General features: G+C 42.1%; 1 protein-coding gene and 1 long non-coding RNA gene across 4 annotated transcripts; both read right to left on the bottom strand.

The window, feature by feature from the left end:
• Positions 1–22,830: 22,830 nt before the first annotated feature.
• Positions 22,831–23,646, bottom strand: LOC137676909 (tetraspanin-3-like). Its single transcript, XM_068424026.1, has one exon. It carries the CDS (start codon positions 23,644–23,646, stop codon positions 22,831–22,833), a length of 816 nt encoding a protein of 271 aa, XP_068280127.1.
• A 33,923-nt stretch (positions 23,647–57,569) lies between these two features.
• LOC137676639 (uncharacterized) lies at positions 57,570–122,333 on the bottom strand. Of its 3 annotated transcripts, XR_011050109.1 has the most exons (7): positions 122,213–122,333; positions 78,474–78,640; positions 76,198–76,283; positions 71,870–72,008; positions 69,202–69,268; positions 59,045–59,145; positions 57,570–58,372 (listed from the first exon to the last, which is right to left on the bottom strand). It is a non-coding gene; the product is annotated as an uncharacterized lncRNA (long non-coding RNA). The 3 variants fall into 3 exon arrangements; XR_011050110.1 differs by lacking the exon at positions 78,474–78,640; XR_011050111.1 differs by lacking the exons at positions 76,198–76,283; positions 78,474–78,640.
• Positions 122,334–144,179: the final 21,846 nt, after the last annotated feature.

Below are 144,179 nucleotides of genomic sequence, written 5' to 3'. Positions count from 1 at the left end.
TGTACATGGAATTCTTTTGTGAAGGGTACATAAGCAACTCCCCTATCTCAGGCTAGGTTAAATAAAACATTACTTTAAGAAGCAGGAAGGCAAAAATCTAGTCAAAAGCTATGCTTATAGCAACAGTGTTAACGCCAGTAATTATTGACTTTAATGTTGTAGATATTCAATGACTTTTTTCTCTCTCTGCTTTCATGATTTTAATTACAATTGGCCAAGATTCTTATATTCAGCATCTCACTAATCACTCTAGTTCTGTACAGGTGATATGGTATATAAATGTATATATGGGAGACCAGCAGCATCACTTGCTTGGATAACAAGACTAAATGGACAGTTATTAGCCTAAGATAACATCTCAGATTTTGGATAACAGAGATTCAAAACTTTCTGAGTTGGCCTTTACAAGTGGCCTATTATATTCAATAGCTACCAGTGCACCTATCTTCCAGCTTCTTTTCTTGTGACCTTTCCAACAACCACTAGAAATTAAATTTGCAAGGATGGCATGGGGTAAAATAACATTCCTTTTCTTATTTTAAACTAGCTATTCAGTAACTTTATTGGATATTTTATGAAGGAGCAGCATCAGAACAAAGAGTAGATAATACACTCTTCTATTAAGAGAATTAAAGCCATCAAAGTTTTTCACCAAATAAAAGGCATATGTTATTTTTGTAAATCAACAAATAAGGAAAAAGTTTGTGAGAGCGGAAATGTACCCCCAGTATATGGCACCACATCTCAGAACAGATTTTGAAGTTATTTTTTGAAGTTCTTCACATTTCTAGATCCAAAGTCCAGTGGCAACCCAAAAAAAGCCAACAAAATATTGGACTTAAGAAAGTAGGTACTGAGAACAAGACAGAGGGTATACTTTTGCTCTTATTCGTTGGTATACCCACATCTTGAGTATTGTGCTTGGATACTATCAAGAGAAAGGAGCAGCTGCCGTACAATGAACATCTGAAAAGGCTGACATCATTTGCTTTAGAGAGAAGGCTGGCAGGAATATAAATAAGGTTTTCAAAATAGAAAGATGAGAATAAATTGAGGAGCTATGGTTGACCTTATTCCCCTTTTGCCTCACCAAAAAGAAAAAGAAAAAGAAAAAGAAAAAGAAAAAGAAAAAGAAAAAGAAAAAGAAAAAGAAAAAGAAAAAGAAAAAGAAAAAAAGAAGAAAGAGAAAGAGAAAAAGAAAAGGAAAAAGAAGCACAAAGCAAGAGTGAGGTATTTAGCGAAATTAGCAGAAGATTGGTTTTAAATGCACAAAAATGCTACTTTCTACAGATGATTCCAAGATTTTAGAACACAATGCTACAAGGTGTTTGTAGAGGGATTCAGTATTTGCAGGTTCAAAATGGTTTTAGACAGTGTCATAAACAACATGTCCCATAAATGGATACTTAAAAAAAGGCCAGATAGAGATGTATTCCACAACATTCTTAATGCAGCAATTGTAGGCACAGAGTGCCAAGAGAACAGACAACAGATATTGGATATTTTCTCCGTTTTCCTGGGGCACACTGTTGGGCTACACAACTAATGCTCTGATTCAGGAGACATTCCTTATGCAATGGTCTACGTAAGTGCATGAGTAACACCTATTTTACCTCTCTCTTTTAGAGTGAACTGTCATCAGATAATTGTAAAATGCAGAGCTGTCTGTAAGTCAACAAGGGACAAGAAAAATAAAGGGTAAGAGATAGAAGAAGATTATTTAACTACCAGTCATGCAGAGGCAAAATTAAAAAATTAGGGAGATACAGAGAGGAAGAGTTAGTGGAAAGATTTGCAGGTTTCAAAATTGAAACAGCCGAGTCATAATCAGCAGTTTTAGTTTTCTTAATGTGAAGGAAGAAACATTCAAAATTACCTCTTTCTAAAAAAAGTATGTACTTTTGACAAAAACATCGTTCCATAAAAAGTAATTTGATCAGCTCCATTCACTGTACTAACTGACTGGAATTACATCTCATCTGCAGAATGGCTGCTTTCAGCTAGGCCTACAAAAGCAAAACTGTCAAAACATGACAAATCTCACTTTTACTTGTTGCCTTTCATTTTCAGTCTCTCAGTGCTGTTATATATGAGTTCAAACACTCCAGGAGGGGAACAAACATTGTTGACAAAACAGCTATTGGCTTTGAGATACATTTTATAATATCATTAACTCTTTTGCCACTCCTCAGTTTTACAATAAAAAGCATCTTGTTTTATAAAATTTAAGTTTTGAATCAAATTTATTTGCCTCAAAATGTTCTAGTCTCATCCATTTAAGTTGACCAAGTACACCCATTGAAGGCTAAATGGGAGACAGTCAAAGTAAACGGTTTGTAAATCACCCATAAAATAACCTCTGCTAGTTGGCAAATACATAGCAATATTAAAACACATTTGCAGAAATTATGCCCTTCCGTCATGAAATTAATGGGGCTCAACAGACTCCGGTCGCATGCTCAGAGCTTGTGAATCACTAGGAGCAGAGAAAAAGGAGCTAGCTCCTTCATGAATATTGTCTGCAATTAATAATTCAGTCAACTATTTTTATGACCACCCCTGATGCAAATGTGCTACTAACTCTGATCAGCAGTAAATTGCTTTCCCTCCCTACCCCCACTGATGGTCAGAGAATATTGGTGAAGTCATAGACTGCAGCATTTAGTATTTATTTAATTAGCAAGTGCTCCCCTCGTTACTTGCAGGATTCCCTTCATGAATCAAGGAAAGAACACTTACTCTTTAAGTCCCACGGAGATGATGTAACTTCTCAGGTTCATTTCCAATGCACATTCACTAAGTTGAACGAATTCCTTCCCAACAGAGAAACTCTTCTCTTAAGAAACTCAATTAAATAGGTAATGTGATAAGCAATGACAAGAGTCCATTGAAGTATTTGAGTGCATTTATGTGTGAGCATCATGTGTGGACAGAAATGGGATTCAGTAAACCGATAGATGATTTCAGCATTAAATTCATAGCTCATGCCCCCAGCAAGCAAAATGTAATCAAAAAGTGGAAAAATCACTGTAGTAACTATCAGTAAGGAAACATATTTTTGACAGGCCCACAATGGGTAGGATTTTAGGTGTACATAACAGTCCAAAAGTACAAGTAGTGGATTTTTGGGTGGAGAAACAGGCAAAAAAATTCAAAGATCCTAAGTTTTGCAGTCTAGACATCTAAAAACCCTCAGGAAGTCACTAAATCAATGTGAGGCACTTAATTGGAAAAATATTTGGGGAAACACTTTTTTGTTTTTAATTCATGTTTTGAAGACTATAAAAAGGATTTGCTTTGTTTTATTACTAGGAACTTCAGTTTTCTGAGTCTTCTAATGGGATACATGTTAGTCCTTGACCAGAAAGGTCTTGAGACTACCATGTAAAGGTGTCGTGAGACAAGCTTCCACAAGTTCCTTTGACCTTCTGGCAAATACTTCAATAGGATTAGTCAGCCAACCGTTCATTCAGCATGTTCATTGGTCCCCGATCAGAGAAGTACAAGGAAAGCGACAGCATTTGAGATGCGGGAAAGAAATCACAGGAAAGCGAAGTCCTCAGCTCAGTCTTGCTTCAGAGACTATTTCCCCTGTGATGGTATTTTGGCAAAGTGAAATGCAGGAACTGTAACAAGAGTGTAAAACTCATGGGACACCAAAGCATAATCAGAAAGTCACAAGCTTGAGACCACTAACCTGGGACCACTTCAGCTGATGGCTTAAGCTGGTAAGATTCAGAGTTAACTGAATCTCTTACGTTTCAATTGCACTGCAAGGTCACAAGCACTGTCATCAGTTTTCATAGCCACCATGTAAGAGAAAGTAGGTCTCTATAGAGTATGGCTCCAACAAATAGGTATTTTGGAGTTATAAACCGAGGTTTAGAGTGTGACCAGGCAAACACAGAACACGATAAAAAGACTCATTAAATTTCACTGAGGTGGATAAAGACCAGGAGGAACAGAGTCCAAAGCTGGTGCCGTTGCCTGCTGCTCTGCACCAGGCATCCTTTGTTTCAGAGCACAGGAGGCATAAAACTGTCCCTGATCAATACAGTTCCAAATTACAGCTGAACTGCCCTAAATGGTTGCCTGGAGGGCCAAGTTACAGACTGGAGGGTCCCACAATTTACTTTTCATGTCAGCCCATGGTAGAAGTCTATATTGCACTTAGGAGAACCACCAGGATTGTAATCTATGTGCAAACTTGTGTACATAAAGTCAGCAAAGAGTTATACAGTACATCAAAGTATTTCAAGCTCATCAAGACAAAAGCTGTTAGCCTGGGAGGAAAATATGTGGTGCTATAAACTTAGTTCTACTGTGAACAAAGGCTGACAGGAGCCGCTAAAGGACAGTGTGTCTTACAAACAGTATGCCGCAGACACATATGCTAGAACCTTTTTAATGCAAGCTGCAAGATAAAACAAGGTTTGTACCAAGATTTTTAAATTTCTGTTTTGACTAATGAGGCATATAGGTTCAGATTTGCTGGATTTCATGAGAATATAAACCAAATTCCCCACGCATTTGCTGTGAAGCTTTCAGTAATTTCTTTCATGTGCAATCAAATCTAGACACTCCCTTCATCTAGCCATTCCAATAAACAAAAGAAGCAGGCGTGTGAAGCAATGTTGCAGTTAAATGCACCGTACACTTTCCACAGTGGCTTCCAGGTCAGCTGCACACAAGCGTAGCATCTGAGCATTCAAATCAGTTCCACTGATTACTTCAGCTTTGCCAAAGGCAGCAAAAAAACAATGCTGTGTAACTCTACAAGTCAAGGAAAGCCATTGTTTCTGCTCTTTGCTGTTGCTTAAATAACTATCTGCAGTAAACAAACCAGAAAATTACAAATGGGACTATTTATTGCCTCCTTTTCCAGGCAAAAGATACAGACAAACAGCTTCCATTTACCAAGAGACATCTTATCAATGTTAGGTGAATTGAAAAGAACCACAGCAAATTTGAAATTATCAATTGCATTCTGTGTTGCTTATGGGTGCATTTGGCTGCAAAGCATTTACTGGTCTCTCTTGCCTCCCATGTGGCAAGTGTCCATCTCTCAAAAGAGAAAGGTAGTAGGTGCATAAATTGGGATTTTCTGAGGGAAGAGTTTAAACTGCATCACACTTGCAGTAAAGATTTGTACACTAGCAGTCCAGATGGACTCAAATTGCTTTCATCGCAGAGTCCTCATGCAACATGATGGCCCTACATCCACAACCAACACTGGGCCATGTTCAACATCAGCCTGATCTCCTATGGTTGCAGACCTGGTAGCACAAGGAACCAGGCTCAGGACCAACACGTAGATGTTTGGATCTCTTCTCTTCTGCTATGGAGGGAGCCTTTCCAAACTGACAGGATGAACTAGATAAGTTTACAAGGCAAGAAGGCATCTATGAAGCTTAACAGAATATTGTGTTTTACACACAGAAATATTAGGATGCTGAATAAATAAATTTTCTGTCTAAACATTATTGTTGTCTGAGTTTTGCATGTTTAGTTCCAGGCATCCAGCTATTAGAAGGACATGGACGAACAGGTGATTTTGTGTTTGAAGAAACAGACAGAAGAGTACAGGTAACTCCTTTAGAAACAGCAATTTTTAAGAGGCGCTAGGCTTGCAAAGTCAGGAAATTGCTATGGACCTTATAAGATTAGCTGGTGTAAACAGCATACAAAATCAGAAATTATACATATATATACACACATATATTCTTACAGGAAAAAACTACTCAGTTCACAAAGTTTAAACTATGTTAACATAGTTAAGTCGGGATTGAAGCAGCTGTTTATTAACAGCACACAACTAGCTAGCAACCAGTGAACTACCCTTTCAGGACCAATATCAGGAATCCTAGCCACTTTTAAAATGTCATGAGACACCTACAGACTTCTAAACACCCCTTCACACTGTCCCATAGGTGCCCTTGGGGTGGGGCAGAGGGGGTGCCCCAAAGCTGTACCCCAAAGCTGACACAGTAGCCAGTCTGACTACTGGTAGTTTTATCCCAGACTACTCAGTATCCTGCCTTTATGAGCTGAAAATCTATAGCTGTCATTCAGCTAAAGCACTCTTTGCTCTGTCATAAAATAATCTGTGCATGCCGTAACAGTACAAGCAACCAAGCTGCCGCATACACGTGATAACCGCCACCCTTGGGACACACATTCGGACAGCCACACTGTCTGCACTGGATTAGCCCTGCCACACCACTGACCAGCACCTGAAACAAGATGTCTTGTTTCTATCAACTTAAGTTGTACAATAAATGGTTTAGCATTAAAGATTTAAATTAGACTATTATTTCTGCCTTCCTAATGCCTATATGTTTTAAGCTCTAATTTTCTCTAAAAAGTTTTGGTGTCAAAATCAACAAACCGGTAAAATGCTGTGTGTTATGTAGCGTGCACTGGATACTCCTGAAGCTCTCTGCTGTTTGCTGCTGCTGTAACAGTTCTGGTTTCCAAGGAATTCAGTAGAACAAAGATTCAGTGATCCTGTCAAGAGCTAAGGCATCCTTACAACATTGGTTTCCGTTTCAGCAGGTAAATGTATGCAACCTAAATTATAATTTTTTTTAAAAAAAAGGAATTTTCTCTCATGGTACTTTTTTTTTTCCCTACCACCTGTCTCTTTGCAGCTGAGTACTGTAGTGCATTTATCCTCTGTCAGGACCACCAGACTTTAGGTGGCTTGTAAACTATTCGACCAGAGTACATAGATATATTCATAGAACCATAGAATCATAGAATGGTTTGGCCAATAGAATATTGGCCAAGTCTATCATGCAATATTATTGCTCTCATTTTATCAGAGGCGGGAACTAATTCTTAAGTGAATAAACACCCCCACTTCTGCTGAAATGTTTACAGTCCATGATAACATCCTTTATTAGCAGGGTTCCTTCAACTGACCAAAACTGAAATAATCATTAATCAGCTCAAAAAGACTTCAGCACTTGTAAATCAGTGACAAGTACTATTCAACTTAAGTGAGTACCTCTATCACATTTAACCCAAAGTGAGATTTACACCAAGTGCTTTGTAAGAAGAGGCTAGAATGCAACTAAATACTTCTATTTCTTTTTGGAATTGCTCTTCTTCACAAAGAATGAGATTATGAATATGACGACAAAATATTCCACTTCATGGCTTCAGATAAGATATCAGAGTATATTACATTTCACCTCCTACCCGTAAATCCAACAGCATTTATTATTATTTGGGGGCATCCTGATGGCAGCTATAAAGTCAGCCTCCTTTTTCATCCTTAGCAGCCCATACAGACATTTGTGAAGACATGGTGGGTGGCACAGAAGAGAGAGCAGAGCAATGCACAGCTGCCATAGGATTCTGGTTTATCTCCTTTACCTCTTAAACCTGCCAAACCATTCCCTTTCTGCAACATTGCCAATGTTAAATCATGAGCGTTTCAGAGCAAGGAGCACTTAATATTTGTGTGCTTCCACTCAACAGAGACCAGCTCACTCTTAGCCAAAATCTGCCACATTTTAATTCTCTCTTCTGCAGTATTTCCAGCATTGTTCTTGCAGATGAGAGAAGATTCTTTTATTAGTGTTTCTTTCATTTGAAACTGTTGTTCAAATAAACAAACTATTTCAGATGAGAAGGGCATCCACTGGAAATAAAGGGAGGCAAAGTATTGCTATTTGATTTACTGACTGGAAAGAGTAAAATGGATACAGTGGGTTTTCACAGAGCAAGCATATTTTATTTCAGCTTAGAATGATGTGTAATCCTGGTTAAATACAGCTTGAGGTGGGAAGGCAAGCTGTAACCCGCTTTACTGAGATGTTCTGGAATAAGGTTAGACACTAAAAAGGAAAATTTCTTCCCTCGCTTTCCTTAAAAACATTTCTGCCATAACTGGTCCAACTATGGGAATACAGCTTTGTGCTAAATAAGGTTACTTCTGGCTTACACAATATTTGCGCAGAGAAATGAACTGTACCTTTAAAGGACAGAAATTAAAGTGGAGAAGTATCAGGAAAATTCTTTCCTTAAGGCAAAGCACCTTTCAGAAGGAGAAATTAAATTAAAAAATCAATCCTGCCTGTGCACTGTCCCCAGTTACAGCAGTATTCAAGCTCATAGCAGAGGGAGGGAATCTATTTTGCTCCTTCTTATCCATTCATTTGGCAGAAGAGTGTCAAATTTGGTCTTATATGTGCAGCGTTACCACACTGTACCACAGCTCCATAGGTCCCCATCCTGCAGTTTGAACCACACGTTTATGCAACCCAGCATAAACTCAGGAATTACAAGACTTTGAAGGGGCTGAGTTGGCCACGCCAAGAGATCATTGGAATAACAGATTGTCATTCTTCTACAGCTTGTATGAAATTTTTGGCTATCAGTGGGAATAGGAAAATATTTTTCAGGAGATGGAACAACCTGATTGCAAACTCACAGGAAAAGACAAAAAACAAACTATTGATTGAGGAAAATAAGGCTAATTGTAATACCTGAAACCACATTTTTTTTTAATAGGCCAGATTTCAGTTTTGAAAATGTTTCAACTGTAAAGAAAGCACATTTTTTTTTTAAAAAATGCATTTGCATGAATTCTTAAAGATTGTGCAAAGTATTATCTGACAAATAACTGCAGTGCCCAAGAGCAGAACAGCTGGTGTGGACTGGTCGCAGAGGCTGGACTCGCAGTTTCCTCCTGGTATATTTGAATCACTAACGCAGCGTAGCGTGTGACTTTAGGTAGAGTGCATATGTAAACATAGCCTGTCAGTGTGACAGCCAAAGATTTTCACAGCTTTCTACAGCATCCAAGCACTCCAGAAATTAAAGAAAATTTGGCCATCCCCCAAGAGACCTTGCAGATCTCTGCTTAAATGCTGCTAGCAGCAAAGCATTTGCATAGACATCTCAACTGCATTCTTAAGGTATACCTTAAAAAGGGGAGCAGGGGAGAGGGGTGTGGTTCTTTCTCCTTCCCTTCATTGTTAATTTGCATTTCCGTAGCATGAACACTACTCCCTATCTCTTGCATTGCCTGTTTAAAATATTGGACACTTGATGCAAATCTATTTGAGTCAATATAAAAACAGTGACCAAGGTAGAGCTCCTGGCTCCATCTGCAGCATCTCACGCTTGCTAAACCAGCTGTCTGGCATCCACCCGACAGATCATGTGCTTTGGCTTCCCAGCAAAATCCCATCATAATTAGTTTTTGATAAATCAAATGCCAGCCTTAGCAAAATGTAATGAGCAAATAAATAGCTCATAATATGCTTTAGTTGGCAATTATACCGATTAAGGAAAAGAAATGGTAAAAACTCTGGCATTTAGACCATTTTAAAGGTTGCTTTAAGATCATTCGTAATGGAGTTTTCAGCCATCAGGAATGTTAAATGTAACAATATTCACTATATGGTCTGGTATCCATGGAAGTGAAATACAATTCAAGGCACAAACTTTTGACAAAGTATTCCAGATTTCAGTTTACTTAAACTGTTCATTTCCACTCGGGGATGTATAATTGGGCAACCACTGTGTGTTGACATGACAACCTAATTTTCTTAGAGGTGACCCAGAACACGGAGTGTCTGGGGATTTTACTGGGACATTATGTGATGTTCTCTGTACACAATTATCTCAAACTACGGCTCTGGGAAATTATCCATTCCCAAGGCAGTGATAAGGGGCATGAAAGCAAGGACTCTATCGCAATCCGACCTGGGCCCACACAGTCTGATGGTGCACTGAGAACATAATTTAACTCAGCATTGGAGGCACATCGCTTCACTGTCAATCGGCTCAGCAAGCTGAGTGAGTGATTTGGGCACCTACACTTGCCATTTCTTCAGTCAGGTCCCCTGCCTGCAGATACTCCAAGTAATGCAATATTTCTCCTCTTCAACAGCAACATGCACATTTAAAAGATCATCTCAGGCATTTTTCTTTGGGCTCCCCCAAGGTGTCGCAGCATTGCTGTGCTCAGCGCTGCCTCCACGGCAATGTCATGCATGCTGTCCACCAGCTCACCCAGGCTTGACCAGCATCAGCTGCTGCCCAAAGACCTGCTGCAAATGCTGGGATCTGGTGAGGAGCAGAGAAAATACATCTCGAGTGATGCACCTTGTCGATAAGAAATAAGAGAACGGTCATTTAAAGTTTCTCTCCTTTGGCTTTTAGAGCAGTATTCATCCTGCTCAGTGAAATAGCCTTCAGGACCACCAGACAGTTCGGCTCTGGGACAACTATCACAGTTACAGTAGCTTTTTTCCATCGGGCAAATCTGCCTGTGTTTAGGCCAAAACTGAGGAGACTCATGGCTGTAGTTTGTCTACTTGGGCTTGCCACATCCTACACGCAACTCTCAGCTAAACCACTCTGGAGACTGATTACTAATCTTTTTCAGTTAAAATGAGCCAAGTTAGCTTAAAGCATTTAAAGAAAAAATATTTATCTGTACATTCATGACTGTTGGGGCTCAAATATTTCAGCTATACCCACCTTAGAAAGCTTCATCTCTTCGGAAAGATTGCTCAGTATCTCACAGTCAGTTATTCAGGTGCTTTGGTTACTTCACTGGCTTTTCTTCTAATTTCCTTAGTCAAATTTCTAGTGTCATTGCTGACTAGCATGTGGTCTAAAATATCTGAGAGACTGCCTAACTCTTCTGCAGATAGTTTCTTATGACAGCTGTTGAGTCGTTAGTTTCTCGTGATAACTGCAGGGAAAATCAAACTGGCACTGCTACCTGTGTTATAACCTGAATAACCTACTGTGAACAGAAGTGAAAATAGCCTTCTATCTGTGTATAAAACCCAGAGACTCCGTTTTCAAAGATGACATTTGACCCAAACTGTACTAGAGCCATTTTCACAAAATGTCAGCTGTCAGGAAGCTATCAGCTGAAAAACCCAGAGCTATGCCCGTTGTGCTCCTGCCCACTTGGAGGAGAGCTGCAAGCCCTTAGCACAGACCTGACCCCGTGTCTACCAGACATTGCAGAGGTCTTTGCACAGATGCCTTCTGCCCACAGAAAAAGCCCACTGTACTGGGGCTGGAAACCTGAAGCTGCTAAACACCATCACTCACAACAATAATTAATCTCATAATCACCAACTCAGCTGGCTGTAATTGTCAATGTACTGTTTTATGAGTTTCCATTGGCAGGAAATGAGTGATTTCTATCTCCTAAAAATGAAATGACTCCCTGGGTACAGTACAGGGATTTTTTATATAGAGAAGAATAAATCATAATGAAAGTGTCAGGAAATAAATAAAAGGGCAATTCTGCTGGCTGAGTGTCTAGAGTTGAAATTTCTGTTTGAAACAGGTTTCAAGGATCTTCTATACTACTTTAGTTATTTAACCCTAGCTCCAGGCTTTAATGGGTACTGATTTCTGTTTGATTCAGATATGTTAAGTGCCAGACCATTTGTGCCATCAGAATGCAACTCTCTATCTAATTTGGAGAAAAGAAAAGTAAAATGAATAAATCTGGAAACTGCTACAATCTTCCAGCAAAATATAAGGTTATGAAGAAAAAACATCTGGTCATTCTGCAGCGTCAAATTTGCCCATTAGCTGCACCACTCTGTCAGGGATGTAGGTACAATGCCAGCAGTAAAGCTAAATATCTGTCAGTAAGCATCGTTTATCTGCTAGTGAGTGGTAGTCACTTCAAAAAAATGAAATTACCAAGTGAAGTGGCATGATGAGACAAGACACAATAGGAGAAAAAATAAGATTTGAAGCTGAAACCTCCAATAAAGCTGGATGAGAAAGCATCTTTGGAGGTGCAAAAACTTTACCATTTGTTTTGCCTCCTCTTACATGTCACAGATAAAAACAACAGCAATATCACTTCCCATTTAACATAAGCGCAAACGAAGGTGACTTTTTAGCAGATACAGTAGATAGGGAGAATAATATGACTGGCCCAAACTTGGCGTGCAAGTTTTCCCTAAGGCAACAGAACTGGCCTTTGATTATGTTTTTCTTTTGTCTTTCTTACATGTAAATAGATTTATGTAATATTTTGACAGGAAACCACAAGTATATTTAAGTCCTCTTTTCCCTTATTTCTCTTGCCTACCAAACTCATCTCAAGATCTTTTTGGTGTTGTAGTAACATGTCATTTCAATGTTACTTCAGTGCAGTTAGGCAGAGTTTTTCTGTGATTTTGAGTTAAAACAGCCATTCTGCAAAGACACTGACAGGACACAGCGACTGAATATCAAACCAACTTCAAGGTTTGTCTCATGAAGGGCGCAGCCTCCAGAGAGGAGCTTACACAAGCTGATAGACCTGCAGATGGGCAAATCAGCATCCACGGGGCACGCAGACCACTTGGGAAGTCCTGCAGGCTCCTTGTCCTGTGGTACTCTTGCAGTGTCTCCAGGAGTCCATATGGAGCTCATCAGAGGAAAGCAGGCTAAAGCGAGAATTTAGTCAGCAAAAACTTTGCTGTATACATTAAAAATCTTTTTTTTTTTTAAAAGTAGTGAAACGGTTTTACTGCTAGGTCGAAACACTGTCAGCAGCAAGGTAGAAACAAAAGCCAAAACCAGTTTCCTGCCCTGTTAGAGCAACTGAAGGCTTTGGTATTCCTGTTGGCCTGTCTCTGTGCAAAAGTTAAAACAAATATCCAGAAATACACGCTCCTAACTTACCATCTTATCTGAAGGAGCAGCCATATGGACTGGAGGTGAAGAAGCAGTCTGCACGGTGCACACTGCATAACTATTCAGAGATACACGTTTTGGTTGATGACTGGTACAGTCTGCCTGCTCTCCTCTGTGTTTATAATTAAAGCATTATTTTAAACCCTATAGCATGAATACATCTTCCTATGTCCTCAATTCCTCCTTATAGGTTTTCCCTCTTTTAAATTTAATAAATTTTCCCCTTTTTTTGCCTTCACAGACAAGAACTGAAACAATTCATTTCACAGCAAACCCTTCTCACTGCTTTTCTAATACCCATGTGCATTAAAACCTCATCCATCATTATTTTCAGAGTCAGCTTTTTAATCAGATCTGTATGTATATTGGTTTGAGCATGTGGCAGTTTAATTACCCTCTTGAATACATGAAACACATCTTTGTCATATCCACTTATATCTGAAGAGAGCCATCCTATAATACTAATTAAAGAGGGATGATGACAATTTTTCCATATACAAATTACGTCCCATCTGTCTAGTCATCCTCATGTTCACTCTCTGGATTAATTAAGGGTGGGGAAAGGTTGTTTCCCTGGAGTTTTGCCTAACGCAGGATGAAAAGTCTATTTTTATGAAGAAACATACAAAATGCCTTTCTTCTCATCCCAGAGTAAAGTAGAACAGAGTCCTTCGTTTTGCTGCTGTCTAATCAGCTAGTCATATATTGCATGGCATCAGGAGTCGTGTTTATGCAACTGTTTACTGAAGCTAGGAGCTGGTCTGAAGGGACACGCAGCCCTGTCAGCAAGTCACAGCTAGACACTGTGCCCTCATATCTGGACCCAGAGCTAAAACCAATTTTGTGTTAACAATATGATTAAAGAACAGAGTGACATAGTACCAAATGGGTACAAGTGTGAAAGCACACCAGTTTTCAAGCATTGTCTTTTATTAGACTGAGAGTATTTTGCCCATAGACATTTTCATCAGGTATCTGAGACATCTATGTAAAATACAAAGCCTTCTGGTCTTGCCTAGTCAGAAAAATTTTAAAGAATTTATTCTTATTAATGAGACTGGTTTTGCTTTTACCTAAACCTAGCTGCACAGTTTCTGTTCATTTTGAAGCTGTTGTACATTCAAGCAGACCTCTCAGATGCCTAAACCATTAATTTTCATCTAAACAGCAACTGCAAAATCTTTTAACTCAGGGAAGGATGGGAGCCCTGAGGAGTCAGAACTGTGTGCCACCAGTGAGGAAGGGGCATTGCTTGTACCAGAGGCTGTCATACCCACACGCAATTCACAGAGGACACATGCCAGCTGCCGTCACGTGCCAAAAAGTGAAAAATTAAGCAGGTGAAGCAGTGTCAGCTGGGCGTGGACTTCCCCAGCCCTCATTATATGGGTGGGCTGAGCGTGAGAATCATTTTGGTCCACTCTCACCTTAAAAGCTTCTGCGCTGCTGCTGGAGTGGTCCTTCAGACTTATTTTTCTCCCTTTCTTTTTTTTTTTCTTCCTGATGCTGAGACTGATGATGGAGTCCGTCACTCAGAAGAACATGCTGCCACAGAAGACTTTATTAACTCAGAGGATCGTGATGCTTTTTATTATCCTGGTTTTCCCCTGTTTATACAAGGCACTGAAAATATGATACATGAAATTAATATATAGATGTGACTGCATGGTATTAATTTAGGGTCCTCAATTGCTGAGACTATTCTGATCCTTTAGTTAGGCCAGGAGATAATAATAGCTATAAATTTGCATGAAAACAAGGCAGCTAACTATTGAAACTTAACATATATTTCTTTAATAGCCATCATATTTCATTGTCATTGTCCATATACACACCTAGGTTTCTTTTCAATATTTCTTCCTGCCTAGTGTACATTGTTCTCTTTTTTCATTTCTCTGGCCTAACACAAAGCTAAACAAGGTGCTTACAAACACTTTCCACTTCAATTTACAGATTACTTGCTACATGCTGATCCATTTTCCAAACTACAAGATAAGAAAAATACAGTATGCCGTATATAAAAGATTATTTACATATATTTTTTCTTACAGGAATGTTGAAGCTCATCATTTTAAAGCCTTAAAATAAAATTTTCTAGGAAAGATAAAAAATTCAAGCCATGCTAAATCAGCGAGGCAGTCTGTGGCTACATATTTCAGCAGTTGCTACAGCAGTAGGTTATAGAAAGCATTCTACACTCTCAAAATTTCATTTTGGTGAGTTTTTTTAACCTTGAGTTAGCAACAGTACTACAAGACCATAATCACCAAGACAGAGATAAAAATATTTCTCTTGTTTTCCAGTTTTTTTCCTTCGCGTATTTGTCACTATTGTATTCTCGCTATTATGTTTAGCATTTCTCTCATCGTTTTCTCCTTGGTTAGAGCTCAACAGTCACTGGTTCTCCCATAACCCTATTTAATTTCCTATTTTGTCTTTGTGTGGTCTCTCCATCTCTAACAAAATCTTGGATTGTTTTTTATCTGGATCAAACTGCCCTGGAAAGTAAATGAACTCTTCTTTAAGTTAAATGACAGATGTTCTCTCACACAGACATGCTAGCTTACTCCTTCATCAAAATTCTAGGGGGGGGGGGGGGGAAACAAACACGACAAAACAAAACAAATCACCAAAATCAGTTTCTTCTGTCAGCCAAGGAATATACTCTAAGTACTTCAAGTAACTCCTCCAAACATGCTTGAATCTGCTACCTTTTCTATATGCATAACATTTTGTGTCACTTGTGCAGTAACTCTTGCCTACAGTTTGAAGTGTTGTTTTCTCCCACACAGCTCTGCAAATAATCAGCATCTCACATTTGATATTTTTTAGGCTTAAGTTGCACAATTAGATTCATTAGGAAAGTCTATAGACTCCTAAGGATTTCAAATCTGGCTCACCAAGTAAGAACACATTGTTTAAGACATTAAAAAGTTCTAGCAACAAGGATACCTGAATTTCAGCAAGAAATTGATATTTGAGTCCTTAGAGAAATATTCTCTAGGTACTGTGAGAAAATAAGATGATTTAATAATAGATCCTACTTCTAATATTTTTCATTACCTTCAACCCCATTCTGCAATGTGAATGGCTGAGTAGCAGAAGAGAAAATCTAAAGAGATAGGAAGAAAATATTTTTTGTATTAATCCAGTACAAACATGAGAAAATAGGCCAACAGTGTAGAATGCAATTTCAGCTATGTGGACAACAGGATCACATTCTTCTGTTCTCCCTCTCCCGCGCCAAAAAAGTCTCAATATAATGATCAAATGTGATGATTTCATCCCATCTGTCTGCAAAACAGAAAACCCAGTCTTGTAGAAAGGTATGACAGTATTTTATTTTCAAAATATGTTAGTATGTTTCTCATAAACTTGCAATTTTAGTGCCCATTTCCTTCTCTTCCCTCCTCCCCTCCCATGCTGGTTAATTGTTGGTCCTTTTCTCCCCATTTTTGACCCCTTACAAGCAAAGTTTACAAGTAAGGTTTACAAGATTTTACCTGTAAGAACAAATAATGGTTGGAAAGTTACAATGAAATCTCAGCTTTCACTTTGAAAGAAATAGCAGCATTGTACCAATAACCAATACTGGAAAAGAAATATAAAAAGAAGTGGCTTCACTTGCAAGCCATGTTTTAACTAGTCCATCATTATAAGTATTTTCATTAATTTAATAATAGCACCAATATCCAATATTCTGAACTTAATGTAATAAATGAAGGGAGGTCACATTACCCAGTTTTAAAAATTGCTTTACATAATGTAATCACTTACTTGCTCTAACTTAATTTCACTTTACATAGTTTAATAAATGAATGCTGCTCATTTGACATAATTGAATAAGTAGTTTAGCTCATTCTCTGTACTTCTTAAATCACAGAATAGGCTGCTTTTTTGTCATCTTGCAGGATGGTATTGTGAGATTTAAGAGTTGGGTTTAATTTCTTCTCTCAGCTCCTTTATTACCCAGTGTAATACTACTGTGTAGGAAAGAACCTAGCCCAGCCCCATAAGCTGAATTTTTCAAAATAATTACTTAAAGCTGAGAATGTAAAACCCAGAAATTCTAGACACTCTTCAGTTTTCTGTGAAGGCAATGAGTCCAGACGACACAATGATTTTCCCCATCTTCTCTCTAAAGTAGGTACGAAAACGCTCAGGTATCTCTTTTGAGTACAAAGAGGCAGAAAACTGCACTGTCTTCCACTTCCTGCGCACTTCCCAGAATCAACGTGATCACGCTACTGAAGTTTCTCTGGAAATATACCACAGCCTTCAGACCACCTTGAGCCTAACAAACATTGAAAGTCTCTCTGCAGCACAACAGAGCCCTGGGCATTTTTGGAGGCAGGTAGACTTTCAGAAGGATTTATTAAAAATCCCGGAATTCAGTGCAGGACTTCTACAAATGAGGTCCCAAAGGCCACCGCGCCAGTACCACCGTGCTTTTTAGGGACCAGCTCATGATCACACAGAAGGCTGTAAGGATGGAGGGATGAAGCTGTCCCAGACTATCAGCCTAATAATATTACTCTGTTGTAAAATAAATACGTAATATGTAGGTACATGTTAGCAAGAGAATCTTATTTGTCTCCATACCATAGGCTGTGTGAAGACCTGAGACCCGGTCTCACCCAGTATAAGTTCTTTTGGGTCTTCCAGTACCAGAGAAGATGAAGATCTTCTCCACTTGAAAATGTTGTGTACAGAAACTCTTTCTTAGCTGTCCTAAAACAGCTTTCCATGGGTCAGGCTTAGTCCAAAGGAGCTGTATGGGAATCTCTTCCAAAACAGAAGTGTTTAAGAGCTGCTGCTTTTCCCAGCATCTCTTCCCCATGTATACAAATCTTAAACTCACTTCTACAAGGCAGAAACTAGTTATGGTGTGCCTGTGGATCTCATAAACAGTAATCTCAGATGACTCCTCCTCCAATGGAAGTGTAAGCTCCTGGTACCTGTTAATATGCCTGAAATGGCTTTTTAAAGACAAGAACAGAGCAAAAAGCCTGGAGGGCTGGTTTAAATATTGCATTGTTTAAACCATTGAGCGAGTTCTTCACTCTTTGAAAAGGAAGTTCTTCACTCTTTGAACCTCAGACTGTGATTACTTTTTTTTTTAACCTATAAGCCAACAAAGCTTCAAAACTTTTTTCATTAGTTTAAATGCAAACCTCACACCTTCACTCACAAAGCTGAATTCTGGAGAATCTTCTTAGGAAGTAACACATAAATCATGCTAAGAAATTAACAGTTTGAAGTCTACTAAAAAGAGGCATACTGACTGCATCTGTTGAATTATCAGAAGAGATTAGTTTAAATGACTTAAAGGATGAAAAGACAGATGAGGGGTTTCCTATACGCAAGTCTGTTGGACATTTCCAATGGTCTACAGCTACCATTTGAAACTTCTTTAATTGGAAATGAACTTCTTGGAAAGAAATAACTCTCACATGCAATGACTCATTTCAGGTTTTTCATCAAATCCAAGTCTACACAGGGCATAAAAGCACTCAGAAGTATATTTCTTACAATTAATCATCTATTGCTACAAGATGAAAAATGAACTTTTGACCTACTGTTATAGAAGGCTCCACAATAATATCCATGTACAGTCTCCATGTAAATATGCACACCTATACACATAACTTACATACTGTATATTCAAACATTCTCTCTCACAAACACACGTAGGTGGTTTTGGAAGGTATGGTCTCTAGGAGTACATATAGAAGAGTGACAAAAATTGAAAGGAATACATGCACGCGTGGATTTAAGGATTTATTACTGCTTCTAGGTTCTCTGCAGACCTACAGCCTCCTGCTTTCATCTTTCATGCCTTAAGCACAAGATCAATCTTTCTTTCTCAAACCAGATGCATATTTTTCAAAAACCTACTGTTCACTTAGCTTTAGCAACAGTATAGATACATCTTGTGTTGACTTGTTTAGCTTGTGCAGCCTTCTTCTCTTCCAGCATCCCCACATGGATTTAACTATAGGTTCATACAAAGTTTGTGCCAGGCAAGTACAGTCGTCTTCCTCCAGTTTTAAGGTATGAAACTGCAAATGTGTTGATAGCTTTATAGCTAGATAGACTTACCTGTGTGAGCTTTCTTTACAAAATCAAGTTATTCACATGCACAGCTGTTTTTAGAGCCAATCCACTTAGGTTTTAGTCAGTACATGAAATATTTAGCTTTTGCTCTACTGGAGAGGATAGATGACACCACTCTTCATCACAGAACAAACTTCCATGATATAACAGAGCAACACCGAGGCAATTAAACAAGTTAAAGTAGGAACTTTCCAAATTCTTCAGTAAACCTACATAGCTAGATGGAAAATCAAGTTCTGTTTCCACAGTTATTTACAGTCTACGGCAGGCAGTAACAAAATGCTTATTTTCTTGAAGATACAGTTATTTTCTTTAAAAAAATAAAAAGATAAAAGGGACCCCTCAGGATAAAAACTGATTTCTGACACGTAAAATTATTAACAGATGACATGAAGTCTTTCAACTAAAGTCAACTTGGTAACTCTCTGGCTCTCAGAAATGTGTTCCATTGCTTTGAAAGAGTCATTGGGCTCAAGGGACAATCACACACAACAGGATTTCTTCTGAGTGTTTGAAGTAGCAGCTGCCAGATACTGGCAAAGGCCTTACTGTTGGTGTTGCTCTAAAGAAAATACCCTGTTTAGCAAGAAAAGAGGCTTAGATGTCCACATAATCTTTGCTAGCTGGTGGAAATGACCCAAGCCAATTCCTAAGAAAAAAAAACAGCATAATACTACAACTTCCTGCTCCATTGCACAGGCAAAAAAACCTCACAGATTATAAAAGCCATGATTTCAATTAAAGAGTAACTTTAAGTGATTTAACAATACCTATGGAAGGTAAGGAGGAACTGAGTCTTCAATCACTTTCTAGCAAAGCCCAGATCTTTCTGCTTTGTATTTGTGATACAGAATTTAATTTTAAACTGAAAACACTTGATGAAGGACAACTCATAATGCCAGAATCTGGATTGTGTTCTGCTCAGTTAGAGTTAAAACAAGCCATCATTCACTATAACAAGAAAAAAAAAGCTGGGGAGGAGGGAAGACTACTCCTTCTATGAAAAAAAAAGACAGAAACAAAGAAGGACAGAACAAGACAGAAAGACCAATGGACACACAGAAAGACAAAGAAGAAACAGTAAAATTTCAACATGCTCACAACCTGGAAAAGTGAAGGAGTCAGAAAGCAGCGATCAGTTTCAGAATAGCCATGTCGTAAAGCTGCAGCCAGTTCTCTCTGCCAAGTTTGGTGGTTCAGTCCAAGAGAGGCATATCAGCAAGAGGTTGTTAAAGGGCTGCAATGATTACTTCTACCTTTCAGCATTAATTTTGCCTTTCTAACTGTTGTCTTCTTAGAAGAAGGACATCACAGCGATATCACCAATTCACACATGAAACATATGGGTTTCAGTGTATTCTGCGAAAGGGTAATCACAGAATATATTTCCAGCTTTGCACTGGACATCAGTTTATCCCCCTCAAACCCAAAGCAACACAATTTTCAGAAATGTTGACCGTAAGTCATCTGCTGCCTGCCTATACAATTGCTCGTTTTTACACACTGTGAAAAACATCTAGACATCTTTTCAGAATGAAGCATGCAATGTATATGTTGCAATAATATCCAAGGATTTATGTATCTTATAACACAGAAATACACTGCAGTTGTTTAAACATAACACCACTTTTATTTCAAAAGAAATTACTCCTATGCAGAAGTAACTATTCCAAATCAAATTTCCCAAGTCAACGCAAGAAGAAAGGGGTAATAAATCTATTGTTTTGTCCAGCAACTCTCCACTGACAACCATTTCTGTCTGTAGTAGGTCTATCTCACGCATCCTCACACTCTCCCCTTTGTTTTTACCAGGTTTAATATCTGATCTTTTAGAGATGCATCTAGTATGGATGGGGAGGGGGAATATTCCTAAAAGTCATTTCTTATATTTAACTTCCAGATAATTTATTTTTATTTCATACTTATCTTATAATTTTCTTAATACAGTAAGAGCAGAGGGAACCATGCATGACCTGGACTTTTAGCAGACTGGTGAGTAGATGAGGACATCCACATTAGTAATTCTCCTCTTTAACCACCTTGAAACTGTTTCTTTCCACATAGTAGTGAAAAATATGGACATTCCCCTTTTTTAAAAGATTCTGGCTCAGAACTTGTGAAGGAAGTTGTAAGGCATAAGAATTGATCTGAGAAGAAAAATATCCCCCTTAAGAAAGGCAGGTGGTAAAAAAGCACTACATCCACCCCACTCTTCCATCTTTCTTTCTTCAACAAACACAATTTCTTTGCGAGCCTGTTGCTGTCCCTTCAGTTTCATTGCATCTTTGTAATGTCATAGCAATAACTTTGCATCACAAAATATTTATGTGCCAGGGTACCACAAAGGCATAAAGAACCTGTTGCAGTGTTTAACTAGATGAATTTTTTTCACTGCCACATGCATCCTGTGTCAAGCAAACAGAAAGAAATGTTTTCCTTCTATTATGTTACTCAAAGACAGAGATATTTTACTTTTTTGCTTTAGAATATTCCTTCTTTTTTGGAAGAATTACTCACTCTGAAATAATTAGGTCTCTTCCTTTATTTAAATCAAGAGCTTTACTTTTTTTTTTTTTTTTTATGAAGCAGCCCTGTAGTATGCATCATGTTTGGTTTCCACATAGTTATGAACAAGCCCGCAAGAGCTGACCTATGTCCTCTAATTTTTTTTCCTTTCCCCCCATGAAAAACAGCATGTGGTGATTTAGGGTCTGAAATTTGTCATAAAATACCTGATATTTATTAGAAAATTCAAAGCAATATAAATTTAGATTACTACTGCTTCAAGTGCTAAGGGAGTTGCCCAGTCCAGTGTTTTTTGTGACCCAGGGGGTTTCCTTGTTCCCAGTCAGGTAAAGCCTAAGGTGGTGCACTTGTAGGCCCTGGAGATTCCCCACATACGCTTGCCAAAGATGCAGCTGCTGCAGTTCCTTTTCACAGATCAGTAGCAAAGCTGAGAACATTTCCCAGACACATACGTGCAAGTATGCATAACCACACACTGCACAGTCTAACACAGGTAGAGCAAAGCCTTTACCAGCACCTCCCTAAGCACCAACAGCACCGACAAACAAGAATACAGCTAGCCCATACACTAACTCAGTCCCTTTCAGCACATGCAAACTACAACAAGACCCACAGAAAATGGATAAGAAGAAGATTTAGTAAGAGCAGGACAGATGTACCTTAAGAAAAAGCAGCATATTGCTGTTGTCATTCAAACATGAATATGACTCCACATAACTTTTCAGGAAAGGAGAATTGACTCATTCCTTGCTTTGACATGAAATAAATGAATAAATACAGACAGACATTCTTCCTCCTCTTCAATTTGGGAATTGCTCCTGTGCAACTCCTGTGATAACCATACCTCCTACTGTATGCCATCTTATTAGTTACTCTGCTGTTGTTAAACATATCTTCTCCACTTATATTACCTTCACACCACTTCAAAAATTGGCATTTATTTTTCACTGAAGAATAAGTTAGGTTTTAAACCAGTGTTTGAAGGATAAAAAGAAAAAGTGTTAATCTTTATCCCTAGGACTTCTTTTAGAAATACCAAAGTGTTAAATGCAGGTTTGAAGCTGGAGGAATCTGCTCTTTAATTACTCAAGACTCTAATACAGTTAAGACTGGTTCCAAAAGTTCAGGTCATGACCTCGCAACATACTTCTCTGAGCAAGACATACCTCTACCTACTGCTTCCCCCATGCTCAGTGACAATAGTTTCATGTTTGCACATGCTGAACACCCTCCCCTCCCTGTTGTGACTTCCAGCAACGAAGTTTTTCAGATACAGGTTTCTTATCAAAAAAGAATTGTGGGAAAACTGATCTAATATTATAACATTAAAGAAAAAAAAAAACACAATCCAGCAGTGATCCATTAGTTTGATTTATATGCAAATTTAAAAAAAACAAACAAACAAACAAAAAAAAAAAAAAACATTTCCTTCCAGTGCAACTGCAGAGAGGTACAAAAAGCAGAAAACAGGCAGCAGGTTCAGCAATGCTGTCAGTGTCTGCAGGCCTATGAAAAGGTAGACGAGTCCAGAATTCGGAGATCACGGAAAGGCTGATGCCTCATGAGGATGCCATTGCTGACACCAGCCAACAGCTCTAAGACACTTAGCACAGTACAGCACCAAAACATATAGAGCATGACAAAATGCAACCGGTCTTCCAGCTTCTTTAGACAGCCTTCCTGAAAAAGCTGCTCCAGATGGCCCAAGTCACCCCTGCAGAGAGAATACTTCTCCTTACAGCAGCTTTCAGGGACACAGGCTTTTTCAGCTGGCAGATGACAAGAAGCAGCTGTTGCCTTTAGCCAGTCTGTGTAGTTGTGGACCCCACAACACTGCAGCTTCCTCTGCACCGCATCCACAGCCCTGCTGCCAGGAGTCTGGGAGTGTGTCCCATTGTACTGATCGACGAGGTGACTCATAGTGCTTTTCAGCTCAGAAGTCATCCAAATAGAGCAGAACTGTGCTAGAACTACCAAAGACACTTCTAGGCAAAGAAGGACAAGCAGCAAGTACATGAGAGCCCCTTGCCTATAGCGGGAGCTCTTAGCTGAAATAGAAATAGCCAAAACTCCAGTAGGTAGCAAGATAAGTGCAGCTGCAACAGCCAGCCAGCCATGGAAAACCAAGAAAGACTCCTGAAATAAATATCTGTAGTTCTTGTACATCAGGATCACAGAAACTCCACCAAAGGCCATAGCTGCAGCCATGCCCCAGAAGATGAAGCCTAGGAACCTCAGCAGAGATCGAGCAAAGGACCTGAGCCAGGAGTCCTCATAGCACCATAAAGATGGCAACATCATCACAGCTCTAACTCTCCTCATTCTACTCAATCCTAGCAGCCCATACCCTCACCACCACCATTTAAGAGGCCTCCACCCCACTTATTCAGGTGCAGCAGATGACATCTCCACCCCAAAACAACTTGCAAGGGAGCAACACTGAGGAGACTCCCTCAGCACAAAGACTAGGCCCTGCATCAGCTAACCACATGCTGCTGCGTGTTCAGCACAGCCTGCAGAAACCTGGAGGGCATGTGCCAAGCTGGCTGTCAAGACGTCATTTACTCTGCTGTCACTGGAGACATTTGCATTTGAAGGAGGACAGGCGGAACAAGGCTACCCCCCTTTCTTTACTACATTCATGCGTTAAAGAGCTAAATGTAGAGAAACATTCAAGGTGGTAGTCAGCAGTGCTAGTTCACATCAGTTAGGCTGCCTAGGTGAAAGAGGTAATCCAACTATCAATCCTACAGCAGTAGCTGAGATGGCAACAGATGCACAAGTCAGAGACATTAACAACGGCGTAGTTTAAGCAGAGATATTCAATCAGGGATCTCTATAGGTAACACTCACCTAGGCTGATTATCCTTCCCAGTACATTTACTACTCATTAGATTTTATAAGGGGCATAAAGATGTTAATAATATTTTGCCCTTTTTTACCCAGAAAGATTTCTATGTAGATAGCTTCAATTACTCAAGACACCTGGATAAGAAATCCCTACCATTTCTTACTTGTACCCCTCTGTTTGCATCATGAGTTATATGACTGAGTACTGAAATGACTGAATACAAACAACAGTAAGAACTGCATTAATATTTCCTTGTGTGTAAAGAAACTGAATTACACACCAGCTAAATGACTTCACAACCATTCCAAAGGGAATTAACACCACTTATCAGCCAGCAGAAGAGCATTATTACTCAAACATGTGACACAGAAGAGCCAAGCAGGATGGGAAACCTGCATAAAACTTGCCACAGGCACCAGGAAGGCAGATCCCAAGGATAACAGTCATTCCCTAATCATCCTAATGAAGTCCTGTAACATCTCTTATGTTTCTCAAGATGCAGAACAGAGCTAATACAGCAGGCATACAGGAGGGAGAATACGGAGAAATGATCCTCATTTTCAGAAACATGACCACCTTCAGACCCTGCAGAACATCGGAATAAGTCGGTGCTCAGATCCTTGGAACCCTGGAAAAGTCTCAGCAAAGCTGATTATCCCACATCTGTCAGACCTTTTACAAGGACCTATTGCTGTTATATATGCTATGCACACACAGATGTTGGGCTGATCCCCATTAAAATGTCTTTCTATGCGCTGTGCAAACATGTCATTAAGGCTAACTATTTTGGAATGAGATAAATTGATTTTATTATTTTTAATCTTTCCATTAACAGTAATTAACATGCAGTGATTAACTTGTTAAATCTTAACAAAATGCTTCTTTCAAAGCTGTTCTAGGATGTGTGTTTTCCTGCAGCTGTTCTCTGAAGACTGTCTGCCCTCTCTCCTATTCAGCTTGCTGTTACGCCAAGCCCTCCAGCTGTGTTATTTTTGCTGCCATTCACTTATTCTCTTGAATGTCTTTTTCTCCAATCTCTATGTTCTGCATCAGAGAGAGGGAGAAGGGGGGGACCAGAAAGGATTTCGCTTCACATCTGTACACACAGGCAAACTGTGCTGGATTAGTCTTCCCACGGTGCAGAAGAAACATGTCAGAGCAGTGTCAGGAAACATATCAGAAACATATCAGAAAATACTATGAGGAGTAGTGGCTGCTTATTTCTAGTGTGCGAGCTTTGTGAAAAAAGCACATGAACCTGCCTCTTTTCCTTTCTGCCTTCCCTCATGCTTATAAAGCTTAATGAGACTGAGTTACAACACTATTTACTTTTAGCTTATTCTGCAGTCTCTGAAATACGTTAGAAAGGCTCAAACTGCCTACGGGAGAATTTTACTGCACCTCTTGTTCGTTTCAGCCAGGGTAACTGCCATCCCCTCCCTGAACACAGAAGAGAGAATTTCAATGGTTATTGAAGCCTAGAGGCTTTTATCTTTCTAAATATTCTCCAAATATAATCATTTCCCATTTACTTAAATCTGACTCTTTGGACCACTATGAGGTTTTTTTAATTTCTTTCATATGGCTGTGGGACAGAGAGGGAGGGAGGGAGAGAGAGAGGGGTAAAGTGGCTTTTGCAAGTGGAGGAGTTTGTGCTGCCACAGGCTCTAACCCTTCCACTGGTGCCCTCATGCTGGCTTAGCCCCATGTGGAGAGCTGTGAGCCAGCCCGCAGGAGCAGGCAGCCACCCGCACACAGCCTCCTCCTGAAGTCAGCCCTTCTGTGGCAGTGCAAGTGGACAGGAGAAACCGCATGCCTGCCGATCCACCATGGGAACTACAAGCACCAACACTAAATGTTGACTGGGAGCCAGTTCCCAGGTAAGAGCTCTCAGTGCCCAGTGCCATCTCGGGGGATGGAGCATACTCAGCACCATGCAAGAAGAAATTGCTGCAGTGGGGATTAATATTGGCAGGGCTGTCTAAAACCCTTCGCCCTCTTTGTGCTGGGCAATATATAAGCACTGAGGAAAAGAGAGCTTCTGCTCAAAGTTCTTGCTGTCTGATAAGATAGGCAAGACAACGAAGGACAAGAAAAACATAGAACTGGTCCCTGAAGTACCCAAAAGACCTAACGGACACCCTCCATAGCACTGCATTTGTGCTAAGTAATTTTACCTGCATGTGTGGCCAAAAGCTTGAAAAAAGCAATGACTGGCCATATCCATCAGGAGACTGTAGTGTGACAAAGAGAGTAAGGCAGAATAAGAATGCTCCTCTGTTTTCCTTCCAGTGGTAAACAGTATAACATGATAAATGCCATCCCTGCTTTCTCTGGAGTTGTTTCTGCTTATGAACTGATGAGTATTGAAATTCAAATGTGGGTGTAACAGATAATATATCTTAGATAAACTACTTTCTGGGTTGTTGCTGAAAGTATAATCCTTCAAGTTAATAAAATGCCAGCTGTGTATTTTTTGCATTCATTGTTCTAGTAAGCCATGACTGATGTTAAATGGCTCTGATGTGCCAGTAAGGTCAAAGAGATTCATTCCATGTGGGTCCAGGAGTGGGACTGATAGCCATCAAGTCAGCGTTGTGGTTGTGCAAATGCAACATAGGCAGATGACTAGACTTATTTTAAATGTCATGTGCTGTCATACAGATTGACCAGGGAGCACATCTGAGCTCTTGATGTAATAGGCAACAATTCAAATCAAGATGGACAACTAGTCCATTCAGACTTGTGTGAACAAGAAGAAATCAAGAGGTGACCATGGGATCAGGGCACAGTTAGACAAGTTCATCTTCTAAATTTAGTACTAACCTCATATGAAATGAGGCAAGATCTCAAAGCCAGACCCTCAGCCACTGCATTCATTGTCACAGTGACACAGAAGAGCCCTAAAGCTGCCTCAGAAGAACAGCTGGCATTTCCCCTGTAAGCTGTGCACACGTGGTGAAGTTAAAGCACGCTGGAAGAGATTTGTCTTGAGAGTTTAGGACATTTTTTAAAGGTCTTGTTAGATTAAAGCACACCTATAGTATAGGGTTTGAACGTCGGACTTTGAAACCTTACTAAAGCACTGAGATTTTCATGAACTTCATCTACCCCAGCTTTTACATTAAGCTTCCCCCCACCCACCCTCCTGACCCCTTCAGCAAGTGGAAGTTGGCATGTGACCCAGCAGGGCTGGCAGATCCAGAAAAAGTGAGAAATGGGTATTGTTGGTATCACTCCTCCCATCACTGATTTTGACCCTGTCTGCTGGCTCTGGCTGTATACCTTTCCCAAGCTGAAGAGACTTGACATTCAATTTTTCCAGTTTCCAAGAAAAGACCTGGCTGCATGTAAAGTGACAGCAAATAAATAGTAATATTTGGTGAAAAAAAAAAAAAAACAAACTTTGATTCTTCTCAATCAAATCATTCAAGCTTTGATGGGTAGTCAAAACACCACACAGCAGAAGGACTGGGTACCAAGCAGAAAGCTGTATTTAAAAAACCTGAAAGCTGCTAAGAAGTCTATCGGATCTTTGGAAATAAAAAACACTATCTTATGTGACATGTCATATTACAAGGTCACTCTGACAGCCCAAATGCAAAAAGGTTGAACAAGCCTGGTTGGACTCAGATCCTACAGTCACTGCCATGCACAACCAGTTACTGTAGTAACCAAGGTCAGATGCTGTTACCTTTCATGAGACTAATGCCTCTCATAGAAAGCTTGAAGCAAGCAGAGGAGATATGATTGCCACCTCCTGTTCATGGAGAAAATGTACTCTCCACAAGAACAGATTTACCGTTGTGCAGGTGTTTCCACTAAAGCCAGTCAGATATTGTTGCCTCTTGTCTGCGGCAAGCTCCGTTCGGTTGCTGGCTGGCCTGAGGCTATTCGCACCCCAGGGCCATTGAGCACTGACACCTATGTGAGGATACAACAAATGGCGTTTATTTAACTGCGCAACAGCCTTGTATAGTCATCTTGTCCCATACGAACTCGCACGATACTTGCACATCCTGCTCCTTTCGCCACGCCTACCTTCCATTACAGCCCGAGATTGTCCGGTCGCCGTACCCTAATCTACCTACATTTCCCCCTCCCCATGCTTCAAGTCATGCGAAGTAAAGCGTATCGCTGATTCTGGAGCCTTGCGTCAAAGCGTAAGCATAGCTGGTGGATACAACATCCCGAGCCCAGGTTCTCCAGTAAGATTCCCCTGCAACTCCTGAGATGCAAAGCAAAAGCAAGCTAATCATGAGCGCATTGTTCAAAGCTTTTGTTTCACTCAGCAACGGTCGCCGTTCCTCATCTTTCTTGGCGCCCTGCCGCTTTACCAGACTCTCTGTACTGTCATGACTCCTCACGTCTGAAGGTCGAGGCTGGTGCTGTTTCGTCTTCCCCCACAGGTACTTTTGAACCTGGTTCCCTGTGTCTCGCAGAGCCCAGTCAGAGAATCCCAGCCTTGGTTACCCATAAATCCTGCTCTCTGTTGTTGTGCCAAAAAGGCTGTATTGACCATTCGTTGCACAGTTCTCTGCAAACATGCAAACAAACAGGGTAACACAAGTAGGATAATGCCTATTATAAACATTCCCGTAAGTAAACTCTATCTACAAAACATGCAGTTTGCTTCAGAACATACTGTTATTCTCTATTATTCTAGCTGAAAGGAAAATTACTGACAGGAAAGCTGATTCTGTTTAAAGGTAACATAGAGCAGGCCTTTTAGAGCCTACTTTGAGGCCTACTCTTGCTAAACCGTTGCTAAACCATCCGGTATCAATTTCCCCCTTTGGAAGTAGTTAGATTTATTATCTCACTACTTCCATATACTATTCTCAATGATTGTCTTAACACAACCCACGCAGATCCCTATGATAACTATAATCACAACTACATAAACTATTCCCTCTAATAATGTGGCTAGCCATCCTTTTAGAGACGATCCACCGTACTCCTGCGCCTGTAGAGACAGAAGCATAACCTCAACCCATTAGTAATAGTTCCCCTGGTCCCAACCATTCGTTAGTACCTGGTTCCCTATACCACACTTCGCCTTTGTTTTTCACTTAGGTTGCTCCCTGTCAAACTGCTTCCCAATGTATTACAATTGGGGGTCGCTCCTTATCTCCTGCTAAAGTTAAATGGTTAAGTACATAAACAGCTTTTGCAAGTCCCTCAGAAGGTTCAGTTTCCTCTCCCCCTTTTTGTTTTTGCAGAAGCTGTTTCAATGTACTATGAGCACGTTCCACAATCGCCTGACCCGTAGGCGAATGAGGAATCCCAGTGACAAGTGTAATATCCCATAGTTGACAAAATTGACGAAAAATCTATGAACAGTATGCTGGTCCATTATCAGTTTTAAGTTGTTGTTTTAGGATGAAAAGGTGGAAAAACCCATTCTATGATTTGCTGTTTAATGTCCGGCACCTGCACAGTCATTGCAGTAGAATTTGTGGGGTCAGAAACAAAAGAGTCCACCCAAGCATTGCCTTCTGCAATAAACCCAGGCAAATTAGTATGATTTCTTACATATAAAACATAAAACAATGCAGTTCGGATTTGAATTTCTTGCCACAGATCTCGCAGCAATTCAAAAACACTCTGATTACATATATGCTCTATAACAGATCTATCCAATTGCTTTATAATGCCAGCTACATATGCTGAATCAGTAATCAAATTAAAGGGAATGGGAAAATTCTGAAATATTTTTAATACAGCTCGTAATTCTACCACCTGAGGTGAACCCTTTTGTTGTACTACCATAGATTCCCACTTGCCATCAGAATACCAGACAAGGCCCGCCTTGCCTGTGTTCCCAGATCTATCCGTAAAAATGGTAATTCCATTCACAGGAGTGTCTGCGCACCACACTCCTGTGGCAATTGGAAGTTCCGCACTCAATTTTATAACAGGATGGGAGGGCAAGTGGTAAACAACCTGTCCCGAGAAATTCTCCATAACTGTTTGCAAAGCAAAGCTATTAGCCATACACCACTCAAAGTATTGAGCTGCAATAGGAACGGTTAGTGATGCAGGATCTCTGGCCATAAGCTCTGGACATCGCATCCGTCCTTTGATGAATAATCTGTGCCAATAGCTCTGTAACGAATCTGATCATTCTGAATTCCATTGACCAATTATTGCATACGGAATTTGCCTATCAAACAAAGTGATAATTTGTATTTCCTGATTCAAATCAATACGATGTACAAATTTGGAATGTAGCCTGCTTTCTATTTCTGTAATCAGTTGCTGTATCTCTGAAGTAGTGTGTCGTGGTGCTGTTAAAGTTGTGTCCCCTGCTAACAATTGGAATAGAGACTGCAATTGTGACGACGTAAGCCCCAAGTACGGCCGCAGCCATAACTTGAACCTTATGTTCCACAGTACCCACTTTTGCACGTGCCTTTATCATAGCATTCAAATCTGTTTTTCCAGGTAAAGCTTCAATGATCTTTTGACAATCAGCATTAGCATTATCCCTGTTTGCCACAGGTCCAAGGCTTGGCAACCGCGCAGGTTAACCCCGTGTGGAAACACCAGTCCTGCGCTCCCTGCGGTTCGGGCTGCGAGTTAACTGCTTAGGCCTGGAACTGGTTGGGAAGATTCATTTGTGTCAGCACACGGTTCCCCCCCAGCGTTCTTTCTCCAGTTTCCCTGCATTCTGCAGCTGGTTGTTATCAGCTGACCTTGAGCATTATACTGAGACCTGCACAGCTTCACAAAATGCCCTAGCTTCCCACAGCAATGACACATCAAAACAGTTATCTCTCCCACTCAGCTTCAACTTCTTAAGGCAGTTTTTCTTAAAGTGACCTTCCTGTTCGTATGTATAACAACGATGAACTACCTTAATTGCCGCTGCAAAAGTTTTTGCTAAATACTCCATCTGAAATGTGGTGGTTCCTACTTTCTCACAAGCATCCATTAGCTCAGTTAAGGTGGGGTTACGATTTGCCATCCCCGCAACAACCCCTCTGCAGTCCTCACCTGTGTTGTCCCTCGCCAACTATAGTGGCAATGCTTCTCCCACGACCCTCCAATCCAACAGTTGCCAAATATTTCCTCCCTCAGGACCCGCACACACAGTCACTGGATATGCCCGTGGAATCACAACTCTTTCTAATAACGCATCTCGAATGACCCCTTTCCATTCCACTCCTCCGTCACCTCCCCCCCTTCCCCTGTATACGCTGGCAGACGCTGACCCTCTCCCTCACCTCCCACATTACCAGATGGACGCAAACCTCCCCCCCCGCCCTGATCTAAAGGTGGAGTAGGGAGTTGTAAAGGAGGTTGAAGTGGCCCTAATACTTGTCCCGAACACAGAGCGGGGGTTTTGGGGAAGACATAGTCACGTGTCCCTAGGCGTTGGCTGAACGGTGCTGCTGCAATTCCGTCTTTAATTCTTCCAGTCGTTTACCAAGCTCTGTCATGTCAAGTTCGTGTCCATTTCGTGATGGTAACAGTCCTTTAAGTCCTTGTGACTCTGGTACTGCTGACTCCGTAAATGGCGAATCCGGTAAAGGTGGGTACAAAGCATGTTTACCCTCCTTCTTGTCCTCCTGCTCAGCCTCATCCGTAGAGAGATCAATGAGAGGGAGGGGGTTTCGGAGGGGGTTTCGGCCAAGTCTCCTGTTCAGCGTCTGAATCAGCTAGTCCAAATTGAGTTCGTGTTTTAGGGCGCACTACCGGTTCTGATGGATCTGTATCTATTTTTCTCGCTCCCCGCTCCTCGGCTTTTTTCGGAGCCGTCCGTACCGACGGCGATAAAGGAGCTGCCACCGGTACAGCCACCGGGGCTGTGGGAGGTTTTGATCCCGCAAACCGTGAGGGGGTAGTAGACGTCTGCGGTCCTAAAGCCATAAAAGCTGTATGTGTGACTTCTCTCTCTGCTTTTATTCCTTTTAACGCTTCACTAACCAGCCTCCATGTAGCAGACAATATAAAGGCTTCCTTGTCACCACTTGACACCGCATTCCAGAGAGAGTCACCTATCTTCTTCCATAAAGGCACTTCAAAGACATCATTAAAGGTTGTAAAATGTCCTTTATATTTTGCCCAAAACAGTAACTGCTTTAACGCAGCTTCGTCATATTTAATTCCTCTCTCAGAGAGTATATGTTGGAGGAGTTTCACCACTGACACTTCTGTCTTGGTCAGGGTAGACCCCATGTAAATACGTCCGAGCTGCATCCCATGTCACCCAGTCCTCCCGCGCAGCCCATAGCAACCACAAGATAACTCCGCATGTTTTTAATTCTTTGGCAGAACCCGCTGCCATAGCTCGCTCAGCGAGCTTCATCGAGCACCGCTCCCAGGTATTCGGCTATAAACAATCAGCCGGTCCTGCCACCGCCCCCCCCCTTTAACGAGACCGTCCACACACTGGGCTACGTCTTTCGATTTCACAGAAATCTTAAATTCCCCGCCCAGCAACGAAATCACCTTTATCAAGGTTTCCATGGTTCGCGAACCCACTCCGACCGCCTGCGGTCCGCCAGCCCAGCAATCACGTCGGGGTCACCATTTGTTGCCTCTTGTCTGCGGCAAGCTCCGTTCGGTTGCTGGCTGGCCTGAGGCTATTCGCACCCCAGGGCCATTGAGCACTGACACCAATGTGAGGATGCAACAAATGGCGTTTATTTAGCTGCGCAACAGCCTTATATAGTCATCTTGTCCCATACGAACTCGCACGATACTTGCACATCCTTCTCCTTTCGCCACGCCTACCTTCCATTACAGCCCGAGATTTTCCGGTCGCCGTACCCTAATCTACCTACAAGATATTTACTTGCGTCTCTCTTTGCCTGACCAAAAGTGGCCTTTTTTTGTAATTGAAGAACCACATCAAATGCTTTTATTTAGTTTTTCTTTTAACATTCCAGGTTTTCATTGCTATTGAAAATACTGAAAATCAAATGTCAAAAGTTTGGTGTTTTCATGTATTTCCCTCTTTCTTTCCTTTTATAATTGAACACAAGAAAGAATAAAACTTTCCCCATTTTTTTGTTAAATTTTATTTTTCCCCTCCTATTGTTGTTTATCAGTCTGGAATTGTTATAAAATATCTTGGGACTGGGATGAATACAGACTATCACAGTGTCACGGTTTAAAGCTGGGCTGGCTATTAAACCTGTGGCAAACGCTCTCTGTTAACCCTCCCCCCCACACCCAAAAGGAAAGGGAAAGGGAAAAGGGAGAGAGACTTACGGGTTGGAAAGTTAAAACAGTTTTAATAAACTATAATAATGAAAAAGAGTATAATAATAATATTGGAATAATCAAATTTATACAAATATGTACAAAACCAAGATCGAGCTCCCCCGATGTTGGCCACGTCACCACTGGCACTGCAGGGCAGGCTCCGGGAAGGCCCAGGCTGGGCCCAGCGACGGTCGAGAGCTGGATTCAGGGATGCACAGATCGGGATCGGGGGCGGCAGGAAAAAGGACAGAGTCCTCTTTGGACTCTGGCCAAAAGCTCAAGCCGCAGAAGCAGCCCGAAGCAGCAGAAACACCCAAACACAGCCGAAGCAGCAAGGGAAGGGGGCAGAAGAAGGGGCCAGAGCAAGACCCTCGTGATCCCCCCGCTTTATACTGAGAATGACGTGTATGGGATGGAATACCTTCGTTGGTCAATTTTGGGCCACCTGCCCTGTCCGCTCCTCCCTGCAGGTGCGACCACCCTTCGGCTCTTCACTCGTAAGCAGTGAGGAATGTAGCAGTGACCTTGGTTTCTCTAAGACTAAGTACAGCAAGAGCCTTTCTGCATAACATCCCTACTGGAGCCTCAGCGATAACTACAAACTTCAAGTGTTATCAATCAGTCCTAGAAGCAGACACTGTCTGCAAAACATGCAGTTAGTTTCAGAAAGTGCAGTTACTTAGAAGAGACTTAGCTGAAAGTAAAAATCACTGAAAGGAAAATCGGCCTGGTTTAGGCCAAACCAGGACACACAGAAAGGAAAAAAAAAAACCACAAACACAAAAGCACTTTCTGTGTTTCCATCACTTTGGAATTTAAGAAGTTGGAGAATATTTTAAAAAAACAAAGAATGGTAAAAGAAAAAAGAAATGCAAATGAAAAGGAAACTTCTGTTCTTTTGATAGCCTTCATTCTATTGCAGTTGGTATTAAAGACAGGTTGGAGGAAAAGCTACTTTGTAAAAACTTCAAAAAATTAAGAAAGGACAGAACACTGAAATTCAAGTCACCTTGACATTTAAAGAATTTTGCGAGTTTTTTTTCATTGTTTTCAACCTTCACTAGCTACAATATTTTCCTGTGAATGCAGTGTTCTCATTTGTGTTTCACACCATATGCAAGATTTCTGGGCACTTTCTGAAGACATAAAAAGTGTTTTAATATGAAATAGAGGCCCTTTAATTGTTAACTCATGAAAATAACAGATTTCTCTCTTAAGAGGAAGTCAGAAGTGTCTGAATACGTTATCTGGAAGTTAGTAAACTGCGTAAAGACCTGACAAGAAGATTACACTTGTCAGAACTTCCCATGAATAAAGTTCCTTCTCTGCTGGATCTCCTCAGAAAAAGGAAGACTTGTACGATGCTTTTTCCTCAGGAGAAGTCTTTTATGCAAAATTGGGCTGGACCCCTGCTGGGCCAGCACCCTCCACAGCATTGCCTGTGAGACCTCAGGCAGGCCATGGCAATGTTGTAGGTGACATGCATGAACTTTCTACTTGTGACCCTCTCACTCAACAATGTAAATTAATCTAGTTGCACAGACATAAAGCATTATTTGTGAATAAAAATCCGTAAATCTTTGTTTCATATTGGTAAAAAAAAATCTATGTACATCATCTGGGACAAATCTTTCAAATTAACTTTGTTATAAATCTTAAATTAAGTCTGTTTTGGGGTCCTAAATGACTGAGGTGCTGTTGCAAATATTACCTTTGGCTACTCTGCTTCTCAAAGATTGTAAGCCTTTTAATGCTCTTCGAGCTCCAAAAATTTCATCAGGATTTATCACAATATGGAAACCTGAATCCCATTGTTGATTTTGCAGCGTAAATCAAGGCTCAATGTCAATTTGTTCTTGAGGCTGCTTCAGTGGACATGTATTTGTTCTGAGTGTTATGGTTTCATGTAACTAGCTACTCAAAACTAAGCTGAAGGGGAGATATCCACCATGATCACATGCAAAAAATTCTTGGTTAAGGGTTCACTTGAGCAGCGATTTTGGGGAGGGGGGGGGGAGTGTGGAAAAAGCATTGTAGCAGCAATGATGTGATGAGCATGGGATCACTTCTGAAATATTTTGGTCTGGTCGGAGAAAGATTAAGCTCTTTCCTTTAAGATGAGAACATTGGATTACCTTGGTGCAAGCAGCTTGTCAGACCTCTTCAGACCTGTAATGGGAACTCACCCGGAAGAATCAGATTTGTACAGCTTGTGCTTCATGAACTCATCTGCAAAGACGAAGGCTGGCAGGGTATAGGATCTTCTGGTGAATAATTGATTCCTTTTTCAGCTCATTGACTGGGAAAAAAAAATCAATGACAACATTCATTTTGGGTTAATCTGACAAATTATTAAAAGTTCAGGTTTTCCACCAAGAAAGATATTATCAAAGAATGTTGTCAGCCTACAAGGAAGCTGAAAATTTAGCCAAGTGAAAGTAAAAGGAGTATTTCATAGAGTCCTTTTCTCTTTTTACTGCATAGTACTAAGTATATCTATATCAAATGTAATGTTCATCTCATACCAGATTTTATAGTTACTATAGTAGAGAATTTATGATAAGACCATATAAAATGTCAGCTTTGTCAGAATTAATCTTACAGCATATTTCAAAGAAGTGGAACCAATTTTAATAGTATTTTTATGCATTTTCAGATGAAATGCAGCTTTTTAGAGAAAAAAAAAGAAGAATCTAAAACAAAGATATTTGCCATTTATTTCGGTGCTCTATTTCTATCTACAATCCCTCCACCAAACAATTGCCTTCAAGAGGTATTTTGCTTTTAGATATAGATACTGTCACTGACATGGAAAGTATCTATTACGTTTAAACTTATAGAAGCACCTACATGTAAAAAAAAAAAAAACTAACAAAAATGTATTTGAACATGGAATGTAACAACACATTTTAGAAAGAAAATGTAAATGCATTCCTCTACCAGGAAAGGTGTCTCTGCTAACGTCCAGACCCAACAACAAGTAGTACATCTTGGCCTTGCCTTAGTAGGAGTCACTTTCTTTTATTTCAGAGTTCTCATCAAAACTCAATTTTAAAGCCCAACTGCTGGGCATCAGAGGCCTTTTCAGAAACCTCAGTGAGGTTCCCATAATGCTGAAGTCCAGCTAGGACTACCAAAAATATCCCGGCACTCCAGAAGCATTTTACTTTCTCCCACAGCATGTTGACAGGTGTGGTTACTGTAACCTAAGTGCCTTCTTCAACACCTCCCAGCAGAACTGGGCTCTGGGACATGCACAGCATGAGAAAGCCCAGGAGAGACTGTGAAAAGTACATGACCTGGGAGATGCTAGTTTCTTGTCCACAGCACAGTTTCGGGCACCTTTTGCTCAGTACAGATTGCAGTCCTGACTGAGTGCTGGCTCCAGAAGAAGGATTTAGAGAACAAAAAAGTAGGTTTACACAAATTCCATTGAATGTTGCTAACAGTGAAACAGACAGTGATGAAAAGCATAGTTGCTGAATCAGGATAAACCTTACCAAGAATACTCAAAAGAGAAAAGGCATTAACTAATATTTTCTTCTTCAAATTACTTCCAAAATTTGTTTGGGGGCTGTCTGTAACAAAAAAATTATTTCTGTTTTCCCGGTTGGCACTATGAGAACAACCACTCAGGACAGAATACAAAATAGGTCCATAATCTTGGAGGTAATTGTGGTCTTGCTTTTGCAGAGAACAAAATGCCAGATTATTCAGGGCTACCATGAGTTTTCATCTAAAATAAAGCAATTAGGTTTTACCTAAGCTCTCATCCCCGACCACCACTCACTCACCAAACTTGGTGCGATGCTGTGCCTGTGTGAATCAGGCAAGGAGGGGGACCCATATTTCATGCTGATGGGGGAGTAACTTTACAACTGCTTGTACACATTTCTCCTCCCTCAATATTCATTCACAGACGGGACATTGGAGAAATCCTGGATTGGCACAGGCATAAGAAGCTATAGAATTAGAAACCCATCACTTCGGAGAATTGAATAGCCATTTTGGAAAGCTGGTCAGGCAAAATAGATAGTTAGGCAAAAAATCTTTCTTATGGATTCCTGTTGTACAAATTTCAGCATTAACGTGAAATTTGAGGCAGAGAACCTTTCACAGGTGTCTGCTTGGGCCGGGGCATTCAAACCGAAGTGGCCACTGCAATTTTACATCCCTGGAAGACAGGTGGGCCTCCCCACACACAAATGCTAACAGTCAGGAAGTCACTCCTGTTTAACAGCAGTCCCCAGAGGCGTGGAGGGAGGCAGGACATCTGGAGCAGGACAAGCACTCTACCCATGCCATCAGGGCTACACCAACGGTGGAGGTGACCAGGGCAGCTTCAGTTTCTCCATATGCCACACTAACATATTTCTCCAGCACTACGTTCACTTTAGAAACAAATTTATATTCACAGGCCCGTCACTGAGCGAAATACGTATGAAAGCTATGGCAGACACATAATAAGAGCTCTAGTTTCCAGAAAACACGGGATTCAAAGGGAGCAGAGCTGACTGACAAGCATCTTCTGCAGCCAAAGAATTTCTGCAATGCGGAGGAGGGAAGAGGAGACAGCTCAGGTCTTGGACATTCCTAGATTTGCTTTGGCACAGACTGTGCTCTCAGCGTCTTCCCTTTCCCTATGCACAGACAAAAGCTGAGCAAAATGCCAGGAGGAAGATAGGATGTACTGCCTGAGAAATGGGAACTGAAGTTCTTCGTGTCCATTGCAGCCCTAATAGGAACAAACCTGCTCCCATTCATATATTCAAGGCTTTCTCTGCTCTGGCTGTTTGCATGGGGTTTGCCAAGTGGCAGCCCCATTCATTTTAACATAAAAATGTAGCATTGCTCAATTTGTCTTTATCAAGTGCCGTTTTGACTAATGCTTTTGATAAGCTTCAAAAATACTGAAAAATCACACTAGAATGATGACAAAGCCCATCGCCCTGACTGGCATGGTAACAAACACTGCTGAAAGCCACAGAGTTTACTTACGTTTATAAACCCTTGAATGAATGTAAATGCTACTAAACACACACACTTTCTATGTTGGCATTAGTTCCTTTCAGCTACTTAACCGGCTTTATTTGTAATAAATACTTATAAAATTTCCCAGGCAGCAGTGTTTTCTGTTTAATTAAAAATATTTTCAATATTGCACAAGTCAGTTTCCACAACAGTAGCAACTGTGGATTTAGAGTCGCTGTCTTTCAATATTCTTCTTTAATGAGGTAATGTTGAAATGTTTGTTAGTGGCTAATAGTTAAACTATTTATAAAAATATACTGTTCTTGCAAACAAGTAGATCTCAGATATTGTGATTCATGCCTTTGTTTCACAGTGCTTCTCTGGACAAATTCACAGGTAGCAGTAAAGAGTAGAACTCAACTGAATGAAACATTCAGCTGCCATAGTGATGAAAGCAGCAGGAACAGAAGGCAATAAAATGAGCTTTGATAAATGAAAAATCCTGCACCCAGAGAGAAACATGAACAAGCACATGACAACATGGAGATAACCAAGCAGCCAAAACCAGCACATTAAAGCAGACTTACTCTTTTTTTCAGTCATGTTGTCATACTGACAAGTGCTTCTGGGAAGGCAGATTGCAGAAAAAGATGCAAGTGAAAAGTCAAAGTTAGCTGGAATCCTACCAGAGATTTCAGAGTCAGCAGAGAAAGGTCCATGCTAAGATCCCTAGACCCGAAGAAGAACTTTTGTATGAAAAACAAAATTTGAAAACCATCAGTTAATAAATATAATGAATATAAAGGATTTTCCTAGCCTAGCAGGTAAATGTTTTTATGAGTTTAAACTAGGACTACCTGGAATTGCCAGATTTCGGAAAAAAAAATCAAAATGCTTTCTCGTATCTTTTTTGTGCCAGAATTTTTTAAATATTTTGGGGAAATTCCAGAGATATCTAAAAAGTTTACTTTGAATTTATTTTACTGACAGACTTTCATTTAGGAATGGCCTTTGATTTCAAGGGTGTTTTTTAAAGTGTTTTATGCATCATTATATAATTAGAATCACAAGTTTAAAGGACCTGAACAGTTTTCTGTAACAGTGTCTCCCTGGGGAATTTCAAGGTATCTCAGTTAAGTTTTTTCCCCAAACCAAAATGAAATCAGATTTTCCAAAAATCAGAACGGACAGTACATTGTTACTGAAAAAAAGACATTAAAATCTCCATAGTTTTGTGGGGGGAAAGGAGATTTCCATGCATGTTTCCCTCTTCTGACACAGACCTCATCCTGCTTCAACTTCTGCAAAACCTCCTATATGCTTTAAGAATGGAGAGGCTGGTTCCAGCACCTGGCTGAATTGCTGTTATTTTCAAGGGAAATGCACTTGAAATCTTTGTATGCTCTCTGATCGCTCCGTAGACAGAAACTTGTGTCATAAACAGACATGTACAAACAAATTCATAAATGTTCCCTGCAGACTATGTGTGTGAAAGAACTAGCTGTTACACGGATTAATGAGTTAGAATTTACTTTTCATGCCCAGTAATCCTGCTGTGTGAAGCTATATAAAAGGAGGTCTCTTCCCAGTGGTCTTCTATGTAAGAAAGGGAAAACCCTAAAAAAAAAGGACATTTATCAATGCAGTTGACTGCGTAACTCCACTGTAAAGCCTGAAGGAAAGGGGAAAGACAGCTTTCCAGAGCCCTACTATATAATATGAAAGAGGTGGTTCTGAGCTCATTTATAAAGAAAATGAAGTATCAAGAAACACTATTTAATTGCTGGAGTTGGAATGGTATAAAATCCTGTGAGATCAAAACAAGACCTAGCCGGCACATGTTTATTTAAATAACCTCATGCAGGTAAATTTAAACTGTCTGATTTTAGTATATAAGTATTGCCATTTTAGATACTAAACTACTAAATGACCCCACTGACAGACCTGGAAAAAGCATGAAAGGGGCTAAAAGCCTGAACAATATTAAACCATTAGTTTATCAGCAGGGATGTAAGAAATTAATATTCTTGTAGTAGATAATATTTTTGTGAATAGATTAACAGGTGGAGATCGGTGCTTGCTTTCATGTTTCATTTTCACTCTTTCTCAAATGAAAGAATAAACTCATATCTATGCAGACTGGTTAGACTGGATTTTACTTGAATTTGAATAGCTACAAATACTGACATCTTTAGTAAGGCTTGCTTTGTAAAAAGGGTAGTTGGAAATCAAAGGAACCATTAATTTGAAATTTAACCATTTAAAAAATATATAAATTGGAAGTCATTCTGGCCAGTGCATTAGCTTAGATCACATGCTTTTTTGGCTAGGAATCATCTTTTGGGTGTTTTTTTCTACTTTCCTTTCCATTATTTGTAGACCACAAACTAAAGCACAATCTAAAAACAGTATAATATCAGTAATACCAATAAAAATAACAATATGTAATCAAGTAACAATAGGTAATCCAGAGTATCCAGACTTAGCAGTCTTCCCAAATTTGTGGTCAGCTTTTCTAGAATTTTTTGAAATTATTTTTGGATGACAGACAAAGGAAAATCTGTGTATAAAGGAAACAGGAATTGATACCACACAGTCTACTCTGAGCATACTGTTATCAAAGTGAGAGAAAGAGAAAAAGAAAGGAAGTTTTGTTGTTCTCACCACTTAAATATGTAGTAAATGTATTAGGACATGCCACATAATAAACCAAATACTTTTAAACAGATAGTAACTGGTTTTAAGTTAAAAGATTTTTTTTTTAAACATGTACCTGACTAGATAACAAATCCCAGAGAAGTACTGGCACAAGGCAATCTGCTGATCGAGAAGAAGGTGTGAATAAGAGTCAAATACCTTGTAATGTCTTGCAGAGTAATATGAAACAAGAAAGTAGGATGGAGCTCAGGAAGCCTAACAAGAGAACGGATGCTGAAGAAATGCAAGAACATATTCAGAGAAGATTATCTGCAAAATTTGAGTGCAAGTGCAAAACTTTAGCAATGACAAACTACAGGCAAGATCCTTTGCTGCCATTTGAGCTGCTCTGAGATTTTCATAAATACTAATGGTAAGAATAAGTCACTCTGTTGATGATGCCATGTAGATTAAGGCAGACAACCAGAAGAAGGCTGATCTCTTACCATCTTTGGCATTATTCCCCTTCCAAACTTCATTTGTATGCCTTTTAGACTGTATATTTTCATGCCAGGTATTTCTTCTCAAATTGCATGGCGCTGTGCTCAATGGAGTTTTAGATCACTTGATTTCTCACATCAACATCACAGTCCTGGTCATCAGGTATGTGTCTGCGCCAATGCTCTGATTCCCCTTCAAAGGAAACCTAAATATGGGAGTAACAGTGGTTCTGCTGTCCTCACCAATAAGTTGTTTGGTTTGGATAACTGGGGTAACGCCTGCAGAGAGCATCAGCAAAGGCACAATCACTTGGGATTTTGGTTCTGTTGTGACAGAAGTGAACAAATATTGCTATGTAACTACATACAAACCACCAGAGGTTTTTTTCAGGAAGCTTACTTCCTTTGCATGCTGGGCCTCACACCAAGAGACTTGCGATTGCGTGCAGGATATACGCTGAGTCATGTCCTCTTCATCCATAGGTAGCTTTTTGCAAACCCATGGACATTTGTCTGGGAAATGGCTGCACTAGTAGTAAAAGAAACACTTAGTTGGTGAATATTTGTGGCTAAGTACTGTCATAAGAACAGGCCACTTTCAGAACAGACCCTATCCCAAATTACACTTGGTCATCACTTGCAAGAGTATGTGGTAGTTTCATATTTTATGAACTAGAATTTCTTTAAAATATGCCATGGTGTTTTTTCCAGATTTGATTTGTGTCTTTCTGGATATGGCAACCTCTAATGGTCTTTTTTTAGGAAAGTCACTCATATGTATAAGATGAAAGACAGGCACCTATGTCTTTACATCTTCTCCTGTTAATTTCATACCCTGCGCCGATGCAGAGATCCTTGTTCTCATGCTCTTTTGTGTGTTTCTTATATAGTTTTTTGGGACCCTCAATTCATTCTCACTAGGAATGCTACATTGCCTTCACCAGCCACCCCTGGCTTTTGAAGGCAGACAGAAGAAGCGTTATTTTCTGTAGAGTACGTAGTTCGCTCTTCTAGCTGCATTTTGAAGAAGGACCTTTGCAGGCATTATTGTTAGCCGTAACTGCTGCAAGAAAGCATTGGTACCCTGCAAGCAAGAGGCAAATTTCAAGAGTCTGACACTAAATCTTTCTGGATTACCACCACCACACTTACCCTATCCACAGATCCCACAGACCCACTCCAGTTCCCTCTGGGAGAATTGGGCCAGCCTCCCACCTACCACCATGCTCTTCCACAAGGAGGAACAGGCAATATTCTTCTGTCATAAAGATCGTATCTCCAAATTAAATCCAAGATGAAGGACTTAAAAAACAGCATATCTCAGGAAGAGTGGCACTAAGGTTTGAGCAAGCTATAAACTCAAGTCACTTTGAGTAATGAAAGCATTTTAAAGACCATGTTCCACTACCTATAAATCTGAGATTATTTTTACCTTTCAGGTTAGAGTCTTTAATGAGAAGCAAATTGAGAAAGCACAAGGATAATATAAGATGAAAAATTAGGCATATCACTGAGACCAGCAGGGACATTTCAGAGATGCAAACACAGTGCTAAACCAGGGAATCATTTAACTCTTCTCTTCTGTATGTCTGTGCTTCTAAGTCCTGCACCTTTTCCTCAAGCCATTTGAGCAACAGTGTTTTGCCTTCACTGCCTCCTACCAGCCTCCTGCGCGCTTGACAGGCTGGTCGATCAGAGCACCAGAGCACAGCTCTTGGAGCAATAGCCTGAGATCTGCACCCCTCTATATGGATGCTGCCCTCAGTACAGAACCAAAAGAAACCATCAGTGCTTCCAACCCCAGACCTGGCAAGCTCAGCTTTATTTAACCATGTAAGTGAAGTTAAATTTCCCTCTGGAGAGAGAATAGATATCTCCAACTTTCTCTTGTGAAGGGAGGAACGGAGACAGATCCAGTGAGTATATCATTCCCATTTCATGTCTCCAGCTTTCACCCACAACTACCCCAGGGAATATTCAGAAACATTCTGAAGAATAATTAGCTATGCATGGTACCAAAACCCCTCTAATGACAATGTACTGACCAGTGTCAATACATTATCTCTCTGAGTTCAGAGCAAACAATATATCAGGAGCCACATACCAAAACCAATTAACTGATGGAATTTGTCTGTGGTCTGAAGACATACACTGCTAGGGTCCAGCTGGATTGTGCTGTTATTCTCAGATTTATAATGAATACGTATAAATTAACAGCAATTTCACATAACATAAAGCAGAATAATGCTTTTTTATGACGTAACTGCCATGTAACTAGTCTGTAGTAACCATTAAGTCTGATCAGACATGACTTTGTTTTCTTCCTGTTGATCAGTCTTCACGGGTAACCTGAGATACAGCATGTAAATATTAATTAAGGGACATATATTTGCCCAGGAACTGCAGCAGAGACCTCTGAAGCTGCAGCATTTACAAGTGGACCTGGAAAAATATATCAACCACAGCACAATAAATTGACCAGCTTTATTTACAACACCTTTTACTCATTCATTATCTCCTCAAGAAGATATTAAGGAATTCGGAGAGCTTTAAACTAGATTCGAAGGGGGATGGGGTAGTAGCTGGGCTTGCACCACTGGGGCAACGCTCTAGTGTTGAGGTAGACCAGGAGGCCTCCCATCCCCCTGGGGTGAAATCGGTGTGCTCAGCTCGCTCCCTGAAATGCCTGTACACCAATGCACGCAGCATGGGGAATAAGCAGGAGGAGTTAGAAATCCGTGTTCGGTCGGGGGGCTATGATCTAGTGGCAATTACAGAGACTTGGTGGGACACCTCGCATGACTGGAATGTGGTCATGGATGGCTATGTCTTGTTCAGGAAAGACAGGCCGCTAAGGAGAGGTGGTGGAGTTGCTCTTTATGTGAGTGAGCAGCTAGAATGTATTGAGTTCTGTCCAGAGGCGGATCAGGAGCGAGTTGAGAGTTTGTGGGTAGGAATTAAGGGGCAGGCTGGCAGGGGTGATACTGTTGTGGGTGTCTATTACAGGCCACCGGATCAGGATGAGGACAGTGATGAGGCCTTCTACAGGCAGCTGAGAGCAGTCTCGCAATTACAGGGCCTGGTTGTCATGGGGGATTTCAACTACCCTGATATTTGCTGGGAGGCCTACTCAGCCAGCCATCCTCAGTCCAGCAGGTTCCTCCAGTGCGTTGATGATAACTTTCTGATGCAAATGGTGGATGAGCCAACTAGGAGAGGAGCGCTGCTGGATCTGATCCTCACTAACAAGGAGGGTCTGGTTGAAGAGGTGAAGGTTGAGGGCAGCCTTGGTTGTAGTGACCATGAGATGGTAGAGTTCAGGATCTCATGTGGCAGGAACAGAATAGCTAGCAGAATCACAACCCTGAACTTCAGGAGGGCCAACTTTGGCCTTTTCAAGCAATTGCTAGGGGAAATCCCATGGGACAGGGTACTAGAAGGTAAGGGGGCCCAAGATAGTTGGTTAGCATTCAAGGACTGCTTCTTCCGAGCTCAAGATCAGAGCATCCCAACAGGTAGGAAGTCAAGGAAGGGTACCAGGAGACCTGCATGGTTAAACAGGGAACTGCTGGGCAAACTCAAGTGGAAGAAGAGGGTGTACAGATCGTGGAAGGAGGGGCTGGCCACTTGGGAGGAATATAAGTCTGTTGTCAGAGGATGTAGGGAGGCAACTAGGAAAGCTAAGGCCTCCTTGGAATTAAACCTTGCAAGAGAGGTCAAGGACAACAGAAAGAGCTTCTTCAAATACATTGCAGGTAAAGCCAACACTAGAGGCAATGTAGGCGCACTGATGAATGAGGTGGGGGTCCTGGAGACAGAGGATAAAAAGAAGGCGGAGTTACTGAATGCCTTCTTTGCCTCTGTCTATACTGTTGGAGGCTGTCCTGAGGAGCCCCGGACACCTGAGGTCTCAGAAGAAGTCAGGATAGAGGAGGAATCTGTCTTGGTTGATGAGGGCTGGGTCAGGGACCAATTAAGCAACCTGGACGTCCATAAATCCATGGGCCCTGATGGGATGCACCCACGGGTGTTGAGGGAGCTGGCGGAAGTCATTGCTAGGCCACTCTCCATCATCTTTGCTAAGTCGTGGGCAACGGGAGAGGTGCCTGAGGACTGGAGGAAAGCGAATGTCACTCCAGTCTTCAAAAAGGGCAAGAAGGAGGATCCGGGTAACTATAGACCGGTCAGCCTCACCTCCATCCCCGGAAAGGTGATGGAGCAACTTGTCCTTGATGCTGTCTCTAGGCACATCAAGGATAGGGGGATCATTAGGGGCACTCAGCATGGCTTCACCAACGGGAAGTCATGCTCAACCAACTTGATAGCCTTTTATGAGGATGTTACCCGGTGGATAGATGATGGGAAAGCTGTGGATGTGGTCTATCTCGATTTCAGTAAAGCGTTTGACACGGTCTCCCACAGCATCCTCGCAGCTAAACTGGGGAAGTGTGGTCTGGATGATAGGGTAGTGAGGTGGATTGTGAAGTGGCTGAAGGAAAGAAGCCAGAGAGTAGTGGTCAGTGGGACAGAGTCCAGTTGGAGGTCTGTGTCTAGCGGAGTCCCACAAGGGTCGGTTCTGGGACCAGTTCTATTCAATATATTCATTAATGACTTGGATGAGGGAATAGAGTGCGCTGTCAGCAAGTTCGCTGATGACACCAAACTGGGAGGAGTGGCTGATGCGCCGGAAGGCTGCGCAGCCATTCAGAGAGACCTGGACAGGCTGGAGAGTTGGGCAGGGAGAAATTTAATGAAATATAACAAGGGCAAGTGTAGAGTCCTGCATCTGGGCAAGAACAACCCCATGTACCAGTACAAGTTGGGGGCAGAGCTGTTGGAGAGCAGCGGAGGGGAAAGGGACCTGGGGGTCCTAGTGGACAACAGGATGACCATGAGCCAGCAGTGTGCCCTTGTGGCCAAGAAGGCCAATGGCATCCTGGGGTGGATTAGAAGGGGTGTGGTCAGCAGGTCGAGGGAGGTTCTCCTCCCCCTCTACTCTGCCCTGGTGAGGCCGCATCTGGAGTATTGTGTCCAGTTCTGGGCCCCTCAGTTCAAGAAGGACAGGGAACTGCTAGAGAGAGTCCAGTGCAGAGCCACGAAGATGATTAAGGGAGTGGAACATCTCCCTTCTGAGGAGAGGCTGAGGGAGCTGGGTCTCTTTAGCTTGGAGAAGAGGAGACTGAGGGGTGACCTCATTAATGTTTATAAATATGTAAAGGGCAAGTGTCATGAGGATGGAGCCAGGCTCTTCTCAGTGACATCCCTTGACAGGACAAGGGGCAATGGGTGCAAGCTGGAACACAGGAGGTTCCACTTAAATTTGAGGAAAAACTTCTTTACGGTGAGGGTGACTGAACACTGGAACAGGCTGCCCAGAGAGGTTGTGGAGTCTCCTTCTCTGGAGACATTCAAAACCCGCCTGCACGCGTTCCTGTGTGATATAGTCTAGGCAATCCTGCCCCGGCAGGGGGATTGGACTAGATGATCTTTCGAGGTCCCTTCCAATCCCTAACATTCTGTGATTCTGTGATTCTGTGATTCTGTGATTCTGTGAATGGATCTTTAAAGCAAACAAGGTCAGAAATTCTTACTGCAGGCTAAGCAGAGAGTGGTGTACACGGCTGAGAGACTGAATCTGCAGCCAAGAGAGAGTCCGTTGTCATTACTGAACAAGTTTGGCAATGATAAGCAGAGTTTAACTCCTGTTTTCCTTCTTCTGTCAGACCAGTGTGTGACAGCGTGCCGCACCAGAACATCTCATAACACCAAAGGCACATGCTGGTGCATTTCGTGTACAACCAATGCAGATGAATTGTTACCATCACATGCTTCATGTATTTCTGTTCAAAATACTGTCATAATTTCTGTAAAGGGCAGTATTATTTTGAGTCCTACAAGGAATCTAATAATGTCCTCAAAATTTGATCTGTTACTCCAAGAATTGAACTGTGGTCACTAAACCTCAGCAAATTGGATAAATGCTATGTAGAAATGTCAAAATTTGCTTATTTAAGAGATATTTGTTAGAATCTCAGATTCAGCTGTGATATATCAAAGTACTTTTGTGCCTTTGCAAGTAGTTTGGAGATTTTTGCTTAGATTGTGAAATGTGCCTCAGATTGCTTGGGGAAAACATTAAAATAGAATAGTTTTTAAGATTATTTTGACATGAAATTTATCTAGGCTTTGCTAGGTCTGCTTATATGTCATATGACAGACAAACCATAAAGTTCTCTGTTTTCATATATCTACAATTTTCAATGGAAGCACAGCTTCTTTTGCTCACAAAATGACAAAAGCAGTACAAACACAGACCTTAAGCTGATGTTGCTTAGTCATAATTTAACGTGATTGATACTTAGAATGCATTGACTTGTTTGAGTATCTTTACTTCTGTCAAGCCATGATATTTTCTCCCTTTAACTGTCTGAATTTTTTCAGCTGAAAGCTATGGTGAAAGGTTATATTTTATATCAAAAGACAGACCAGATTTTCTCCCCGAAGCAAACCTAATGGAGGTGTGCTCACCACACTGCTCGCTGATGTCAGTATCAAATGATGAATAGAGCCTGTACCAGAAATGGCAGAGCCATTCACATTCATTTGCCTTCTACTGGGAGCATCTTCCTGAATTTGCATTTTCGAATTAATGTGTTATTGTTTGTACTTCATTTGTTACTGATGTTACCTTGCAAAACACAATAGTTATTCCCAGACAGGGGAAAAGCAGATGTACTGTATTTCATATTTAACTCTGTTTATATACACCAAAGTGTACTTATATAATATTAATGCAATAATATAATAATTATATTAATATAAAAATATGTTAGCTCTCCTTTCCAGAAATTGTACATAGATTTTCAAAAACTTCTTTTGTGTGAAAAACAATATTCTTCTGTGAAGCAGGCTTTTTTCTACCATTTTGTTTTCTGGTTTTATTTTATTAAGGTCTTTCTACCTTTTCACAAAAGGGGGTTCACGGTGTGAATTCACTGTGCAGATTAACTTTATATATTGTACAATGAAATTTTACACTAAGCCAAGAAATATTTCCTCACAATTGCAGCAAGTAGTGGGCTAGAGGTGTACTCCACAAATCAAGATTCAGTTCACATTGCCAGTGTAGGAGGGTATCTAAGCAAGATAAGACAGCCACTTCAGTTACTTGCACAGTATGTTAAAAGACAGCCTCAAGCACCCACTTAAAGTTGCTAGCCTGACAGCCGGGTCAACACTTGGGATTTTCCTGGCAGCTAATCAAAGCAGGTGAAGAAGTGAAATAGGTAAAGGACTGGACACTATGGAAAGAGCAGGATGGAGAGGAAGAGATTGAAGAGGACTCACTTGTTATTAACCTGGGCAGGTTACAGTCTCATTCCTCACTTCAATCACACTGCCTTTCTGCTTTCCTAAATAATGAGGAGAAATTAGAATGATTATGCTCCAGTAATTCCTTGATGAAGCAATTCCACTCCTGAAATGAAAAAGCAATGAGGAAAATTGAGAAAACCAAATTCCTTTTTTTTGTTTGTTTGTCTTTGTTCTTCTCTATTTTTCATTCTTGCAAAGTTCAATAAAAGCATAGAGCAGGGACTCATGGGTTGCAAAACCTGAAGGGAGCATTGAAATTAGCTAATCTCACCCCAGACTCACAGTGGGAGACACGGCTTCACCAAGCAAGGGGACAGCAAATGTAATCAGAGACCTCCCAGCCTCACTTGCCTCGATGATACTGGTACCAAACTGCACAGCTTCACAGATCTAATCTAGTCTGCCCCCACTGTACAATACATGGTGCAGAAACTTAAGTGGTCATCCACAAAGCAGAAGAGGAGTTGTGAGGGTGAAGGTTTTAAAAACAGTCTGTAGTTTTTAAAAACCGTTTCACGTGCTCAGATTGCATACAATGGGAGTGGTAGCACCTTAACGGTTATTTTAATCTTATGTACCTGAAGTGAATCCCTTCAAAAATTATTCCTGGAGGTCTACATTGAAGTTGTAGACCAAACTTGCGTACACCCAGGGCAGGGGTGGTCCCACAGCCCACCCTTGGTGAGCACCTCAGGGGACCCACACGACTTGGGAGGAGAGGATTTTGACACCCAGGGCCCTTGCAGGGAAGGGGTATGTGTGCATCTGTGTGTGCGTGCAACTGTGGGTCCATGCATGTGTGCGTGGGTGGGATTAGACCTTCTTACAATTTACTGTAGAAGGATCTTTACAAGTTCATGGGTGTTTCCTAGTGTTTTATAAGTGTTTATTATTGTAGTTTGTCTGCTGCATTTTTGATATTGATCCTGAATGTATAGTTCACTGAGTTGCTGGTTAATTATGTCCCATTAATATATCAATAAATCACTGTAATCCTGCTAGTGTTTTGAACTCAACGTTTCTTTCCCTGAGATACTCCGGTGTGTTTTCATTCCTTCATGACACAGGAAGGTCTCATTATTTGCCAGTATGGACACTGAGAATTTCTGATATCCATGCCTTTGCCATCTCCAGTGTATGAAAAACAACCGAAATAAAATACAAAAGCTTTTATATACTAGGTAGCAAATAACATTTCTAGATGTTATGCATGCACATAAACCCCTAGCCATTAGCAAAGGGATATTAGTCTGAACAGATCAAAGAGCAGGTCATTGCAAATCTGCTCTCTCTAGTTCTCAAGCCAGCTGTATACTGATAGGTGAGAGGTCTAGGATTTTGGGAGTTTTTCCCCAACTAATATTCATTACATTAAAATGAGCAAAAATAATGTTCTATTATTTTTATGGATACATAATTACTTTTTCAGGAGAAAAAAATCCTCCTCCTCCAAATCAGTCAAGGAGAGCAGTGCTGTAATTCTCTTCCCCTCACTTCACAGAAAGACCATCCTTTTCATGGTGGTTTATGTGTTGATAAGGTTCTTGCATGAGAGGTAGACAAGTTTATACCTAGAGAGGCGAGTACTTAGGCAAGATGCTTCAAGTCTGTTGTCTGTTATTGCAACTCTATTAATAAAAAGAAGGATCTTTTCAGTGGTCACCTGTGCTTAGATTGTTATGGTTTTGGAACCTGTGATCATTTCTTGCTATATGTGCATATATTTAATACAGTGGGGACCCTAGAGATTGCCTGTTACTTAAAAATTCGTTCTAAAAATTCACTCCAGTAATTCTCCATGTTTCTCAGGTGGAAAACACGCAATCACAGACAAAGCCTCTGTTCCAAGGCTCCTCCGTTGGTCATGCGTTGACGAGCAAGACCTGCTGTGTTTCACAGGCAAGAGTGATCTCTCTGACCTAGCCTGAACAACAACTATTTGTGATATGGCACAGCATCATATGAACTCACAGAGAAGAAAAACAGCTGCTCCCATGTGATTTCAGTACCTATGTCATTACAGTTTCTCTTTTCATCAGTGCTTAGGAGCTTATATTCATTCTGGAACTACAATTTTGAGGTCCATTTTGAGACATCCACTATTGCCATATATCTAGCAAACTTCTTTCATTACTACTATTTCCAGTCCTTCTGCTGCTGGGGCTTGCACAGTTGGACTCAGCTTGCACCTCTCTAGACATGTATAAAAGCTCACAAAAGCCCATGAAGGAAAGACTTTAAAAGAGGGAAATAGAAAATGAAAGGAAATTCAGAAGGCCAAGAAGGAAATGAAAGTGAGGTCACAAAGGAAGCATTGTCATCTGAATACAGAGCCCACGGGCAGCGGGACAATTGCAACTGGTGTACCAGCCTGGGATTTACTGCATGGCAAGGCAGCAGCTGGGTCAGAAGTAAAATTTAAACAAGTAAACCTGAAAGTAATACAGCAACACATAAAGAAGAACTATGAAAAACTCAGTCGACTTCCTCCAAGTCAACTTTGTTTCAGAATTTTCCCACAATAAGAAAATCCTTCTTTGAAGCTTCTGCAAGGTAGGTAGTGTCTTTGAGGAAGATGTTAAAACCTGCTAATTGTCAAGACCCTCTCTCTGACTGCTAATTTCTAAACCTTCTGGCATTTTGTAAAATAGACAAAGACAGAGCAAGTAGCAGAAAAAGCAGAGGGACAGCTGTGTTACAATCCCTGCTGATTTTGTTTTCAACCAGCAGCTTTTGAGAAGATTCCAGGTAGCATATATAATACCCATTTTCTACAAAAAAAAGATTATCATATTCTTCTGAGCACTGTAATGCTCACCATCATAAAGGAAATAAAATCAACCTATCCAAAGCCTTCTGGCTAGTTTCTGAGCTCCTTTTCATCACTTTTACACCAGCCTGGCCTTCACTGGGCCCTCGCTGGTTTCAGTGGGATCACAGTAGAGTAACCAGGAAGGAAATGCAGTGACTGAGGGGGTATTTTTCTTCTTTGAGACCAATGGCAGCTGAAGCAGACATGACTAGCTTACAGAAAATGTGAACTATTCTGATTTGATGTCTGGAGTTTAGGATAATAAAAGACAAAGGAAATGTTTTTCTCTAATTATTTAGTGACACTCTGTGATGGGTTGTTGCAGTTGAACTCAATAGCCTCCTGCCATGAAAACTGCCAATCACAGCTGCAGCAGATACTGAAGACCTTAGTTCATTTATGTACTCATTCACTCCCCCAACTCAAGAGTCTGTGTTATGTTGCACAGACTTTCTCAAGAGAAATAACTAGTCTAAGGGAGAAGTCTAATTATTGCCTCCAGTTCTGTGTGGTTTTTTTCAATTTAAATTCCTGTATTTAACTGAACGAAATTTCTTCTAAGAATCAGCATCAGTCAAAACCTGCTTGTCAATGCAACTTTCCTCACAGAATCACAATGTTAAAAACCTTTTTTAAAATCAGATAAACAACAGGAAATGCAGATATATATTTACTTTATAAGATTTTGGATGAAGATAATTATAAAATGTGGAATTTATACTAACTCAGTTAAAACCTATATTAGGAAATTGTACTCTGACAGATGTAACCAAGCCAGTAAGAGTAGAAAAATAGATATAGATAGATCTGTAGCAAGCAGAAAGTCCTGTATAACTGATTTTGTTTGGAGAACTTACACATCAACACTAGCAAAAGGGTTCCACATCAAAAAATTTTGTGTCGGGGTTATTCGCCACTGTAACACTGACGGTGCAATTAAGCCCCACTCCTGCCCAAGGTTTCCCGTATGTACAAACACTGAGCGCATATAAAGTATAGGATGCTTCTGGAGCATAACGAATCTGCTTTGCAGGTGTGTTTCAGCTGAAGTGCACCCATGCAGTGAGTTTAACTCTTCCAAGAACCATCAGATGTACCACATGAGAAGGAGACGGCTGATATGAGCACACTGTAGAGACATCGTCAGACTTCTAGATGGACAGTCACACAGTGAGAGACAAGTCAAAAAAGTACTGCAGAGGGGTTTCTGCAGGGTTTCAGACCACCAGAAATCTCTTACCAAGACACGTGGTAGCACTAATTACATAATGGCTGCTAGTATTTTCTAAGTCTGAAGCTAGTGTCAGTTACCAGAAGCTCTAACTTCTAGTCCTGGACCTTTTCTCTAGGGAACACAACCTTTTCCATAAAGCCCTTTCAGTTTCACTCTCGTTCAGCACTGTTTTCGCTGCACATTTCATTCTACATGGGAAGAAGAAAGATGTAGGACTATAGGTTCCCACAGCACACCAACCAATCCCTGAAGGTAAAAGTGGCTATGATTGCCTTCAGAGGGACATCCCTGACACAAAGAAAAAAGTTGTCCATTTTTCTTCGGATTCAGTGAACCACTGGTTATTTCGAACATGACTTAATAGGTTAAACAACCTGGAGGAAAAAGCTATCTCAGTCCTGCAAGTCTTCTCTCTCTCATCAGACCTGGGCATGAGGGCATGTTCCGAACGGAGAGAGACAAGCCTGATTCTTGTCCAGTAGTGAAGGAAATTTACCCAGCTCTCACTCAGCCCAGATGAGGGCCCCAGGGAGGAAACTTGTGTCTGATGTTGCCGTCACCACATTGCATGACTTGAAGGATGGTTGCAGCTCTTACCTTTTGAGAAGAGCACCGAGGCTAGAGCCCAGCTGCACTTTTAGAGCCTATTGGCTGGTGCTTGCATTGCACAGTGCCACACTCTATTCCCCAGGTGTGATCTCTTTTAAAAGCCAGAGATTTGCAGCGATTTGTTTCACATCCCCTGAGGATGTTTCTTTTACTGAGTGGCAAAGGAATTTTCAGCGCTGCCTTCCCCTGGGGAACCATCGAAATTCCCACTCCCGTCTCTTTCCTCTTTTATGTATATCATCCAGAAAGTCAACATCCTCTGATGCCTCCCAATCTAACACTTCGTTTCTTCCTGCAGACAGAGTAGTTATTTTTAATTTTTACATGATGATCAGCTTATTCAGGAGTTTCATCTTTACTTAATATTTGCTGTTGTCTGACCTCTTTAGGGTTTGCCATTGTTCCTTTGAATTCCTGCTGAATTAGACTTTTAAATCCCCTCTCTTGTTCTTATAATATGTCTTTTTCTTTTCCAGTCATTTTTTTCTGTGTCATGCTGCTTCTCTGAAATTTGTTTCTCGACCACTAAGTGACTTTGCTGTTCTAATGACTAGGCCAGTTTTAAGGTCCTTTCTTGATCCATTGTTTTCTGATTGCAGCCACTAATTTTTCTGATGTTCAGTACAATGAGCACAAAATATTTTAGCAGCCTCCCACAACAATCCCAATAAGGGACATCCATCCTTAGATTTCACTTCATAACACCTACAATAATCTGAGAACTTCTATAATATATTAGCCATTGCTTTGTGACCTGGAGGGACACTCTCCTTCCACAGGGAAGTGTCTAAAACCCAGTTTGTTTCCTACGTCATAACCACTTACCTTATTTAACACTCCCATTCTCTTTCTTCCCTTTATCCAGCCTGTTTCCATTTTGTTCTGCTCTTAAACATTGTGCATAACAATATTCACTACCAGTCACATAATTTACAGAGTCTTTTTGCAAGTCTGACAGGAGTATTCTGAAAGATTGCTTCAAGGAAGAAAAAAAAGCCCAACTAGTCTGGTTTATACCACCCTGCCCTCTGCTCTCCTATAGAATTTTATAAAACTTAAAATATTGTGGTACTGTGTAGGGAGACATGAGCCAGGACCAAGAGTTAAAGAACACTCTTCTGTTTGATCTATCCATTCATAAAAAACTCCCATAAATTCCCCCTTTCCTATTTCCTTCTGGTAAGTGTTTCTCCATTTACACCTGGATAATCCATTCGTTCCTTTTAAGGTTGTTAAAACAAAAACCAAACCCACTTTTTTTCTAACAAGATACCTAAATATATAAGCACCTACGTAAACAGAGATAGGTAACCATTCTCAGAGAAGTCATTCACAGCTACCAAACCATTGCAATAACTGGGAGGCCAGCCTTGCAGCAGACCACCAGGGCCACTGAGGCACCATCACCTCCCTGGTCCTGTGGCCCTTTCGCCATGCTCCCCAGAGACCTTCCCTACTCAACTCTTACATTGTTACAGCCCTCCGAACCCACATTTAACTCTTTTCCCTCTGCACCTTTTTCTTCTGGGAACTATTTCCATTCGTTCTTACAATGATTGGAGTTTGGGGTAGGTGGTTGTTTTCTTAAATCTTTATCACTCAAGATGGTTAGAGGAACATTTGTGTGGCTATCCTAATAGAGATACTGCCTGGGGTTTTGGCGCTGACAAGATTTCAGCACACCAAGGCGTTCCCAGAAACAATAATTTAAGTTCTGGAGGAATTTAGCATAAAAATCTTAGGACTTCAGGCAGCAGAAGAATAAGGTATTGATGTCCTAAATTTTGAGCTACATCGTGTCATGGTCTCATTGAGTTGTGAGATCTGTCTCACCCCTTTTCAATAACTGTCCATTAAGTTTCGTGAACTCAAGATGCAAAATTCCCTCCTGCTCTCCTGACCTCAACATCAGGGGTAGAAACTTGGCCTGGAAGTCAACAGAAGTTTGCAAGAAATCTTGTTTTCCACTTCATAAACACTGCAAATAAAGATTGTACTGACAAAAAATTGTTAAATGAGAGAGCACTCTTTATTAGTAGTATTACCTTATATCATTACGTATATATTATCTTATATACACATTTTTATATATTGTCTTCTACATATACCTTTATGTTACCTTTTATTAACTTATCACAGAGAAGACAGTTAAACTTCAGTTTGGATCATGGTTTGGTAAAGTATGATGTCCTGCTAAAAGGAATACAAGGACCTGCCTTCCTTCCTGCCCACAGGGAGTAGCAGTTCCCAGTGAGACAGTCAGTCATGTATTGCTAAATCCAGAGGGTGCATGCCAGTATTCAGTACTGTCAAAAGTTTCTCAAATTGTGTCTAGGTTATCAGAGAATTTTAAGATGAGGGAAGAAAAATTCAGACAATTGGGAGTATTGATAGCTAGACAAGAGATCAGTTTGGACATATTCATTGTTTTTCAAGAAAATAAAATTGAGAAATCTATTTATAGAAAGCAAGACTGTGTCTTGTTTTACGTCTACATGCAGTGGACACACCTGATGGACACACATTTCATACCTGTCAGGCATTGCAATGCGTACAGGACTACTGCATGGTCTTCTCTCTTCCTTGGAGGGCCATAAGAAGAACAAATCTTACTGGACAGTTTTGATTGTGTGTTCCAGCCCTTAAAGCACTCAGTGAACATAAAATTACAGTGACATTTTGTTCATGGATAGTTATCTCAGCTCAATATTATTAGCACTATGATAGTCAAAGCACTTCTGACAATAAACCTCTTAATTGCTGGTAGCTTTTTAATGGTGGATCCACTGCGTCATTTGTCAGCATAGATACTAACTTGGATAGCCTACCAGCATCCTAGTGCATTTAGAAAAGGGAAGAATGTCAACGCATCTGTGCAATTAGAAGTGATGGTCTTATATTGCAGGAGGGCTAGTATTCCAGCCAGTTTGCTAAAGACTGGACTGGGATTGCAGCTCTGTGTTTGTTTAGCTGATGAACATCTGCACAGAAATCTGATGTCGCCATTTGCCAGAAACTTTTACTGGAAGGGAGCTGAAATATTTAGCAGTTTGATCAGTCTGTTTCTCTGCCCCAAGGACTATATGGAAGTGTGGCAGTTCTTGTTATTTCAGCAATAGTTCTTGTATATCCTTATCTAGGTGCTGATTTGGCAATTCAGACAAACTCCTATGTAGCTTAAATAAGGTGCTGATTTGGCAGTTCAGACAAAGTCATACATATCTTAAATGGGACCCTGAGAATCTCCTAAAGTTTACGAATGCTTAAGAGCTTAGCTGCTAGTAAATAGTTTTAGAAAAAAATCTCTTCCCACAAAAGCCACTGGCAATTTTGCCACTAAATTCAATCAATCAGCAGAAAAATGAAAACTATCTTTGGAGGTTTATATTTCTCTGTGGCTTCACTTTATCTAGATCAATGATGTTTTTTTCCTATATAGGTTTCTGAGAAGGGTCTTCATACACCAAAATGTTATTTGCTTATTCAAATGCATGTATATTTACATATTATGAATCCTGAAGAGACACCACGTTTGGCTTCTTTTTCGCACTTAGAATCAAACAGGAATAACTCAGACCTCTCCAGATGAATTTCATGCATGTAGCTGCACTGAAATATTGACTGGCAAGCCACTGTACCTAGATATGTCCCAGAAAGAAATCCGTGCAGTTATAAGCAGGATTCAATGCAATGCTACAACAAAGTTATTGTCAGGCAAGAAAGCTGATCGTATGCCCACAAGTGCTGGGTGTTTGCCTGGATCTACTCCTGCTATCAGTACATGTGTCCTGGGCCTCTCAGAATGATTCAGGGCTGTGGGAAAAAGGTATCCTTGGGCTGAGGAGCCACACAGTGACTGAATACTGGAACAGGCTGCCCAGAGAGGTTGTGGAGTCTCCTTCTCTGGAGACATTCAAAACCCGTCTGAGCGCGTTCCTGTGTGACATGATCTAGATAATCCTGCTCCGGCAGGGGGATTGGACGAGATGATCTTTCGAGGTCCCTTCCAATGTCTAACATTCTGTGATTCTGTGATTCTGTGATGAGAGCTTAGAAAATCTATAACCTAGAGCAGTCAAGAAGCTGTTCAAACTGTGGGGAAAAGCTGGCCAGGACCAGGTTATTGCATTTGCAAAGATTGCTTGAAAGCCCTTCTCGCTCTCTACACTCCTAAATGAATGGAGAAAGGCATCTGCTTCAAGTCCTGCAACATAAACACCTGAATACTCAACATCCAAGCTAAGAGTCATCCTGTACTCACCTGTATTTGTATATTCTTACTGAATTGTATGCATCTCCCATATTTGGGTAAGCATATGGCCTCTCAGCACATTTCTGCCACTTGTGAAATATAAACCGTCATGAATGTCAAAGAATTTCTATCAATTTCATTTTATTCATCATACATACAAGGTACAGATAATAGACACAGCGGGTTTCTGGACAGCTTTAGAAATTAGGAACCTCCAACTCTAAGATCAGAGTTTTCTAGCAAGAGAGGTGAGCATGTCTCTGCACAGTTCCTCACTGGCTTAAGCACATGAAATCTTCAGGAATGGATATGTCTCCATCTATGGATGGACAGTGCAAAAAGACCACCACACCACTACAGCACTGAGCAGCAAGCATTTGTGACTTTCCTTTGTACTACTTCACTTCTCCCCAGATTGAGGTCTGTCACTGTGACTGTAGTGTAAGTCCACGTAGATCTTCTGCTCTGCTTTTGTACCAGCTCTGCATCTGGCCAAGGGATCAGTGTCGGCAGTTCATCAGGGAAGTGGGAAAAAAAAGCATCAGACGCTTTTATCTCCACAGAACACAATAATCTTCATCTGTTCAGCCAGCTACAAGGAAAACATCCATAACTGTGTGGGATTTCAGTGCAGACTGAGTATTTGTCATGTCCCTCAACTTCAATGTCATTTTAACAAGCCTCAGTGTCTCTTTTCTAATACAAATCACAGCAGTTGGAAAAGTGAGCAGGACCATGCTGGAAACTCTAACTGTTTATAACTCCTACATTCCATGAACAGAGGAGACCCTCCAGTTTCCATGCTGGTTGGAAAACACTTGCTACTGCTCTCCCCAAATCTCATAAACCAAGTGAGAACAGTTAGGTCCCTGGTGGACAAAAGCTATGTGAAACTTCAAAATTGGCAGATGGAGCCCAGTTCCCCCACTGAAAATCAACGTAATTATGTTGACTTTAAAGATATTTATTCTAGCTGAGCATTTTGCCCTAGACTAACCTTGATAATTATTTTTTAAAGTTATATAAAGCGATACAAAATAAAAAACAAGATCTTATCACAATCTTTCTGAGCTTAAACCAAAATTTTCATGATTACAGAAAAACTAATCCTAGAGATGTTTTCTGGGTTGCTAAGGCTCCACATTAGCCCAGCAAACGTTTCCAGCCCAATTTGAGTAGGGATCACTGGAACGCCTGTTGTCAGGTAACTCACCCAAAAATTTTCTTTAGTTATAGTTTTTAGCTGTTTTATACAGTTTCTTACATTTCAGAAATATTCCCTCTTTCCAATTGTCCATCTGGCTTACAGTAATGGACGTGTACAGTGGTATTGCATGGGAGAGACTGGAGGGGATGTGGTGCCACCTGGAAGAGAAAACACATGACATTAACTGGTGAACCATGCCCTTCCCTGGGAGGTCTGTGCTGACCCGTCTGCATCAGAAATGCCACCAAGGCCCACCAAGCCATTAGGATGTTAGCGCGTTATTAGAAATTAAAAGATTTCATCTTGCCATTTCATCTTGATTCTGACTTTCATTTTAAATGACTTTGTCTCTTGTGCCCTGTTACATTGATTTGTCATGCTAAATTTGTGCCAAATAAATAATGAACTTCCTAATTAGCTTATGTTGAAGCAAGGCAAGGATGAAATTATATCCTACTGTCTTAGTGTCTGGGGCCCTATGAAAAAAACACACTGAAGATACTAGAAACTGTGCAACTCCTCAACACGTTAGTTGTTACCATGTTGACTTCCAGTGCTTTGATGCTGTAGAAAAGCAGTCGCTTTGAATGCTTCTAACAGCACAGAGATTAGCTCAGCTCTCATCACAGAAGTCTCACAGATAGCTGCAAACTACAGTTGAAAATTGCAGTAAATAGTGGAAGAAAAATGTGTGTTCACATATATCTCATGAACAAATACCTGACACACCCTTCTCAATTAATAATTATTACTTTTTTTTTTACCCTAAATAGACCATAACCTAAGCCAATAAGCAGAAATAACCTAGGAACTCTGACAACTTTTCAAGCTTTGAAGGGGACCTAAGCTCCTATCCCAGCTCTGAAACAAGGTCTCAGCCTTGTACAGCACATAAATATATTGGAAAATTTGCCTAAAAAGATCAAGAGGGAATCTCTGCCTCCACCTAAGTCCATGGTAAAATCCTTGTTAGCCACAATCAGCTCAACATTTAGCCCTAAGCTGAATATCCCATAGACCATCTAACAGAGGAAAGAACCAAAACCAAGACTCTGGTACGTCTGTCTGCTGTCCTAGGCAAAACAACACCTGTCATACCAGCTGTTACTACTGTTATCACTAGCATTACTACCTTTCACTATTATTATTACTGTTAAAATTGCTAATATTACTGCTAATATTGACTTCCTAAAGGATTACTACTCTGTCCAGACAACTTTTGTTATTTTTACATGGTAATATTTCTGACCAGATGTACATAACATCTTCTGCTGCTCTTTTTAAACATTGTATTTAATGAGGAATTCAGGAGCAACATAAATTTTTGTCAGGAGTTAGATGCTGAAAATAGTGCAGATGAAGCAGAATAAGTACCAGAAACTTTAATAACTAACCGAAGAACACATCTAATCTATCATCCATGACAAGTAGTTTCTTCCTGCATGGGAGAAGTCTCACAGAAATACATTATGAAATGTAATTAGACACATGCATCAACTCTTTTATTGAGGAAGAGAAATACTTCTTAGCTGTTAGTGTTCACCATGAGATAAACAACCATATGGCATAGCTAGAAGCAGAATGGATCATAAAAAAAGGGGAGCCATTCACCAAATTTAGCTAGAAGCTAGTGATGTCTCACTAGCAGAAAGAAGACTTCATATTTAAACAACATCTCTATTTGCACCAGATGAAATGAAGAGAGAAGCATGAATTGTTTGCCTAGATAGTAAACACTTTTATAAACCTAAGATGCAAGAATTGCCTTACTAGCCCAGACCTAAGGTCCATCTAGTTCAGTATCACATCTCCAACACAGGCCAGAAACAGGCACTAAGGTAAAGAGTAAAAGAATCAAGGCCTGTGGTTTAGATTGGATATTAGGAAAAATTTCTTCACTGAATGGGTTATCAAGCACTAGAGCAGGCTGCCCAGGGAAGTGTTTGAGGTATCCCTGGAGGTATTTAAAAGATGTGTAGATGTGGTGTTTAGAGACATGGTTTAGTGGTGGGCTTGGCAGTGTTAGGTTATCATTTGGACTCAACCATCTTAAGGGTCTTTTCCAATCTAAATGATTCTATGATTTGCAATGGTGGATCAGCCAGGAGTAAGGGACATCCTTCCCTTGTCATACTGAGGCATGATGCCTCAATTTGTGCCATCCTATCTGGAGCTGATCCTTGGGGAGCCCTGCTTGATACTATTAGCTCTCACATTCAGTGAGATCAAGGAAATCCATTTAAAAATATATTACTTACAAGTGACACACCTTAGAATTAAATTCAGCATAATCTACTAAATATATATATATATACAACAGAGCAATGCCAATGCCACTCAGCCAAGATATCTCAAAAAGCTTCCAGTTTTCTCCTAAAGTATCTAATGTTGATGGTGCATGATAGAAACATGTTCTGAAATATAATTAAACAGGTGTATTTTATGCTTTGTCAAGACAGAAAAGTGCTGCAGAGCATGATCACAGTCCAGCAGGTGCAATGGCAAACTGAATAATTTTATACATGTATTAATGCTACGACGCAAAGAAATTGTCTGTGATACCAATTTCCCTAATGGATTTATTATGATTTTTAAGAAAAAAAATCCCAGACTACAATATGTCTAGATGGTCAAATTAGCGTTCTCAAAACAAAAGGATAAAAGCAGTGGGAGAAAACAGGTGTCATCATAAAAATATAATTACCTCACAACAAATATTCAACACGTGGTCTTGAGAAATGAAATCATTCCAGGAAGACTAAGACTAAGACTTTGTGTTCAGTTGAAGAAAGATGAACTTTGAATCTATATAAACTAATTTATTTTAACTCAACTTGTGTTCATATGTTTGCTGTAATGTTGATATGTAATGTGATTCAGAAACAAAATTGGTAGCGTTTACAAGTAGGTGTTATCTAAACTGCTTTGCTGTTACTAACCTGCTGTAAGAGAAGTCCTCCACTTTTCCAAAGGAATTTTGTCACAGTCAGGTCATATTTTTTATTTTTATTTGAATTTTGTCTTTCAGGACATAATTTGGACAGTGGCTGGGAATGGGGAAGAAGGGATGAAAGAGAGAAACACAGGAAAGGTAACTTAAGATTGAAGAGCCAGGTGTACAGATGTCAGAGTCAGAATAAGGTCAGCTGCAAAGATTTAGCTGGGTCCCTCGATGTGCAGAGCTGTTTGGCTGATAGATGAGGACTGTGTAACAAGATGGATGACTGTAGGTGTAACAGGGAGGTTTCTTCATTTATACTGTTAAACACTTCCCTGAAGAGTTGGATTGCAGCTCTGGTATCTACCTCAGAGTTCCTGTGTAACAGGAGACTAGTTGCTTCAATATTTTACAGATCACTAAGTGTGTGACACATTTTTTTCAACTGCCATTGAGCAAGAGGGTATGTAGAAGAGCTGAGCCCTAAGAGTTGCAGCTGAAGGCAATGAGAACTGGTCTTTGACATCTTCATGAGGCATATGGTGGTGAAGCACTTTGTATCACACAAACATTTTAACGGACATATTTTTCTAGTTGCTCTTAAAATCATCCTTTCACCAGTGAAATAGGTATAAATACTCCTTTTAATTCACAGAAATATACGAAGTCTTGTGTTTAAGGCACCCAGACAGTACAGTGACAAACATATTTTAAAAGCCCGTGAAAAAAAATAATTATTCTATCTTCACAGTAGGGTTTGAAGTGTGTATGGTAAAGAAGGAAGATAAAGTAAATGTCAAATAACTGCTCATGTAAACAAGCACCAAAAGAGCACGGGTCACTTTTGAGAAAAACAAGTGTGCACGTAATTCCAGTATCAGAAGATATAAAGTGGCAGCTGAAATGAGATTGGAAACGTAATTCTGACACTCTGTACTGTTTAAGAGTTTGGCTTTGGAACCCCCTAATCATGTTCTTTTACCACCAAGGGTGGAGTGAGTTCATTTTTTAAATCAACAGAAAACCGCTATTCAAAACAACGCTACTGTTTGTCACAGATTGGGCATAAAACTACCTTACTTTCAGGAAAGGTTCATAAAGCTCTTCAGGTGCCTGGCAGATAATCTCAAAACACCTCATAATAACACCAGGGAGACTAACACAAAATCACCTCACGCCATCTCAAGAGTTGAGATTTGCTAAGAAAACCTTGTAAATGTTCCTACTGCTCTGTTGAGCTGCTTGTATGGCTTATGAGAATAAACGGAGAGTTCTGCCTTCACAAGGATGCTCTCAGAACCACTGTGTCTTATGTGCAGGGTCATATTTTCGAACAAAATATTAGAAAACTGGCAAGTAACTGGCTACACTCTGTAAAAAGGTAAACCTGTCTGTTTCTGAGATTCAGTTTAGGTTAGGACGTATTAGCAGATGATGAAAGATGTTCTGCTGTCTTTTTAAAGCTCTATGCTCCTTTCTCTCCCTCTTACAGCTCTTTTGGAAGCACCAAGCAGATTTTCAGTACCCAGAATTGAAATGCACCTTTTGAAGATGCTGCATGCAAGGTAAGGCTGTTGACATTTCACTTGAGCTCAGGTCAGCCCCTGCTCCCAGACAGGATGAGGGAGGGTTTTATAGACACTTTCAGAGTCACCACTGAGACATCTGACACCAACATGTCCCCCAGACACCACCTGTCGTTGTTCTTGCTGCGCGACCAGACTCTGCACAACCTGTCCTTCAGGCACCTGCATCACCGCTGCTCCCACTGTCAGCTGAAAGAAGCTGGTGCCTGTCTCATCTGGGAGTGCTCAGCCCCTCTGCAGAGGAGGGTGCTGGTTTGGAGAGGCAGTGGATTTCTTTTTTTTTTTTTGTTTTCTCGATGTTTTTATCAACAACAGGGTCTTTGGAGGAATAGTGGCTCATTTTCTTGGGGGATGGCTGACTGTAACAACAATAAAAGGGCTGCAGAATTTAACCTGACTCTTTTTCTCCCTCTCATTTCTTATAAAACTACCATCACTGGGAAAGTTTTGGCCTTGTCTTCCCTAACACAAAATCTACAGAAGGATCTTAGTTATGACAAAAAGTGGGAATGAGACGTGACCTGTCCTCTAGAGCAGGAGCCTTGTAATTTCTTTCATGAACTACATCAGCTTTGAACACATCATTGTCAGGAGAGCCATTATGTCTGAAAGGATCAGTACTAGGTTCAGGTGAAAAAATGAAAGACTCAAACATAAGGGCTGTTGCAGAGACACTCATAGACAGTCTGTCAAAAAGGAAAACAAATTTGTTGTGAACTTGGCACAGGATGATGCTCACATCAGGAATCGAATAGGGTGGTAGCTTGCTATCTGGATGGTGATGGGTGTCTCTGCTGTAAGAGCCCTTGCAGTAGCATCTTGAGCTGGATGGAGTGAGACTCCTCATGCGTCTGCCCTTCTTAGTCCTTATAGCCCAGCTGGCTATAGTCCTATGTGACCACTCTGTAAGCACATGCATAATCAGTCACTATGTATTACATTAACCAGATAGAAAATGTCTTAAATATCTTACCAACATCCAAAAAAACTGCACTGCATGACCCCTTCTGCATGAATAGCTTAAAATGTCTATTTACAGGTGTTTTAACTAGGTACTATTTGATCAGTTCTGCATCCAGGACCACCTAGGGTAGTCTTTGGAAGAAAGGGTCAGATTGTCCTACAGGATATTAAGTGATACTTTTAAGCATATGAATTGGACAAGACCAAAGTTACCACTGGGAGGGTTCCTGCACCATACAGTTAAATACTTAATTGTGAAGGTGGACAGCAGTTGAGTCTATCACCTTGTTCCAAGGTGCTCCATCATCTCCAGCTAGGAACAGTGTTATGGTAGATGGGTAGATGAATGGATGGATTTATTTTATCTCCAGAAAAATTCAAGTTCTGGATGTCAGCATCACTTAGAAAGTGTCCATTCCCCATATTCAAGCCATAGCGCTTGAGAAGTTCCTGATTGTCTCCAAAGTCTTACTTTCTGTGGGCTACACCCTTTTTACCTTCTTTCACATGTGGGTAGTCAGGTTGTAACAGGCATAAAACAAGCTCCGCTGCTCCCTCATAGCAGAGCATTGTGAGGGCTCCAGGCAGACATAGACACAGGTCATGGGAGGAAAACGGCAGGTAGGAAATGACTGGTTTACACAAGGGCTGATGCTGAAAATGCAGCAGCAGGCTTAACTGAAGTCTTCTACTGCTCCACTGTCTCACAACATCTATGGCATATGTCCTCTTAGTAGGAAGCAGGAATGGGTTTTTGCACAAGAAAAAAATAACCTTTGGGTGTGCAAGAGTATACTTCAATGTCAAGACAAGATTGCTCAAACTATTTGCACTGAAAGACAGATCACATTTCCTAAGAGAACTTTAACTCTGACAGGAGAAATGAAAATTTAAAACATACCTTTCCTGCAGGCTAAATTCAGCTTTGTAAGCCAAAAAACATCACACAGAAACAGTCCACATACAGCGCATACAATAAAGGAAAGAAGATGCTTTTTACCCAGTATTTGGATTGTTTCTAATATTTAGCTTTCCAAGCAGAAGGTGAGTGTTGAGCACATTTGCTGCCCAGTGGTGAGGAACCCAATGCAGGCCTCTAAGTCAAGAAGTGTAGCTACTCAGTAGTGCTACACTAGCAGTACTAAAATATGTCAATCACATCTTCATTTGCCACAGGACCATGAATCAGGACTCTGCAAAAATTTCTCATCTTCCTAATCTTCTTCAAACAAGTCTTGCCAGTTTGTCATTTGCGTGCAAGGCCTCAGGAAATACAAACCTACAAGGCAACTGATTTGTGAAAAGGGGAAGCTTATTAATGTGAAAGTTGGTAGAAAGCATAATGTGTTTGTTTACTGCAAGGGCAGACTAGGCGTCTTCTACTAGTTGAAGGTAAATGGGTCTGAAAGGTACCAAGAAAATAATTAATGCCTATGCATCAGATACCATGAAATGAGAGGAAGCAAGAGCTAGACAAGGGGAGAAAAAAGCAAAGGGACGTCAGCATGCATCTGCAGCTCATTTGGTTTCCACAGAGCACTTTTCAAATAGCCTATGATCTCGCCTGTGTAGGAAGAACAATTTTGATGAATGCTGCAAGGTGACAGAGTTTTGGAGGCGTAACATGAGGAAGGCTGTAAGAATCCCCCATGCCAACCCTACCATGTGTTTCTGCTCCCTGCAGTGCCTTGTCCAGATGTTTCCCCAGCAGAAACTGTTTCCTCTGTCTGATCTTTGAACGACATTACATGAGACTGAATCTGGAGGTGTCAGCCATGACAAGGATTTTTAGTGGAGAAGTGAAAAGTGGCATGTCCTTTCCCAAAGTGGTGACAAACTGAATAGCCCAGAGAGGCCAGCAATGGAGGAGAGCTCAGAGAGTGACACCTATTTGGTAACTGGAACACCAGGCAGACTAAAAAGTTTCTTTAAGACACTGCAGAACATCTGCAAAACATAAGAATGTCATATAAATCTGAGTCACAGCCAAGATCTTCACTCCCAATATCTCCTTAAAATGGGAGTGGGACAAAATATGCCATGCCGAGAGAAAAACTGTTCGCAAAAATGCCAGGGGAAGAGCTAGATTTTCAAATCCCTGTTTGTCCTCCCTATTTTATGAGATAATCTGCCTTCCAGGTGAGCACCTGGAATTTCCATGAATAGCATTCACATGCAACAACAGTTATTAAAAAGGTCTAATCATTATGCTGACTGTATTCAAGAAGTTGTGAGAGTTACCTGCTCCTGGAGTGTCTCCTCTCCAGTTATTCCTTTCTTCCTTTCGTTAAGTGCTACTATTATTTTATTTTCTCAGTCTCAGGGAAAAGGTGTACAGAATTAAAGTGTTAGATGAAAAGCTTTCATTCTGGTAACTGCTTAAGGGGAAGCTTGCATAAACACCAGGAGAAAATAGAAATAACTCATTTCCATTCCTTTATTTCTGAGGAGTGACTGATTTCTCTGTCAACAGCTAAACAAAGCTGGACGAGAAGTTGTTCCTCAAGTGAATAATAATGAGAAAAGAATGTGATCTGAGGTGCCTGTTTAATTCTGAGTGGTGTATTGGCCTTTGCTTTAGATCAAGTAGCTTTTACACTAAAATAGAACAGAGGCTTGGCCCAAACAAGTCAGTGGAAAAGTCTTAGCTTTGGGTTGGGCCTTAAAAGGACGATCCTCTTACCAGGAATGGTTGAAAGAGACTGCTGCTTTTTTTCTGTCTCATTAACTTTTCTTATAATCACCATTTTCACTTTAAAGTTTTCTTCTGTCCTTCTAGTAATGACTTTAAAGACCTCTATTTGAGGCATATAAACATGTAACCATGCAGTGTAACTGGGGACATTTATTCTCTCTTTTCAAATTACCAGCATTTCACCTCAAAGATGCCTCTCAGGTTTACAGGCTGTCAGTAAAGAGCTGTGACTCTGCTCATAAATCAGTGCAGAAATTAGTAACGATATGTAGTAATACAGTTGGTATGAATGCTGTTTCTGCCAGGCAGGCACTCTTGATGACCCCACAGCCCAGACAGTACATCAGCAGAAGACCTTGCAATCCTCACACCAGTAGGATGTCTAGAAGGCTGTGACATGTCACTTATACCTCTTTTGTCTGTTAGGCCAACAAGAAAAGGCTATAGACATATGTCTCAAATATATGTATTTCAAACAAGGGAGAAGACAGCAACCTGATCGAAGATTTATGAAAGGTGAAGTAAGCATGAGCTGAGGCAAAGGATTATCTCATTGCAGCTGATATCTCCTATGGGATATAAAAGATCTGTCCAAAAACCACTTTGTTGTTACCAGCCAAGAGGTACCCAAAAGATGCAGACAGCATCCCTCCTCCTTGTACTTCACACAAGTACCTTAGCCGGACCACCTGGACACATATATCTTGGCACTTGTGAATGTGAGAGCCTATGAGGCTAAAATCAAACTACTTAAAGATTTTGTATAATAAAATCAGCTTCCTCTTCCTTAAGAACATGCATTAAATTTTGTGACACTAATTTTGCACTGAAGTCCTGATCATGGAAGGGAAGAATGCACAGTGTCTTGCAGAGCTGAAAGCATCCAAGGGATTATTGTGATAAGGACAACCTTACAGTGGTTACTATAAATCACAGAAACTCAAGCCTCAAAACCCCAGGCACAAGGGATCAGGGGAGCAAACCTGTGGCAGCAGCTGAAGCTGTCAGGGCCCTGGCCTAGAAATAAAAGACAAAGTCTTTTGCTTTCAAAAGTATGAACCCATGGGAGACAAAACAAGATGGAAAAAGAAACTCTCACAGTCACCCATGCGAACAAAAGCCGTGCATAGTTTGCTTCAGATGGGAAAAGCTATTTGCCTGTGAAGATGATGGGCATCTGGAGGGCCAACCCAGGCCAGCGGCACCTCCTCTGAGTCTCAACAAGAAGCTCCAGGTACTCCTTCTTCTAGTTTTAACTGCCCAGCTCTGAAGAGCAGATTGCAATAAGAGGACAATATGAGGTATAGTGGGAAGCAGTGCATGGAAGTACAGAGCAGCTCTCCCCTGAATCCAGAGCTAAATTTAAAAAAATAAAAATAAAAAAAACATGACAGCTCTTCTGAACAATGAGTAACAGTTTCTTTTTGCCTACCTAAGTATTATGTATTATATCACACAAGGAAAAATAACCAACCAAAAGGACATGTAAGTTACCATTAAGGCCACCAAAGAGTAGACTGAGGTGACAACCAGTCTGGACCTGTGAAGTGGCAACACTGACCCTCTTTGCTTTTGCTTAAAGTCCTTTTAAATACTTCTTGTCGACTTCTTTCTGCAGAATTATTTATTTTGAGATAAAATACATTATATGTCTATTTGTTTATGGGTTTATGTTTGTTTGTTTTTTACAACCCATTAGGTTTATAAACTCTCTTTTATCTGTCTGTTTCATTTATTTGAACTACAATAGATCAGACGGGATTAGTTGCTTAGCAACTTTTCAGTGGCAGAATCTATTTTAGAGAAATCGCAATGCTCATATTAGAGGTCAGAAAAATTTATAATACCATAAGCCAACCAGAAAATGTGTTTCAACAACAAAGATTTCTTGCAAGGCTTCTATTTTAGTGAGAGAGGATTGCAGATTTCCACCAGTATGTCCTTCTGGCAAAGGGATAACGTATATTTAAAACAGAGAATGTAATAGGAAGGCAGGAAAATACAGGTAAATTTAGATGAAGTAATATTATACCTTTCTTAAGTATATTCCATTTCTTCCTGCACTGCAGCTTTACTCTGCTCCTGCACAGGTTGGACAACTGTATTGCAGAAAGGATAAACAGAATTAAACCTCTAGCTTTAGGTCAAAGTCTAATAAATATTATTTGTTTCCTACCTGCTGATAACTACAAAGGAAGATAACATATAACGTTACAATTAAATGAATTGAATTTACTCAGGGAATATGGCATCTGCCACAAAATATTTTACACAGTGCTGAGGATACTGTAGATTGCTTGAAGATAAATTCCCTCAGATTGCAGAATAGATGGTATCACTTCTGTGATCTTTCCCGATTTACAAAACATTCTCAAACATAAGTTTCAGCACAACACTTACACTACTGTACTTTGGCACATATAAACCACATTCTCCTCTGGTTTTTCTCCAGAGATATTTTAAACTTTCACACTCTGATTACAAAATGCAGTGTGGCCCACCTGGATTCTTCAAACCTGGAGATGAACGGCAGCATCTCTGAGTTGTTTTGAATGCTTTGGTATTTTTAATGCTTACATCAATATTCTTGGGATCTCTACACTTAACAGAATGAGTTAACACTTGACTGGGTCTCAGCAGCACCCAAGATGTAAGTGTATAACATGAAAATCTCAAGCAGGTCAAGGGAGGTGATTCTGCCCCTCTGCTCCATTCTGGTGAGACCCCACCTGCAGTACCATGCCCAACTCTGGAGTCCTCAGCACAGGAAAGACATGGATCTGTTGGAGCGGGTCCAGAGGAGGGCCACAAAAATGATCAGAGGGCTGGAACACCTCTCCTATGAGGAAAGGCTGAGAGGGTTGGGGTTGTTCAGCCTGGAGAGGAGAAGGCTCCGAGGAGATCGTATTGCAGCCTTTCAATACTTAAAGGGGGCTTACAAGAAAGATGGGGACAGACTTTTAGTAGGGCCTGTAGGGACAGGGCAAGGGGTAATGGTTTTAAATAGAAGAGGGTAGATTCAGACTACATATAAGGAAGAAGTTTTTTACAATGAGGCTTGTGAAACACTGGCACAGGTTGCCCAGAGAGATGGTAGATGTCCCATCCCTAGAAACATTCAAGATCAGACTGGACGTGGTTCTGAGCAACCTGATCTAGTTGAAGATGTCCCAGCTGATTGCAGGGCGGTTGGACTAGACGACCATTAAATCTCCCTTCCAACTCAAACTGTTCTATGATTCTATAATAAACCAAAGTGCTTTATGCACTGGCATTCAGCACATAAAATAAGTTTTAGAAATGTGCTATTTCCCCCTGCTCTACATGTCCTTATGGAAATTATGTGAGTTTCTTCCCTTTTAGAGAAGAAGTGAATAACAAAATATAAAAAATGCAAGCTTTGTTTCAGAAGAGAATTTTCCCAAGTGAAAAGTACAAAGACTGCCCTAAAATTTTTCAGTGACCTGTTCTCCTGAATATATCAACAGTAGTCTGCATTCTTGTCTCTTTTGGGGTTAATCTGTTTGCCAAGAGCCTTTGCCTTTTCCTCTGTACTTTAAACAAAATACTAATCTTTGTTCTCTCACAGAATGCATATGCCCCTTCACAAAAAGCCTCTTCCTTAGAGCAGGTAGGTAAATGACTCCTGCAATGACCTCTCATCACTTTTAACATTTGCAAGGAGCTGTTTTACCTGAACTTTTGGTTTGGATACATGCACCTAGACTGATTATCTTGGGGCAGGAGAAGCTACATATTAACTGAAAATCTGAAAACCACATACAAAGTTTAGGAAAATTGTTGTTAGTGAAACCAGATATGCTCAGCATAAACTAAAAATATCTCATACTTTTTTTTGACAGTTAAAAAAAAACATTCAGAAGGTAACTTTTCAATATTTCCTATTCCCTATAAAATTCTGTAGACTTTGGAAGATAATAACTTCTCAGCCGACTTTACAAACACTGTTCATTTTTCACTGCCTCCTGCTTTATATGATCATTTCCCTTGGGTCAGACAGTTTAGTGCCTTTTTTGGACTAACAGGAATGACTACACAAGACCTCAAGTAAGGGAGAAGACGATCAGTTCTCTTTCCTCTTGTTATTTCCAATACTATCTGAGAAACTTGTTTTAAGGAAGGAGAAGGAACATTGCTGCATTAATACAATGTTCAGATAAAGCCACAGGGCACTGTTGTCTACTAACAGGCCATTGAATAGCAATAGAGAAAAATGAGGTTTAGAGATAATTAATTTCCAGGGATAACACAGTCTTTATGAATAATAGAATTTACCCCATCTCTCTCAGGCAGCATTTTAGATTGAGATTTACATTATGCAAGCTTTTTTGAGGGAGAGTTCATAGTAATTTTTCAGTGAGAAAACTAGTAATTTCTTCAAAGTAGTAACTGATAAGAATAAAATCCCCACTTTGATGTTTTACCATTTTAAGTTTAGCTAGCTTTTTGGTGACTATTATAACAGAATAAAATAATATGACTGTTGCATGTTATTAGTGCATTGGATAGATAGCAAATTCTCTAGTTAATGTTCCAGTGCCGTTTCACATCCTTAAAAATTAATGAAACATTCATCTTTGCAAGTGGAGCTTTGCATGCAGAATGTCACAATTATAGGTTTTGAAAAACTAAGCCAGTTTTCATCCACTGCTTTCAAGTCAGCTAAAGGTGAATCTTACCTTTTCTTCCATTACAGAAGAAAAATTTAAATACATTGCAGAGGTCGTAATGGCAGGCTAATGCCCCTGGAAGGTCTGACAGCAGAACTGCACTTCACTTGCAGGCTTTAGGAGCTGGTGGCACACAGGCTGGATAGACCTTGAGGAGAAAGTACGTCAGGGAAACAGGAAGGCATTGCAGCCTTCCTATCAGGCACTAGAAGACAAAAACCTACACAGTCACCTTGAAAACAGTTCAGGTATTTAGTTCAGGTGGCTAAGTCCGCCTGATGCACCTGATGGAGAGCTCACTCTGCAGAGGGTCTGATCTGGCAGGAGGTGAGCCAGCTGTCTTCCAAAACTGGCATTAAACCAATGAGTATAAGTTGTACCTTAGCAGAAAAGCTGCACAACAAAAAATATTTGAACCAGCTTGAAATGATCTGCACTGTACTGTATGGAAAAGGGAAGCTTCAGGATGCTCAATCACAAAGCATATGTGACGTCCTCAGAAACAGACAGGTTCATAAACTGGGAGAGATGGAAATAGACGAACTTGGTGTTTTTGCTGCACTCGTTGAGCATAATCTGAAGGAGCACATTCAAGCTTCCAGAAGAACAGTGCCACCTTGGAGCTACATGATCATTTCACCAGCTGGAGGCAGATGTCTAAACACTGATTGATCTGGGAAAGCAACAACCATACACACTCACATTGAGAAAGCAACTTCTCCAGAAGTTCTCTCAGTTCAGGCCTCATTTCAATTGCCAAAAATCTGGGCACTTCAGAAATTTGTCCTCCAAAATCTTTTCCAGGCACTGCTTTTGTTGTTTGGTTCATGTTTTGGCAACATCCAGCAAATTCAGCTCAACTTAGCAAATAGTTTTTCTCTAACATGTATTTTCAGCATGTGGTGATTTACCAAAAAAGTGGGCAGACACATTAGCAAACCCAAATAAGAACAATATGATTTTTAGATGCATAAATGACAGGGAAAAAAAAAGTCTTTGACACTGCCAGCAAGCTGTTATACAGGTGTATGGGGAGAAACTTTTTTCATTATTAGCAGCCATTCCTATCTTTTTTCAGAGCAGCAAGAACCTTTATGTTTTTTCTACTCACTAGAATGATGTGAATTGACATAAGTTCATGGAAGCAAATGGCATAACATGTGCAGAGTCTGGGGAACCACTGGCTTCTCTCTGAACCGCACAGAGACATTCAGTTCTAAAAACTGGTAACGTTGACTGTGCTCCTTAGTTACTAACATGCTGCATTCATGCAAGGTTTTGAAAATGGGACAAGAATGAGTTAAGGGGACTGTAGGACAAGATTAAGTCAATAAAAAGGAGGCTTTGCCTTGACACTAATGGCACTTGTCACAAACCATGGAAAGGTGAAAGGAAGAAAACACCACATAAGCAAATGGCAGAAAATTGTCATGGCAGCATTGCTTTCATCTGGAAAACCTGACCACACCTTGGGCCTGCTCAATGAATGTACGGAGTCAAAGCATGTTCCTTCATCTCAGTAAGAGCCTTCATTCAGATTTGTCATACGATTATTGAGGAAATGCATTAAACCCAGAGACACAAGACAAAGGCACACAGATGATCTATCAGAAGCAAGGGCTGCTCCGGGTAAGATCAGACTTTGTTCTGTCTTGTCTGCGCAGCATACAGCACAATTCTACACCTGCATTACTGAGATTGCAAGATTCATGCATAGGTCCCAGGAAAAAAGAACAGTCTGACTATTTTTTATCTCATCTTCGCTCAGGGCAAAAGGGACGCCAGCTTTTAATCTCCCTTGGCATTAGTTGATTTCCCAATAGAAATAATGTCAGAATCTATCCCACAGACACTTAACTAAAATTAAGCTATCACAGCAAACTTCAGATTTTATTTAGAGTTGTGGTAACATCTGGATAATTCTTAGGCATACTGAAGGCGATGTTAACAGTGTTTTCAACTTAGTAGTTGCATTATTTTGTTTAACTTCTCTAACTAACTGAACTGCAGCAACCAGTGAGAAGTATTTCCCAACAGTGAGATGCTGGTTTAAGAAGTGGTAAAAGTCCTAGACTGTTATAGACATCCAACAGGATCTGGCCTTAATCTCATCATCCATCAGAGATGTTGGAGATGGAAGCTCCCCATCTCCCTTCAGCAGAAACATAATTAAGAATGCGAAGCAGAAAAATAATTAAGATATGCCATTTCTAACATGGGGGGAGGTGTACGGAAGAGGTGTATGAAGGACATTATTGAGATTGGCCTTGCAAAGGAAAACAGAGCTCCATGGAATGGGGCCCTATGTCCTGCCTTCTTGGAAAATTAGAGTGTTATCAACAAAATTTTGTGAACCATAGAATGTTTGCGGATTTTCATTTGTCTGGGAACTTCTGAGACAGTGGAGAAGGAAAAAAAGAGAATTGACAACTGGCAAACACACAGTTTATTCATTAGGAGATGGCACACCCTGCAGTGCCTGTGCGTAGCACTGCTGTGCTCGGGAGGGGTGTGCTGGGACAGACAGCATACATCTGGAGCCACTGGGCTGAACCAGCTGAATGAGGAGACACTATGGCAGAACAAGATTCCCTACCAAGAGTGGAGACCTGTGCTAAAACCAGGGATTAAGCCAGAAACTGGAATGGGATGATGGTTAGCCATCTATGCCTTTTAATTGAACGTACATTTCCTTTCAAGAACTATTATAATTGTCATGTCTGAAAGGTTTTTCCCCATATTTCTGCATTCCCATAAGCCTGCAGTTCCCACTCAGACATAATTTCTTATTTAATAAATCTGAGGGACATGTGGTATTTGACCCAGTGTCAACAAGTGAAAATAAACTTCCAAGTGTTCAGAGGTAGAGAGTATTTATATGTTTTTCCAAGAGCATTACTGAGGTGCAAAACAGCTTGAAGTCATCACATTGTCACTAGAAAACTGTCTTTGCTGTGTTGTGAAGAAGACAGAAGCAGTACACTAATTATCAGCCATCTGTGATGGGAGCTAGGGACTCTCTCTCTTCCCTTCCTGCTTTTATATGTAGACAGATTCAGATCAGTATCCCTGGAGCATCAGCCAAGGGATAAAAGCACATGCAGAAGGTCCCTGTTATGAGCTGATATGTGTCCCACAAGTGAACATCAAAAAAAGGATTGGCTAATCATCAGTTTTCTTTTGAATATTAAGGACAGCAAAAGAGCGAAAGCCTTCCTGGCTGATCCTATGATGCTCATACTGAGCAAACAGTATAGTCCAGCCACAGGCCACATACCCAGCTCTCCCACAGTGCAGCACTGAAACCCACTTCACATCTGCAGGAGCCAAGGAGGCTTGTGCAGGGCTGCCAGGACCCTGACACCTCCAGCCACGAGTGCGACTGTGGGCTACAGTCAGGCTGTGCGCACAGGTGTTTTCCGACCCTGCGTACTCTGGGGTGGGCAGAGGTGGACGTCGCTGTTTAGGCAACCCTTGTCACCAAAGGAGGGGCTCTCCTTCCTGGTAGGTGGACAGAAATCAGGAGTAACCCAGAAGAATACAGGTCAGATGAATTTTCCTAGCAGCAGGAGCATCCCTTTGCCAGAAACTGCTCTACCTAGGACCTCTTAATCTCTACAGATTTACATAAGATAAGATAAAAATTGTCCTGGACTCATAAGTCACATACTGAATGTTAGTGCACTACGAGATAGAAAACCTGAAGAAGAAATTCTACTCCGGAAAATTCCAGACTCCTAGGCTATAGGGGTTATGTAGTGATATTTTCCAGACAAAACAAGCTGAAAAGAATTACTTCTACAAGATAAGGTAGAAATTACACTGACAGTTTCAATAAAATATTTTCAAACTAAAATTTCATTAAAGACTTGACTCCCCAAAAGTTTTAAGCATTTACACTTTCCCAGATAATAAAAGGTGCCAGTGATAGGCAAATTTAGGAAAGAAGAATGATGACAGAGGAAATGGGAGAAAGACAGCAGATAATATTAATTTTCTGAATTTGTTTCTCCAGTAAAAAGAAACCTGAAGAAAATCATCAGAGTAGCAGTAAAAGTATTTTTTTCCAGCAATAAGTTTGTGTTTTGAGGTTTGGGGAAAAAATCTTAGTTTCAAGTTCATTGGGAACAGCCTTTCCAATGTAGATTTATCAGATGGTGTAAGGGAAATTGGGGCACCCTCTCCACCTGTTCCTCTATCAGCATGAGCTATCAAAGGACAAACTTCCATGCTGTGTGATGGCTAATCCACGCACACAAACACAAACTCACCCCACTTTCTGCTTCATCTGCTGCTACTCTGCCCCTGAATTCTACTGGAACCAGTGAGGATTTTACCTGGAAAACAGGTAAGATGAGCTCCACTGTGTTTCTGCAAGGCAGGTGGAACTTCAGGCTCCAGGGCACCATATCTCAACTTCATGCTGGTGAAAAAAAGCAACGAATTTTGTTACGGGGAAACAGAAAAAGCAATCAAGCTCTCTGCATTGCTGGAACGTGAAAAATAGTCTCTGGGGGAGCTGTGAGGGATGAGGAAAGATATACATCTTCTCTACCTTTTTTTCTAAGCTGATTCACTCTTCAGTGGTATAAATTGTCTTGGGACGTGCAATTGCTATCTCTTAAATAGATCTTGCTGTGGATATAATAGGAAACTTTAACTTGCTTCTAAAAACATAATTACGGATGAGAATGCAGTGAGCAGCCTGATACTACAAACTGATACTGCCATTCCCTATCCCTACCCTAGTGCTATAAGTCAGGGTTAATGACACTAAAAAAAAAAAATCACTAAAAATCCGATGACATAAAACAAATTAGAAGAGTATCAGGATCGCTGCAGTTTGAGAGTACTCTGACATTACTGAGTGCTTAACTTTGACACAGTGTTTATTTTTTGTGTTCATTTTCCTCTTGACAGCCTTTGTCCCAGAATGAAATTGCTTCTCATAAGAAGAGGAATCCATGGAAAGTTGCAAGCTATTCTATTTCACACTTGTCTTAGGCACACCATCCTACCTAGTCCTGCCCAGAGTCCTAGGGAGCCAAGTTTGCAATTTACTATGAGGAGATGGCTTACGCTGAGACCGTGCCCTGCTGTTCAATTCTCAATATAAGACAAGTTATTGCTGGGGAAAAAAAAAAATCTTTACGTTGCAAGAAAATTAAAAGCAAACATATCAACACATGCCAAAACAAACCACCTAACTTCACTGAGGACTTGTTCTTTGTGTAACATCCAGTCTCCTTTGGTAAATTAAGGAGGAAAACAAACAGTTCTCCTTAAATTTTGCATTAAGCTCTTTCTTTCCTACTCAGAATTATTTACATTCTTGACTTTCTTTTGCTTGTGTTTCTTGTTACTGCCTCTCCTTTGTTCCCTTACCGAGCTTTCATCATCCATACTATTTTCCAAAGAACAATTCTGTCCAACAGAGGGGAGACCAAGGTTTAGTAAGATGGGTAATGATTTTATCAGCCTTCCTTATGGAAGCTTGAACAAAAATATAAAATGTTGTATGGCAACAGGGCATTAGATGAGTCCCAAATCTGCTACTGCTTACCAGATAGCTTTAGGGAGGTCAGTTCACCTGTCTGATACATCTCATCTTTCTGCCTGTAAAATAAGAATGAAGACATGTCCCTACTCTCAAAATATCCTTATTTTTAAAGTGATTTCTGAAACTTGTGCCATTTATCAGATATTTAAAGATGGAAACGAGTGAAGAGAGATTTTCAGAAACCGCTAGATGCTTTGTCTGGTGTAAACAAGTGTCATGTAGTAAGTAAATCTCAAAAAAGAGCTGGTTGCTGAGACAGTATTCGTCCAGGTCTTTGCCACTGAAGTCAATACCAGTTCTGCCATAGTTACAATACTAGTATTTCTTGAGATGATACTTGTAATAAGGACAGCAGCATACAGCTGAATCTGCAGACCTCTCCATAGGATCTTTGAAAGGATGTTGGAGAAATATTTAAATAACTCAGACTGGTTTATGTTTGGGCTTACCTTCCTATACCATATCTGAGAAAATGCAGAGAGAAGAGAAGATTTATTCAGGAAATTATCATTTCATTCCACAGATATGGATTCAAAAATGCTAGGAAGGACAATATTTTATCAGGTGGAGCAAAATTTGCAACAGGTTTTTTGGACTCAATGCCCCTTTAAATATTTGAAAGGGCCCTCCCTTTTTAACTTCTGATAGACATGTTTTTAAATATGGAAATTTAGAAACCTACTAAGAAGTCTGTCTGCCAACTTCTTTTCTGCATCGCACACATTACTCTTCCAGTCTTCCCAAAGACAGGTCAATGTAAAGCTATCGTTAGCTGTGGTGGATGAAATGCTGTCATCTTCCAATTGGTCTGTGCCAGCCTGAATCCATGCAATTTTGCATCCTAGGTACCTCACGAGGGCAAATTTTATCAGGCAGTGAAACACAGCAGAGGCAGCCCTGAGCCAGCCTGCAGACTGCAGAAAAGGCACACACAGACAAGGCTGGGCACAGATGCTTTCAGGGGGAGCAAGGGCACAGCCACTCCAGACACAGAATACAGTAGGAATGTACCAATATATCAACATATCAGTATATAACAATATAACAATATACCAGATGTGGTTTCCTGGGGAGGAGAGAAATCTCACTCCTGTGAGAAGCCCTGCAGTCTCCTCCCTGGGAGCTGAACTTGTCATATCTCTCCAGAGTCTTCATCCACCAGGAGGTAAAACCATGGTTGACTTCTCAAGCAGAAAAGCTATAAAAATCTAATGAGGGAGCTGGAGGAAAGGAGAGGTGACAGCACTGTTAACACAACTTAATTGCAGGTAATTTTGCCCTCCAGCCCTTACATGCCTTTCCACGTCACTGTCACTCTGATGTGGGGATGCTCTTGAGAGCAGAAGCAAAGCTTTAAATGCATGTTTTATATATATATATATATATAAATATATCTTTTTAAATATATAAGCATATGTGTGTTTTACTGTGTAAAATTATCATTATTAAAAAATGCAACTGCATCCCTCAGTCTGAGAGGTTCAGCATGTCTAATTTCTCTTCAGAACAAACACACAGAGGCGCAGAGCAATGAGCATCCCCTGCTGCTAGCTGTTTTTGAAAAGAGCCCCACTTCGCTTTTCAGGCGGCTCTTCCTCACAGCAGTATTACCCTGTAATTTCCAGTCATAAAACTAATACCGAAGGCAAGCTAGAGTAAATACAGCTGCTGCACTTTCCCCCCACCCCCAGCCATTCCCCCTCTGTATTTCTGGAGTCATTTTAGGGGCTCACCCACACATCCTTCATCCGCCTCCACCCTGCCTGACACAGCTGCAGGATTATTTTCCTCAGGCAGGGACAAGGAGAGCTCAGAAGAGCTGGTGTATTACCTGCATTGCTGGTTTCCACCCTATGTCAATTACCCGGTTTTGTACATTGAAAAGGCCATGGCGATGTCCCAGTTAAATGATGCAGTCACAGCAAGGGACTTCGAGGGATCAGGAAGAAACATGATAATTGAGGAGGTGAAAGGGAAAAATCCATCTTGTTGGCTCGAGGGGCTATATAAGCACTTTTGTAAGAGGTCTGACGGGAAGGCAAAGCAAAAAGGAGAAAATGGTTGGGCTTCTGTATCACTGCCCAGATGCATCCTCCCAGGAGCAGGGAGGAATGAGCAGCACTGCAGCTCTGCAGAGTGTGGATCTGCTTCTTCCCTCTGGCTCACTTTGCCAACACAGCAGAAACGCAGGGGAAGAGGATTATTTACCTGAATGTAGCTCTGCCAACAGCCAAGGAGGAGAACAAAGAAAAGGGGAAAACAAGAGGGGCGGTGTCTTTATGAACAGTGATTTAGTGAGCCACTAATTCAGAGAGGAGGGAGCAACTTCCCCATCTGCCCCAAGCAAGTGGGATGCATCAATAGAGGATGGTGGTGGATGCATCAATAGAGGATGCACCTACACGGTCCCAGTAGCACAGCATCAGCTGGAGGCTTGTGGCTGGTGCCACTGACGTCTCTGCAACAAGTGCATGCAGGTGGCTCTGACTTCCAGCAAGTTCCTGAACATCAGGGGACTTACGAGCTGCTGAAACACAATCTCCTTTGGATGGGGCAAACCCTGCTTAACAAGACCAACTCAGGGGAGCACTCCTAGAAATTTCCCTACAACCACCATATACCACAGGCATCTTCATGGGCTCTCCTAGTGGTCGGAGCAATTCAGAGCACGAGGGCAAATCTTTATGGCTTGCTCAAGAGGAACTTGAAAAATCAGTGAAAGAAAAAAGCAAGTTTACTGCAGGTCTTTCTGCCTGTGAAGTGTGAGTCAGCATCACTGTTGAACTTTATATGGGGCAGTGCTTTTGTATTTTTTATTTCTGCATTTTCTACAAACCAAAGACATAAATGTGAGGGTCACAATCCAGCTACCACCAGTACTGGGTGTCCGATTTCTGTGTCATCCATGAACCCAAAAGTCTTGCTAAAAAGTACTGGTGCCTCAGGTGAGAGTAATGCAGGCTCAAGCAACAGGAATCATATCTAAAGGGAAGCAAATGAACTGGACACATAGATATATAAGGTGAGAAATTGAATCTATATATATAAGCAAAAGAAGAAAATAAATTGCAGACAAAGACCACACTTTATAAATGGGTCATACTGATTCTGTTCAGTCCTTCCAGAAAAAAAAGGGTAGTAGAAAGCAGTACAGCTCTGAAATATATTGCACAGAGATGCTGTGAGGTCTCATCCTTGGGGGTTTTGAAGGCTTGGCTAGACAAAGACACAGACATCATGCTGGCAGCAGTCCCACTTTGAGCAGGAAGCTATACTGTGGACCTTCAGAGGTCTCTTTCCACCACCATTTCTAAGATTTTATGAAAAACACTGCAAGCTTCTCACTAAAGAAGGCTGAATGAAGATCCTAAAATCCCATGGATTTGAGAGTATTCATTTCATTGACATGAAATTTAATGCTTGTTAACATAACCTTCTCAAACTATATCTGCTAGCAAAGCTTCCGTTCTTCCCCAACTGTGTTAACTAAAAATCCATGAAAACCAACTGTCTTAACTTGTTATACTTCTTAGTATCTTCTATAGCTTAAAAAAGTGACTCATGTGCTGACGCCCTTAAATGACCCCTTCCAGGGAGCTGATCAGTTGAGCACAAAGTAAAGCAACACCTTTAAAAAGGGACAATTATTTCTGCAATCAATAGCTGTCAGCAATAGATTGCGCAGTCTCTAAATGTGTAATTTAATTTCACAGTCCATTAACTTTCCCCCTTCTTAGCCTGCCGTTGTACTGGCATTATGTTGTAATCTTTAATCCAGTGTGGGAATACTTCAACCTTTAACCTTTAGGTTTCTTATTATTTCTTACCTTATACCTTATATTCTCCGTGCTTAAATAAAATGAAGCTGGAAAAAAAAAAATCATGTTCATCTATTCTTTTTGATTGACAGACAAAAAATAATTGAAGATTGAGAGCAGGATGAAAACATCCCATATCAAAGTCCATAGGCTTCCCAGAAAGACTGTAACTAAACTGTAATTCATAGAACCATACGAACGTAAGAATTGTCAAAATGGCTCTCACTAGCATCCTATGTCCTGTAAGAACCAAAGAATGCTGCTTCAGAGGAAAAGAAACATAATGCTACAAAAAATATGTGGTTATATGTACTATTATGAGGAACAAGTTACTTCTTCACCTAAACAATGATCAACATGTTTCCATAAAACAAGAACAATAAAACATAAATGCAAACAGATAAAAGCAAGCACTTATAAAAAGCTTTTTAGAAAGACATAATAGAAAGGGCTGTAATAGTTAAAAAAAATAATATATATATTGTCTTTGACGCCTCGTTTCTCAGATATTATACCCCAGGCCAAGTTCATCTCTCGTAGCTGATGACGCTGGATTTGGGCATGCCTGACCGCCTCAGCCATGAGTCTGTTTTTTCCACTCTTGGTCACAGGGGAGGTGGTGTCACTCCAAAGCTGGTTACAGACTGAAGCTATACAGGTCATTCCTACACCAGTTGTGAAAAAATGGCCCCTGCACAACTTTTCCTTGGATGCCATCTAATAATTTTGCTAATTTTTGTTGCTTGTCCTGGAATCTGGTGTCTACTACAGGCTGCCTGATCAAGGGGAGCCTATTGACAAAGCCTTTTTATTCCAGCTACAGAAGGCATTGTGCTCACAGGCTCTGTCCTGCTGGGGGACTTCAACCACCCCAAAATCTGCTGGAAAAGCAGTATGGCTATCTGTAGGCAATCCAAGAGACTCCTGGAATGCATTAGGACCCGCTGGGAAACTGCCCTCAGGGACAGGGGAGCATAACTGAGCTGGCAGATCTTTAAGGACGTTTCCCATAGAGCACAAGAGCTCTCGACCTGCAGGTGTAAGAAATCAGAAAGGAAGACAAGAGACTGGCATGGATGAATAGAGACCTGCTGGTCAACCTAAACGGCAAGAAAGAAATGCACAGGCAGTGGAAGCAGGGACAGGTATCCTGGGAAGAGTATAGGTATACTGCCTGGTTTTGTAGGGATGGTGTCAGGAAGGCCAAGGCATGGATGGAGATGACCTTGGCAAGGGATGAAAAGAATAATAAGAAGGGTTTCTACAGCTATGTCAGCCAAAAAAGGAAGGTCAAAGAAAGTTCTCCTCTGATGAATATGACTGGCAAAATGGTAACAATGGACGAGGAGAAAGCTGAGGTACTCAACAACATTTTTGCCTCAGTCTTCACTGGCAAACTCTCTTTCCCACACCTCTCAAGTGGTGGACTGCAAGACAGGGACTGGAAGAACAAAGTCCCTCCCACTGTAAGAGAAGATCATGTTTGAGACCGCATGAGAAACCTGAATATAATGTCTATTGGACCTGGCAACATGCATCCCAGAGTCCTGAGGGAATTGTCTGATGTGGTTGCCAAGCCACTCTCCATAACATTTGAAAAGTCATGGCAGTCGGATGAAGTCCCTCATGACTGGAAAAACTAAAACATTGCACCTATTTTTGAAAAGGGTAGAAAGGAGGACCCTGGGAACTACCAACCTGTCAGCCTCACCTCTGTGCCTAGGAAGATCATGGAACAGATCCTCCTAGAAGCTATGCTAAGGCACATGGCGGACAGGGAGGTGATTTGAGACAGTCAGCACGGCTTCACCAAGAGCAAGTTCTGCCTGACTAACCTAGTGGCCTTCAATGATGGAGTGACTACCCCCCAGCTACAGATGTCATACATCTGGACTTCCTAAGGCCTGTGACATGGTCCTGCACATCATCCTTCTCTCTAAATTGGAGAGGAACGGATTTGGTGGATAGACTGTTTGGTGGATGAGGAAATGCTTGGATGGTCACATCCAGATGGTCAGTGGCTCAATGTCCAGATGGAGATCAGTGATGAGTGGTGTCCTTCAGGGGTCCGTACTGGGACCAGTACTGTTTAATATCTTCATCAATGACATAGACAGTGGGATCGAGCACAACCTCAGCAATTTTGCAGAAGACACCAAGCTGAGTGTTGTGGCTGACATGCCTGAGGGACAGAGTGCCATCCAGAGGGACCTGGACAAGATCAAGAAGTAGGCCCATGTGTACCTCATGAGGTTCAATAAAGCTAAGTGCAAGATCCTGCACCTGGGTTGGGGCAATCCCTGGTATCAATACAGGCTTGGGGATGAAGGGTTTGAGAGCAGCCCTGTGGAGAAGGACTTGGGGGTACTGGTGGATGAAAAGCTGGACATGAGCCAGCAATGTGCGCTCGCAGCCCAGAAGGCCAATCATGTCCTAGGTTGTATCAAAAGAAGGGTGGCCAGCACGTTGAGGGAGGTGATTCTGTCCCTCTGCTCCACTCTGGTGAGACCCTACTTGCAGTACTATGCCCAACTCTGGAGTCCTCAGCACAGGAAAGACATGGACCTGTTCGAGTGGGTCCAGAGAAGGGCCACAAAAACGACCAGAGGGCTGGAACACCTCTCCTATGAGGAAAGGCTGAGAGAGTTGGGGTTGTTCAGCCTGGACAAGAGAAGGCTCCAGGAACACCTTGTTGTGGCCTTTCAATGCTTAAAGGGTGCCTATAGAAAGATGGCAACAAACATTTTTATAGGGCCTGTAGGGACAGGGCAAGGGGTAATGGTTTTAAAATAAAAGAGGGTAGATTCAGACTGGATATAAGGAAGAAATTTTTTATTATGAGAGTGGTGAAACACTGGACCAGGTTACCCACAGAGATGGTAGATGCCCCATCCCTGGAAACATTCAAGGTCAGATTGGACAGGGCTCTGAGTGACCTGATCTAGTTGAAGACGTCCCTGCTCATTGCAGGGCGGTTGGACTAGATGACCTTTAAAAGTCCCTTCCAACCCAGATGATTCTATGATTCTATGATGTCTCTCTGATTTCGGCTCAGGAGTTTGACTTTTCTGGTTTTTAGGAGGGCAATAAGAGGGGTCTAAAACAGAGCTGTACTCATAGCAGCAGGGCCCCATTCAGAAATATGTAGTGCAGAACATTGCTGCTGTGGTGTTCCCTAGCCTCAGTTTAAAGCTGTTCAGCAGCTTATTAATTTCTGACTGATGCTGCAAATTGAACAGACATCTTCATTGAGCTTCCACAATGCAACCCATAGCTTATTTTTTCTCTGGGAGGTGACAACTAATTCAGAAGCCATTGATGTATATAAAGAGATTAATTTGTTCCATCCGATTTGTATTCCTTCGCAGCCATCAACAATGAATGTAATTTACTGTCATGTTGCCCAACTGTCTCGAGCTACCTGCAGTAGTCTTTTCATCAGCAAGTTTGGCCACTTTGTTCTTCAAATGCCTTCATTCAGTAATAGCATAAACCACTGTGAATTTAGGAAGAGAATTCCCCTCCAGGCAAATTAATCCAGAACTCCTGGTAGCAGCCAGTACATGAAATGGGGGATAGGAGATAAATTATTATGTAGGTTGCATATGGCATTCTTATATATTTATGCACACGAAGTTAACTGTAACGGCCTTCTTCCCCATCATCCTAGCAACACATTTCTAAGGTGTAATACTGTTATTATCCTTTTTTTACTGTTGGGTGAGCAGACAGATTAAGGACTCCAATGCCTGAACATGCCTTTGCTGTTCTGTGGTATTCACAAGTTAAGTATTTGCTTTTAGCATGTAGAAAACAGGAGGCCTCTCAGGTTCAACTAGCCCTTAGTGGAGAAGAATCAATGATATCATTCAAACTTACCCACATTCATGGCCAGGAAATTATTATAGATAGGCACATGTCCCAAAACTTGGCGATGAGCTGTATGACCTGCCCAGGGTCAAACAACGAGTCAGTGATGGAGCTCATAGCATGACTCAGACCTACAATAATTCTCTGAGTATCCTTCTGCTCAGGAAGGGAGTAGGCAAGGCCACTAGTCTATAAAGTGAATGATATGGAGTACTCTTAGTGCCTCTTGCTATCCATGTATTGTGTGTACACTCTGCCTTCCAGAAGGTTTACCCCATCCTTAAGGATCTGAACTGCACTAATACATCCTACACAAAGTCACTGCTCAAGACCTCACTGGTACCACAGTCACCATTACAATGGCTGCACTTTCCAAAGGCATGCAGGGCATGATAGATTGGACAGTTAAAATTAGACCTAAGAAAATGGCTAATATGGAACTTCTGAAAGCCTGCTGTGTGATTTCTAAGTATGGTGTTGTGATTATGTCAGAAAACATACCAACCTGCCAATTTCATTTCAGAAAGTCAGTGAACTTCATAATCCTCTTAATTCCAACTTCCCTCTGCTTCTGTCCAGCTTCCTTTCAGCTTTTAACACAATGCACTCCAAGTCATTGTGCAAGGAAACAGAATGGATCAGGCAGCGAATGTCACTTGTGATTGACTCTAACAAGCTCCCCCCAGAGGAGCTCAGAGAGGTCCCCCGGAGGAGTCTGTAGTCCCACCAGGAACATGAGCATGAGTGAGAGAAAGTGCAAGGGGCAGGTGGAGTGCTGTTGTGGGGAGGTTTATTTACTGATGTGGGTAGGACAAAGACAAAGACATCAGAAGTTGTGCTTCCAAACCACTCTACGTCAATAGCAGTCCAACAATTTTAAAAAGAGGATTTCATATTCATGCAGCTGGAGAGTATGTCCAAATGCCTGTAGCCACAGCTGATAGCTACAAGGCCACGCTGTCTTTGCTACAAGTCTTGCCAACGTGTCTCAATCCTGACTTAAAAGTGATACCTCTAGGTTTGTCAAGGTCACCTACTCTGTAGCAGTCTTTATCTGTAAAGTCTGCAGATAAAGGAGTAACTCCAAAGCAAGAGGCACAGCAGCAGTTAAGGAGACACTAGCCACTTTTGTTTAAAATGACCACATGAGCTGATAGAAGAGCTGTCTAGCACCTCCCCATGTTTTTTTATGGCCAGAGTAGAAGGGCACAGTTGCACACTGATTTGTGATGACTGGCAGAGTGGCAACACTGAACCAGCTCTGTGTCTTTTGTGTTCCCATGCAATGATTCCAAGACAAGAGTCTCTGAAGCTAAGAATTTATCAAACTACTCAGAGGGATCAGAAGGAGCACAAGGAAGACTGGGTGCAAAATGAGGTTCTTAATTTGCAGGGGCTGAAAGAAGACCTGCTACAATCTTTCCCATGCATAAAAGCGAGCTTATGTGACTGTCCTGGTTTGGCCTAAACCAGGCCGATTTTCCTTTCAGTGATTTTTACTTTCAGCTAAGTCTCCTCTAAATAACTGCACTTTCTGAAACTAACTGCATGTTTTTGCAGACAGTGTCTGCTTCCAGGACTGATAACGCTCGAAGTTTGTAGTTATCGCTGAGGCACCGGTAGGGATGTTGTGCAGTAAGGCTCTTGCTGTACTTATTCTTAGAGAAACCAAGGTCACTGCTAAATTCCTCACTGCTTACAAGTGAAAAGCCGAAGGGGGGTCGCAGCTGCAGGGGGGAGCAGACAGGGCAGGTGACCCAAAATTGACCAACGAGGGTATTCCATCCCATACACGTCATTCTCGGTATAAAGCGGGGGGATCACGAGGGTCTCTCCCCTCTTGCTCGCTCTTGCTTTTTCTGCTATGGCTGGTGTCCAAGGAGGACTCCGACTGTTTTCCTGCTGCCCCCGATTCTGATCTGCATCCCTGAATCCAGCTCTCGACCGTCGCTAGGCCCAGCCTGGGCCTTCCCGGAGCCTGCCCTGCAGTGCCGGTGGTGACGTTGCCGACATCGGGGGAGCTCGATCTTGGTTTTGTATATATATTTGTATATATTTGATTATTCCAATATTATTATTATACTCTTTTTCATTATTATAGGTTTATTAAAACTGTTTTAACTTTCCAACCCGTAAGTCTCTCTCCCTTTTCCCTTTCCCTTTCCCTTTGGGTGGGGGGGGAGGGTTAACAGAGAGCGTCTGCTGCAGGTTTAATCGCCAGCCCAGCTTTAAACCGTGACAGATTTATTGGCGCCCAACGTGGGGCTCGAGAGAAGCTCCAACAGGTTCCTCTGATAAGTCGAATCCCGGCTCTGGCGGGAGGAGACCCGGAGAGCTCAGCTGAGAGAGTATCAGATTTCTTCCTTTGAGATTTACGAGGGGTTGGAAATTAAAACAGATAGGGAAGATGCTGATGTCATTTTTGAGTACTGTGTTATCTCGTCTTTTTATAGAGTTTCTTTCACAGTTGAGTATTGCAATGATGCCTTACCTGCCGTGGGCACTGTGTTATTGTTTGCTTCTTATGAATGTTTACATGCGGTTTAGCAGTGGGCGCTGGTCGAAATGTATTGTTTTGGTATGGGGTTTGATACTGATTTATGCTGTGATAAACTGGGCAGTTACTATTCCGATCTCTTATCTCTATAACACAATGATGGGCAGTTTTAATCGCGAATCAGTAGCAGCGACTTCATCTGCACGCTCCAGGCGTCCTTTAGCTGATTATGTTAATGATTACACTCCCAATTTTACTTCGGGAAATAGTACCTTCTCCTTTTCTGCCAAGCTGATTCCTCTAGATTTTGTGAAATTAGGATGGTGCTGTCTAGGTGGCATGTTTTTATTTTCGGTTGTCCTGAATGTGTTTCTGATGTGGGATAAGATTAAATATCGGTGCAGGGACAGTTGTAGATGTTGTGCAGCCACCTCAGATCCTACAGCGTGTGCTGCCGCTACAGCCACTAAATCCACTGAAACCTCGGCAGCCTGTACCACAGCTGCTACACCCCCCAAGATGGCCACTGCAGCTACTCAGACTCTAACGAGTCTCAGCACTCCCACGACAGCCACTGCATCTACTCAGAGTCCAGCATCTAACGAATCTGTACCAATTGCTCCTGTAACCAGGAAGAAATACAGAAAGAAATCAGCTCGTGAAGAGGAGGATGATGACTCAGAGCCTTCTAAGGCAGAGCCATCACAGGACCCAGGTGAGGGCCCTTCTCAGGCAGAGTCAGGGCCTGACACAGATGGGGGTTCCCTTGATCGTCATTTTAAAGCAGACCCATCACAGAAGAAAGGTCGTTCTAAAGCAGAACTATCACAGGAGGAGGACTCGGATGTAGAGATAACCTACCACTCCTTATCCCTGAAGGACCTGAGAAATATAAGGAAAGATTTCAGCCGTTATGATGGTGAGCCAATTATTACCTGGTTGCTCCGATGCTGGGATAATGGGGCAGATAGCATGCAATTAGATGGCAGAGAAGCCAGACAGTTGGGATCCCTGTCCAGAGATGGTGGTATTGATAAGGCGCTTGCAAGAAAGTCAAACACTATCAGTCTCTGGAGGCGACTCTTGTCAGCTGTAAAGAGCAGGTATCCCTATAAAGATGATGTTATGAGTCACCTGAGCAAATGGACCACTATAGAAAAAGGTATTAACTACCTTAGACAACTAGCTGTGCAAGAGATCATTTATAGACACCCACGGGAAATTGTAGATCCTGTAGATCCTGATGAAGTGGAATGCAACCGATCCATGTTCCGGAAGGTTGTGAAGAGTGCTCCACCAACATATACCCATACATTGTCAATATTAGTCTGGGGAGAAAATGCTATGGCACGACCTAGTGTGGATGAAATGGCTAACTGTATGCGACAGTATGAAGATAGTATTTCTTCCCCACTGCAGGCCCGTGTCTCGGCTGTGGAAAAACTGACTAAGGAAAACAAGGACTCATTTAAACAACTGTCAGACAAACTGTCCAGGATCGAGAATAAACTTGACTCTCTACCTACTCAGGCACGCGTTGCAGCTGTTAAGAGAAAACGCCCTCCTACAGGACCAGCTCAAAGGAAACGGAACACATCACGAGGTATCCTGTGGTTTGCCCTGCGTGGTTATGGGGAAGACATGAACAGATGGCATGGACAACCTACCAGTACCCTACAGGCACGAGTACGTGAGTTGCAAGCTAAAAGAAATACCAGAGAGAATTTTTCTAGGAGGATGGCTGCTCCAGTTACCAGTGAGCAGGACCCCAGTCAGGGTAGATGGGCCTCAAATTCCTTTTTCCAAAGTGTGAATAGGAGAAATGAAGGTCCAGTCCCTGTGAGCAGCACAAATCCATTTCTTGATTAGGGGGGCCCTGCCTCCAGCCAGGTGGAGGAAAGGGACAACCGAGTTTATTGGACTGTGTGGATTCGATGGCCTGGCACATCAAAACCACAAAGGTATCGAGCCTTGGTAGACACTGGTGCACAGTGCACCCTAATGCCATCGGATCATAAAGGGGCAGAACCTATCAGTATTTCAGGAGTAACAGGAGGATCTCAAGTGTTATCTGTATTGGAGGCCGAAGTGAGCCTAACTAAAAATGAATGGAAAAAGCACCCCATTGTGACTGGCCCAGATGCTCCGTGCATCCTTGGCATAGACTACCTCAAGAGAGGGTATTTTAAGGACCCAAAAGGGTATAGATGGGCCTTTGGTGTAGCAGCTGTAGAGACTGAGGACATTAAACAGCTGTCTACCTTGCCTGGCCTCTCAGAGGATCCTTCTGTTGTGGGGTTGCTGAAGGTTGAAGAACAACAGGTGCCAATTGCTACTACCACGGTGCATCGACGACAATATCGCACCAATCGAGACTCCCTGATCCCCATTCATAAACTGATTAGACAATTAGAAAATCAAGGAGTGATTAGTAAGACTCGCTCACCCTTTAATAGTCCTATATGGCCAGTGCGAAAGTCTGATGGAGAATGGAGATTAACTGTGGACTATCGTGGCCTAAATGAAGTTATGCCACCACTGAGTGCTGCTGTGCCAGACATGCTAGAACTTCAATACGAACTGGAGTCAAAGGCAGCCAAGTGGTACGCCACCATAGACATTGCTAATGCATTTTTCTCTATTCCTTTGGCACCAAAGTGCAGGCCACAGTTTGCTTTTACCTGGAGAGGTATCCAGTACACCTGGAATCGACTGCCCCAGGGGTGGAAACACAGTCCTACTATTTGCCATGGACTGATCCAGACTGCACTAGAAAAGGGTGGAGCTCCAGAACATTTGCAATACATTGATGACATCATTGTGTGGGGTGATACAGCAGCAGAAGTTTTTGACAAAGGGGAGAAAATAATCCAAATTCTTCTGAAAGCTGGTTTTGCCATAAAAAGAGGCAAGGTCAAGGGACCTGCCAGGGAGATCCAATTTTTAGGGATTAAATGGCAAGATGGGCGTCGCCAGATCCCGATAGAGGTGATCAACAAAATAACAGCTATGTCCCCACCTACTAACAAAAAGGAAACACAAGCCTTCTTAGGCGTTGTGGGTTTCTGGAGAATGCATATTCCAGATTACAGCCAGATTGTACGCCCTCTTTATCAGGTGACCAGAAAGAAGAATGATTTTCAGTGGGGCCCTGAACAACGACAGGCTTTTGAACAGATTAAACAAGAGATTGTGCATGCAGTAGCCCTTGGACCAGTCCGTATGGGACAAGATGTTAAAAATGTGCTCTACACCTCAGCTGGGGACAATGGTCCTACCTGGAGCCTCTGGCAGAAAGTGCCAGGGGAGACTCGAGGTCGACCCCTAGGATTTTGGAGTCGAGGATACAAGGGTTCCGAGGCCAATTACACCCCAACTGAAAAAGAGATACTGGCAGCATATGAAGGAGTTAGAGCTGCTTCAGAGGTAATTGGTACTGAAGCACAACTTCTCCTGGCACCTCCATTACCAGTACTAGTCTGGATGTTCAAGGGTAAGGTTCCCACTACCCATCATGCAACTGATGCTACATGGAGTAAATGGATTGCATTAATTACACAGAGGGCTCGAATAGGAAACCCTAATCGCCCAGGAATCTTAGAAGTGATCATGGACTGGCCAGAAGGCAAAGACTTCGGAATGCCACCAGAAAAGGAGGTGACACGTGCTGAAGAAGCCCCACCATATAATGAACTACCAGAGGATGAGAAGCAGTATGCCCTGTTCACCGATGGATCCTGCCGTCTTGTAGGAAAGCATCGGAAGTGGAAAGCTGCTGTATGGAGTCCTATACGACGAATCACAGAAGCCACAGAAGGACAAGGTGAATCAAGTCAATTCGCAGAGGTAAAAGCCATCCAGCTGGCTTTAGACATTGCTGAACGAGAAAGGTGGCCAAGGCTGTATCTTTATACTGACTCATGGATGGTGGCAAATGCCTTGTGGGGGTGGCTAAAGCAGTGGAAGCGAAGCAACTGGCAGCGTAAAGGTAAACCTATTTGGGCTGCTGAACTGTGGCAAGATATTGCTACTCGGCTAGAGAAACTAGTCGTGAAGGTACGTCATGTAGATGCCCACGTACCTAAAAGTCGGGCAACTGAGGAACATCGAAACAACCAACAAGCAGATCAGGCTGCTAAAGTGTTCCAAATAGACTTGGACTGGGAACATAAAGGTGAACTATTTTTAGCTCGGTGGGCTCATGACACTTCAGGTCATCAAGGAAGAGATGCAACATACAGATGGGCTCGTGACCGAGGGGTGGACTTAACTATGGACTCTATTGCACAGGTTATCCATGATTGTGAAACATGCGCCACAATTAAGCAAGCCAAACGGTTAAAACCTTTGTGGTATGGGGGGCGGTGGTTGAAATATAAATATGGGGAGGCCTGGCAAATTGACTATATCACACTCCCTCAAACCCGCCAGGGTAAACGCTATGTGCTTACCATGGTGGAGGCAACCACCGGATGGCTGGAAACATACTCTGTGCCCCATGCCACTGCCCGGAACACTATTCTGGGCCTTGAAAAGCAAATCTTGTGGCGACATGGCACGCCAGAGAGAATTGAGTCGGACAATGGGACTCATTTCAAAAACAGTCTCATAGATAACTGGGCCAAAGAGCATGGCATCGAATGGGTATATCACATCCCCTATCATGCACCAGCATCTGGGAAAATTGAACGGTATAATGGGCTGTTAAAAACTACCCTAAAAGCAATGGGGGGTGGAACCTTTAAAAACTGGGATAAGCATTTGGCACAAGCTACCTGGCTAGTTAACACCAGAGGATCTATCAACCGAGCTGGCCCTGCTCAGTCAGATCTTTTACATACAGTAGAAGGGGATAAAGTCCCTGTGGTGCATGAAAGGAATCTGTTGGGAAAAACTGTCTGGGTTCTTCCTGCTACAGGCAAAGGTAAACCCATTCATGGGATTGCTTTTGCTCAAGGACCTGGATGTACTTGGTGGGTGATGCTGCAGGATGGTGGAGTCCGATGTGTCCCTGAAGGTGATCTGATCTTGGGTGAGAATACTTAATTCTGAACTGCATGATGTTAATTGCTGCATAATACTAACAGTGTTCATAAGTGTCTTTCAGGTTAAGACAGTGGTGACGAGACCAGAACTAGCTGCAAGTGGCGTCCAGTAACCTCCTCGAGACTGACATCTTTAACCTGCAACCCGTGGGCATGAACTGTGACAAAACTCATACCATGTCTCCTGCCCTGAGAGACTCCTAGCCAGATGGAAACCCACAATCCTGAACTAAATGAACTTGATGAACTTTTTTTTTTGTATAGAGATGAATCATAAACTAATGTTATCTGTATATATTTTAAAATGAAAAGTTAGTGGTGATCTGAGTATGACGTGAATGGTATGGAATAAGGGGTGGAATGTCCTGGTTTGGCCTAAACCAGGCCGATTTTCCTTTCAGTGATTTTTACTTTCAGCTAAGTCTCCTCTAAATAACTGCACTTTCTGAAACTAACTGCATGTTTTTGCAGACAGTGTCTGCTTCCAGGACTGATAACGCTCGAAGTTTGTAGTTATCGCTGAGGCACCGGTAGGGATGTTGTGCAGTAAGGCTCTTGCTGTACTTATTCTTAGAGAAACCAAGGTCACTGCTAAATTCCTCACTGCTTACAAGTGAAAAGCCGAAGGGGGGTCGCAGCTGCAGGGGGGAGCAGACAGGGCAGGTGACCCAAAATTGACCAACGAGGGTATTCCATCCCATACACGTCATTCTCGGTATAAAGCGGGGGGATCACGAGGGTCTCTCCCCTCTTGCTCGCTCTTGCTTTTTCTGCTATGGCTGGTGTCCAAGGAGGACTCCGACTGTTTTTCCTGCTGCCCCCGATTCTGATCTGCATCCCTGAATCCAGCTCTCGACCGTCGCTAGGCCCAGCCTGGGCCTTCCCGGAGCCTGCCCTGCAGTGCCGGTGGTGACGTTGCCGACATCGGGGGAGCTCGATCTTGGTTTTGTATATATATTTGTATATATTTGATTATTCCAATATTATTATTATACTCTTTTTCATTATTATAGGTTTATTAAAACTGTTTTAACTTTCCAACCCGTAAGTCTCTCTCCCTTTTCCCTTTCCCTTTCCCTTTGGGTGGGGGGGGAGGGTTAACAGAGAGCGTCTGCTGCAGGTTTAATCGCCAGCCCAGCTTTAAACCGTGACAGTGACTTTACAGTAAAGCTCATTGTAAAGTATATCAAAACTTTGTCTGCATTGAAAGTATCTTCTGTCCTAATATTCATGAAAAAATCAGCAAAAACTTCCCTAAGTGCACTGCTCTTTGTGTGAAACTCAGCACTAAGCATGCAGATGACATTCAAGAAGCAAAGGAGAAGGAGGGTTTCACGCTTTGTGGGATCTCTGGCTTTTATAATCAGTATTTGCTTTGATTTACCCAGAAAAAATGCGCATCAATTCTCTCTGGCCATCAAGTTACCTAGTAATAAAGAGACAGAAAAACAATTTCCCAAATCTTAAAAGGAACAAAGTCACTGTAGGAATGAGGTCATAGTGGTGAGGAACAGAGAAGCACAACCAGGTATGCTGCTGTTGCACATAACCATGCCTTCAGGCGTTAACAGTGCAGCTACATTTCCTAAACAGCCTCACGCTCGGGAAAGTACAAACAATAATCATACAAAGGTAAGTCACCAGGACCAAATAAAATTCACTGGAGAGAATATGAACAGACTGAAATAGAAACTTGCATTGTGATCATCCTGGAGAACTTCATTAATTCTAAGGAGGTCTCTAGAGTTTCTCACATTAATGTTTGAAAGTCGTTAGTTTGAGGTTTCTAGCATTGTAAAAGGATGAATACCTGCAGGCAAGACAGAGAAGGCACTGCAGTGACGGACAGCATATACCTCTAAAGTATATACTTTGACCTCCTTTTAAGGAGTAGAGAGGTAAAGCTGGAAAGGCAATGAACAGGTATCATGTGCCAGGGTTTCAGAAAATTGCACCTTGAATGGCTTTTGCTTCCTGCAGTGATCTGAAGTGTACTAAATGAGTTAAAAACCTAAGGTTACTGCATGGGACTGAAGGGTGGAGTTAGGAATCACGGAGGTAGGAATCCAGGGACTACATGGTCTTATGAAGCTGCCTGGGCTGCAGCCACAGGAGGCAAATACTCCATGAATGCCCTGTGCAACACAGGACTGAGCCACACTCCTCTTCCAGCAGATGGGGGGATCTAACAGATAACCTTCTCTTGTCTCCACTGTACCAGAGACACTGCTGTCCTTCAGTTTGCACAGTTTCTATTTCAACGGTTTATGAGTTAATGCTTGTACTGTACTTGCACTTGCACTTGCAATGCAAGTCATCAGAGAAAGAGAATTAGGTCTGATGACTCTGTAAAGGCTGTGAAGATGAAATGTGTCCCTTAAGAAAAGATATTAAAGATCCATAAGGTAAAAATGAAAACAGGCTTTTTAGTGAAAATAAAGAATTCTTTACCTCCTGTCAGAGCAGAAGCAAACTCTACTGCTGACTGGGTATGTCTATGCCCACGCTGTCTTGGCTCGTTCTCAGACTTTCAGCCTAATTACTATGTCCAATACCTGCATTCTCATGAGGTGAAATACCCACTTAAATAGAGACGGAGGTTCATAAGAAGATACGGGTATCAATTAGGTCACATTTAGGCAAAGCCTTCATCCAAATAAGAGATTTTTCACTGCAGCTGCAAAATGCAAACAACACAGTTAAAGATGAGTTTGCTTTGCGTTGAGGTAAATGTATATTTTCCAGCAGTTTTTTTCCCACACATATCTAAAGTATAACAACCGTTCGCTATGCTTTCGATAGTAAGGCTATGAAGAGTTAAATGCACAGTTCTGTCCTCTTACTCAAGAGTACCAAGAATGTGGCTCCTTTTCTTTTTGTGTGTAAGATGGTTTCCCAGCCTGACCACCACCAACGTATCGGTCGCAGCATACTTTTCTCACTCTTGTGTAAGATATACTACACAGTAATGATATAAACCCCTTCACACACCCATGTCCTAAAATGTTTCATGCAGTATAAAGAAAGGAGGTACAATATCATTACTGAGGAAAATGACATAATACATTCTCCGTAAATCATTTCAAAACAAATTGCCACAGTTGTGAATCTGTCTTAATTTTGTGGATTAATCTTAATCTTGTAATACAAATGCCAGCCTGCAGCCTGTAACACAAGCTATCAGCACTTACATGACCTGAACAGTACATTTAACATTGCAAACTACAATATATAATTAACTGGCTATATGCACATGCAGTAGACCGATGTCTGCCAAATTACATACTGTGGTTTGCCCTTCAGTGCCTTAAGTAGAAATATAATAACTAAAAATGATCAACACCCCATTTTGGCATGAAATTGATTTTCAAGGTATGCCATTTTCATACATAAAGTTGCATTCATGTATTACACTGAAGTGTCTCACCTCAACAGCTACACAGCATGAGATTGATTTGTTTTGTACCTGGAAAGGACAAACTTGGAATCAACAAATAAGATTCTGTCCCTCCAAAAAGACTCCATGTCAGCAGCTGCCATTCTTGCCAACACGAGATTTCTCCTCATATCCACCCAGTTACAGAAATGCACTCCCAGAGAGGGAAGGGGACAGGGAAGAACACACAGATAAAATAAGTGGTTTTTTAAACAGACGAGGCAAAAAGGAAGGTCCTAGCTTTTTATGCAGCACAAGCTGCTGTCAGAGTAACTTGATTTCCCTAAGAGGGTCCTAGCCACCCTTGGAAGAATTAATAGTCACAGTCAGATGTGTTGCTTCTGGCACAGCTGGTCCAGGTAAAGAAGTTTTTCCCCCACTGCTTGTCCCTCCTACACATCACAGGCTATTGCCGCCTCAGAGCTACAGCATAACATCACACATGATCATTCCCTATCTCAGTTCAACCAGTTCTGAGCATTAGCAGAAGTACCTAGCAGCAGTGCTCTTTCAAACCTCTTTCACCAGCCTGGCCATAAATTGTACTGGAACAACAAACTCTTGCTACAGCTAAGCAGACAGGCTTGCTCTCTCTCAGGTTCCACAGCGTGCTTCAGGGTGGTTTGCATCCACCTCCAAGGGCTCTGACTTTTGTGAAAACTGTTTCCAGTGCTTTGGGGAACATCAGGGCAGTGCTCAAGACAGGGATCCTGCCATGTCACATAGGAAGCCTTGAATGCAAAATGTAAGCCAAGATTCAGTCATAATCCAAAGCACCTCTTGCTGACACTATGCTCAAAAAAGGGAGAGGGGCAAATAAACTCTGGTGGTTTTGTGGATTTTCCACCTCAAAGACAAGGGGCTAAGCATTTTAACATTTATACCTTCACATTACTGTTCCCTTCTCCCTGTCTTCCACCAGAGGAGCCCAGGTCTGAGCAGGCAAAGTTCAGCTACTTGTAGAGAGCACTCTGCAGTCTCGAAGGTGCCCTTACAAGTGAGCAGGCAAAACTGATTGCAACTACAGTGCCGTGAGTTTGCTGCAGGTTAAGATGCAGAGTAATCTTTTAAGTGCTTGTTATTTTTTTTTAACTAAGTTGATTTATTTTTCTCTTTTCCACTTCCCCACTAACATATCAGCATGAATTGAAAGCAGCTTCATGGGAAGATGTGAAGGGAAAGCGTGAGGGTTGACATCTACAGAGTACCACCTGCCAGGCTTAATATAGGAAGACATCAGGTTTACATGCAGATTTTGGGTGCCTGACCTTCACATCTCAGTTTCAGCTATGACCGGTGTCCTCTGGACACAGCCGAGGAGATGCGGAAGAAGAGCTGATGATAGCACCAGCTGTAGGAACATGATAGCTAGTCTGGTAGCTAATCCAGTGTACACCACCCAACTGTTTCTCCCTTTCATAAGCCCTTCTGCCTATTTTTTCAGTGCCGATTTGTACGCCAGAATATAACAGCAATCTATTGATTTGCATTCTAGACATCCTCACACATCCCGCCAGGACTGCAAGGGCTTGATGGGGTTACTTATGGGTCAGCGGAATTAAATCCTGTTTTCCAGCTGTTTACATACCTAAAATCACAGAATCACAGAATCACAGAATCACAGAATGTTAGGGATTGGAAGGGACCTCGAAAGATCATCTAGTCCAATCCCCCTGCCGGGGCAGGATTGCCTAGACCATATCACACAGGAACGCGTCCAGGCGGGTTTTGAATGTCTCCAGAGAAGGAGACTCCACAACCTCTCTGGGCAGCCTGTTCCAGTGTTCAGTCACCCTTACAGTAAAGAAGTTTTTCCTCAAATTTAAGTGGAACCTCCTGTGCTCCAGCTTGCACCCATTGCCCCTTGTCCTGTCAAGGGATGTCACTGAGAAGAGCCTGGCTCCATCCTCTTGACACTTGCCCTTTACATATTTATAAACATTAATGAGGTCACCCCTCAGTCTCCTCTTCTCTAAGCTAAAGAGACCCAGCTCCCTCAGCCTCTCCTCAGAAGGGAGATGTTCCACTCCCTTAATCATCTTCGTGGCTCTGCGCTGGACTCTCTCTAGCAGTTCCCTGTCCTTCTTGAACTGAGGGGCCCAGAACTGGACACAATACTCCAGATGCGGCCTCACCAGGGCAGAGTAGAGGGGGAGGAGAACCTCTCTCGACCTGCTAACCACACCCCTTCTAATACACCCCAGGATGCCATTGGCCTTCTTGGCCACAAGGGCACACTGCTGGCTCATGGTCATCCTGTTGTCCACTAGGACCCCCAGGTCCCTTTCCCCTACACTGCTCTCCAACAGCTCTGTCCCCAACTTGTACTGGTACATGGGGTTGTTCTTGCCCAGATGCAGGACTCTACACTTGCCTTTGTTATATTTCATTAAATTTCTCCCCGCCCAACTCTCCAGCCTGTCCAGGTCTCTCTGAATGGCTGCGCAGCCTTCCGGCATCTCAGCCACTCCTCCCAGTTTTGTGTCATCAGCGAACTTGCTGACAGCGCACTCTATTCCCTCATCCAAGTCATTAATGAATATATTGAATAGAACTGGTCCCAGAACCGACCCTTGCGGAACTCCGCTAGACACAGACCTCCAACTGGACTCTGTCCCGCTGACCACTACTCTCTGGCTTCTTTCCTTCAGCCAGTTCACAATCCACCTCACTACCCGATCATCCAGACCACACTTCCTCAGTTTAGCTGCGAGGATGCTGTGGGAGACCGTGTCAAACGCTTTACTGAAATCGAGATAGACCACATCCACAGCTTTACCATCATCTATCCACCGGGTAACATCCTCATAAAAGGCTATCAAGTTGGTTGAGCAAGACTTCCCGTTGGTGAAGCCATGTTGACTGCCCCTAATGATCCCCCTATCCTTGATGTGCCTAGAGACAGCACCAAGAACAAGTTGCTCCATCACCTTTCCGGGGATGGAGGTGAGGCTGACCGGTCTATAGTTACCCGGGTCCTCCTTCCTGCCCTTTTTGAAGACTGGAGTGACATTCGCTTTCCTCCAGTCCTCAGGCACCTCTCCTGTTGCCCATGACTTAGCAAAGATGATGGAGAGTGGCCTAGCAATGGGGAAAGTTTGCCTGTGATGTTCTGGACCACTACCATAAAATTTCATAAAGTGTAGCAGTTTCTTCAGATCTAGGGATGGAATTTTTTATTATTGCCTTTGAAATAAAATTCTTGTTGGTGCCTCAGAAAACCTCCCTGTATGTATCAATCAGGAAGAAAGTATTAGCCTTCTATACAGTAACAATTCTTCATTGAATTAACCACTAGATGGGAGTAAGGAAATTTCCACAGATGTCAGGGTTGTTCCCACTGAAATACTCCATAGCTGTTCTCTGAAGCGAACGTAGTCAGCAACTTGAGATTAATACACAACTAATCACACTATCAACATGAAATAGAATAAAGAGGTTTCTGTGTTTTCCAACCCATAAAGTTGCTGTTTGAAAGGTACCATTCGATATGGAAATGTAACCGGCAGTCTGTGTCCATAGCAGGGATTTTATTGTAATCTGTTTTGCCATCCGTTACTAAGGGCTTTCCTAGGGACTCCACGCGATATGGATTTTAGTGCATGTTTTAGTGTTGGTAAGGTTGAAGTCTTATTGTTTTACAAGTCCCCTGAGGTCCCTATGACAAATTTCCAATAACATGTAAGAAGATGGCCATTTCTTTATGACTGGCCACTGCATTACCATCTTTCATATGGCAGATCAGAGATGATCCCTCTTATTGTTCACTCATAATTTAAACTGCTCTCTTGTTCTCAGTTGCTTTAACCCCAATTTGCTTTTATGGAAACAGAAGCCGTCCCAATTCCTACAGAGTAAGAAGTCTTCTCTGGTGCCTTCACAAACAGCTCAGTGATATTTCCAGCCCAGGTGAATAGGGGAATGGGGAGAATTTACCAGTATCTGATTCACAGCCTTGTAGTCATTTCTCAGTGTGCTTAACTGCAGCCTGGCCTCCTTCATCTGTTGAGAGCTCACAGGATGTGCATGAGTTTAATCACCATACGGCTCATGTTTGGGGTATTTCTCCACACACTGTTCCCAGGCGCTCTCTCTACTTGAAAAAAAAAAGCTGTCATTTCAGGTAGGATATTCCTTTCCCATCACTGCCAGGAAACTGTCTTCTACAACACATCGTGCCTAAATGAAAAGTTCTCACTTTATCTCCACTGCTGCACAGGCATGAAAGCATTTGGCTGGTGCTCTGTGGCCATCTCCACATCTCCCAGCATTCTTCCCCATGTTCCCACTCTATTTCTGATCTCAGAACCATAAAGACACTGAATAACAGAGCCATCAAACAAGTTGGGTGGAAAGGGGCCTCTGGAGGGCATCTGGTGTAGCCCTCTCAAAACAGCGTCAACTTTGGAGACAGATCCAGGACAGGAGGAAAGAAGAGGGAGAGGGAAAAAAAGCTGTGAAGAAATAAGGGCAAAGAAGGCATACACAACAAACACAGAGAAAGAATTCACTTCCATTCCTATTCCTGGACAGACCTCTAAGAAACAAAATGTTTAAAGAAAAGAGCAAGAAAAATCTCAAATATCACTAGTCTTTTTATTAGCTCAAATTTTCTGACAGTGACCTGTAACATCTGGCCTGACAGCCAGCGAGGCAGAACCCTTCCAGTTCCCACGGTAGATGCTTTCCTTCTCAAACACACATTTAAGATTCACAGTACCACTTCTGCTAAACACAGACATCTCCTGGAAACGCCGCTGACTTTCCCCACTGCCCAGTGTAGGTTTTGCCCTCTGGCTAGGTGTAACTTCATGGCTGCCTCTTGTCTACCCTTTAATGCATCATCTTACAAAGGCAGCTGTGAAGCTCAAGATTTCTGTTTGTACGCTGGATTCATCACACAAAGCGGAAAAGAGCACTGCATGCTCTTATTTGCAGAGGAGAATGGGAAAGTTAAGGTGAGAAAAACACTTAAAGCAGAGACACACACATACGCAGGTTCAGCCTTGCAGAGCTGACTGCCATCCATGCAGAGGGCCAAAGCATGGCCTCTTCTGAATTCGAATCACTCTTCTACAAACACACTGATACCTCAATGAGTTGAGAATCAGATTAAACCTGGTATTCTGTGCATTTCTATATTACTGTTGGGCCTTTAGGTGCAATCTCCACTTAATGAGATTTTCTTTCTTTTTTTCTTTTTCTTAAGGAATATCTTTTCATTGGTACCAGTGTGTGTCTGTCAACTCAAAATACCTTAAGGAGTCTAAAGTGACTGGGGAAAGGGTGGACAAACAACTCCTTATACCTATTTGCTTAAGACAAACAACTTTGAACGTATTTTGTAGTGCTCAGTAAGTGTCAAACTAAAAAAAAACTGCCTGAGAGTAAACTACTGCAACACTATGACTATTCAAAATGAAGGCCTTCTCATCAGTGCATTATTGATATAACTATTTTCTTGGAGTAATACTGAGGAGGGTGCCCTCACCCACACCGAATCAGCCAGAAATTCAATATGACAAGTAACTCTAGTTCACCATGAAATCCTCAGGCCTAGATAGGATCAATAACTTACATATGCATCTTTTGATAAAACTCTTGATTAATAATGTCAACAGTGATTACTGATGATACTTCTGTAGGAAACACCACATCTGTAGAAATGTATTGCAAATGTGGTAATAATTTGCCCTGTTTGAACATGTCCAGAGGAACCTAGTTTTCTTCCTTGCTTCAGTTTCCTAAATCAAAGCAGAGCCTGCATAGGATCTAAATTCATCTGGAGATTTTTTCAATGTGAAAAGTTTTTAAAGGTGACACCAGGTGGTTATATTCTGTACACAGGAGCATTTGGTGGTTTGTAAGTAAAAGAAATTGGTTTCCTTTTCCCCAAGTTACTATGAAGTATTTAACTTAAAGAAAATGCAATCTGCAAAAAAACAAGACTCTTTGGAATATGTCTTCAACTTAATTTTACTAGTTCTACTTCAAAAAGAGCCTTCTAAATAAAAACAAAGAAAGAAAGTGAAGTTTACAGATTTGGGTATCCAAAGATATTCTCCTTTTAAAGCCTAATTTCTAAATTTTTCAGTAAGAAACATTAGAATCTGTGAGATAACAGGGATGCCAGACAAAGTCTGGGGATTAAGTTATTTTCTTTTCCCCTCTTACATGAATAAATATTACCCATCCAGTATATTCTTTTCAGTGTATTGCCCTCTCAGTTGTTAATAACAGGATACCAATTAAAATACAAAGTCAACGTGAGACAAGAATCACCCTGTGACTAAACTGTGAGGGGGTGGCAGGATCACCCAGGTTGATCTGGGTTTGGAGCTTTGATAGAGCTAAGTGCTGGGTAAGATCAGATGGCACGTGAGATAATTAAAAAACATTAGAAGGAGGACTTTGCATTTTTGCATTTTGCAAGAAGGTTTAATGACTCCCAGGGCATTAGAACATAACATGTATCTTGTTGAGAGAATACAAAACCGGTGTTACAACAAAATAATTGTTTGACGAGATGGTGGGGATGGGTGAAGAGGGAGAAAGGGGATTAATATTCATTTTGCATTGTCTGAATAGCCTAAGGGAAATATAATTTAATTAGGTGTATGTATATTTTTAAGAGATGCCATGTTCATATCTGAAGAAGAAAATGTCTGTGTTTTCAGGCAGTTAAGCAAGGAGAGTGCTGACCTTCAGTGTGCTTTCACCAAAATAAATAAATAAAAAGGACAATGTAACTGATTTCCTAAAGGCAGCTGAGATCAGTCTGAATGAATTATATGGTGAATAGCGATTGCAAATGCAAAATAATGAGAAGATAATATCCTGGAATTAAAGAACATACAGACAATGGGCACAGGAAAATTGATTACACTGGCTCAAATGCGTTGCGTTAATACTGAGAAGTGGGACTTCTACTAGAAATTTTTACAAAGCACTTCAGAATTTATTTGTATGCATTTGTATGTAGATAATTATCTTCAAATTGGCACTAAGGCCCTGCTATAGGAGTAGCTGATGCCCATGCTATTTTCTTCTCATCCCAGTAGAAGAACTTCATGGGGTTAGCAGGAGAATAATGCTAAGCATACAGCAAAGTCCTAATAAGATCACAGCCTTGCGAAAAAGCAATCTCAGAGAGAAAGGTGTGAAGGCTCAGGGTTAAAAATCCATGGACACATGTCCCCTGTGGATACAACTGCACAAACCGAAGCTGCAACTGACTTCATATGCCTGCCCAGTGGCTACCACAAACACTTCCCTGCCCTTCCCAGGTGAGCCACAGAGTCATGGAGTCCTGCAAAGGACTTGGCTCTTTTTGACTGAAAAAAGCAGCTCTGAGAGAGAGAGATCTTCCTGTGAAAAAGCGGTGAAAATCTAGAGAAAACCTGTTAATTAGCTGAGAGGAAACCATGGAAGGATACTTATGGAAGGAGAAAGGGAGGATGCTCAGGAAAAGTGTTTTTTTATTTAAAAGCATGTACATGCATGTATGTATGTATACATGATGAAAATAAAAAGATTGAGCTGGGAGGAGAATGAAACAATGGCAATTATGTATTTCTGCACAGAAGGCAAATGCAAGAAAGAAGATAGGTGTTTGTATGTCTGCTCAGTATCTTTTGCCATGAATATTTTGAAGGGCATAAATTTCTGTAAGGCAGTTTAGATATGCCTTACTGGTTTTGTAGGACAGAGGTTACTAAATAATGTGTTGGAAACTAGAAAAAGGTCGCTTTCTGGATTTCTTTGATATTTGACACAAATTGTTGTTTTCCTTTTGCCACATTATTATGAAGATATCTTAAGGGAACTTGGTGACTTGGTTTGTTTTGTTTATTCTGCAAAAACTTATAAATAATCACTTCTTGATGAAGGTGATGATCATAATTAAAACACACCTCCCTGCAGTCCTTGACCTAAGGATGATGGTTCTGTACACTCAGACAAGATCTCCGCCCTGCCAGACACCTTAGTACTTGTGGAGGCTTCCGGGCCATCCTAGAGAATCCACCGAACAATGTCACCTACAAATGGACAAAACTTTCAACTTATTTTATATCACTTGCAAAAGTTAATTCTCTGCAGATTACTCTCCCCTGCACACGTACATGGACACAAACACTTTTTTGCTGTCACAAGAAAGGGATGTTTGAGAGTGCTGTGAGGTGATGGGTTCAGATCCAGAGTTGTTTTCTTCTGGAGAAAAGACAGGGAAGCCATTTAGTGGAAGGAGAAAAGGCCCAAATTTATCTAGGGGGGTGGAGGGGAAAAGATGCTTCCCATTTCTAAGCCTTAGAATAATGTTGTCATATGACACTAATCCACACCTTCCCTATGCATGTAGACTATCTTTTCTCTCAGATCAACTCCAAAACTCATCTCTTACTAATCATCTTCACCACTAAACTTCTGAACTGTACATCATGGTCTTGTTTTTACTCCTAGAGTCTCATCTTCAGGCTTCTCCAGCATGACATCCATGGTTTCTTCTGAGCTCATTCACCCTGCCATGATCATCATTATTGTCAGCAATGTGCCCTTGTGGCCAAGAAGGCCAATGGCATCCTGGGGTGCATTGGGAAGAGTGTGGCCAGCAGGTCGAGGAAAGTTATCCTCCCCCTCTACACTGCCCTAGTGAGGCCACACCTGGAGTACTGTGTGCAGTTCTAGGCCTCACAGTTCAAGAAAGTCCAGGAACTACTAGAGAGAGTCCAGCAGAGGGCTACAAAGATGATCAGAGGACTGGAGCAGCTCTCTTATGAGGAGAGGCTGAGGGAGCTGGGTCTGTTTAGCCTGGAGAAGAGAAGACTGAGGGGGGATCTTATCAATGCTTACAAATACCTTAGGGGCAGGTGTCAAGAGGATGGGGCCAGACTCTTCTCAGTGGTGCCCAGTGACAGGACAAGGGGCAACAGGCACAAACTGAAACACGGGAAGTTCCATCTGAATATGAGGAAAAACTTCTTTACTTTGAGGGTGGTAGAGCACTGGAACAGGCTGCCCAGGGAGGTCACGGAGTCTCCTTCTCTGGAGATATTCAAAACCCATCTGGACACGACCCTGTGCAATGTGCTCTAGGTGAACCTGCTTTGGCAGGGGGTTGGACTAGATGATCACCAGAGGTTCTTTCCAACCCTAACCATTCTGTCATTCTGTGATCCCAAAGCCACCTTCTGGATCAGCCTGTAACAGCCATTGTACATGGCTGTGCATGTGTCTCCCTGAAAGACACATGTGTGTCCACCAAAGACACTTTCCTACCTAGCCCATGTGTTGCATAGATATGCTCGGATGCCATGGTGGTGCATCCGGAGACACTCCCCACCTACTGCATTTATGCACAGGCTGATATTCCTGGCTGGAACAGAAAAAACATGAATTGTGCCTGATTTCTGCCTTTCTCCAGTTATTCTGGAACAGCTGCAGAGAAGCAAAAAGGTATGGTCATGGCTTCTTCTTGGTTTTGATGCCATTATGTGCCCAGTTCATGGTGTTTTGCTTCACAAACAGAACTAGCTATTTTTTACCTACTAAAACCCTATATAAACACTACAGTTGGTAATCCTCATGTTTACAGAAAGAAAAAACATTGAAGCCTCAGAAGCTAGGCATAAACCTTACTGAAGTTTTGCAGCTTCTGAGGGCACTGTAGATGTTGTTTATCTCAATCCCATTTATAGGGAGTCTGATGCATAATTATTAAGCACTCAGCCTCAACAACGTGTATTGCAAAGTCCTACCTAGCACTACTGCTCTGAAATGTCTCATGCTAGCTGGTCAGAAAGCAAACTGTATTCCTAAATCCCTTGCAGTCCCCTTTGACATATGACCCTTCCCTTATTTTTGCCAGCCTTTCTTGTATTCTTACAGCAGCAGAAGAGACCAGCTTTATGGATAGTTGGATCTTGATAAGACTAACAGAGAGCAGATGTGATCTGTCAGAAAGAACCTGTGACATTTCCATGCCTTAGCAGCAATTTGAATTGCAGATTCAGACAAAGCAGCCTGTTGTCTCTGGTTTAGATTTTTATTTGCATGGAAGAGGCAACTTCTCAGGAATGAAGTATGCATATAAAATAGAAAGCAAATGGAGGAAAACAGGAGGTTGATCAAGATGCAAATATAACTGTCAATTCCATGCTGCTTTGCCTTAACGTACTTTTGCCATGGCACACCAGGCCTCAGAAACACATTGGCATGCTGCAATGATCAGCTCACTAAGCTGCTCCAGATGTGTAAGGGGTGCATTTGCTCCCCTCTGGCCATAGCCTGCCCCTCAGCCTGTCCTGGGACCTTCTGGAGGTGGGCAGTTCAGCAGGTGTAGAGCACGTTCTGCAGACAGCAGGTAAGTCTGGAAATCATTTCACAAGCATAAATGTTTTTATTCCCACGTCTGTCACAATTTGGGAAAGGATTTTGGTTTTTTTCTAATATCTGTGAAATCCTCTTTCCCTTAAGGGAGAACAGCAGAGAAGCAAGACAAACAGACCAGATTTTTTGGCTCTTGTTATAGTCTCTTTCTCCCTGCAGGCAGCAAAAGAAATGGCTAAGAGCCCTCCACATGGGGAGAGCAAAAGCTGTCATTTTGATTTCTCCTGGATGCGCAACTCAAAATGCTCAGCAAAATGCAGAGCTTCCCTGCGCCTAATCCCTCCCACCACTCTCCAGCGCTGACTAAAGGCTGCTGACATCCTTTCCAATGACTGACGACTTTCTGCCCGTGGGAGAGATTGGTCACAGCCCCGTGGATACCAGGGAACCTGAGACAGGGACCGCCACAAATCTGGTGGGGATCTTTGCAGGGTGGCACAGGAGAAGTAACTTCGTCAGGGATGGTAAATCCTGTCACATCCACTACTATTCTAGCCCCTCCATATTTAGAAGAGGGCTGCAGCACAGTCCTGTAAGGAGACACAGGCAAGTAAAAAAGACTGCATTAGTGCTGCTTCTTCTGCTACCACCCAGGATGGTTTGGCATGGCTGGCTCTCCCACAGTGGTTACATGGAAAAAGCCAGCAAGCCAGCTCCAGTGAGCTGGCCCACTAAGCAAACCATGGGATCATAGTAACCCAAGATCCTTCAGTCTCTCCAGGCTCAACACATAGAGGATCAAATACATATCAGGTTCATAGCTCACTCCCTGCTCCATGCAACAGCCAAGGAAGATGTCTCTTGCAGTCATTCATTGTCTAACTCATGGCTGCACAGCAGGATCTCCTTTGAAAGATACACCCAATCCTCACCGCAGACAGATAGTAACTTTATTAAATAAGGCAGTTTAGAAGAGGAGAATGAACCTTGCAACCTATGGGATATGCTTCACACAGGAAGAGTTACATCCCATATGCACAGTACATTCACCTTACTCTACAAAACAGGCTCTGGTATAAAGTACCGGGATATTTGTGTTCAGATTTCCCTGGAGACCATGGGTTTCCAAATAAGTTGGATGCTGCATTACAACTCTTTTCCATTGGGGCAGAAGGTGATACAATGAATTTAGAAACAAACCAAGAGTAACCCAGAGCAAAAAAAGAAAATGAAATCAGAGGGAGAACAGGGAAGGCTCATAATAAAAACATACCTCTTTGAAGCTACCTTCACATACATACTTTTCCCTCTAGCTGCAGCCATTTTGCAGAGCTTTATTAAAATAGCATCTCTGCAGAGAAATTACTTAAAAGAGAGAAGTAATAGATTTTTCAAAACCAATGAAAACAAACCCCCTAGAAACAATAGCAGTTTTCTTTCCCAGACAGGATTTCTTTTAATTCCTTTCTCATCTTCATCCATCACAGGCATGAGATGGATCAAACCACAGCAGAGGTCTGTGATGGTGCTGCCAACTGCCTTGGGAATACACGGGCCAGTCAACAAACTAGTTAAACAACCAAAGACACTGCTGCTAAAGCCCTGCAACCCTGAACTGGAAGGCAACAAATATCCTTTTTGAAGTGGGTAATGGGGCCGCGCTGAAAATGTGCTTCAGTGACAATTTTGTGTTGTTGGTTTTGGGCAGCATTTCAGCAACTTGAACAGGAGGAGGAGTGGGAGGAGGTGCAGTCTCTGTGGGCAGCTTGCTGTCTGTGGGAATAAAGCAGAGCAGATGCAACCCTTGTATGCAGCTGATCACATTTCCTGGCATGCTGAGATATTTGAATTGCAGATTTATGGCTCTTCCTATTTCTTTTTTGTTTTTTTTATTGAAGTGTCAATTCTGGGGAGGTTTTTTTTTTTACTATTTTTTGTATAAACTATATAACAGGCAGGAATGAGATGCAATTATGCTGGAGAAAAGTGGGAATACTACCTCTGCTTCCAAACAGCAGTGAAAATTACAGTTAGTACCTTATAGAGTAACTTCTGCACGTTTCCTTCCTCTGTGAGGCTGTGCATGAAGGAATTCTACCTTGTTTTTCCAATGATGAAGTGTTCCACTGGGTGTTGATAGATGTGGCCTTGGTTTTCCATAAACTAAATGTCTTCAAGTCCTCTAGGAGCAATGAGAGGATCTCAGCAAAAGCAGAAGTGGACCTAATTCATTGTCTCTCAGTCTTCATGGGCTTCCTCTCAAAAAAAAATAGTTTTATTTAGCATTCAGCACTTTCTCTCAGCTTGACATCTGGTTGCCAGATATCAAGACTAGCTGCCCTTTTCAATACCAAAGCAAAGTCCTAGCCCCTACAATGACTGCATCAATAAACCTATATCCTTGGAAGCTGGGTCCGGTCCTGTAAACTATGTGATCTCTGAGAGACAACTCAACAAGGCAGCATAAAAGTCTGTTTTATTGCCTTCACTGTTAAAAAACATGGTATCAGTTTCAGTGATGCCTTTCGTCAGAGATTTACTGCTTGAGTTTTCTTTCCCAAAACTCTCTGACCAAAAGCAACGTGAAAAACAAGAAAGCATGACATTTTCTAACACTTCGCAAATGGAGTTTCAGGGTAGGTTTCTGGGAACAGGTACTCGGATATCTAGGGAAAAAGGAACTCTTGCTGAAAGCTGAAGCTGTGTCATAGCGGGGTCAGTTAGCGCTACTGCTCTATGCTGCCCCATGACCCTTCATGGGTGTGACAGGCAAAATAGAAAACATACCAGCTATTGCTTAGCCACCAAATTTAACAGACAGGGTGATCTGCAGGTGATCTGAGACCACTTCTAGTCCATTAGGGACCACTAGAGGATGGGGCAGGCTGAGCCCATAGGACACACTGCTTAGCAGGTCTGTGGGAGCACTTTGAAGACCCTCTGTCCCATTTCTTGGGAGTGTGAAGAGAGTGACCCCTGAGTGAGACCACAGCCCTCAACATGTTTGCGCCACATGCACAACCTGAGGCATGGGAATGAACTTGGGAATGGAGAAGATCCAAAAAGAGGAAAGTGATTTGGTAAGGCAATTCAGAGTTTCATCTAGTGTTGTCTAGAATTGCTTGACTGCAGCAGGCACAACAGCCTTAACTTTCCCTGGGAGTGAAAACAGGTTTCTTTTCCTCAGAAGCCTGGAGTCAGAGAGGACTCATGGGTTTGCTTTTGATAAGGAGCTCTCCTATCTGAAGAACATACTATAAATATCCCAAGCAAAAGAGCTTCTGACAAGAGCAACAATTTAAAAACAAAACAAAACAAAACAAACACAACACAGAGCAGCTAGCTATGGTTCAAGCTGAATAAAAGCATCAAAACTGAACTCTGAATCTGACATTAATGTTCAACACAACACCCATTACTGTAAACATATTTCTTGTTCTGCCAAATTGGGATACTGCACCTTTGACAGGAAATCTCTCTTTGCTGGAGTTTCTGGCATTCTGCAAGAGCTCCTTCTAAAAGGTGGTTCATTCCAACATCCTTTGGAAAAAGATTAAGGGATCAGAGAGCAAAACCATCACAACCTCTGTAACGTTATAACTAAATCCCTTTACTATAAATAACAAGCTTTCTACACTAAGCTGGACTTGTTTGATTTCTCCTCCTGAAAGCTAGATTCTTGAGCTACTTTAAATCTTGTAAGCAGAAGAAAGCATGTTATTCTTATATTTCCCCTTTATTTAATGCCTCCAGACAATCCCTGGGACAGCACTGCACCATGACTCTGGCTTCGGACAGTTTAACCAGGCAATTACCGATTTTCCCACAGTTCTCTGGCTAATAGTATTCACTGCAGGCAGAACATAAATGCTTCATTGAGGCATACGGAGGAGGAGAAGAGGAAAGGAAGAAGGAAAACATAATTTTTCCAGATGTGCTTAATTCTCCCAACTACCTTTTGGGTCTGCTTCTCCACTACCTCCTGTCCTGTGCCATTAACATTTGCAGCAAGCAGGAGATAAGGTGCTACGGGAACAAATGGGCATAGTTTTCAACCTTTTTGACTGAGAAAAATTCTGACTCCAAATCTGAATGAATGAATCTGCCCCATTCATTAAAGCACATAAGAGGGCTGAGACCTGTTGCAGGCACAGCTGTAACAAATACTATTCTTGGCCAGGAATAGCAGGACTGTAGAAGTACAATACGTAACTGCAGTAACATCTCTCTTATATCTGTGTACACCCTCAGTAAAGCTATTTGTTTATGGACCATGAAAAATATCAGTTCTGACCTTCATCAAAATGAGCACTCTGAGCTGAGATGAAGCTAAGTAAACGATAACACTGTCATAGCAAACTTTTAACTTTTAACTTTTTAACTGTGTAAAAGTTACCAGCCCAACACATCCATTTTATCTGGAGGAGATTTGACTGGTTGCCACAGAGTTAATCCTGCTTTACAATGGCATAAGTGATAATGATCCCCAGAGTTTTCATAAAAGCTAGTGATTTGAATTCTGCACGTTTTTGTACTGCACAGGTGGGACACTCGCAACTGCATTATATCCTAGGCTTTTTATTCCACTTAAGATACCTTTGACAATCTAAAACTGCTCTGAATTGCCCAGATATACATTTATTTACTAAGAAGAGAATTTCTTTACTCTGTTAAATACCCAAGATATAGAAATAACAAAATATTCTCATATAAAAGCATTGCCATAAGACTGTACAAACCTATTTAAAATGAAACTAATAACGTTGATAAAATACTCTAGTTATTAAATAAATATAATTTGTGGAAGCTAGAGAACTGCTAAATAAGGATCAGCAGCTTACCCTTAGCTTTGACCTGGCCTCGTACGTGTAATCTACCTGTCCCTGATATGGTATCCTGTGAGAAGACACAACACGGAATGCAAACCACATTGTACCATGCTTAAATTTCATATCCCAGGCTGAGTTTTCAAAGCTGTCAGGAAGGGTGTGTATATATATGTATATGTAAAATTATAATTTTGTATATGTATAAATATGTGTGTGTGTGTGTGTGTAAATAAATAACACAACGAGCACAGAAAACTGTGGAAGAACAGCCTGGCTTTCACACAATCAAAGGCAAAGATACCCTTGAAAACTAAATCACTTGCTTCTGTAGTTTCGTGACTGGACACCTTCACCTCCCCACGATGCTTGCCCCTGCATGAAGTGGGAATGGCTGTCGCTTCCTGTCACACAAACAGATTCACAGACTTAATTAACACTGGAAAGTTTGTTAAGATAAAGGACCAATTACAAATGCAGCACAAATCACTCACACCCACACCCTCCCACTGTCTTTCCCACCAGCTGGACAGAAAGTGCTTTTGAAGCTGACACAAATCTCACACTCAGCAAAACACAGTAGTAAAGCTGCTTGCTCTTCATGGTGTCTGTCCTACAGGAACAACTTCAACTTCCCCAGCCCACCCCCTTTTTAAGATTTCTCAAGGTCTGAAGAGAAGAAAGAGGTCCACGACCCAGTAGAATCAATGTGGTGAGTGAAAGGCTGCCCCCACCTACATCCCATGAGTACAGAAATGATGCCAAAGCAGCATCCACACTGCTCTACACAGAGCATATCCTGTGCAAGGGAAATCTGAAGAGACTTAAGCTCCCCATTCCTGTCACAGACAGTTAGTGCCACCAATTTTCTCTAGGGTTTTTTTTACTGTTTTATAAAGCAAGTCTTTTTAATTCCACAGAATCTCATATTCTTCAGTGGCCAAAAGTTTTTGGATCTGGGGAGTGCTGTTTCACTTTTTTTTTTTTAAACTTTTCTTCTCTCAGTAAAAGCACTGGGGATGTATTTGCTGGCCTGAAGACACTTCCATTGTCCTGACGCCTTAGCAGAAGTTAGCCACAGCAGGGACCCCCAAAAACCAAGTGAGCAAAGCCCATAAACAGTTGTACAGCATGGGAAACCCTTACTGAAAAGTAAAGAGAAGAGCTGAGAACATCTGGCATCACAGGCAGTGCTCTGAATACTCCGCATTTATATTGCATATATGCACAGCGGTGATTGCTTAACATCCTCCACCGCCTCCTGCTAAGCCAAGAGCAGTAAAGGGCTTTTGTTATACCTTTCCAGGCTGACACTCCCCATGCAAAGGAGCATTGTTGTAGGCAGTTTTTCATCCAGTGGCCCTTCTTTCCCTGCTCACTGGTGGAGTCATTTTACTCTTCTGGTAAAATGTACCGCTGGAGCCTGCTTTGGGAATGGAGAGGAGCTGTAGAGGGGATGCAAAAAACCATTCCCATTTCAAGGCTCTTTTCCTGCTGCTAGAACAGGAGAGAGAGGTGTGACAGCTGCCCCAGTCCCCTTGCCCACCTCCTAGTTCCCAGTGAGTTGTTGGGGTGCTCTCAACTCATACCCAACAGCACCAGACGGGAGCACCTGCTGGGGAGGTGCCTGCTGTCACACAGCTGTCCTTCAGCTAGACCAAAAGTGTTCAAGCTGGGCTCTCAACCCAGTGTCCTTTCAGCTGCCTCCTGTGACTGCCACACATCCTGCCTGCAGAGAAAATTATGCAAACAAGCCTGAGAGAGAACGCAACAATGATTTTTTATATGTATATGTAATATTCATTTAATTATAACAATCACTTTGTTAAACAGCCTGAATCTGAAAAGGGGGAGAGAGGATGGAATCAGCGGATGTTGTGAGGGTTTTTTATCATCTTTATTTATTTATCTATTTGTTTGAAATATCAACTGAAATTTGAAATCTCTCACACACTTTGCCAGGAACTGAACTTGTTTTGTATTTGACATACACACTTTTGCCATTGGTTTCCAAGCCTTGACTTGGGAGGCCTGTAAATAGATGAATCAAGAATAAATTTTCCTTTTGTTGCTGTTCATGCTTCATGAAAATTAGTACAATATCAGCCTATTTCTCTGTTGTTCCACACCTGTGTAAACACCACAACAAGACACTGCAAGACAACATCTAATACCCAGCACCTCAGTGGTATGTAAGTACTTCACTTCCACTGATTTCTTTGGAAAATAGGTGATTAATACTTTGAGGGACTGGTTCTTACAGGGAAGACTTGAATCCAGTCTAATTTTCTACAGGTTCAGATAATTTTTTTCCTTTTATTTTGAGACTATAAGCTACAGCTTAGACGAAATTTAGATGAATGCAAGAGAACTGCAAAGCTTGCTCAAATTTTTCAAATGTGCCAAAATGAGCTTAAAAATGTAATTTGTGCAGGATCGCCTGTAGGCCTTCCACTCAGGCCTCAGTTAATATCAGAACATCTATATTCACCTCACAGTATTTCTATGTTGTTATCATTCTCTTTGTTGGACCTAGCTGATACAAAAAACCTGAAAAGTAGGTCAGATAAGTAAAAGCCTATTTTAAAATATATAATAAGCAAGTATAAATAAGATTTGTTGATGCTTATGAGGAACTGCCAGATATCCCAATAAAAAACATTATTTCAATTTAATTGAAAACCAGAACTGATATGCAAGAAAACACAACTAGTCTGACATTAGAAATTCTATCTTCATATTTGTCTAGAAATTTTGGCAAACTCTTGGTGGGAGAAGCAAGAAAAAAATATTTCCCCCCTAGAGAATAGGGCTGTTGTCACGGTGTGGTCCTTTCTGTTTCTAATAAGGATCAAGGCTGCACCTTCACTGTATCTTGTATAACCTGAAACACCTCTGGAGTATTTGCAGGTGTAAAGCACAGGGGAAAAAAAACAACTTTCTTTGCTTCCTTGGAACAACACTTTGATGTGAAAGCATCTTCTTTTCAGACTGTTGACTGCCAAATTCACCTGTAGGTTTCTTCTGGGAACTGAATGGATTCTGGGATGCCCACCCCAAAACACTGCCTCATTCTCCACCCGCCTTCCCATCCTCAGACAGACATCAGCACTAAGACACCTGCTCTACAAAGGCTGTTAAAACAGTAACGGGCTCATCATAATCTACAGTCATCATCACGCAGCTGGGGTCTTCAGGCTCTGCCAGACAGCAGCATCAAAGCCATAGTGACAATAAAAGTTTAAAACTGAAAAGTTACCTCTCTCCAGAGCTCATGCTCATTTCTGGGAGACCTTGAGCCATATGACTTTATTCAAAGGTGTGTAGTGCCCAGGGATTCAGTAGTGAAAGACACCAGTTGTAAATCACGCGTCCAAACCCTTCTGCAGTGCTAGTGTCAGACCAGTATTGTGATCCAGCGGGTGTTTCATGACCAGGCAGATGTACGCTGGTGCTCCCAATGCACAAGCCAATGCTCAAAATGAAGGAGAGAAGTGACAATGTTTAGTTTTCCTGCTGTGCAGGATGCCACACCAGAGCAGGCAGTTGTTGCCTACAAACTGCACAGCTGTGCCCCACATCTAAAAAGAACAAAAACAAAGTAATCCACCTTTTTTTTTCTGTTGGTTAAAAGGGTTTGTGTGATTCAGAGATATTATGACACTGTCTCTGTTCCAGACTGTCTCCTTTGTCATGGGATCATGAAGATGCAGTTTCTCCGCAGGGAGAAGCACTGATGGCAATGTATTATTGAAGAAAAGCATAGTGCTTTGGCTCAGATGTTGATTCCCATTCTAAGGCAATCCTGTGACAATGTGCTAATAATACAATGCATTTTTTCAGTGTTTTGCTTCATTGCCCTTTTTAATAAAGTAGGGGAAAAAAACAGTAATGATAAATCTGCTCAGTGAATTAACTCAGGTGACAGTCCTGTTTTTCATACCCTGACCACAGAAAAGCCCTCTTGACCACTGGACCTTGCATCTGCTCCTACTTTGTGACTTCTTCTGTTCCCTGAAAGACAATCTGATCTGCATTGCAGGTGATCCTTTAATCCTCAGGTCCTACTGGAGCATAGCATTTCTTAAACCTGGCTTTACAGAGGCAAGGCCGTTCAGCATGATTTGAGGCTGTGAACACACATCATCTCCTGGCTACAAGCCTGCCTACAGGTTGCTGTCCCTCTGCCACCCCTGCTCTGTGTCACTGCCTTCTTCGAGTCTGCCACCTGAGGTATTGTGTGAGCACTTTCTATTTTAAACAAAATGAGCAAAGATCTACTTCTTACACTAGGCAACTCTCTTTTACTGAACTGCAAGAGCTGGGAGGGTCTCTGCACATGGCAGAGCCAGAAGACCTGGGGGAAAAGTCACCTCCAGCAGAGAGGTGCATGCAGCGACCCAGGAGAGGTGGGCTCCATTCCCCACCAGCAGAGGAAGGTGTGTGTCCCCTTTGTTGGCTGTCTTGGAGTTACTTGGTGAGAAAAGCCATCCTCTTCAATGAACACTGCAAGCATTTACTACAACTGATCAATGAACAATGCAAGCATTTACTACAACTGAGGAGCAAAGTCAGCCCAGAAGACAGAGGCAGAGCCCCACTAGTCTGTAGGTGTGGAATTACCACGTGGCATGAAACAGCACTGACACACTTTTGTTCTTGAGTCCCTTGTTATGACACTTAGACTGCACAAGGGTTTGGTGCTAGCTCTCACTGGGGTCAATAGGAAGCCTCTGATGCTCAGGCAACAGGGCTTCTGCCCAATTTACACCGATATAAATTTAATCTTCATCTATGGCACATCAGCTAGTAATTCCCCTCAGATGAAGTTCCTAAACAAGAAAGAAAGTGATAGATCAAAGCCACTCTGAAGAAAAATACCAGATTATATACTATCAGTTGATTTCATCACCTGCTCTTTTTGCCTCAAACCAATTAATTAAGTCATCAGTTAAACTGAATTACCTTCCCTGCCTCAGTAGCTATCCCTGGTGCAAGGCTTTTTTAAAAATCAAGGCACACATAGGCAAATTCAACAGCCATTTATCAATCAGCTATCCTGCTAGAAAGAGAAAGCAGGGCTTTGGCTATACTCCCAGTTTTATGGTCTTGTTTTTCCACCGATATTGAGTTAGACCTCTGGAACTGAGGACAACAAAAAGCTCACTGAGTCGGTATTTTGGTTCTGCTGCTTCTTTTTTTTCACATATTATCCCTGTTTTTCAGCTAGGATCCCACTCTCCTGCATTATTTGTCCAGTAGTTGGAAATTTGGCCATGTAAGTTATTTCCTTCCCAGTCCTGGAAGAAGTACAGAAAAATGTCTTATGCTTTTAGAAAAATCTTGCATATGAATGAAATTGATCTTCTAACCACCTGTTTCGCTTGTTTGTGGTCAAATGTACAAGAGAAAGAAAATCAGCACAGAGATTTTGCATGGGTCACTTAGCAACCAAGTACTGAGCACAGAATCAATTTCCATCTGGGACCAAAGATCAGGTGTTGGGGAAGGAACATGGAAAGAAAGATCCTTTGGGGCAGTTTGGGTTGAAATTGTTGTAGTGTGTTCCTGCAATGAAAGAGGGAAAAAGGGTATTTTTCCCACTTCTTTTCTTTAAACTTGTAGTAGATTCTGAAATTAGTCCCAGCAGGAATAACAAAATGCACATCTGAGAAAGAGGTTTCTATACTAACATGGGACTTCTGTTGGTTGTGATGGCTGAGGAGTTTGGGTTAGGGTTTTTTCTGAGAGTCCCAGCATCTTTTCTTAATCTTGGCATTTCAGGCTCACAAGTGCAGCCTCTGCTTGGAGAAAATTTAAAAAAAAAAAAAAAGTGGAAGCAGATTTTGTTAGCAAGATGGACAGTAGAGAACAAGAAATGAGACACATTATGAGGAGGTGGCACATTCAGAAGGCAAGAGGTCCCTCAGAGGAGCTCCTGTGAGCTCCAAGAGTTACAGGGCTTCCTCATCCATCCCTGCCTCTCTGCCCCCCTGGTGTAGTAGCTCACTAATGTCTCTCTCCTCTGAAATTTCTGCATTAGTCATTCACACAATATCAAGTGAAGTATGTGAGTAGCACTGCCCTGAAGAGAGGTGGAATATCAGAGATTGCTCCATCACACTGAAAGGTTATTTTAAAATGCTGCAAGTTTACACTTTCTGAATTGTCTTCAAATGGTTACAGCGAGTTGACTCCAGCACCAGCTCTTTGTGAGACCCTGGACAAATCAAGCATCAGCACTGCAAAAAATGAGAGGTGATATTTACTTCACAGTGACCCTTTAACTCACTAGACCCTTGGAAGAAAGCTGATGTATGTGCTGTGATTCAAACGCCCATCATCATTTTTGAAGATCCCCATATCTCTTACTCTGTGTTGTGAAACAGGAGGACAGACACTAAAAGAAAAGCTACCCTTAATTCAGTTTTGCCAAGATATCCTCATCACCTTTTTTAAGCAGCTCTCTTAGTAATCCCTTCCCTTTCATAATCTGAAAGATCCTTTTGATTCATGGCCCCTTTAACATTATTAAGAGGCTTTTCCCTGAAGGAAAAGTCTTTTTTTTTTTCCCCGACATCATTCATTCCAAAACAAATGGACCACTTTATATTGAGATTATACTTAGTCATTGGCTCTGGTACTGCATTCATCTATACTCTCCATCCCTAATACCCTTAATAAAACTCCTATTTCTGCATTTTTAATACATTTCATTTAGTAATTCCCAAAAAAGAGAAGAAAAAGTGGGAGAAAAAAGAAAGTGTATTCAGAGAAATGAATGTTAGGGAAAGGCATTTAATTAATATTTTTCAACTTCAATGATACAGAACTAGTTGAAATTCAGTTAACAACAGGGAATTATTTCTGCCTCACATGATTATCTCTGAGCATAACTTTTATAATTGTGATTGCTGGGAATATGATTATTAACTCCACAGATCTCATCACCATATCTGAATGAATGAATGCATTACACTGCCAACTTTTAAATATGTTTTGCTGTACAATATCCTGCTGACAAATTTATTCCGTTTCTGTAAATATGGTCAAAACCTCAGAATACTGTGGGTTATAAAACCTGAAGACATTTATAGGATTATTTGTAGCTTGTATCTAGGTTTCTACCACTTCTGACTTAAAAGTTTTGCATGGATTATTGAGAAGTATTGCTTTTAATCACCCCTTTTTAAGAGTGAGATTTCCACCATTATCAAGCCACTCAGGATTTACCCCAATTATTTTAAAATTTAAAAGTTTCCTTAAAATTAGTTTCAAGTAGTTCTGCAGTGCCATAATTAGACTGGATCCTCAAAAAGCACATGACTTACTCAATGTAGTATGCAGGCTGCAAAAGGTCACTCAGTCTCACCAAATGCAAACTACTCATCTGAGTCTTGAAAAGGGGACTCAAAGGAAAGATTTGCACTGACTGTCTCTGAGCACTAATTAAGGTGCAGGATGAAATTATAAATATTTGTAGGATGTCTCAGTTTAAGAAACATAATTTTTAAATGCCACCTGCTCTAGAACTGCCATTCCCTGGGGCAGGACGAGTGACATACTTTGTCTGGTAAAACTTACAGGTGTGCTACCAGCTACAAGTTCTGCCTGGAAGGTACATCTTGGCATCCTCAAGTTGTCCATTCCGTAACATCAAAACTTTCACAGTGAAGTGACCTCACGTCTGCCTCTCTGCTTTTACCAGGAAGGCTAACAGCTACATAGCATTTCTACAGGAAACAATCAAAATGCCATAGATGATGCATTTTTATTGATTTTTCCTCTTTTAAATAAAATCCAGCTATGTTTCAAAGCCAGCAACTCTTCTGAAATGGTAAGTGTGAACAGTGACTTTTCTGCTCCTTTTCTTTTATTTTCTTCCTTCCCCCTAACTTCATCCACATAGAAGAATTTGACTCAGTTTAGGTCATTGCAAAACTGCGTCTCATCAAAAGCCAGCTGCCTGCAAATTTTTCTCTGGTTCTTTACCAGTTCCTGCATGAACTTCAGTGTGTTTCTCATTATCTATCACAACATAACTGCTTGCACAGTTCAGTGAAGACAGATCATTCTGTGCGTATTCCACACCTTTGTACCGCCAGTTTTACTTATATTCAGTAAAGAAAGGGCTGGAAGATTATGATTTTAAATGGCAATCATTTTCTGTTTGATTGTGTATATGCTCTCCCACACCACTTCTCCTTGTAATAGAGAGGGAACAATGCAATCTGGTTCAGATAACTTTAGCCAGTTACTCTGGGCTTACTCCAGCCAGGGTTTCTTCTATTAAAAATAGATTGCTATGCAGTTCAGTGTCCCACAGGATCAGCCATTAATTCAAAAGAAATACTTGCTAGGGGAGCGAGGAGCAGAATGTAAGACAGTATTTTATTTATCTGACAGAGGTGTGATCGAGAGGTCTGAGGCCAGGGTGGATAGCCAGGCTCTCACGGTGGCCAGTTCAGCTTCTTGTGTGGCCAAACCTCCTTTGTTTCAATTTCCCAGCCTCTGAAGCAGAAGTGATACTCACTCACCACATCTACCTTACGGGTCCACTCTAAGATTAATCAATACCTGTAAAGTCCTTTGGAGATCCAAAGAGCCATGAGAAAACTAAGGACTAGGACGACATACAGACCTTTTCAAATACAGTGTTGCAGCTGAAGGTATACTTGCTAGACCTGGTGGCATTTTTATTTTCCTCTCCAAATCCATTTCAAGGAGCCCAAGCAGCCACATCACATAACAGTGGCTCTGAGATCAATGGCACTACAACAGGGATGATCTTGGCCCAGTGTGTAAATTCCCCAATAAGTCCTTTGAACCAATGTGAAAATCCTATTCTATCAGTGTTGTCTTGCCCTCGCAGGAACAACCTTAAATCTTAAGTTTTATGAGCTTGTGTTTTATGATCTCTCCTTCCCTGGCTTTAAAGCAGTAGTTTACACAGCCTTCTCCTATGGGTGCTCTCTGCACCACACGCCTTCCCTGGCTGGGACTCGCAGCATGCCTCGTCGTACATTGCCCCATCTTCTAACAAGAGCCCAGATGTGTGAATGTAAGGCAACACTGGACGGGAGGTGGGAATGCAACTGGCAAGTCATGACGTGAAACGTACAACACGTTATACCATCAAACAGCCACCGAGGAGCTGAGCCTGCTTATTCTGCATTTTGAGTGCCAGGTCTGCAATTTTCATTACCAATAAAGACCCAGCACCAGGTGAGAACTGTTTGCTGCTTGGACTGAGTCATGGTGGCAGCGCCGGACATTACATTCGAAAGCTTGACAAGGAAGACCTAAAATGAAGACAAACTCCAAAAAGCATTTCTGGATGGACTCTCGCAGCGGGGTGAGGCCCTCTCTCTGCTCCTTGCTCCTGTGCCTCATTGCTGTTCACTCCACTCCCAGCTGTTCTCCACACCACTCCTCGCTGCCTGCCAGCCCCTACCCCTGCCTGCCACCGCTCTCCTGGCAGCTCCAGCTGCCTTCAGCAGCCCCTGGAAGAGTACGTGTGAAGCTGAAAAGAAACACAGCCGTTTGCTCACAGAAGGCTCTTTGAAAGCTTCTGATGTCTCTTACAAAGCTTGCAAGAGACACCGACCACTTTTTCCCCAGAGTCTAAAGTTTGCACCTCAGTTGCTACCAGTTAAGGTGTCCGCTCACCCCGAGGACATTCATAGTTAATTGACCAAGACTTGTGTATGCTACTAAAACCACAAACTTTCTCTTTTCCACAGCAATGCCTTTCAAATGTAACAGCACAACACATACAGAGCAGCTGTGCCTCATGCCCATGTTTCTCACCACAGTCATTTCCGTTTCTCTCTGCTTTGATTTAATAAGGGTGAGCCAAGAGCCATTTGTCATATGGGATCTGGGAAGAGAGGGAAACATATTTTCACCTGTAGTCCTCTGGCATCAGACTTATAAATGTCATGAACTTTTTTGACTGGTAGGGCAACAAGGCAGCATTTTTAATTCAAGACATTAGCCATACAGCTTAGGTGACAAAACAGTGAGCAAATTGTATTTTGCAGAAGAAATGAGGGGATTAGCTGATTGCTAATAGTGAAATAAATTCTAGCTATTATTTCCAGATACTAGATTTAACACCAGTAAGGAAGTCCTTCACCAGTTAGAGGAAAAATATTTTATCACGTATCCTTATACAAAGAAAAATGTTTCTTGCTGCAATGAAATTCCCCCTCATAAAGCCTAACTGAACTGCACATTTCACTGGCAATGTGAGGAAACTGATCTCTGATTATCCATGACAATAATTTGGCTAATGTTAGCACTTTTAAGAGCCCTCCTGCAAATAGTTTGCCAGCTGCTGACATGCCATACGCACTGAGAAAATTAGCCTAATTACTTTATCTGCAGCTGACATAATTCCTAGTTAGTATATGCAGTTGTGTGAAATGCGTGTGTAATTTAGACCATGAGGATAACTGTGAGCACAAGTTACCTATCTGTCCAGGCTGACACCTGGGGCCCTTGCTCTCTTTGCATACCAAGTCTGTTAAAGTCGAGCCTGCTCTACGCTCCCAGCAAGTCTCATGCTGAATTTGATCTAAGCAGCCCAGGCCTTTGCCATGCTTTAACCTGTTTGGCAAAAGATCACACCACCTCAGCAAAGACCCTGCAAAGTAAATTCTGCACAACATTCACTCCCGATATTGTGGCAAGCTTGAAGGTGACCTTGCTTCCTTTTTCATTTACTCATTACAAACTTATTATACAAGTTATTGGTATGCAAGCACAGGCAACTGTCTCTATGCACTGAGGAATGGAAAGAGCTTCATAACATAACTCAAATAAAAATCTGCACTGTAAATAAATCTGCATTTGGCAAAGGAAAGATATACAGAACGACATGCCCAGTGTCCAATATGTATTATCTTGATGAACAAATAAGCAATTATCGAACACTTTTGAAAGCATTACAAATGCTACGAGCGACCCTACCTGACCAGCAAATTTGCTTTCAAGTAATGCAGACTACTAATCACGAATGGTGCCAATCTCTCTCTGGACCAAGGATCTCTGCAAGAAGCAGTCCTGTCATTTGGCGCATCGTACACTTTCTCTTTCCTCCAAGCTCTTTACTGAGCCAGTGACTCAGCATGATGTCAGAGGGCAAATGCTTTCCTGATGAGATTTGAAACTGAGGTCCCGACCTGCTGTGATAATTAAAGAACCTCTAGTGCTTTCTGTAAGTGCAGGTTTGTTTCATGGTTAAATTGCACTTCAGGCAATGACACAGTACTGGCTTAAATCTCCTCTCCGGCTCAAACAGGATAGAGTTTCCATCCCAGGCATAGTTCCAGTTGGATACAGCCACCTTTTCTTTCTGTACCACTGGGCCAAACAGCATCAACAAGCTCAGCCTTACACAATGCAGCATTTCCCCTCACAGGCAGCAGAATTTCAAGCCACCTGGCACCGATCCCATTTCACAGCTTGTATGTTAATTAATAAGACACTCTGACTCAGGCCAGACACTGAAGGGTTAGGGTTGGCACTGAGGTGATCCAAATCTGCATGGTCTGAGGGAAGGTCAAGCCAAGCTCTGAATTTCAGGTGACCAAGGAGAAGATCATTTTGTCTTCTTAAACAGACAGGAAATTGTGTTGTAACGCCTACATTAAACTAACTTGGAAGGCTGCAGAGACAAAGTAAATGCCAAAATAAGGTCAGATGATCAGCCCTAACTTCCCACCACCAGCTCCAAACTATTCTGGTAAGAAGGAAATGTAGGATTTAATCTCATGGTCATACATTGGGCTCCTACAGAGGCTCCCAGCAGTGTCACAAGCAGGGTGAGGGTCCAGAGAGCTATCGCACAGACTCACAGCGACATAACACAAGCGGGTATCTGTAGCAGGCTCTGCCATCCATGTCAGCCACCTGCTACAAGACGCCAGGATGTTTAGCTCCATCTTATTTGACACTACAGGGATGCTGGGACTCTGAATTTCTTTCTAGTCTCTAGCAATAAACACATTATAACAGCTTGAGACCACTCCTGCTCCAGTGCCACCAGCATATCTCTGTTTATCTTAATTCCTGCCCTTTCTCCATCTGGCATCCTCGCTCTCTTCCCTGCCGATCCTCTGCCATGACATACCTTTTCCTCAGTGTCCCTAGGATTTTGTACTTCTGTCCCTCTCCTGCCATCTCCCACATCTACGTGATTTCTTTTCTCAGCATTAAGATTTCCACTAAGCACACTAAATTCCTCCCAGACATTAGCATAGGAAGCATTTCAAAGCACAAGACAACACTTCCACTTCTACAAAGACATGTCCAGAGACTGCCCAGCACAATAAGCGCGGTGTCCCAGTATGAATAGCAGAGGACAATGCCATTGACATCCATGGACATGACGGACCCTAGAGATCCACTTATGGCAGAAAGCAGACTGACCTGTTCCTGAAGCTGGTGTCAAGGACCTCTTCCAGCAGACCTTACAGTAGCTTGCCTAGTACTGCAGATACGAAGGTAACAGCCTTTTCTGTTGAACTCGATGGCCAGTGCTGGGGTGCATAGGACAGGTACAGGCCCTTTCAGTTGCCTCAGTAATGAATAAAAACTACAAACAACCATCAGTCTCTGGCCACTCTTATTTCTAAAGGCAAATATCATTTCTTAGCAGTGTTTGTCAGCCAAAAGCTGTGAGCGTGGTCTCACCGCTCAGTTTTAACTGGCAAAACTGAAGTGGTAACCTGCTAAACAATTTGGTGCCAGACAAAATAAATCTAGGAAGTGTGTCCTTTCAATGTCTCCTTCCTTCTCCTTGTTGACTACTCTTACTATCCTGCCTCACGAAGCCCAGGCAAAAAGATGAATCACAAGGAGAAAACAGAAGAGAATACAGAATTACTCCGTTTGATCCTACTTTCCCCATGCCACAGAATTACTTCATTTGCCAGTAGCCTGGAGCGTGTTGGGCCAAAAATCTCCGAAGGAAAGTATCAGAGCAGTCTGCCATAGAAAACACACAGCTCGTATGTCAAAACTTCGCGGGGTGATGTGAGGCTTAAGGAGGAAGGAATAGTGCTGCTGCTTGCGTAAGAACCACACCAGATCACCTCATGTAAACAAAGCCAGCAAGGAGTTTCAAAGGCAAACATGCGCTTATTCACCTCATGCGGGATGCAGGTATTTTCCATCTGGTGGGAGAGAACTGAGCCCAAATGGTGCAGAATGTGCTCTAACTTTGAGATGCAGCATTTCTTTCATCTTGTCTCAAGTAACATTGCTTTCTGATTTATGTCCCATATATTAAATAATTTACAGCCAAGGGATCTGCTGGGCTGGCTGACACTCTCAGTTTTTGTGCCAGGCACATAGCATAGATTATTTGAATTTCTTTTCTTCTTTTTAGTATTCTGAAAAGAAAGGGTTTGGATCCAGTTAAAGAAGTTGTGCGGTTTCCTGCTTGTGCTTTCATTTGCTTGGGTTATTTGTTTTTTGTTTTTTCATGTAATTAGGGTAACACAGTTTATATTGCCTTTAATCACAGCATACGCACGCTGTAATTACTCTGTAAATACATGCATATGAGTTGTTTATATGTGTGGAGGTGGGAGAGCAAGAAAGTGGATATAATTATGCATATAGGGAAATGTAATGATTAATTATCTGGAGTACATAATCTTACCAAGAGGCTTGATAAAGTGCAAGTACAACTGTCTCTCCTGTGTGTTAATTACTTACAGAGAGCTTGATCCAGCTGTTTTTACTCATGCAAATTCCCATTCCTGTCTATCTGAAAGGGAGTCCATGGGCTGAAACCTGTGAGCGCTTTCCCTGAGCAAACAGCTCGCATCCATACATGTTCACCCAGAACACGTGAAGCTGTCTTTAGGTTGTGGGGCTCGACCTGCATTTAGAGCAGTTTAGCCCTTCAGCCTTGGGCCAGCAAGGATGAAATAAGGGGTGTCATCGTTGCAGATCTTCAGGTTCAGAGGAGGCAGAAGAGAGCTGTGCCTGGCTGAGAAGATCCGTATCCCGCTCTGCCTAACTCAGAACATCTGAACCAACGCAGCATTTATGAATGCTCTGTGTAATAACCACGCATGTGAAAGAAATCCTCTTTCCAATCCACTTGTGACAAAGGGGACAGAGCCAGATTTTCACATCCTCCATAAAAAGCATCAAGGCAGCTTTTCCAAAAGAGCCCCGCAGGCAGTGGGTTATGTGGAGGGAAAGTCTGCTTTTTCCTTACAGAGTTCAATGCATTAGCAAACAGTACCTTGCAAAAATTACAGCAGAACCTAAGTTTGGAAATTCTCAAGGAACTTTCCCCTGTGTTGATGAACCAGCTACCACTTGGCAGCAGCAGCATTTGGTCTCCTCTGCCTGGTGCCGAGGTGAGCAGAATGACTAAAGACAGTGTGCAAGTCCCTGCAGCAGGGAGCAGAGAAGGAGCAGAGAAAGAACTCCTAAACTCACTGAATATAAGGTTGTGCCATCCAGGCATGGTGCAGTGGTACCAGACTGACATATAAGATTTCTTACTACACATGCAAACTACTACAGAGCTTTTCTTTTTGATTAACTATTTTTAGTGCAAAAGCTTTTCTTTCTTAGTGTTGTGCAAAAAGGATTCTCTGAGTCCTCAAATAAGGCTCTCAGGAAGCAATACCTTTTTCTTTCTCATACTTGCTGTCACTAGAGGCCTCGTTTTGCTACCAGTTGTGGTGACAAGCAGAGCTGGCACGAGGATGCTTTAACATGAGCAGGGGAAGGAAGCCCCAGCTTAGTTCATCACTCATAGCTCCTGCTTCTGAAGACTTCGGGGTCAATAAGTGGTCATTCATGATGGTCTCTTTCCCCTCCCACTACAGAACTCCAAACCTCCTCTCCAGAGGTACTGGTCCCTACAAACCAGCCACACAGCGTTGTAAGCCTGACTTGTCCTCACACACACGCTTCCCCACACTTCTCTGTTCTTTCTTCCAGCGACTAAGCCTGTCTGTCATTTCTTGTATGAACAGACAACATGGGAAATTATGTTTAAAAAGTTCCTGTTGATTACTGCAAACCTAGATCTGTGGAGAGGCAAGGGTGAAGAACACAGCTTTTCCTAACACTCCACTCCTACATGCTCATCCTAACATTTCAAGAAAGTGAAAAGACCTGGGGGAAAAAAAATGTCATGGGACTTGTCTTGCAGAAAGTCGGATGTGAGCACACGTGCTGCACCAAGGACATGCTTCTGCATTGCTGCTGCACTGCAGCAGTCTGGTTCAGGAAACAGGATGCAGATATTCAGCTTTCTATAACCAATTCTTACTGGATACCAGTGTTTTGTATGAAGATGTCATTGTTTGCTTTGCCTGACTGAATGCAGCTCTCATTTTATAGGGAATTTTTTTCACTGGATTGCAATTATCCCATTTTTTTGTTTATAATACTCAATTTCTCACTTAAAACATTTCAGCCTGGCCAGCTCTTATAGCTCACATACCAGGACACAGTGCAATGCTTGTATGTTTAAAAAGAATCTTGGCATAAAACAGAGAGAGAAAATTTTCTTATTTTTATTACAAACCCGAGCATGAGTTAATTTCAGTCAAAACAGCTCACCAGACACCAACAGCTGCCAGAGAAGGTAATCTGAGAATGGTTTATAAAACAGCATCAGAGCTTTGGTTAAGTACAGCTGAAGCTACATTAATCCTTATAATTTCATTCAAATTCTGTATGAAGAAGAACACTTCAATGTCTCAGTCAAGCTGTACTGCAATATTGCCTTACCTTTTTATCATTTCTCTCTCTCGTAGCAGATAATAGGTGGGAAGTTATAGTCTAAGACTTCTGCAGTTCTGAGTTAGCTGTTCGTTACATTGAGGTTAATGTCTCTTTTTAAATGATTCTTCCTCCTTGACAATCTGTCCTATAAGTCAATGATATGAACATTGGAAAACATCAATAGCTATTAAATATTTGAAGGCGATGCTACTCTCCTTTCTTCACAGTGTTAGAGAAGTCATTTATCCTAATGCTGCTGGTGGCATTCAGAACAATCTCAATCAATAGGTGGAATCTAATTTCTCAGCCCTGGTATCTCCACGGCCAGATTGTCTCAGCTGCTGTGACACCCACCAAAACAGAGCGAGATCCAGTCCTCGGTCAGATGCTCCTTTGCTGAAATCAAGAAGGGCACAACTTCTCTGTGCTCCCACCTCCAAAAAAGAGCTCCAGGAACACATATATCTCTGAAAAACATGGCATTATTAATACCAGACTCACTGTAACTCACTGGAGTTTGTCTCAGCCTTGGCAACATTGAAAAACATTACCATAAGTTAGTGGTTTGAAGTGAAAGTTACTGTCACTGTTACCTCACTCGTGCTAAGTACATACATTGACACTTCAAGGAACTGGACCACAGTGACAACCATATGCAGTGTTCAGATACCTATGAAATGTACTATCTAAAAGACAGTGTGGCAACTAAATATAAACTAGATTTTGCTTTTCTATCAAAAAAACTAACTGCAGTTCTTCCATAATAGGTGGTAATTCATAGTATTTCTGCCATGATGTAAGTTACAGGACTCAAACATAGTACAATCACTCAGGCTTTTGGTGTGAAAGATAGCAGAACTACTTTAGGAACACTTGGAAAATGCAGATAACTTGTACAAACATGACAGGCTCTTTGAATGGAAATTTAGCAACTTTAGCTTCACCAAGCACTTCCTTCCACTCCCAGAAGAATACACTAGCTAAAGATACAGTGAGGGCCTATAGATGTTGTCACCAGACTTTCAAAGTTCCCCTTCCCTGATCAGGGGGCACAGGAAGCTCACAGTGTAAACAGGTACGAGATATGAAAATGTTTCAGGTTTTTTGCAACAGTGTGCAAAAGTGCATTGCACAAATCAAAGTATAAGCTTTAATTGTGTGAGCCCAAGTGAAAGCTTGTTTAATGAGCCCTAATTAGAGTTCAGGCTTCTTAAATAATAGGCAGGAACTTGTGTGATATTAATAACACACAGGTAAAAAACACAAAATCATTTTAGTTAAGTTGTCATTAAAGGAGGTACTTCATACCCTCAAGGGTGATGTTCAAGGTACAGTGTTCTTGGTTCCTTACAGCTGTTACACTAAGAATTAGCATCATTTTTTTAAAGAAACTTGGACTATTTAATGAATGCTGTACATCCATCTTATTAACAATAACTTAATACAGGGCATGATTCAATAAATGTCAAGGGCATTGATAATACTACAGAAATGTTGAGGAGCTCACAGTAGTCAGAGGCTCACCAGAGACCTCTTGCCTAGAGAGTCAAGCTGTGTATCTTTCTGGAGAAAATACAGAGGAGAGCTCTAACGTGGAAAACCATTAAGACTCTTCCTCCCATGGCTCCTTCAGTGGGCAAAACACCGATCAGTCCCATTTTTACAAAAACTGCTCAGTAGTGAGCAACTGTAGCATTTTGGGGAGCCACACCAATTTCTGGAGTAAACCCAGTCTTTCCACTGTTATACTGCCCAACTCTGTACACACCTACTTCTCTTACAGGTCACTGGTCCACATGCAGAGCTCAAAAGTAAAGTTTCCCACACCCATAAGGTGGCATTTTATTCATGATTATCCTGTTTTCCTATCAGCCAAAAGAAACGTTTGGAAAATTGACTGGGTTCATAGTGCTTTGTTGTCAAAACTACTCTACCTAAAGTCACCTTTCATTGTCCCAGTCTCCTAAACAGGAGTTGAAAGGAAACAAACATGCTACCCAGCTGGAAAAGCAGCATGCTACAGAAATCCTGCATCCACTTTCCTCTAGTTTACAGAAGGCAGAGGGCAACCGAGAACCACATCCAGCCTTACCACATCTCACAGTTCTGAGATTTTCTATAAAATGTTTGCATAAAATGCTCTTCCCCTACTGATTTCACTGGGGTTACACTGATATACACTAATCCACATCCTAGCCATGTGTTCAAAAGAGCAAAGTGCAACGGTTTTATGACACATTTTAATCTGCTGTATGGTTGTATTGTATTACTGAAATATGATAAATGTAAACCTTAACCTGGATAAAGCATAAACCATAACCAGAATTTACAATAGGGCAGAAGGTAAATATGTGTGGTGTTCCATTGCTGAGTCAAGGTAACTCAATTGAAATATATATGAAATTAAATTTCTGTCCCTAAAAGCAAGTTGTTTTAATTCAGAAGTGCAAGAAATCTACCAACACCCACTGCAGAATACTTCTGCTCACTCTTGCTTTTGAATAAATTAAAAGTAATAACGTATCGGATCAAAGAACAAATATTGTAGTAGAAAAACAGTGTCAAGGAAGGAGAAGCCCATAAAATAGAATTGATTAGAAGCACAGTTCCAAACCTTAAGCACTGCTTTACGGAGAATTTTTCCTGTTTGGGAAGGTGTGTGTACATTCACTAGTCACAGCTTATTTTGGATGCCTCACTGTCCTTCAAACTCTTTTCATTCAGCTTTAAAGCATCATTTGACTTTGGTGGGCTTTGAATCAGGCTTCACAAGCTGCAGGCACTGTAATTAAATGCCTTCTACTTTATAATTGGCATGGTTATTAGTGAATCAAATCAAGTCGTGTGCATGTCTGCAGTAAAAACGAGTCTGGAGCAGATCTTAGGCTACCTACCTAACTAAGGGTCCCTGAAGTGGAAAAATACCCTGGCTTTTTCTCTGAAAAAGATCACTATAGATATTCATGATGCTACACGTTTTAAGAATGGGAATGACTATGATAATGACGTAAGGACCAAGGCCATGATCTAATATTACTCTGTTATTATTCTATTACATGGGTATTGGCACCAGGACCCAGGAGGTTTATAAATGCTACTTAGTTATGAGAGGGTTTCACATTCAATTTTTTGTTTGGGTAAATGATTGCCCAGGGTGCAAGGATCAGATTCCTTGCAAATCCTTGCAAAGCAGATCCCTCGCACCCTGAACAGTCCGCTCGGAGCCGCTCTGCGTCGCCAGCCTGAGTTCTGGAAAGGGGAAATGATGCAGACTGGGGCAGTTGTTGGTGCTTTTAGCAAACGCTGTACTTCATCACTCGAAAGCAGACACTTTAGGACCAATCAAACACTGCAGCTATGGCCTATAGCTCTGTTTAAGGAGGTTCACCCTGGGCCTCTCTCACAGCTGATCCCATCTGCTTTAGAAGCATAAGTTGAAAGAGACACACTGCAGCATTTCATTTCTTGTGTTTGTTTCTACTCAGCTCTGCATCAAGCACTGTACGACAGGTATAGATACAGAGGAAGATGCCTAAATGAGTTTTTGAGCTGTTTACGACTGCTAGAAAAAATGTCAAAGCACCTACTACACGCTGCTGTTGAACATCCTATTGCAATTTGCTCAGATTTACCTTTGTTTGCTAGAAGATGTAAGTAACAAGTGTTAATGCACTCTGTGGAGTGATAGCCCCGTACGTCGTGCCCCACAGGTCCCCAGCAATGCAGTGTACAATACATGCTCGCGTAGAAACCTCTGGGAACAAAGTGAAAATACCAGGCAAGCAGTAGGAACATTCAAGGACGTAACACCAGATTCAGACGAACAGGCACAGATTATTTAATTTCAGTGACAGGCAACTGAGTCGGGAAACACAGGAGACATAACTGCAAAGTAAAGCAGCAGGGCAAGTGATCAGTGTCTGCCTTCTCCCAGCTGAGTCACCTGTCTCTGCACTAGGCTCTGTTTGTCATTTCCCTGCTGTTCTCCCAAATCTGTGGTTTGCTTCCCACATGGATGAGTGACCCAACTTCGGTGGGAGTGGAGGAGGTGCTGAGCCCAGTGTCTCCTCATCTCAGTAATTAGGAAACTCCTTTGGCCTGCAGGAGCAAAAAGTCTAGACCCCACATGCTGAGGAGGAGGATTTCCTCACATGGTGAAAAGAAGATATGGAAACATCATATGGAAACACATCGTATGGAAACACACCATGGACAGGAATCCAGCACCAACCTTTGAAGACGGAGTCTGTCTCCGAGGCTTATTCTCTACCTTAGAGGGAGGATATTTACTGGAAATTAGAGTGGCTCCAGGCTTGAGTGCAGCATCTTAAGAGCAACTGCCTACATTTAGAAAATATTTCATTATGTTTTAATGTCTCCCATTGTTTTATTTTCTTTGGCACAGCAGTTGCTGGCTAAGCAAAAAGATAGCTCTTTTTTTTTTAAGTGTGTGTTGGGGGAAGAGTCTCCAAAGCAACTTTCATGTGACAAAATGACTAGAACTGGCTGATGATCTTTGAATTCATGCCATTTCAATTAAAAAGGTTTTCAAAAAATGTGAGTTTTCACAGGAGCCTTGTTCATTGTAACCATGAGACAAAAAAAGAACAACCACCATGTTAATTAAATAGAAAAGATAGAAAGAGAGAAAGTAGAAGTTAGGACTTAACTAGCATAACAAAGATAATGGGGAAAAGAAACCCAAGAAATACAAGACAGGAGAAAAGTAGGTCTTGCCAAGGACAGGATGGATAATAACATTTTCTCCTCTGCTGAAAACATATTCTTGGCCATGGCATTCTTTCCTCTTTTTCAAAAGTAAAATGGAAAGGTGAACTTTTTATTCACTCATGGACTTCCAGGATTTTTGAGGTAAGACAAATTGGAGATTAGCTGCTGAGAGAGCTCTGTAAGGAGCCACAATTAAAAAAAAAAAAAAAAAAAAAAAAGCCTTTCCATGCAAAAGAAAGAGGTCTTACTGATCTTACATATCCTATGACTGTTGCTTGTCATCATGTACACTTCAGCAGCTCCCAGGCAGCTGGATTTCTTTTTCACAAAGCACTGCTGCCCCAGTTCCTGCAGGGGCTCCTACTTTTCTGGGCAGCAGGAAAGCCAAACAGTGTAGCAAATTGCTGCAAAATATCAGAGGAAGAAAAGTTTAGCAGTGAAGTCAACTGTTTATAGTCAAGCTAGTAAAGGAAAAAAGTTAGAACATCATCCCGATTTGTTTTTCCCCCCTTCCCATTAGAGACTGATTTTCCAGCAGAGCAGCATTCAGCGGCAAAATTAGCAACCACAAAGTTGCTTTTATTTTAGCTTTGACCAAGGACCCTGGCTGGTTAGCTATACACTATGTCAAGGTGTGTTAGAAGGGACTGTTTGCTTTGCCCCCCAAGCAGATAGGAAGAACAACTAACAATGCATCCAAAATATACCTCCAAATTCTTTGTATCATTAGAGCAGAGGAGAACCCCAAGCTGATACCTACATGGAAAGCTGTGCTGCACCCTTACTGTGATTATCATCGGTTTAACCAACAGCTTCTCTGGTCTAACAATGTGACTGAACAGGGACTGAGGGCCCATTCCTCACACCTGCTAATTTTTATGTGTCTTTAATATGCTCTTTCATGCCTATTCATAAAAGAGCTCATTTGCATGCCAGACAATCACTTACAAGTACACAAAGATTTTGATTTATTCTTCTAAGGTGGGGCACTTGCCAGGACAGAAAGCAATATTGCACATTATGTTGTGTTACTGATAAAACAAACACAGCACTTGAATTTAACAAAATAATATTAGCCAGGCTATCATTTTTCCTGCACCTGTTTCTTCAGCAGTTTGAGGAGCTAAAAGGAAAAGCAGGCTGTAGAGCTGATCCCTCTGCCCGAAGGCACAGAGCGCTTTGAATTGTTTTGACAATGGTTTGGTTCATTTTATTTCATCACAGCAGGGAACAAAGTCCTCTGCACCAGAGAAGACATAACAGGGAATCACAGCAAGGATTATAAGCATCAGTTTATGGAGGGGAAATGATTAGTTTGTCTCATTTCTGTTGAACCTTCTTTTTTCTGGGCCGTGGAAGAGGCTCCGAGTGGAAGCTGCATGGGGGATAGGCAGGGGCTGGAGCCATAGCCCCCAACACCTGCATTAATAACAGCACAACCCTTGATGAAAAAATTAAAGTCCTGAGCAGTGATTTCATAATATTTGAAGCCGACACTTCACAGGCCAGTGTTTCCTGTTGAAGAATTAGCTTGAGAGCTAGCTACATCCCACTGAGTTATGTTTTAATCACTAACACTGTAACTACAATAAAGGGGACACTTGCTGCCTTTAGCGTAGCACTTCCCTCCACTGTGCTTCATTCATTAGGACCAGCGTCTCCTGATTAGCTGCACGGGCACCCCTGGAGTCACATTAATCCTGTTAATTCAGCAGTCGCTGCAGCTCTGCAGGGTACAGCCACTGACTGCAGGATTACAGAGATGCTCTTCTGCTTGGCTTAAGCTTAGCATGGGTTCAGAGGCGAAAGAGGCAAACACCTCCTGGCTTGTGCTGTGCTCGGAGGGTCGCACAGAGAGGCAGCGGTGCCCTGACCCGCACGGGCAGCCCCTCGGCAGGCGGGCCGCAGGGCTGAGGGGTGTGCTCAGGGGCTGGGAACAGCCACCACAGCGCCCACGGGCTCAGCAGACTTCCAGCACTGAGATCGCTCCTCCAGCCAGTCACCTACAGTCCACCCATCTGGCCAGCAGGGTGGAGAGCAGGCAGCATGCGTGTGCTGAGGGTGACCACAGTTGTCGCTCCAGCAGCAGGGAGGTGGCAGAGGGGCAGACCCCGAGCAACAGCGTGCGTCAAAGCTAGAGCGAGCGACACGCTGAGCGTGCCCCGGGTAGGGGGGCCTGCACGTGCTCAGGAAGCCTGGGTGTTTCCAGGCTGTCCCGATGCACCTCTCCTGCAGACCAGCTAGGCACATGCGAGGGGGCCAGCGCTCCTGCGCTCAGCAACGCCCATCAGCTGGACAGTGTTTCCTCACCACGCTGCTATTGCCTGAGGTTTGGTAAAGACAGGAAGCGAAATCAAATGTGACTGGGCAGCACTCTCTTCAAAGACGCTTCCAAAGCAGAAAGCCAAGGGACACAAGCAAGCCTGCAGTTTTTCTAAGGAAGTTTCTGTCGGGCTTTAAAATACTTTGCTGTACGAAGTACTAGTTAGCATTTTGGATAACCCCAAACTGGCAGCAAGAAGGGCCAAGCTCTGCTTTCAAAATTAAAACCCAAGGCACCAAACAAGGACCTGAGCACGAGGGCAGTTAACGATTGCTGTTGCTTTTATTTTGCTTTTATCTGCACAGTATCGCGGCAGTGAGCCCAGCCCAGGGAGGCTGTGGGCTCTACTAGAAAGGTTTCCTAGCACAACCACGCTGATTTCAGATGGGTTTGTTCACACGGCTGCAAATCACTGAGGACGGTTCACTCAAGCATGCCTGAACCTTCCGCAGACAAGTGCAGGCATTGCGTTGCAATGCACCACATCTAAGAGTTCCAGACACCGACCAGAGCACATCAGCACCCACGGTGAGGCTGCCCTCATCCCAGGAAGGTGATGGTATGAAAAATGTAAAGGTGCAGCCACTAAGGAATGTTAAAGAGAGAGGAAAGAAAATGGGAAGGGAAATGGATGAGAAAAAGGCCAAGGAGAGGAAGGAGCAAATCCAAAGAAGGGCAACAAAGCTGGTGAAGGGTCTAGACCACAAGTCTTATGAGGAGCAGCTGAGGGATCTGGTGTTGTTTAGTCTGGAGAAAAGGAGGCTGAGGGGAGACCTTATCACTCTCTACAACTACCTGAAAGGAGGCTGTAGTGAGGTGGGGGTCGGTCTCTTCTCCCGAGTAACAAATGATAGGACAAGACAAAATGGACTCAAGTTGTGCCAGGGGAGGTTTAGATTAGCTATCAGGAAAAAATTCTCCACTGAAAGGGTTATTAAACATCGGAACAGGCTGCCCAGGGAAGTGGTGGAGTCACCATCCCTGGAGGTATTTAAAAGATGAGTAGATGTGCTGCTTAGGGACACAGTTTAGTGGTGGACTTGGCAGTGTTAGGTTAATGGTTGGACTCGATGATCTTAAAGGTCCTTTCCAACGAAAACGATTCTGTGATTCTACAATAAAGAAGATGAGCTGGGGTTTAAGGGAACCTGAGGGAAAAAAAGTCTGAAAGGGAACGGTGCAGAGGAGTGAGGAAAAAGTATGAACCCAAAGCCACAGGTGAAGACATCAGTCATTTTTAGGGGGTGAGTGTCCACAACGACCACCCCAATGGAGGTCCTGCCTCAGGAGCACTCCTGGGTGAGGGGCAGTCGTTTCTGCACCTCTTTGGGCACTCAAGGATGAGATCCTGACCAGACACCCTCTCTGCCTGTCCTGCCCTGGGAAGAGGCCATCTGGGGCTGCCTTGCAAGGCAGACTCACAAGGTGTCTAAGGATAAGCTCCTCTTTTCCTCTCCATAACACTTGGGAAGCACTCTAAGACCACTGTGATAAATAAATAGATGGCTAAATGCTGCTCTGTATTAACAAACTGTCTGGGTGGGAAAGTTTTCCTTGGCAGTTTGCTTTCTTTACTGCTGTTCAGCTGTGGGCAGCATGAGCTGGGACTTGTATTGATTGTTCTACTTATAATTTAGCTTAAATGCAAATGCAGGTTGAGACCCAGCATGTTCTGTTTAGTAGAAACCATGAAAAGAAAAGGAAATTGCTATAAATTAAATGTTCCTGCCTCTTCAGGCATTGAGATGGGTATTCTGATTTATTTTAGCCGTGGCAGAGAGATGCAGTAACAACAAAACACAACATTTATTTGAGGGGGATTCACTAGAAGCCTGCATCAGTATAAAAAGCTTTTTAACTCAGTAAGTATAATAAGAGACTTTAAAATATTGTCCATAGATGACAGCATGGAAAAACTTTGCAAATAAATAACATGAGAGCAGCCATACATTTCAGATCAAAGGTTCATCTAGTTCAGGATCCTACCTCCAGCATGGCTGCAAGCTGACTCCCAGAGAAGAGTGAGGACAAGGCAAGTACACCTAGCAGTCCCCTCAAAAACTCGACCACACCTCTATTTGCAGCACTGGAATCTTCCTGAGCCTGATGCAGCTACATCTTTGGAGACATATTTGTGTGCCTGATGGTTTCCACACATCTGAAGCCAAACAGCACACCTGGCTTCAACCTCCTGCCAGCCCAGCACTTCTGATGCAAACAGCTCTTTCAATGCAAGCTCAGATTTATTTAAGGTAGAAGAGTTGTCTCCTCTCCACAAATGACTTAGATCAGTGATCTCAGCTCTCCCCGTGTTTGATAGATTAGTGCTTAAACAAACCCTACAGACTGCAAAATGCCATTGAGTAAAGCAGTGTTCAGAGAGGAACAGAAAGCATTATTTTTTTTACTGAGATGCCTGACTTTAAAATCCATTTCTACCCTTGAAAAGGTATTATGTGAATGTGAAATCCTTTACCTTTAGTTGGAATTTTATTACAGAACTTTCTTAGCAGCAAAAAGAAGTTTGATTTCTTTGGTTTATCATGGTTTAGTTTTTTCAGTACTGCAGAGCCATCATGAATATGGAAAGAGGATCAGACTTTGTTTTGGTTTGTGCATTAACAATTGAATTATAAAACAAAAGGAGAAATTCAGACTCAGCAGAGTTTCACATATGAAACAGTAAAATTAGAACTAAGTAAAATGGGTCAAAAGACATTAATACATCCAAGGTTTTTGTGGCCTTCCACTTTATTACAGTGTGAAAATGTACTGGACGCAATGAAATGAAGGAAAAATACTTCTTTGCCTGTGCAATGCTTGCCTGGTTTTAGTGGTCTCATATCAAAATCAGCAGATCAGTCTGATCCTTTGTGTTCTGTCACAAAACCAAGTGATCTCTAAATTAAATCACACAGGGCAAACCAAAGCAAAATTCACAGAGCCAAACTCCACAGCAAGAGTAAAAAGAAAAAAATCTCCCCACAACTCTCTACACCACCACAGTGGCATTTCTCAGTAGCAGCAGAGAAGTGAGGCTCAGGGTAAAATTAACCTCACTGTCCATACACCGATAAGCCTGCCAAGCTGGCACAGTACTGCTCCAGTGCGAACAGCCTGGGTAGGGCACCCAGCTCCCGTGTCCCTCAGAGGACACGTTGCCTTAGGAGGCACCAAGCAGTCCCTGCCTCTGCCTGGCGTCACCGACAGCAGCTGCTGTCACTTTGGTAGTATGTTTTCAAAAGCTCCCTTAATTTAGAAGACTATGTGGATAGTAATATGAACCGCAGCAAAGCAAGGTGAGAGGTGATGACCATGAGCCAGCAGTGTGCCCTTGTGGCCAAGAAGGCCAATGGCATCCTGGGGTGGATTAGAAGGGGTGTGGTTAGCAGGTCAAGAGAGGTTCTCCTCCCCCTCTACTCTGCCCTGGTGAGGCCGCATCTGGAATATTGTGTCCAGTTCTGGGCCTCTCAGTTCAAGAAGGGCAGGGAACTGCTAGAGAGAGTCCAGCGCAGAGCCACGAAGATGATTAAGGGAGTGGAACATCTCCCTTCTGAGGAGAGGCTGAGGGAGCTGGGTCTCTTTAGCTTGGAGAAGAGGAGACTGAGGGGTGACCTCATTAATGTTTATAAATATGGAAAGGGCAAGTGTCATGAGGATGGAGCCAGGCTCTTCTCAGTGACATCCCTTGACAGGACAAGGGGCAATGGGTGCAAGCTGGAACACAGGAGGTTCCACATAAATATGAGGAAAAACTTCTTTACGGTGAGGGTGACCGAACACTGGAACAGGCTGCCCAGAGAGGTTGTGGAGTCTCCTTCTCTGGAGACATTCAAAACCCGCCTGGATGCGTTCCTGTGTGATATGGTCTAGGCAATCCTGCTCCGGTAGGGGGATAGGACTAGATGATCTTTCGAGGTCCCTTCCAATCCCTAACATTCTGTGATTCTGTAATTCTGTGTAGGGAAAGACGGTCAAAGATAAGAAAAAAGTTTCTACAAATACATCAACAGCAAAAGGAGGGTCAAGGAGAGCCTTCACCACTTGCTGAATGAGGAGGGTACTGTAGTGTCAGGGGATGAGAAAAAGGCAGAGGTGCTCAATGCCTTCTTTGCCTCAGTCTTTAATGTCAAGACCGGTTGTCCTCAGGAGACTCAGCCCCCAGAGCCTGAAGTTAGGGACGGGGGGCTGTGTGAACCCCCCGTAATCCAGGAGGAGATGGTTAGTGACCTGCTGTGCCAACTGGAAACTCACAAGTCTATGGGCCCGGATGGGATTCACCCCAGAGCAATGAAGGAACTGGCAAATGAACTTGCCAAACCACTCTCGATTACCTACCGGCAGTCCTGGTTAACTGGAGAAGTTCCAGCTGACTGGAAGTTAGCAAATGTAACGCCCATCTACGAGAAGGGTCGGAAGGATGATCCAGGGTACTATAGGCCTGTCAGCCTGACTTTGGTGCCAGGCAAGGTGATGGAGCAGATCACCCTGAGTGTCATTACACGGCACATGCAGGACAATCGGGGCATCAAGGCCAGCCAACATGGATTCATGAAAGGCAGGTCCTGCTTGACCAACCTGATCTCCTTCTATGACAAAGTGACCAGCTTAGTAGATGAGGGCAGGGCTATGGATGTAGTCTATCTAGACTTCAGTAAGGCATTTGACACTGTCTCCCACAGCATCCTCCTAGACAAACTGGCTGCCCGGGGCTTGGATGGGTGGACTCTTCGATGGGTTAAAAACTGGCTGGACAGCCGAGCCCAGAGAGTTGTGGTGAATGGGGCAAAGACCAACTGGCGGCTGGTCACTAGTGGTGTTCCCCAGGGCTCAGTTCCCCAGGGGCCAGTGCTGTTCAACATCTTTATAGATGATCTAGACATAGGGATTGAGTGCACCCTCAGCAAATTTGCAGATGACACCAAGCTGGGTGGGCGTGTCGATCTGCTGGAGGGTAGGAAGGCCCTACAGAGAGATCTGGACAGGTTAGATAGATGGGCCGAGACCAACGGCATGAGGTTCAACAAGAACAAGTGCCGGGTCTTACACTTCGGCCACAACAACCCCATGCAGCTCTACAGGCTGGGGGAAGAGTGGGTAGAAAGCGGCCCAGCTGAAAGAGACCTGAGGGTGCTGATCGACAGCTGGCTAAACATGAGCCAGCAGTGTGCCCAGGTGGCCAAGAAGGCCAATGGCATCCTGGCCTCTATTAGGAATAGTGTAGCCAGCCGGTCTAGGGAAGTGATGGTCCCTCTGTACTCTGCACTGGTGAGGCCGCATCTTGAGTACTGTGTTCAGTTCTGGGCCCCACACTTCAAGAAAGATGTTGAGGTGTTGGAGCGAGTCCAGAGGAGGGCAACCAAGCTGGTGAAGGGTCTGGAGGGTCTGACCTATGAGGAACAGCTGAGGGAGCTGGGGTTGTTTAGCCTGGAGAAGAGGAGGCTCAGAGGTGACCTTATTGCAGTCTACAACTACCTGAAGGGAGGTTGTAGTGAAGTGGGAGTTGGCCTTTTCTCCCAGGCAACTAGTGATAGGACAAGAGGACATAGCCTCAAGCTTCACCAAGGGAGATTCATGTTGGACATTAGGAAGCATTTCTTCTCAGAAAGGGTCGTTAGACATTGGAATGGGCTGCCCAGGGAGGTGGTGGAGTCACCATCTCTGGATGTGTTTAAGAAAAGACTGGACATGGCACTTAGTGCCATGGTCTATTTGACGTGGTGGTGTCAGGGCAATGGTTGGACTCGATGATCCCTGAGGTCTCTTCCAACCTGATTGTTTCTGTGATTCTGTGATTCTGTGAGATGAGTCATGCTGTGGCTTTGGAGCGATATTGCATATTTCCAGAGAGAAGAAGAGTGTGAGACAGGGATGCTGGAATCACCCAGGGTGCTCACCACTTCTCCAGGCACACCTGTAGCTCTGCCAAAGACACTGCAGGATTTTGCAATGCTTTATCCAAAAGGGAAAAAAAAAAAAGCCAAACACATAAATAAACTCCAAGCACAGTACGAAACTCCAAAGCCCATTATCGTCTCCCTGAGAGAAATGAAGCACGAGGTAAGTCCTCAAGGCACGACCACAGAGGCAGATACCCACAGCCTGCCACCTGTGTTACTTAGCTGCTCCACTTCACTGCAGTCTGCACTGCTGCAGCTCTTCAAACTTCATAGTGTTATCACTCCTGAGCCTCTTGTAAAGCCTCAGTTCTGGGAGTCATGTGATAACTGTAGAATGAGTTCCCGTTTCTGGAAAAACAAAGGTTTCCAACCTCCCTTGATGCTGAGAAAAAACTAAAAACATGAACCAGGAAAGGCAAAAACAGCTAAAATGTATGTATTCATTTTTCAGTCTCAGAACCGGAACTCACAAGTTTTGACTGCTTACAGTCTGCCATATAATTGTGTTTGTTGGACAGATTTCCCTCAGGCTCAACTGGCATAATTTTATAAATATCTATGGCATTGATTTAGTTTTTAGAAGTTTATTCTTTAGAAAGACCTAAGAAACAGGAGTAAAGAGACAGGCAAAACTATTTTCAAACTTGTAAAGGTGTTTGTAATGGAAGAATAACAGTTTGAAGAAACAGCCTACAGAAAAAAATGGGAACAGTTTTCCTCCAGTCATTAGGTCAGCAAGTGAGATGATGTAGGTTTGATTTCCCCCCTACCCTTTGCAATGTTACGTGGTGTTAGTCAATCATTTCTCTCCTCCTCCTGAACAACTGGGTACCACTTTTCTGCTTTGCAGGGATGGGCATAGCAACCCCCAAGGCTGCCAAGGCTCCCACCATGCAACTCGCCTGGAGCCCAGTTAGCAAGTGGGGATGGACCCATCATGTCAGGAGGGAAATGCTAAGAAAAAAATGCAAAAAAAAAGAGAAGTGAAGGAACTGGCAGCTGGGCGTTTACATGCAGGGCTTTCTAACCCTATGGCTGCAAACTTCCCACAGCACTTCTCTCCTGTTGCTGGAGACAGTGCAGATATCTCCATATGCCCAATGACAGATCTCTGAGCTTGGACTTGGGAGACTTGTTCCTCGCACATCATTGGAACACTCCATGGCCAAATTTCCTCTGCCAAGCCAAGCCACCTTCTGGTGCCACAACTGCTTCCCCTGTGAAGCTGGGACAGCCAGTCTGTAAAATTAAATGTGAGTGAAAACGAGCACCTTTAACTTTAACGCAGCAGTTAAAAGTCAGCTTTGTTAGGACGAGCAGACTTTGACTCAGCTCCCAGGATGTCTGAAACCCTCTAGACTGCCCTGGACTGAAGAGATAATGTAGCTTGGAGAGAGCAAGCGCAGTTCTCCTCTGCTCTGTGCATCGTCCAGGCATTGCTGGCAGGTTGTGATGACAGAAACACACAGCAGAGCAGCCCATTCCTGACAGTCAAAGGCAGGGATTAGTGTGGGGTTTGGATAACCAGAACTCTGGGTCTGTTATGCAGCACTGACAGCTTAGAAACACCTTCTCATATTTGGCTGGAACCACCATACTTACTTTTTTGTTTAGGAACACCGAATCTGCCTTTGTTCGGTGAGATTTGGGGATGGATTGTATATTCTAACCCTTTTTTTAGTTCCCTTTGTGACACCTGTCAGTTACTCAGCAGCTGACAGCGAATGTTGTTTGATTCTTTTATTTTTCTAAACACTACAAATCATGCCAGAAGATGGATGTGAGCCTGTTATAGTAAAAACGTTTCTTTAAAACAGAAAGAAAGAAAAAAAAACCAACAAAATCAACGAACAAATCTCGCTTCCCCCTCTCCCCTAAGGTAAATGGATAGTTGCAAAAACTTGTGGGTTTGGGTTTTTTTTTTCCCTTGGTTAAATCTTGCCACCTGGTGGAGTGAGACCAGATCAGCTGCTTTGCTCTGAGAAGAAAACAGGGGGAAACACCCTCTTTCTTACAGAAACAACAGTCTGGTCTTCCTACAAGAAAGAAGGTGGATCAATCAGACACGGCTGACCTTGTCTGCCTGAAAAGCTAAACACAGAGCTGAAGAATGAATGTTGGCACATCAGTGGATTTTGAACCTTGACAGCACAGAAGCTTTATTTAATTTGATCAGCTCACACAAGAGGTTTTAAATTGCCCTCAGCAAAGACACTCTGCCATTCTCTCATAGGTTTTTGAAAGCTAACATTATTTATGGTGTATAAGCTAAATGTGTTTTGTGATTTCAAATGAAATGAAAGAGAATCTCTGGTGACCAAACACTGGATAAATATAAACACTGTTGCTTTATCCTTGAATTAGCCCTTCGTGAGGCTTCTGACCAGCCAACCGGATTATTCATTTAAGAGGAAAGGGAAAAGAAAAGACAAAGAGCAAGGGAAGGTGAGGGGGGAGATAAAGGTAAAAAGAGAAGGAAAGGGAGGGAGGGTGGAAGGGAGGAAAGGAGAGGGGAAGGAAGGGAGAAAGGGGAAGGAGAAGTAGACACAGGGAAAAAAGAGGGGCAGAGGCCAGGTCCGTCATATGGATTTTAGTTTGACTGCACCAGTGATAGTCCTAGTCCCTTGAAGCACCTACTTCAAAAAGTAGGTTATGGAGCTGCCAAGGAAATATGATCATCTTTTCATTGCTGTTCTGCATCCTGTAAAAAGAGCAGATAATATATACTTATCCAGGGATATTCTACAGCTATCTTTCCCTCAGTTTCCCTCAAACTAGGTACCATTTATAATTAAACTGAGGTTAATATGCCAAGATCTATTTTTAAAGCAAGCAGAAAAGCACTTTTGAATCCATGAGGTTTTTTTCCTTCTCCTTTGTTAGACAAAAGCAATGATGACAAGTTTAATTACCCTTTTTTCCTTCTCATACTACTGGGAAGAGATTGGAACAGCAGGTGAACGGGCTTCTACCAAGTGCTGGAGCTTGAAACCTTATTCTACTCGAAGGAAGACATTTCTGCTTTTAAAGTGAGATCCTGTTTCGGCTGAAGCCAAAGCCAGAAATTTCTAGCCAGGGTCATGAGCAAGCATAAGTGTTTTGTTGCATGGCACTTCAAGACACCAAACACCCTCCTTCCTGCCCTGTTCCTCACCCTAATCATACTTCAGGGTTGTCGTCTGAAGCTATACATATTAATCAGTGTATTATTTATGGGAGCAAGAGCTGACTGTCTGCTCAGTTCATCTCCTAAATCATATAGCCATCCACTCCTTATGAAGAACAGAAAGAGATGAGGGAGGGAAGAGAAGAGGCCGTGGGAGACCCCATCATTCCTCCCTCCCTCCTTTGGTACAACAGCCAGAAACATCTCTAAACCCATCCAGTTAACACAGCTGTGGAAATGCAGGACAGTTTGCACTCTGCACCACCACCACTGGCTCAGAGAGCAGTTATGATCATGGCTGCTACTCATTCACACTGCAGTCAGAGACAGAGGGTGAATTACAGTGTGATACAAAGGTGGCCCTCCATAAAAAAAAGGGTCTCCAGACCCCCTCCTCAGTCTGTGTGTGTGTGTGTGCTTGCTTAAATCACTTAATTCCCTGACAAGCATCTGTGCTAAAGAACTGTTTTCCTTCCCCTTTTTAAATTGCTGCCAATGCAACCCATGCACTGCAGTCCAGAACCCATGCCTCCCATACCTCCTTTCAGACAGTGCAGCTCTCTTCCTGATAAGGCCATTTAACCCAAAATATACCAGAAAAATCTCTTAACTCAAGGTCGCTGAGGGGTACTTGCCCTCAGGGTTTCAGAATGCAGAAATACTACTGCCTGAAGGCAGTGGGTGAGAAATATGTCATATGAGTTGTTCCTCTCGTTATGCTCTGTGTGACTTCAGACATTTCCCTTTGGAGCAGGTAGGACTGATGGTAGTCGAGGTAGAGCATTAGGAACTCTGTAGCATGGTAATTCCACGGAATTGCAAGGAACAAACAGAGATGTTGTGCTGTTGCGTGGAGTTAAAGCACCAAATATAGTCCTTTGTGTCTAAAAGCATCATGTGAAATCACTGCATGCAGTAACGAACAGCACAAAGCACCATTTCTTTTCTGACTTGCTGTCTACATGGACAAACTATGCCTAGTGGTCAGAGAATTTTTTAATCATCTGTTGTATTTTTGGTTCTGCTGGTCTACTCCATTTTTGACTTTCCCCA

Source organism: Nyctibius grandis, chromosome Z (genome assembly GCF_013368605.1).
Source record: "Nyctibius grandis isolate bNycGra1 chromosome Z, bNycGra1.pri, whole genome shotgun sequence".
Taxonomy (NCBI): domain Eukaryota; kingdom Metazoa; phylum Chordata; class Aves; order Nyctibiiformes; family Nyctibiidae; genus Nyctibius; species Nyctibius grandis.
Note: the sequence above shows the minus strand (reverse complement) of the source record. Positions and strands in the feature narration are given on the sequence as shown.

Excerpts from the sequence above, each read along its gene's own strand:
- LOC137676909 (XM_068424026.1), bottom strand. The coding sequence starts at position 23,646 with ATGAGGAGAGTTAGAGCTGTGATGATGTTGCCATCTTTATGGTGCTAT.